At 45.2% G+C, this 111,231-nt stretch overlaps 7 protein-coding genes across 14 annotated transcripts; 4 read left to right on the top strand and 3 right to left on the bottom strand.

The window, feature by feature from the left end:
- Positions 1 to 1,022: 1,022 nt before the first annotated feature.
- Positions 1,023 to 10,827, bottom strand: Sirt7 (sirtuin 7). The gene is made up of 6 exons (XM_037431280.2): positions 10,583 to 10,827; positions 10,331 to 10,468; positions 8,448 to 8,626; positions 6,330 to 6,738; positions 5,504 to 5,691; positions 1,023 to 4,629 (listed from the first exon to the last, which is right to left on the bottom strand). The coding sequence occupies exons 1-6, from the start codon at positions 10,676 to 10,678 to the stop codon at positions 4,305 to 4,307; spliced, it is 1,335 nt and encodes a 444-aa protein (XP_037287177.2). The 5' UTR covers positions 10,679 to 10,827; the 3' UTR covers positions 1,023 to 4,304.
- A 42-nt stretch (positions 10,828 to 10,869) lies between these two features.
- LOC119180308 (lysophosphatidylserine lipase ABHD12) lies at positions 10,870 to 25,925 on the top strand. Its single transcript, XM_037431476.2, has 4 exons — positions 10,870 to 10,998; positions 16,231 to 16,502; positions 18,925 to 19,129; positions 23,140 to 25,925. The coding sequence occupies exons 2-4, from the start codon at positions 16,231 to 16,233 to the stop codon at positions 23,794 to 23,796; spliced, it is 1,134 nt and encodes a 377-aa protein (XP_037287373.2). The 5' UTR covers positions 10,870 to 10,998; the 3' UTR covers positions 23,797 to 25,925.
- A 2,773-nt stretch (positions 25,926 to 28,698) lies between these two features.
- HDAC6 (histone deacetylase 6) lies at positions 28,699 to 73,879 on the top strand. 4 transcript variants are annotated; one of them, XM_075868929.1, is made up of 30 exons: positions 28,699 to 28,721; positions 33,088 to 33,240; positions 34,681 to 34,721; positions 36,150 to 36,249; positions 39,011 to 39,082; positions 40,218 to 40,348; positions 41,200 to 41,268; positions 43,051 to 43,177; positions 44,106 to 44,171; positions 44,250 to 44,309; positions 45,981 to 46,070; positions 47,416 to 47,525; positions 49,029 to 49,355; positions 50,046 to 50,133; positions 51,623 to 51,663; positions 52,593 to 52,689; positions 53,879 to 53,950; positions 54,547 to 54,677; positions 56,378 to 56,446; positions 58,416 to 58,542; positions 59,201 to 59,266; positions 59,333 to 59,392; positions 60,182 to 60,271; positions 60,354 to 60,457; positions 61,646 to 61,713; positions 62,648 to 62,687; positions 64,013 to 64,076; positions 66,080 to 66,229; positions 72,577 to 72,705; positions 73,580 to 73,879. In XM_075868929.1, exons 2-30 carry the CDS (start codon positions 33,088 to 33,090, stop codon positions 73,643 to 73,645), a joined length of 2,808 nt encoding a protein of 935 aa, XP_075725044.1. In that variant the 5' UTR covers positions 28,699 to 28,721; the 3' UTR covers positions 73,646 to 73,879. The 4 variants fall into 4 exon arrangements, with proteins under 4 accessions (XP_075725044.1, XP_037286423.2, XP_075725043.1 ...); XM_037430526.2 differs by lacking the exon at positions 28,699 to 28,721 and adding an exon at positions 28,760 to 29,145; XM_075868928.1 differs by lacking the exon at positions 28,699 to 28,721 and adding an exon at positions 29,225 to 29,251.
- A 2,312-nt stretch (positions 73,880 to 76,191) lies between these two features.
- On the bottom strand, positions 76,192 to 79,944 carry LOC142767387 (uncharacterized). 4 transcript variants are annotated; one of them, XM_075868938.1, is made up of 5 exons: positions 78,240 to 79,944; positions 78,109 to 78,168; positions 77,941 to 78,045; positions 77,772 to 77,873; positions 76,192 to 77,475 (listed from the first exon to the last, which is right to left on the bottom strand). In XM_075868938.1, exons 1-5 carry the CDS (start codon positions 78,262 to 78,264, stop codon positions 77,297 to 77,299), a joined length of 471 nt encoding a protein of 156 aa, XP_075725053.1. In that variant the 5' UTR covers positions 78,265 to 79,944; the 3' UTR covers positions 76,192 to 77,296. The 4 variants fall into 4 exon arrangements, with proteins under 4 accessions (XP_075725053.1, XP_075725050.1, XP_075725052.1 ...); XM_075868935.1 differs by having other exon boundaries at positions 77,772 to 77,885; positions 77,941 to 78,168; positions 78,240 to 78,299; positions 78,836 to 79,944; XM_075868937.1 differs by having other exon boundaries at positions 77,772 to 77,885; positions 78,240 to 79,933.
- Positions 79,945 to 80,062: 118 nt separating this feature from the next.
- LOC119180081 (diphthine methyltransferase) lies at positions 80,063 to 92,263 on the bottom strand. Of its 2 annotated transcripts, none has more exons than XM_075868931.1 (7): positions 91,980 to 92,263; positions 90,283 to 90,527; positions 90,061 to 90,215; positions 88,705 to 88,774; positions 87,202 to 87,267; positions 84,220 to 84,458; positions 80,063 to 80,437 (listed from the first exon to the last, which is right to left on the bottom strand). In XM_075868931.1, the coding sequence occupies exons 1-7, from the start codon at positions 92,091 to 92,093 to the stop codon at positions 80,292 to 80,294; spliced, it is 1,035 nt and encodes a 344-aa protein (XP_075725046.1). In that variant the 5' UTR covers positions 92,094 to 92,263; the 3' UTR covers positions 80,063 to 80,291. The 2 variants fall into 2 exon arrangements, with proteins under 2 accessions (XP_075725046.1, XP_037287120.2); XM_037431223.2 differs by having other exon boundaries at positions 84,280 to 84,458; positions 91,980 to 92,262.
- A 137-nt stretch (positions 92,264 to 92,400) lies between these two features.
- On the top strand, positions 92,401 to 94,272 carry LOC119179804 (ADP-ribosylation factor-like protein 4C). Its single transcript, XM_037430923.2, has one exon. It carries the CDS (start codon positions 93,167 to 93,169, stop codon positions 93,770 to 93,772), a length of 606 nt encoding a protein of 201 aa, XP_037286820.1. The 5' UTR covers positions 92,401 to 93,166; the 3' UTR covers positions 93,773 to 94,272.
- A 109-nt stretch (positions 94,273 to 94,381) lies between these two features.
- On the top strand, positions 94,382 to 110,472 carry LOC119179300 (uncharacterized; the record flags this gene model as incomplete). The annotated part of the gene is made up of 2 exons (XM_075869951.1): positions 94,382 to 94,547; positions 109,225 to 110,472. Coding segments are annotated over 2 exons (909 nt in total), but the record flags the coding sequence as incomplete, so codon positions are not given.
- Between the last annotated feature and the right edge of the window lie 759 nt (positions 110,473 to 111,231).

The following is a 111,231-nucleotide window of genomic DNA, read 5'->3' as shown; positions in this document are numbered from 1 at the left end:
GCCATGTTACCACTACAGGACGAAGGCAGCTATCCACCTGACTTAGATGACTTCTTGCAAAGAGCCGAAGAAGCACGGCAAATGGCAAGATACCGAATACGCCACCAACAGCACGTCAATTCTAGTCGGTACAACAAGCGACGCACTTTATCATCCCGGTGACAAAGTGTGGATATGGATACCAGTGCGCCGCCGCGGACTCTCTGAAAAGCTTCTTTGCCGATACTTCGGCCCTTATGAAGTACTCAACCGTATCAGCAACGTCACTTATGAAGTCAGAACCGCTCGACACGTGAGTTCAAGACGCCGCAATCCCACGGAAGTGGTACACGTAGTCCGCATGAAACCCTATCATGACAGATCGTCGAAAAATGAGTGAGAGTGCGCATGTATCTTTTCACTGTCTTAAGCATCGGGACGATGCGTCTGAGAAGGGGGGTAATGCTGCGACAGGTTTGCCACGTTCAAGTAGCCCGCCACATTCATCGTGGCACCAGCACCAGCAAGACCCGGCTGGCATGCCCCACCGTTAGTGCGCTCCGGCAACGAGGAAGAGGAAGATAGTTGGATCTGTGCCACTCGGCTACTCAGACTTGACGACCATAGTCTTTAGAATCGTGGGCACAAGTTCGCCCTAATAAATACGCTTGTTTTTTTAACCTGTCTGCCTCAACATCGCTACAATACGCACCAACGCGTATGTGCCTTCCAAAGAGAATGAAAAACCCCGTGCTCTGATTGCACGAGAACCTGTGCCGCCTTTGCCAGCAAGCCCATTTTCCGTCGCGACCTCGTTGCGACTCCTCTGTTCGAATAAACATCATCGCAGGCGCAATTTTTGTAATTGTCTAATTATTAGTTTCAATTTCTTTTTTCGCTCCTCACACTGTGTCATTTTAAACTACCCTATTTATAGAAGACTCAAACTAATTAATTTTGGGTCAAGACCTAATATGACAAAAGGTCGTGATGTACTTCAAGATCAATGACTCGTGCACATCACCACGGAAAAAAAAGGCACATTGTACCAGAGCTTTCAGACCTTTTACTGACGTATGACATCACTCACGCCACATAGTACAAAGGCTTTTTGACAGAGCACCATTGGAAAAGACATTGCATTGACAGACTGCATCGTAAATGTGGCAGACGTCATACGGAAAGCAGAAAGAGGCTTTGTTTCGAGATGCAGTCTTCCAGACCCTAGATTTGTGAGCCAAAGTGACATAGGTCGTTTAAATCTTGGCAAACCCTCCTCGTTACAATGCTATACCAGCAATCGGAAGACTGCGAGACACCGTCGTCATCAGTACAAGCAACAAAGGTTTTTCATTTGCCTCAGTCTACACAATGTTGAAATAGCTATAGTGAAAAAATGAAATACACTGTAGCAATGACGATGTGGTTAGAAAAAGACGGTCACTATAAGCATCACCGGCAATCAGAAGCTGGGTCACTTTGCACCTGGCATTCCATGAAGGTCTTTGAGTTCTTGCATATTTCAGATTCGGTACCAAAAAAAATGCACAGACAGACAATTGAAACTTCACAAGTCACATAATTTGTGTTGCACAACTCGTCACTTGCACATAAGCATCTTGTTCTATCAATCTGTAAGTTTGTAGACCACACCAAAGCACATTGCCACTGCAATGGCTCGAATGCTGCCACGTGTTGTATGCACTGCTGATATAGCAGTAATAACGTGCTCTTGCTTGTAACCAAGTTTTTCAGGCACCATCTCAAATTGCCCGAGTAACTGTGATTCAGATTTGATTCAAGCTTTTAATAAAAAAATACAGTTCACGGCCACTGTCTCACTACTCGGCTGCAGTTCCTTGCACTTTCACAAAGGTATCCCTGTAATGACGCAGTGCCTTGGTCGTTAGTCTATAATCAAGGTCTATTTAAATGCTTCGCACCTGAAGAATGTATATATAAATGCACAGACCCTTAATTCGATGAAAAACACATTTTTTGTTTTGTTTTTATGTTGCATAGCCAACGAGTTCAAAAAAACAAAAATGCTGCCTGTAAACCTACTACAGCATTTTGTGTCTGCAATTATTATACACCAAATTTTCAATTGAGTTACGATAGGTGTAAAAGAAACTCGAGCTCAAAAAGGCGGGCTTTAGAAGTAATACAGGCTGTTCCCCGATTGGCCATTTCAAACAAGAGGCTGAGATTGCAGCCTTTCTAAAACTATGACTGCTTAAAGCTTGTCAAAATGAGTTGTATAAATGTGGCTAACTAGAGACTTCACCTCAGGAAGTTCTCCATGAGCGCTGCTCGTTTACGATAAGACTTGTGGAGGCTATCCACAAGACCTACAGGACTCGTCTGTAAATAAGAGGTTGGAAATGACAATGCTATGTGTAATTACATTGATTCACGATTCATATTACTTTACAATGGCATGCAAGACCAACAAGTTTGATTTCCCAGGGCAGGCTTCACAGATCAGCAAGTCTACATGTCATGCAGAGCACATCTGTAAAACATTTTCCAGAGCTTGTTTACAAAACAGGTTACAAAGCGTTTCATTATAGAGTTCATTATATCCGAAAATTCGTTATACATGTTTATTCCCAACACTATATCGATAGCAGGACTATTTTTCATTTACTTCGTTATAACCAATAAATCGTGCGAGTATACAGCCGCTGCCACGTCTGTGTAGAGCCTGCAAGCAGCCGGTTTTTGCTCTGTGAGGCGAAACCTTGAGGCAGTATCGGGCTCTGATGTGGTCAGCCTCACAACTAGGACACGATTGCTCCTGATACACCACTTCAGAGCCTGAAACTCCCTCAAGGTTTCGCGCTGCGGAGCAAGAACTGGCTGCTTGCGCGCTCTACACAGACGTGGCCGCGGCTGTACAGCACTTCATATCTGCAGTCATTATAGGTTTCATTTTACAATTAACTATTACGAGTAAATTAGACTATTCAAGATAGTTTCCAAAAGCTAGGCTTTAGAAGTCAAATATTTCACTCTGACAAGCCTATCAAATTAAAGGCCGTGAATGGAGTCTTCCCAAACAAATGAAAGAAATTTGAGGGTAAATTGTACAAACACAGCTATGTACTGAGAAGTGTCACGTAATAACAAAATATGCCAAAGATTTTGTTGACTTATTATACATCACGTTGAGGTCTTCTGGGATACCTCTAGCAGAACTTGTCGGCACGACAAGTTTTACTTAACAATGAATTGTTTAAATACAGCGAATGACAAGCTTTGCCCGATTAACTACGTAACAGCTCAGCTGGTTTATAGAAGTCATGGAGCTCGCGTGTAAAACCACTTTGAGGACAATGAACCCTGCCTGTAAACATGCCACGACACTTTGTGTTTCTGGTATCATTTGTGATAATCTACCGTGCGATGATTAATTCTCAAAAGCACGCAGTAGCAATAGTTCCACACCACTAAAGCGAAAGGCTACAAACACAATCCTTCAATGACAGTTTAAACAATTCTAGGAGATTTGGAACGCTTCACAAAGTCGCCAAGAAGCTCAGTTCATACTTGATTCATCTTGGGGAGCTAGTTTTCAAGACCTCTCAAAAACCTCGATTTCTAAATGTCTTGCAGAGTTCATCTGTGCGCCTTCTCGTAGACTGAAGCTGCTCACAAGCAACACTTGTCAAACTTTGTGTGCAGTCCATACAGTACAGGAGACAGTGACAAGTTGCTCGATTTACCGAAAATATGTCTGAATCGTGAAACTGTCAGTAATGCAAAAAGAACAACCAGCAATCACAAGGCTCGGTATCAAAAGTGCATGCCTACTCAAAAAATTTCACGACCACCCCAATCACTTTTCAACATTTCTATGCGAAACATTGCAAAAGTTTCATTCTCGTTGGGCACAATCACATGCCTTTTTTTCCATATAAAAATGACCCGTGCAATGAAAGATGACACGCACACATCAGCTTCTATGCAGACTTCAATTACATCCCGTCACAGTTTATCGACACACGATAGGTAGATGGCGCAACGTGTGAAGAAGACCCTTGAGACCAACACATCTTGTACTCTCTCCATCAATGTGGCAAGGGCATCGTTTGTTCTCCTGTTCACAAAACAATTGCACAAACACGTCACATCGTAGCGCACAGCGCAAACTTTCATGAGGCCGTCGTCATCCAACACAGTGCGTTGGCGAAGCTGTTCCCAAGTTTCCTTTCACAGGTGTCTAGCACGGATACAAGCGATCCGAGGCCAGTGGCACATCAATCGGCAACCAGTAACGCAGAAGACCGTTTATTTTGAATCAGAATAGCACAGCTCGTCCGCTAACGTTTCCGGCGCCACTTGGCACACCCTTTCCCATACCAGCCAACGAGTCTCGGTCGTTTCTTGGCGTTGTCGACTTCCTCTTCGTTCTCCTCCTCGAGCTGCGCTGCCTCCTCTTCTGTTTCCTGCTTGACGATCACCCGCTTGTCCTCGTCCTCACTATCATTCTCACTGCCATCCTCGTTGTCTTCCTTTTTGATTGATATCGCGTAGCAGTGGTCTTGGTGGGGGGGTTGCTCTGCCACCATCAGGGGCAACCGGGTGAACGTTTGCATTTCCTTGGGCCGCACGGGCGTATGCAGCTTCCACAGCGGGTCATTGTGCCTGTGCAGATAGACGGGTTAAGTTTAGAAAAACCCTGTTGTAAAGAAAAATTACAAGCCCTTCCCTCATTGGAAAGGAGGGCGGCTCTCAATTTTATAACCAGGACGGTAGCAAGGAACACACACAGGAGAAGCACAAACCAACAACTCTCACAACGCATCACTTAAGGCGTACTGCTCAAACACAAAGAAAGACGCACGAACCAATTCACAGGTACATATAGGACAACTACAAGCTAACAGCTGTCACAATGGTTACTTCTGTGTGGTTTATCAGTGCACTCCTTTCGCAAACCTGGCCACTGCAGCAAGTGAAGTGACCTGCGTGTGCTCTGTAACTTCAATGCAAACTTTGCAGTGAAAGCACAAAACATACAAACCACCCCACCATGAGATAAGCTTCTGCGCATTAAGTGACCTTGCCCTGCAGGGCAGGGTCGCTCACGCCCTACAGATGGTAGAGGTAGGAGGAGCACAGGCAACGCAACGAGCGGCAACCTATAAAGCGCACCCATCATGTCATCTTGCCGGTGATAAAGAGAACTAAGCATTCACGGTGCCCCGCCGCGGTGGTCTAGTGGCTAAGGTACTCGGCTGCTGACCCGCAGGTCGCGGGATCGAATTACGGCTGCGGCGGCTGAATTTCCGATGGAGGCGGAAATGTTGGAGGCCCGTGTGCTCAGATTTGGGTGCACGTTAAAGAACCCCAGGTGGTCGAAATTTGCGGAGCCCTCCACTACGGCGTCTCTCATAATCATATGGTGGTTTTGGGACGTTAAACACCACGTGTCAATCTAAGCATCCACGGTGTCAAGTGCAGCTCGGCTGCTCAAGCTGGCTTCTGTGGAAAAAAAATGGGCGGCCAGCAGACTCACCGTTCGTATTCGGGAACGCAGATCTTCAGGTGCTCCATAACAGCCCGCATGACGTCATCACAGCGGCCATTGATCTTCAGGGCAGCTGATTCATCCTTGGGTGTCCACTGTAGATTTACGATGTACAACTTTGGTCGGTCCCGAACGGGCCGGTCAAGACCCCACAAGCACCTGTACCTCCGAAGCACCTGTGAAGTGACAGAGGTGTAAATTACTAAGCCATAGGTGCACTCAGTAGACACACACTTGCGCTTCTGTCTTGATCATCAATGACAGCTACGCAGCTCCGAAGGTACGCAGATAACGCAGTGGTAGATTGAAGGCAATAGTCATAAAAAGACGTGAAGCACATTGGCATCCCTGTCATTTGCTGATGACTATAGGGGAGCAGACTTTGGCCCTTAGTTTTCAGCAGACCTGAGGCGAATCTTTGATGTCTGTGTTCGCAACAACCAGCTGTACGATATCTCCTGGTTTGCTTACGCGTGTACTAGAAAGACATATGCGAGTCTTAGTGCATAATAAGTGTTCTGTGCATATATCATGCTTCTGAGAATGGATTTTGGTAGTTTTTTAGCAATACGAAAGGTCGGGTGACACAAATCTGTTCAATCCTGCTTAAAACTCGCATCACCAAGATTCTACCATATTCACATTATCCCGATTCATACGATAATTACACTTTTTCACATGCTTGCACAGCATAAAATGTAATTATTGAAATAAAGTGTAATCATTATCCCACTTTACAATAATTAAACTTTATCCAGTGTTGAGTTTTCACTGATTTTTCTCGCATCTAAGCACTGTGTTGGGAGGCCAATACCTTGAGGCTGGTGCCGAGGCAGAGAATGGTGTCGCACCGATCGGCTGCGCGTCCCGCCCCCTGCCAGTTGAGCGGCCAGCGCAACCGGCCCGTCTCGCCGAAGTGCACGATGGTGTCAACCAGGTCCGCGGAACAAACATGGCACTGGCGACCCGTGCGGTGCCGCCTCAACGCTGTCCGCTCGGTGACGTCGAAGAGGCGGAAGTACTGCCGCAGCGGCTTGCAACGCGGGCACACTTCTAGGAACATGTTGCCGTGCACCTCGGACAGGCGCTTGCGAGTCAGGCCGCTGCGCACGTGCAGGCCGTCGCAGTTCTGCGAGACGACGTGCTTGACGTGGCCCGTACGCTGCAGCTGCGCCAACGCCATGTGTGTGAAGGTCGGGCAAGCCTGGCTCAGGTCTTGCACCCTGCGGTGAAAGGAAGCTTTTTTTCTTTCTTTTCTTTTTTCGCATGAGGAAAAAAATTTTCATGGCGTGAAAATGCACTTAATGGCGTCGGCACAGATAGGAAAACATAGGATCAACTCGACAGAGTAGCAGCACTGCTACATAGGTAGTAGCTTTCAACAGACACAGAGTCGTTCTAAAGTTTTACAGAAAAGTTGTGTGTTGCAGCGAACTTATTTTCATTTTTATCCCACAGAAATATAAATAATACAAATCCACTCAAAATCAAAAATAAATTTGGTATTTCTGTTTGAACATTTCAACAAATTATTCGTACATTGCTATGCATATACAGTCGTTCAGCATCTAAACTGCGGCAACGTTCGTGCAGCTTGATCCGGCTGCTACATACTCTCGATAAACAGACATATTGCGAGTACGTGCAGTACACACACATCAAGTGGCAATGATACTACATTAAATTATTAATAACACTCATATAGAATATTCTTCATAGCATCTGGGTTTGATTTTCGTTTTTCTAATCATGAGCAAGAGCACACTGTGAACAAGAGTACATGTTCGCGCTCTTTCTGCTAGTGTTGCCCAATGGCCCTTGGGGTTTCAATAGAGTTTTAGCTTGTTCGGTTGACTTAATGTTAAGGCTATTGATTAGGCTGCCTTTGAAAGCACCCCTGTAACAGCTTGAACGTCACCTTTGAGTCAATGAGTGAATCTATTGAAAGGCCTTCCAAACACTTGTGTTACACATGTACAGGCAGATGCAAAAAATAAGCATCCACAGTGTCCAGCACTTGGCAGCAGGCACTTTCTGTGCCAATGCCAAGTGCTGGATGACACTTCGCGGGCAAAATGCAGTTGCAACGTGTTACAAGGGCTCTCGCTGGTTGCACGAGTTGAGCAATGCATGAGATGGAAGTCTCTAAAGCCTAATGGCAGCAGTCGTGGGCACAAATCATTGCATTTCAACCACTAAGCGATAAGCATATCGGGGTCTTGTTATCTAATGGCTGGATTTCCGAAGAGTTCACTTTGCCAACAGGCACCTGGGTGATGACACTGCCTCGGGGACGTTACAATGCTGTCACGGAATCGCGTGTTGGCAAAGCTTGCTCTTCGGAAACCATATTGTTACATAATACAGCCCCTGGATCAAACCATGGAGTTAAACAGAATTCATCAGAAAAATCAATTTCGGTAAACAAGGACGCAAGAGGAACACATAACGCTTGTGTTAACGTGTGTTCTTGTGTCCCTATTTTCCCAGCGCCATTCTATTCCAATATGCTCTAACAAGCCCAAGCTTAAGCAGTGCTACACTCTACATGAACTTCAGGTGCAAACAGAAGGGAAGTTAAACATAAATGGCTCCCTGTACAAGAGCTCTCACATTAATTTGAGATCCTAACATTGTCGCAACACATTGCGACAATGCAACATATCGATAATGATACTAAATGGGGATTTTACATGCCAAAACCATGACATGATTATGCCATCATGGATGTCTCTAGAAATTTGATGATGTGGCGTTCAATGTGCACTGATATCGCACAGTACACGGGCCTTTGCCATTTGGCCTCCTCCATCAAGATGTGACAGCATCAGTTGCGACTGCTGCGACTTTCATATACCACGAATGCAAGCAGACAACACAAGATCCAGCATAATTCAGAGCACGAGACGAGCAAAGCCAGGTCGGCACGTACTCAGGAAGCCTCAAGCCCTTGTGCAACAGTGTCCATACACCTGCCGGTCCTCTGTAGTCCGGAATGCGCGCTGCCGTGCTGATGCCGGCGCCCGTGTACACCACCAAGTGGCGAGCCTCGGCAATGGCCGTCGCCAACGCCTCGCACTTTTCGGCAAGCACTGCTGGCGGGTCTTGTACCTGTGCGAGTACAAGGTACCGCGTTAACGTGCCAATGCCCATCTGTAAGCATCTGTCGAGTGTCCCAACGTACGATGGCTAACAATGAATGTGTGTTGCTGAAAAACATGATCGATAAAAAACATTCGAACACGAGAATAGCCTGAGACATTTTATAGGCGAGTTAACCATTGGATTGAAATTGAATGTAGGTGATGTGGGCATTATACCAGCAAAAAGCCAACATCTGGTCATCACTTACAGTCAGAATGAATTGTAATTCCATCAAAAGTAGTCAATGCTGATACTATGCAGATAAATTTAGCATATGATTCAGTCGGGAATTATGAGTGATATCATCGTGATCATTGTGCACAATTTGAATACAGAATGCAAGAAGAGGCCCAGCATGACATGGTCTTCAAGAACAACTGACAAGGTCTTCAAAAGACCAGGATCCACTGCATGTGTTGACTTCATTTATTCACCAATCTTTTCTCGATTGCTCAAGGGCTAGCACAATATCCTGCTATCCTATCACTGGGTATCGGTCACTCGCAGCTTAGCACACATTCACTTGCATACCTATATACATGATGAACAGAGAGGCACAACATGCAACAACACACTAGCTATTCAATATGCATTAAATGTGGCGCTCGTACACTCGTGCTAGAAGCCGTGAATGTAAGGCTAAATCAGACCATGTATTATTCATACGGCTATGTCCTCATCCTAATAGCATAAAGTGTGCTATCTTTTGGTAAATAATGTATGGCAGCCATCGTTAGCAGAACTGTGTCATATGCACAGTGCTTGAACTGTGCTACATAGATTCGCAACTGCCATACCTTCTACATAACAAACATGCTGTGTTTTCAGAAATATAAGAGATATTATTAGCACATGAAACAATGCTGTGTCAAAGCTTTATTGGTCCCAAATATTTGCTTTGTATGTGTTGCCTGCTGAAACGCAGCATATGGCGATTTCAACAGCTGGTGCTTGCACTGAATTTTTGGATCACCACACACTGCATATACACACATCACAAAAATGTAAATAGATAATTTGACCGAAAGAGATGCATGAACGTATGAAAAAGAAAAAAACAAGGGGGGGGGGGGGCTTGCTAGAGTATACCTGGAACGCTCTAGAGCATTTGCGCATGCGCATGCGCAGCAAATAATAATCGGGCCGAATCACAGCAGCTGGCCACTTCAACCACATCGACCCAGAACTCGAGTTGGCCAGCTCAACAGCTGGTCGGCGAGAAAACAGCTGAAACGAAAGCTGTCGGCTAATCAGCTATTTTCTTTTGAAACAAGCAGAAAATCTCTCCGCTAGTACGGATCCCGTCGCAAGAGGTACAAAATACTATAATCCACCTAGCTTAGAGAACATTCGATGTCAGAGCAAGACGGTGGGGCGATTTGGGCGCGGGTCGACTGACAAATCTCGGGCTGGTATTGCACAACGCCTTACACGTTTTGTCACAGGAATTTTAGCACTGCAAGAGACCCTCCCGAAGCGTCGGTTGGGACGAAGACTATTAAAGGCGGACTTGTTCGAGCAACATACAACTCGTAATTTTTTGTTTATTACAGGTACGAAAACGCCGTGCAGTACTTGCGTAGGGTAACTGTTCTGCCGTAGTTTCGCCACGCATAACAAATGCTGGTCGAAAGCCGCGGACGATAAGCGGTAAAACGTCTTGTTACGGACCTCCTGTAGACGTTGTTCGTTGCACCGGCGTTTACGCGATCTCTCCTGAAGGAGTTGCACCAGGTCTCGCGAGTTCTCCAAGATGCACTCTTCGTCGGGACTTCGTTCCCAGGCCGGTTTGTTCATCAGCTTGCGGATCTGCACGAAATCGAACGCCCAAGCGTCGAGTATGATGCAAACCCTCCAAAGTTGCTGCTTTAGCACCCCGGGCGCATCGGAGCCATAAAAAAAAAAAAAAAAAATGTCACATACGTGTCTCGTTTTGGCCTGCTCCTCTTCTTTGAACAGTATCCTCCTCAGGTCTGCCGACTTGCGCATTTCGCGGCTAGAAGATTCTAGGTCCGCCATGCTTGGCTCGCGAAGGGAGAAAAAATTACCAGACAATGCTGTGTTGAACGGATTCTGCCTCTTACGAACGTTAAGTCAACAAGACCCGCTGCCTGGCAGACGCCATTGCCGGACAGGTTTTGTTTATATCATGTTTATATACATTGGCGTCACAGACCTGCCCAGCTGCCTTGTTGTGGGGTGGCACTCAGCGCCCCTACAGAGCGCAGTTTGGTACGTTTTTTATATTTTTTATTGTCGTAAATTATGCCGGCTTCATAGAAGCGTCAGCTGACACCAGCTGCAAATATGTTGCGCGCCTCCTAGAAGACGCCAGCACGGTATGTTTGTTCTCATCTTTCACTTTGCTTCGATGCTTCGGACAGAATATAGATCAACCGACCCAACACGGCAATCGGTTAATGCGTCACAATGCTGCGTTCTTATTAAGCATTATCTCAGCAGTCAACAAAAAAAAATATTGTTCTTAGAGGAGGCACTGGTCGTTCCTCAGCGAACTTTCATAATAACTCTTGCTAGAAATGCTTTTTGAAGGTGGTGTTAAGGCATGAATAGTCAATTGGGCTATGAGCGTTCACTCTTGTTTATTAACTGTGCTTCAGGCAGGCTTGCTCGGTGTTTCGTTCCGTCTTCGTTCGGAATGGCCAAGTAACAACATGCTCACCCTTCTGTTTTAACACGAAACAGTTCAAACGAGGTCGTGATTCAAACACCCCACCAGAATGTGCCATTCAAGGAGGCAGAGCGTAAAAGATCACTCGCAACATATGACATAGCGCTTGCCATGTGCTGTGTGTGTTATTCCATGTCCCGTACAGCTGTGCCGTAGTAAATCCCTGCTTAGAAATTTAGCGTGCAAGCCCCACTCGGCGCCGATCACAAATGATACAAATTGCGGAGATAAAAACACCCCCAGACACAAATCTGCTATCATCATCATCGTGAATCTCGTCACCGTCGCTGCTGCTGTCGTCGAGAGTAGTAATCGAGAGAGTTGTCTGCTGCTGGTGGCGGCGGAGGCGTTGTCGCTGTGCAGTAAGTAGTGCATGTTGGTGCGGCGCGCTACTTTTTCCTCGTCTTCGGAGCGTGCACGACCGACTGGCCTGACCCGCGACACGACGTTTGCGCGAGAAGGTGAGTTCAAAGGGTCGCGATCTTTCGCGTTTCGCCGCTCTGCTAACGTTGTGTGCGGCATCGCTAACCACTAGTTGCTCCGCTCCCTTCGGCAGTCAGCTGAAGCTTGCGTCATTCCCAACGGAGAAGGCGGGGAGGTGCTACCGTACAGCAAAGCTTCCTGGTGAGATGCGAGATTCGATTGTTCTCGGCGACTGCGTTTCTTGCGAGTGTTATTCGATGCGCGATCCCTGGGTAGCGCCGATTCTCAAGGTCTGGGGAGCGCTTTCGGGTGAGAGCAAGGCTGCAGCGCAAAATGCGAAAGAAAAAAAAAAAGATTATATAGCAACCAGGCGCGCCGTTTGTTCGCGCATAACAATGGGACAGCGTGTGAACTGGTGCAATCCGACGCGAAGCTTCCCTTCGGTACAGAACTTCGCCGCCGAGTTTGCGCCTATTGCGCACGTACCCGTTGAAGGTGCTGTTCGGACTCGCGTGATATCTAACCAATCTCGCCGATATGGAGGGACAATGCGATTGTGGCATTGGTTTTTAAGCTTCTATATAGCGAGCAGCCTAGTTGGGAGAAAAAAGAATCGAAAGAACTGTCGAAATACAGCGTAACTATAGCGCCGCTTCGAATGATTTGTGCGAAACGCCTGTTGGGCTTATGTGCAGATTTCACGCAACTAGTTTCATTTTTTTTTTGTTTCTTGACTTGCCCTTTACGAGGTAAAATATGACAGGCAAGACAAAACTCTCCGGCTTTGATTTATGGGCATGACTCACATGTCGCATAAGCTCTGACCTCTAATTATTTCTGATCCGAACAGTATGCTAGTTGCTTTTATAATATCAAAAGCATATGGAACGTTGAACCCTGCTCTTTTACACGATTTTTTAAAGGCATCAAAGCAACATAAAGCAACCTTCCTGTAGCATGTACGCTTTCCGCAGGAAGTGCACGAAGTCATTGAACTGTCGCCCACGAAATTGTGTTTTCGAACCTTTCTACAGATAGCATAGCTTGCAGCTGCTCACACATTTCAAAACTATTGTGTGGAAAGGCTGCTTTCATCAAGAGTACTCATTGCATTGGCAAACGAATTGCAGTGCCTGTTAGGATACCTAATTGTCATTGTATTTTAGGTCGAACAATATATAGTGTGGCCTTTTGTTTTAGCCACTTGCCCAGATAAGCCACCACAGACGTGCACTGTCCTTCTTTATGAAAGGGAGCAAGCTAGTGAATGGCTTGCACCATAGAGCTTTCTATATACACTAGAGAGAACTCTAGTGCTAGTGTCTATGGGAGCTGCAATGCGTAGCGCTTCAGCAAGCATGGGAATTATAGGTATGACATGACTTTGCCTAGTCTTCGTTCTTTACATCCTTCTGGCTTAACGGGTTCAATGCAGCAAGCATTCTTGAGGTCTTGTTTTACAGGCGATTGACCCATCTTCTAGGCACGCCGGGACCCACCAGTGGATTATGGGAAAGAAAATAACGAATAAAACATGACTTTTTATTTTTTATAACCTCTTTCAAAAAGAATGAGTTTCTTTGAAAACTAATACAAGCACACTTGCGAGGTACTCGCTATACCATAAATCATCATAATTTTTATGCTGTAGCAAAGCTGTGTCATTATTCCTCGTTCTGGGAAAAGTGTGGTACCTCCAACACACGTAAGGCATTAGTTCACTTCGTCGATGCTGGGGCTGGTCACGATAGAAAAATTATGGCTGGACCTTTTGTAATGGGCTGGAAGCATTCGGTGGCCTCTTAGTTACGAAATACGCACTGTGTGACACCTGGTTATCATTTACTCCTTGACGACGCTATATTACACATGTTAACGTCATTCCTTCCCGACAAGCAGACTGCATGGCGTCTTTTTGTGAAGGAGTTTCAAGCACCGGAACGGCTCTATGGTAGAATAGTGGACTGCCGCGAAGAGGGCCCAAGTTCGATCCCCATTCTATCCTTGATGTTTCTTCATATCTTTTTTTTTTCTTGTTTTACTTGATAGCAGTTACGAACACCAGCGGTGGCAGACAACTACGGTGCCAAAAACAGTCGTTGTGATCTCATAACAGCTTTCACTCCAACACATTTAAATAGGGTCCTAATGAAAACAAGAAGGTGCAAAAACACAACATGCCTTAAAGAGCCCTAAATCATTAAAGTTTAGCTCAAATCTATCTCTGAAGCTTCGGAGCTGAAAACTTTGGGAATAGAAGTAATATGTAAAATCTTTATTGCTATAAATGAGACAATGACGAAAATGAGGAATACACAATACGAGCATGCATAATGCTATTCCTCTCATCTTTCTGCTATTCCAAGAGCTAAAAATTTTATATGAACCCATAAAAACTTACTCTTTGGTTACTATAATGTACTATAACACGGTTCCGTTATCAGCAAGCTTTAGTAATGCATGTGTAACTGTGTCACAAATTCGAGAATGCCACATTTCACATAGACCTCATTCGAACTCCGTGCAGATTCATGTATTCTGTGTAAATTGTGGCATTCTTGCATATACAGCACTTGCAATACTAAAACTTGCTTTTAGGCTGCGTATTTCATATTCAGTCTGTGAAGTATGCATTATCTGTTTGCCTGCTTGTTCTGCAACACGTGGTGAATGAAATAACTGTTGCGGTGATGGTGTAGTGGTTAGAGCATTCGTCTCGCATGGTCTGTGGTTCAAATCCCGGTGCCGTGCAGTTCTCTACAGGATTAGAAAAAAAAGTCCCCGTAGTGATAGAACTTTATTAAGAGGCCTGGGGTGCAGCCTTACCAGTAACCACCGCCGGTAACGCACTCCCTCACCAGAGAAGGGTTGGCCACCCTGGTGCAGTATCTGGCCACTACCTCCCACATGCATACGTCAAATAACTAACTACAAAGAAGCAAATGATACACCTTGTAGTACTTTTCTGCCTCCTTCAAGTTGTCCTATGCTTGGACTTTGATGCGCATAAGATATCGCCCGAGCATTCCTATACGACTGCTATACTCAAAGTATTTGTAATTAAACTTTTTTACACAGATTTTGTGAATACCCTGAGCCTATAGTTTTATTTAAAGTGCTTCTTAAAAATTTATTCTTCTGCTTCTTACTTTTTCATTTGTTTTGGCATTTTTTTAGGTGTATCTCGCGGTAAATGTATATTGGTAAAGTTATATTGCAGTATTTGCTTCAGATGTAGGATTGAGGGCGTTCTTTAATCATCATTGCTGAGCTTGCATCACATTCCTACTGGCTGGTGAAATGCTGGACACGAGCTTCCTTTCAGCGAGATTTAGTTGCACGACAGACAGTATGCTTCTTATCTTACCTCTCATCATGTCCGAGATATAAGTCCTTCTCAGGCACTCTTGCAATATGGACAATCTACTGCATTGCTCACATGCAGTTTATCGGCTCAGTGAAAGGGAACTTGCCAAGAGCTGTGTGAAGTACCTGCTACACGCAGAACACTGTTCTTTCAGTTCTTATTGGCAGGCTTTCTTTCTTATCATTTCTATGGGTCATTTGTGCATTTCAGATAAAAGAGCAAATGATTTTCCCTCCATGCTATCACTATAATTTTTTCATGTTCTGACTGGGAATCTGTCTTTCTTGGAAATGTTCCTTTTGTTATGGACCCAGTGTAGAATATGGGGCTAAGGAAGATGACAGAACTGCAAAGCATAGCTTCATTGACATTGAACCGTCAGGTGCTCCTGCCTTCATAAAAGTATTGCACATTAGTGTGTGTGCATGTGTGTGTGTTGGTACACCCATATATATGGTTGTACCCACGTAGAAAAGCACATTCTCGGTAATGCTAATGTGTGTTCAAAACATCGAATTTAACTTGATCTTTATCATTGGACCGTACATTCTCCAGCATGGCCTATTTCTTGATTGTGTACACCTGTTATGCTAATTGTGTTATGTACAGCACATGAAGAATCTCGGCAATGTGCCCTACACAGGGAATCTCAACATTATGCAAACGTTGCAAATTTCACTCTGTAATATGTGCGAGTAATGTTGACGTACGTAAGTTTGTTTAATGTGCAGCGCATGGGGAGGTCCCAGCAATGTGCAGAAGCTGAAATTCTCCCTGAATAATAAGCAGTACATATGGAATGCCTTTGAATGTTGCCATGTGTAACATAGCGACAAAGAATTCCAAGATTGTGTTTTTATGTGTTAGTCTTGTGTGTTAAGCTGTTGTATTATGCACACTGTGCGGTACATAGCGTGTCAGAACTATGTGCATATGCCGCCATTTTTACCGAGCAATGCGACTTGCATAGAGTCAAGTGATGCTCAGATGATTGCATTATTTAGAATGAGCCATACGATGATCTCTCACTGACAGTGTGGATATGCTGCGATACGTAATGTGCAACATCAGGAATTTATTTTCGCACAGATGCTGCGCTGGCGAGGCTCCACTGCTCCGACTGCGGCCGAAACGTCGCCGCAGAAGGATGAGAGGCAGGCGCGTGTTCCCCCAAAACGGAAGCAGCGCAGCGCGCTATCTGTGCTTCTATTACTTCTGGCGTCGATAGCCATTGGGATCCTGGTCATTGCGCCGGCCGTGTTCTACGTGTCACCCTGGATCCGACACAAGACTGTCTTCCTGACCTTCGTCAACCTTCCACCTTTCCCTCGCCTGAACGACCCCAGATCGTACGACCTCAGGTCCGACTACTACTGCCTAAAAAAAAAATGTTGTTTTTTTACAATTTTTTAATTCTTTTATTACAAACAGGGTGTCAGTTGGGTTCCCTGAATCTGTGCACTGTCTCCTTAAAGGGGCCCTGAAACACTTTTTGAGCATGGTCGGAAAACGCTGCCGATCGGCAGTAGAGGCTCCCGACAGCACGCGAGCCAAATATTATAGCACAACACGTCGCCTGGAATTCACAATAAATTATCAGTCAGCGTAATATTGCTTTGTCTTCTCTCAACAATATTCGGAATATGCCCAAAAATCACACGCGAATAACCCATCTGTCAGCCATTGGCTCATTTGAACATGGCGCGCTCGCTCGTTACAGAGGTCGCCGCGGCAGGCCTCAACTTGTCCACGCGTGCGCGCGAGATCGCACCGAAAAAGCGGAGCATTAGAAGAAAAAAAAAAGAAGAGTGCTCAAGGCCACGAGGCGCGCGTGACGTTTTTCTGTGACCCTGCCATCCCTCCCTGCTTAGCTTCCAGCGCTTGCCTCGGGACGAGAGAAGAGAGAATGCTAGAGCAGAATGCGACAAACCTTTGTAACTCCACTCGCATTGGACGGATTTCAAAAATTTTTGTGGCGCTAATTCGTGAGGTAATAAGCTTTTCCAGTGAATTCATTCCGTGGTTACTTGGAAAAGCGTTTAAGGGCCCCTTTAAAGGTATGCTAGAGGCAAATAGCATTTCATGTCAGAATGAAGGATCAATGCTTGAGAATGTCTAAGACGTTAGTATAGTATATTCTCGTTTAATGGAGCCTGAAGGGATCAGGAAAATGTTCCATTAAGAGTTTGATTTATTCAACAGGAAACGGGGATACAGAGTACTCGTCACGATGGTCTAGTGGCTAAGGTACTCGACTGCTGACCCACAGGTCGCGGGATCGAATCCCAACTTCAGCGGATCGATTTCAGATTTAGGCGAAAATGCTTGAGACCTGTGTGCTTAAAGTGAGGTGCATATTAAAGAACCCCAGTTGTTCGAAACTTCCGGAACCCTCCACTACAGCTTCTCTCACAATCACATCGTGGTTTTTGGACGTTAAACCACAAGATTATCAACTACAGGGGTACAGAATTCAAGTACAAAACCGATCATATTAAACGTAGTTGTTGCATATGAGCAACGATGCCATTTTAGAGATTTCTTTTTCAGGAGAGTCTGCTATATTACGTGCTACAGCACTTTAGTTATCAAGAAATTACGATCAATGCAGGACACTATTGGCACCACCAGTGGTGCACTCAGGTACACAAGCCTGATGTCATAGTATACATTGATGACATAGGCCTTGGCACAATTAATCGCAAGTACCCTAAATACCCATGACAAAAAGTAACCCTTCTTTCCATTACAAAACAGAATAAAATGAAAATTTTTGCATTTCAGTCTGGCGCCGGCAAAACCAAAAAAAGAAACTCGCTTTGCCATTTGGAACAATGCAAGCTTGGCTTTTTCCGTGATATGTTCTCCTGAAGCCCCTTGCACTGCTGTTGTGCAATGCAGACATGGCGAATGCTATGTCACTAGGTGGTTCCCGGAAGCAGATGGTTTGGATGGTGTGAATGGCGTGCGGACAAACAAAATTGGATTTTCTTTCAAACTGAGTGATTTCTTGGCACGAAACATCAGCAAAAGGTTTCTGGAAGACTATTTCAGCAATCTGCATCAAAGTAACGCTTTTATTTAGTATCCCTATACGGGTCTCTACTACTTACATGACTGATATTTCAAGGGAATTTTGTGTATAATGGTTGCCATATTCATTTTTTTTTTCTTTTGAACTTCGTTGTGGTGTGTGTTGAGCTACCTGTTCAGTTATTTTCACTGTGTGGGGTGCTTTGCTTTCAACATCTGTACGGTTCATATTGTGAGCACCTCTGCTACTTTGAATGAGTGCTTTGTTTTGTCTGAGATCAAGATTTATCCGTAAATACAGCCAACTAATGCATGTTCATACCCCAGGAGGTCAAAATTTTCTGAACCCTTCGCTACGGCATCTCTCATAATCATATAGTGGTTTCATAATCATATGTTAGGCTCGGTAGTAGAATGCTTGACTGACGAGCGAAAGACCCGGGTTCAAATCTCACTTGACTCCGTATCTATTTCTCTCATTTCCTTTTTTTTTCTCATTTCACGCGATAGCGGATAGGACAGAGGCGAAGTGACGGGCGACTACGGCGACAAAATCTGCTGTTGTTATGACAGCTGGTCATTACAGCTTCTTTCATAACAACCCTCGCTGTATAACATGTCATAGATATTATTAAACACAGTCTAGGCTTTCTTTGCCTGGGAGAAGCTTCAGTGCTTCTTTTCATTGCTATATGCCTACATAAACCAATATTCCTAAATGCCGGCCCTCAGGAGTGCCTGAACTTGCAGGTGCGCACACAACTTCTACCTGGACTCCGAGGAGGCAGGTCTGCAGCTCGGAGCCTGGCACATTCCTCCGGCTTCCTCTGTGGATCGGCTAGGCTGTGATAAGCTAGACCAGGACTGGTTTGCGCACGACAAGAGACCTATAGTGCTGTACTTGCACGGAAATGGTGGCTCTCGAGCTGGCGGTCACCGTGTCAGCCTCTACAAGGTATGTACGGGTACTAGAAAAAGGTTGTCTCAGTGGTAGGCCGTTTAATGACATAGCACTAGGTGGTGCTACAATTTCATTCTCATATTGTATCTGCCTTACGATCAAATGGCGTTTAGCACTGGATTATGCTACGATGTCATTCTGCCCTATAATCTAAAGCAGGCAACTGAAAGTGGTGGTGTTGGAAAACTGTTTTTTCCATCCTTGCCAATGATTTCTGTCGTTCTGCAGTCTTGGTCCATGCAAGGAGGTTCTATAGAACCTCTGGAGTGGCGATCTCGGCCGCCGCCAACGGGAGCAAGTGAAGCCGTCGGCGGCCATATTGCTAGAGGAAAAACGGGGCGGAACCGCCATAGACCGCAATGGAATACGCGCGTTGCGCGCATTGTTTTGCAGTTATACGATAAAAAAAAATGAGATGGAAACCACTTTTACGTTACACCAACGAATAAATGCCTCTTCTTGTTTATTAAACAAATTATTCCACACACCCATTGTCAGCTGCACGCTTTCAGATCAATCTGTTGTCGAGAGATGCTTTGCATATCGAGCTTGCTGGTGCACTATTGCGGTACAAAAGGGCTGTAGTATATATTGGAGTTTTAAGAAATGTGCCTGCAGATACTCAAGATCAAGGGGAACACGACATTTGCTCGCCTCTTTCATATATGTGCTTGTGTGTGTGTCGGCAGATTACCATACAATATATATAAAGAAGTTGAAATAATTAAAGCTAAAGTTGGAAAAGAGAGATAATTAAGTGAACTGGGAGTCACCAGTAATTTTTCCAGATTTATCAAATTCTAACCACATTACAGGCGGAACCGAAACCGAAGCACCAATGTCGCGTGCAACCGACAAACTCCAGAAGACGTACCCCAAATGACAAATGAATTGTTTGTAAGAACAATTTCAGTGGCATTAGTTATGCATAATATTTATCAACTTCCGTTGGCGACGTGTGTTGTCATGGCAAGCGCAGTCTTCAGAGCCTAGAAGTGAGGTTACTTGATGGTTGATAATACGCCACTCACTCTGGTAACTTCGTCGATCGGCGTTTTGGGTTCGGTTTCGTCGGCAAGATAGAACGGATTTCAAAGGTTCATGTCTCATCTTGTTTTAGATGCAGTGGCTTATTTTTGTGACTACATTCTGTATGAGCTACGTCAAGGAGGTAGAAACTAACAGGTTTTTGCAGATGCATTTGGAAAGCAGGAAAAATCGAAGGTGCACTGTCAGGCCGCAGTCTGGTTGTCTGCCCCGTTCTGTCGAAGCAGCATTCTTCTAAGTGAATAGAACAAGGGTGATCACCGTCCTTAGCCCTCCAGCTATTTTTTCGAACAGCACGTTCCCAGGCAGAATTCAGCGCACTGTCTTTTGAAAACCTGTAACATGGATAATCACGGCATGGAATTGTTCCCTACGTTTGCGAATTCCTTGATAAACATGCACCAAATTCGATATTCGCTCGCCAAAAAGAATGTGCATGCACGCCGTCAGTCTTGCCTTGTAAAACAACACCGAAAAACTTGGAATTCAAAGGGCATTCAGACGTCCTACTCGTTTCAATGTTTGATACGTGCAGCCACAGACCGCGCAAGTCCTTCGTTCATAAACTTCAAACTCAGAGACAATTTAAAGCATCAAGTTACCTTCCATACAGCCATACACATGTATTACATGCATGCGCACCTTTGATATTGTTTCTAATTTAACAAAATATGCGAAAAAACAGGCGATCGTCAGCAAAAGAAGTGAGAATACTTGCACGTGAAAAGTGATCCCAGGCATATTCTTGATGCGATTTGTGCAGCCATAAGCAGCGCACAAAGTCACCATGGCCTTTTAAAATCTTTAACTGCTTTACAAAAGCATGTCACAGTCTCCAAACGCCACAGCGAGGGCGGAGCTACAAAGCGCACTTTGTCGTTTGCTTCAGAGTTTTTCCTTTTTCAATATGGCGGCGACCAGCTACTTATCGGGGCGCACCTCTACTCCAGAAAACATGGTATAGAACCTCCTTGGGTCCATGCAATCAGTGGTTAAAGGTTGATCACTGGAAGTGCATTGGAAACTCTAAGTCTAGCAAAAGTTAAGCCAACCTTGCCAACCAAAAGTTACTTTATCTGGTCGCTAGAAATATGTAGGTTTTCATGAAAGCAGACCGTGGTCAGATTAACCAACAGTAACCTTAGGAGCAACTTCAGTGTTTAATTATAGTGGGAGAATTGAAACATTTTGTCGTTGAATGACCGAGGAACTCTCGCCAAACATGATGCATGGGAAAAGCATGAAAGCCAGATGATAAAATAATAAGCGCTGATTACAATAGTTACAAAGGTACCCATCTCGTGTGCTTGTGCTGGCGGAAATAGGCGCACATCCCTCTTGCAAAACGTCCAGCTCAAGATTGTCAAGGCCTAAAATCTCGGACAGATCGCCTGTCTCAGTGCTTCACGTTGTGCATTAAAAATGTTTCTCTCCTCTATTAGTATATCTAGTAGAATTAAGCTCTTTGCTTATGACTGTTCTCGTGCACACTATTCTCACCTATGCCTATACGATGTATTTCCTTCTTCTTTTCTCTCTCTCTTTTTTTCTTTTTGTATGAGACCCGTCGCACAGTCTTGCGCAAACAATTTGGTTAAATATTGTGGTACTATCTCATAGGCATTACAGTTGAACCCCTTTATAAGAGACAATGATCAATCAATTGTGTCTTGTATGTAAGTGACAAAGGGGTATAGGAGACACCATTGTGGCTACATTGAAATAGATGTTGATAAGAAAATGCATGTGTGGTACCCTGCTTATAAGGGATACTGCAAATCCTTGTGTATCTCTCTTATAAAGGGGTTCAACTGTATTCAAGTCTCTCACAAATCCTTGTGCGAAGGGTTTCTAACCACCGGCAGATGATCTTATGTAAATGTTCCTTTGCTTGCCTACTTAACTGTGATTAGTAAAATGCCGTTCTATGTAAGATTTTTTTCTTTTTCTGCAACATTCTCTGGCTGAAGTTCTGCCTTCTGAATTCCTATGTGTTTGTTTATCCACGTGTAATATCCTCAAAACACACAGTATGTTATAGATGGTAGGGAAGGAGGACACAAGTAACAGAGAGCAAAGGTGAAAAAAAAGCATAATAGAAATCGGTGTGAAACTCAAATGTTAGTATAGTAGCAATGTCCAGTAATAAAAAAAGTGAAAGATGGCACTGATTCAAACACCGTAAGTACAAAGCTTAAAGGTCAGTATAGTGAATCCAGTTGGAATGTTTAATAATATAAAGTAAAATATCACTAGTTGAAAATTCCAACAAAATATTGCTACATGCCAGTGCAATATGTAGGAACCTTATAGCACTGCGTCAGTTTAACTGAGTCACTTTTAAAAAGCATTGTGTATTGTATGTTTACTATTGATGCCAGTAGGTTACTTTGTTCAGCAAAGGTTTTAGGAAGAAATAACTTTGACATGACAGCATTACAGGAGGAGACATTGACGTTATGGCAATGACCTCTACGAGGAGATGCGAGTACTGGTGGGTGCATCAAGAACGACCGGAGAGTGGCGTCGTTATAACATACTTTATGAAAAAGTGACGTGCCAGCTTCCTCATCTAGGCCAGGCCACGTTTTAGAAACAGCTTGTCCAACACAGCTTACATACAGTTGGGTCTACTGGTAAAGGGAACAGTTGCGTGTGCCGCACATTTCTATTTCACTCTCTTGCATAAGCGCAGTGGCTTAGATTTACACAAAACGTGTAGTGACTGGTTGTTCTGGCTCCTTTTGACAGACTAGTGTCCCGCATAAGCATTGTTTCCTTATCCATTTGCTACTAGAGGTCCTGCAATTTGAACGGTGCTCATTGTAGTGTTTCATTTAACAGTGGACGGTACTGTACACGAATGACCTTTTTGGCCTAAGTCTTCAAAGCACAGGTCACTTCATGATTGTAGCAAGTGTCGGAAAACATTGACCGATGCGGCCATATATATGCAGGTGCTGACTGGACATATGGATGCACACGTGTTGGCAGTCGACTACAGGGGCTACGCTGACTCTGGCTCTGGTCCAGGCGGGCCCTCTGCCGAGGCACTTCCACGGGACGCCCGCACTGCGCTGCGCTGGCTCCAGGCACGCACAGCGGGCCGGCCATTAATAGTGTGGAGCCACTCACTGGGAACCGGCGTGGCCGTACGCCTCATGGAAGAGTTGCACCGCCGCGGAGAACCGCTACCGACGGGTCTCATCCTCGAAGCCCCGTTCGACGCCCTGCACCATGTAGCAGCCACGCATCCGCTGTCGCTTCCCTACCGTTGGCTGCCCTACTTTGAGTGTGCCTTCGTCGACAGCCTGAAGAACGACCCCGTCGTCCAGTTTGACAGCGCCGCTCGTGCCCGCCGCGTTCCGTCCAAGCTGCCCGTGCTAGTGCTGCACGCGCACGACGACGCGACGGTCCCGTTTCGGTTGGGTGAGGCATTGCACAATGCACTGCACGAAGCTCGCCGAAACCAGCCCGGCGCAGGACCTCTGCGGCTGCACGCCTACGACGGCCGGTTGGGTTACGGCCACAAGCACATGCACCGCGACCCGGAACTGATTTCCACGGTGACAGAGTTCTTCGCCCTCAACGTCACTGATGCGCGACGTCAGTGAGTCGGTGGGGACCCACCTGCGGTAGTGTTCGACATTTTGTCGACCACCAAGAGCATGTTGGAGACAGCGCTTGCAATCCGGGACCAAGTGTGCTTTCAATAACTCGATTCTACGATGTGTAGTGGGGGCAGACATGTCCAGTATTCCTGGCATCTTGGTTCCACGAACTCGCGCGATTGCCACGACTGCACCAGCGGGCGTTGAAAATTCGCTGGGCAGGACGTGCCTTGATGCATGCAAAGGAAGATTTAGCAGCGTAGACATTCGTTTATGCTTATGTGGTTGCATGTCGTGTTGAATTGGTAATTCGAAACAGACAAACACAAAGCTTGTCATTGTCTGTTCTTTCTTCAATCTTTACTAGCTATGCACTACCAGTTTAACAAAAGTTGAAACATTGTTGCGGTTTACTACAGCCAGTTTGTACCAACTTTGGAATGATGTATTGTGAAGCAGAGTGTTTTTTTGTGTGTTTTTATTCTACGACGGGTGTGAAGCTTTCTGCGAATGGCACCCGACCCCTAAAAGAGAGAGAGAGATTGGTCTACCTTTAGGCCAACCGTTTGCAGCTTGCTTGTAGGCATGTTAGAGCTGAAGCTGATGTCGTGCGTGGGCTCCCGAGTGACGTGTGTTTTACATGTCATGTTAGAAGTCAAGTTTTTGGCGGAACTTATAAGGCTTGTCAATCTTGATGTGCAAATTCAAAGGCTCGAAGTTAATGCGGCAGTGTTGTGGCTCCGAGTTTGACCTTCCTACGGTCGGCTGTTTCCCACTTCTTGCATTAGGTTGTATTGTCGTGTCAGTGCCTTCGTGACCCCATTCACTTTTTGCTCTTTCCTTGCAATCTGCGTGTCTTGCATGATACAGCTGTAGTTGAATGGGTTTAATATGGCAGCGGAGAAATGCATCTTCCTAACTTTTTCTAAAGTTCGTGTGAGCAACATTTGTTGGAAGTCCTGTGCAGCTCTATTTGTGTGAGGAGTACAGGTTACTCGGAACACTAGTCTTCTTCGAGGTTGTTTTGGCGTTTCGCAACACTACCGCTGGTGGTAGCGTTTCGACAGAATCTATACTGGCTCATGGAAATATGTTTGAACGTGCCCATATTGGGGGCAGCAATCTCATGCATGTGTTAAGCAAATGTATGTATACTTTGAGCAAGTAGATGATGTGCTGCACCCAAGTGCATTGTATGTTGAGCTCACCGCAGTGACTTTTTGGCACATTCGTTGCGACTATGTTGCACGGCATTACGTTACTTTTGTGTGAGCATTCGCAGGTTTCTCTGGGATCGACGCAGTGCGTGTGTGACGTGATCCTTTTCTAAAGGGAGCACGTAGTGTGCATTCTTTGGTTGATGACCTCTAAGATGTGACATAAAAGCCCACAGGCCTGCTCCTCATCTGTCCAGCGATTAGATAGGCCCCTCTTTTTATATATACGAGTGGATAGGTTCTAGGTGTATAGTTATATTAACTGTAAGGTGTTCTCTTTGGCATTGGATCATACTGTACTTTGTCATCTGAAAGGGAACAAAATTTAGGTCAGTATCTTTTCTCTTCTTTTTGTCACCCATAGGTGGCATCCATGTCGATGTCTCAAATGACAGCATTCTAGATCCTTATTTTGAGGTACAGATCTTGGAGGCTGTTGTTCTGCGAGCAGTATGTAGCAGACGCAATCATTGCAGCCAGATTGTGATGTTTCTATGGGAACACGTACATTAGTACTGTATTTTGTGATGATACGATTAGACGCAATCTTGTATCAACTGTAATGAAGTTCCTGGGAGATAAGGAGACCAGCATTTATTTCTTTTCAACTAGTACGTAACAAAATGCGTAGCTTACGCAATTTGCGGAAGCCCTATGAAATGTGATGGAAGTGCTAACTGCATGGGTGGAGTGTCGACAACTCGGTGATATATTGAAAACTAGGATGGTGGTAGCTATAGGCGTTAATCAAATTATTTGAGGAGTGCCTTATAGGAGGGTGTGCCAAGCATAGTGATCATTTACTCCTTCAGTGAAATGAATGTTTTATACACTTGCTATATGTAATAATGAAAAAAAAGATATTTTTGCAGTGTGTTGGTATAGTAGTTAATAAAAGCAGTACTTGATTGTGTATCATGGTGTATTTTTTGGCAGCAGAGTGCAATTTTTTGCAGCGAAAGTTGTTGTGAGATCACAACACGAGTCACGCGCAGCACCGTAATTGTCCGCCACCGCACGTGTCCTTATCCATTATCGCACGAAATGAGAAAAGAACACTCAAATAAACACCAAGGACATGTGGTGACACAGCGGGATTCGAACACGGGTCCACTGCGTGCCAGCCCAGTATTCTACCGCTGAGCCACACCGGTGCTTGGGGCCTTAGGCAGGCTTGATGTCGGGAAAGGAATTGCGTTAATGTTAGTAATAAAGCGTTTTAGAATGGCAAAGGAACAACCAGGCACCACACAATGCGATTCTCATAACGAGTGGGTCGTCTGATGCTCCAACACTTAACAAAAGCTTGTTCTTCATCACCTGTTAACTGTGGCACATACTCACTTCAGGCGTCATTCTTCATTGTAAGCCAATGAATGCTACTCAAACTTTGCACGAAACTGGTTGCAAGTGTAGGGGATACCACAGTTCTTCGAAGAATATCGACGGATAGCATAGTGCATGCCGGCCTACTACGCAGAAATTATGATTGTTTATGCTGTAGTGGATATCCAGCTAGTGTGCTTCTAACATTTACCCAAAGAGTGTTTAAAAAAAAGCTCATATGTTTTTTTGTGTGTGAACTACTGGTACACCACGCGCAGTAAACCAGAACAACACCAGGCCTGTGCGGAAGAAGCAGCACAGTCTCGGCGAAAGGTGGAAGAGCGGCCTTTCAGAGTGTCTTCTAAACACTCTTTCGGTAACTGCTGCAATAATAACAGCTACGTCTAATAATAAACCTAGGATCAGAAAACGAACTAAAATTGAGTGCTAGTCTGAAGTGACCAGTCCTGAACTGATTTGTTATTTTCACGTAAGCGATCTCTCTTAACGTCCATCCTGGTCGAAGTTAGACCGAGGTCACTTTCTGTTGCGGGCCCATCACAATTGCCTTTTTAGCACAGGCTGCAGAAGTGAGGTAACCTCATTCAAGAAATCCAATCTTGATTGGGACTTGATTGCCATTATAAAGTATCAAATTTGACACATTAGGTATTATTTAGTACTGTGGGAAAGTATTGGGTCATGTTTAATGATGGGAAAAGTGCGAGAGGAATGCTGAGGAAAAAAACTCCAAGTACAAATTGTGTTCTAGTGCGTCGTTTATTGCCCTATGTTGTGTTACAGAACACTTACCACACAGACTGCTCGATCACACGCTCGAATTGTCACCGGTAGCCCGACTTCGGCAACCTCATCTTTACTTGCTTATCTAGATGTTGATATACACCAACTACTGCTCTCCTTCTGTAATCCCTCAACGCATCTCGGTCACTTCGTCGTTGAAAGGTTGAAATGCTTGCACATTCTGGTGCCTTCAGTAGATGTCTATACTGATTGTGTGGTACAACGTCTGCTTCATGTGGCTGTTCTGTTCAGTGCGTTCTTTGGGGCATTTCTATTTCAGTAAATCGACGGGGGCGAAAATGCCTTAGGCCCATGAGCTTCAGATTTGGGTTCACATTAAAGAACCCCAGGTGGTGGAAATTTTTTGAGCGTTCCACTACGGTGTCTCTCAATCATACGGTGGTTTTGGGACGTTAAACCCCACATATCAATCAATCAATCAAATTAATTTCAGCAGGTGAATCAGGGTGAACGTTAAAAAACCCACTGCTATCTTTTATGTTTTAACTTTTTGGTGACCCTGAATATTTACACACCTTCACATCGACCGCCATTTGGCCAAGTTAGCCATTCTATAGACATAAACATCCCCAAACAAAAAAATATTCCTGGGTACGGTCCTGGCTTTGTTATGATAGTTGTACAATAAAAGAACTTGCAGAAAAGTTATAACATAGCTTATTCAAGCACAAACTGTGCTTACACCCAGGACTGAGGGGCGCCTGTTTGCTGTTGCACTGCAGAATCAAGCCTAATTAACAATTGGTGTCAGTTTACCCTTGTAATCGCTAACGCAATGTCTCCACCAAAATTTCCGTTAAACACACAGCTGTATAGACAAGGACATCACGTGTTAGTATGCAGGCTCCTTTACGACCCGCACACAAAGAAAAAACTCGCCAGACGGCGACGTCGCATTGCCATTGTGGGAGATGGTGCGCATATAAGGAGAGGGCAGGCCACGCTCTGACGCATTAATTGTTACGTGTATGTGTGAGAATGTACTAATGCTTCAATGAGCATGCTAATCGTAAACCGCATGCGTCGGCAAATCGTTAGTAGGAGGTAAACCAGTGACTGCTGCGCGCGCTAGAACCGAAATAAAACGCAAGTAAGTAGTACATAAATTAGCACGGAAATGATATTGGGCTGGATTAAGAAAATGTCAGAGCAGCAAACAACCTTTAGCTACTACTGAACTAGAGTGTACTGGCACACTGTAACAGCCACCGTGTACTACACCTTCGAATACCGTTATGTTAATTGACTTGGGGTGCTATTCTGGACATTGTCGAATCGCGCCATGTCGTCAAATTCCGCCATTGGTCGATGCTAATTGGCCAAGTCAGTAGGTGTTCTGTGGCCAAGTGAGCTGCTGCGACTTTTCTGATTGGCGTAAAATGCCGCCATTTGAAAATTTGACAATATAGCGGAATTCGACCGTGATTAAGCACAGTTCAGAACGGCACCCTTGGCCCGCCTTGGTCATTCCGCCGCCGTAGGGAATACGACGCCAGCGCCATACAACCGCATTTCGTAGGAGAAACATCACGCACAGTTTCGACGATAACGCTCGTCGAGGTACTAAATTTTTTTCTACACTCGCCCGTGAAAAATACCTGTTGACCGCATGTGACTGCATGGTTTCTTGTTTGGGGTCACGTGTAGCGCCGTTGTCACGTGCGAGCGGACTGACAGAACGCGCAGGAAAGTGCATCAACCTGGCGAGCCTTCGCTGCGAGCCCTGCAAAGTCCCATCATGCTGAAACATCTGTGCGCTTGTAGCTGTTCTCGCGTAAAATGCGCCGGCGCGCACGCTTCTCTAGTTGCCCTGTAGAGCGTCATCGTTGAAGCCGCGCCTTCGAATCGGAAACTAACGACGGTTGAGGCACGCTGTGTTCGTTCTTTCGTTCTTGTCTCTGCTAACCACGTTGCTTCTAAGTGAAGGATGGCTGCAGTGAATGACGAAGGGGGAAGAGGTGATCATCACTCCGCAAAGTTTGGGGTGAGTTGGCGGATCATTTACCTTCGTAGTGGAGGAACCATGCGTAGTGTGCAATGTTGATGTATACACTTCCTTTTTTTTACTGTATGGCTTGATGTTTAACGCGGTGAGTGTTCATATCGGATATATGGTCTCAGTAGAGAATGACATTTAAGAAATGAAGTAAACCGCTTGAACCCGGGCATATTTGACAGAACGGTGAGCCAGTTGCGATGTGAATGCGGTTGCTTTCGATAAGCTTTTTTTTTTTTTATTGCGGGCTCTAGTGATTACAACGCGGCACTGCCGGCGGCTGGTTGTCCCACTGTGTGTCTATCCACGAACGTTATTACCTTATTAAGTCATTTGGCAAAGCTTGCGTAAGACATTTGAGAGATGACTCGCGAATCGCTGTGAATTTCTCGCACTGTTGCTTCTACGTTTTCAGTCGCTGATCTGCGCGGTAACATCTCTGCTGTGTGGTGTGCAACACGGCGAGGACAGATTGACCGGGTGTTGCGACTCGGGGTGCTGAGTCGTATCCCACCGCTGATCACCAGTTGTTGTGATCCCGGGGTGCTGTGGTAGCGTGGTGTAGCTTCGGGTTGAGGAAACGACCGCTTACAAGATGGGGATACGAAAAACAAACAAGGTTTATGGCACTATTTACAAATATTTACAGCATGAGGTTAAGAGTTCACAAACCACGAGCGTGGTGGTTAAACCTTTTCTTGGTTCAGAGCCATCACAAACTACGAACGTGGTGGTTGAACCTTTACTGGGTTCAGAGCGACGTCCTGCACTCTGCGGTGCCGTTATAAGCCCTGTCGGGCTCCTCCTTCTTCAGTGGAACACCAATCACATACACACACAACAGGTGAGGGGTACGAGCATGCACGGCGCACGTGAACAGCCAATTTCGAGTCAAGATCACTGCACTTAAAGGTGGCGCCAGAGAGTCTCTTGCTCGTCGTGTATGTCGCTGGTCGAGGGGTTCCAAGCTTCGGACAGCAGACATCAAACGGTCCGCCAATTTGTCCGCTCAATTAGCAGGGCACTTTGTGGCGGCGGTCGCCGTTTCTACAAAGGAAGACGCTGTCTTTGTTGTCCCCTCTGGAACGGCTTACCGCTTCGTGGCGACGTGACGTCTCATCCGCCGGCTAGCCGGGACAATACCTGGCGGGCATAAGCATTCGGCGAGTCGGCTACTTGTTTGAGGGTTAAAAGAGCGCCGCTCCCCCGTCAGATCTCGACGCTGGTTCCAAGAAAACCTGGGTTCCAGGCGTGGGAACGCGGCCCGGCTACGCTTCTCAGCGACAGCATGGCGCCTGCTGACGCCGGTCATAACACGGGTCTGAATGCGGTAAAAATGTGTAAACAGAGTTTTCAGAAAATTGTTTAGCGACGACTGAGCAAGCGGAGGCCGATATGTGCGTTCGTACCGCATGAATTCAGAAGCCAATGAACTGCCAGTTCCGAACAACCCTGATAAATTACATTAAATCACTCACGTGATGATTGCATGAAGGAGTAAGATTTTGAGGGCTCCTGAATTCGCTGTTTGACGAAACTTTAATGAAAACTAGCTGCTTCTTAAGGAAAGTATAGAGGACGTTAGTTGACGTTGGTTATTCCAAGTGTATTTTAGTAATTATGATATAAATGTGAAGACAGTAAATTGAATAAAAAAACTTTTGCCATCAGGGACCGTACCTGCATTTGTACGTGCTGCTGGCAGAGGCTGAACCTGCAATTTTCAGAAGAAGTTTGCAGGTTCAGACCCCACCACCAGCTAGTTGTGTTTTCATCCACTTGACTTTAGGCACAACAGTGTCACAATTACTGCAATACACTTGAAACAACACAATTAATGCCCCTCATATCTTTCTTGCTGTCAATATCTGCTTGTTTTTGTTACATGGGTACAGCGTAGTTCTTCAGTCGTAGTAAGACCAGATTTATCTGTTCCTTGCACTACTCTTGGGCAATCACAACACCAACTTTGACTGCACCTTCAGATTCACAGCATGTGTTTGTTCAAATTCATACCTTGTCGTACCCTCCTTCATCTTAATCATTTTCACGCTGGCCACATGAAGAAGAGAGTGTACTTCAATGCATTGAATTAACCGATATCAAATTTTTTTGCTCAATATAAATACATCCAGAAAAGACACTGGACACGCATTTCAAGCTTAATATTTGAATATATTAATGTAAGGACTTAAGCTGACTTGGAGTATAACTGGATGTTTAATTACATACTCCCTAACATCAATTGCTGAATGTTGCACACTCATACATTTTCATACAATCCCCTATAATTTGTACCAGATATTGATGTGCAACTAATAAATTTCACTTGTTAACTTATAAGAAAAATTGACAAGATACCCAGAGCCTCCTTTGTCCAGAATAATTCCCCTTTGTGGTTGCCGTCAACATCTGTCCGGTTGATCAAGTAGTTTAGCTAAATACTGAACCTTTTTCAAGTGTTACTGCATCACAGGTGGTTTCCAGATTCCTGTGCCTGCCTGTTCTATATTCCCCATGTTAGCACGAAACACTTGCTTCACAGATGCCTGTCCACCTCGGTGGTACAGTGTTTACAGTGCTTGGCCACTGACCCAAAGAGTGCAGGTACGATAGCCGCTGTGGCGGTCACATTTCAGGGGCGGCGGAATGGTGGAGGCACGTGCTCTGTACAGTGTCGGTGAACAGTGAAAAACAGCAGACGGTCAAGTTCTTCACTACGGCAGGCCACTTGATCACATCGTGGTTTTGACATGTAAACCCCCACATATTTTTAATTAAATATTTGGATGCCTCGTTAAATGTGGTGGTGGCAACGGGAGCGATGCAAAAAGTTGTCATGTGGTGACATGATCGTGACATCACAGATCGCCAAAATATGTGACTTCACATAACGATGTCACATGACATTGTAGCCTGGCCATTGGGCCAATCCTGGAGGCAGTACGGAACCGTGTTGGGTGCAGAATGTTCTCAGAGGGTGGTGAGGCATTAACAATACACGGACTGATTAGAAAATTTTAAAAAAAGATGCCATTCGTCTCTGAGTTCTCTTGGACAAAGGACACTGTTAGTTTTGCATTGTAAATGCCTCTGTGTAGTTACCATTGAATCTGCCCAGCCGAGCATGTGGTCTAAGTCAACACTGCACCCCTGTCGAGTGCCACTTCGTTACGATTCCTATGTGCGAATGCTGCGTAACTTGCAGCTTAGTGCGCACCGTTGCTTTGCAGACTTTGATTGTTTACAGGTTTTGATGGAGCTAAAGTGTTAGAGGCCTGTGTACTGTGCCATGACGGCACATGTTAAAGAACACCAGGTGGTCGAAATTTTCAGAGCCATTTATTGTTGTGCACCATATAGTCGTACTGTGGTATCGGCATGTAAGGCCCCCGATATTGTTTTAGGGGCGAAGCTCCTTAGGGCATGGGCTGTGCGTCCCCTGTAGCCTGTATGTAGCCACCTCTAGTTTAGTTCTTGCAGTGTTCACTAGATGGCGGTACCGTCCCCTGTATGTAGCCACCTCTAGTTTAGTTCTTGCAGTGTTCACTAGATGGCGGTACCGTCTCCTGTATGTAGCCACCTCTCGTTTAGTTCTTGTAGTGTTTACTAGATGGTGGTACTTGTAGCTGATGATGAAAAGATGCAAGATGTTATAAACTAGAAAGCGGTACTTGTAGTTGATGAAAGACGCGAGATCTTATAAAATAGGAATGATGTCACATATGGCGCGTGTCATTGGTTGAAGGCAATCGTTCGATTTAGTGCGGCGACGTACGCTAGGGGGAGCGTTGTAATAAAATCCGTTCGCTGTTGGCGCACGCTCGGAGTCGCCTGGAAGATTCACAGTTTACCGATGAATCCCTCCGGAGCTTCGCCCATTCGTCATCATTCACCCCGTGAATATGCCGTAATTTTTTTACTTTACAGATGGGCGACGGTACGGGCTTGGTCTACGATGAGCGCATGGCAGAGCACCTCAGCCTCTGGGACAGCCGGCACCCGGAGTGTCCAGAACGGCTGACCGCCAGCTACCAGCGGTGTGTCGACTACGGCTTGGTCGAACGCTGCCTCCGTATACCTGTGAGTCTCTGTGACGATTTCATGGTGCATCCCATCTTTCTTGAGCGGCATGCCGCGCTTTTATGTAGATTTGGCATCAAAAGTTTGGAGATTTCCAAAAACTGGAAAATTATATTTCTAAAAAAAATTGGTATGCCGTAAAATATCGCATGCTCCAACTTTCTAATATACACTACTGCTCGCAAGTGAATGATTAAAAAGTTAATTTACCAAATTTGTTAATTAGTTGCCACAGTGTCATTTCAACTGAGGCAAGATACTTCCACCTTGCTGTAGAGTTCATGTGCAAAAACAGCCGGAGCCGCAGTTTCAGGATTTTTGTTGAAAAGTCGGTATTGATATGAAAAAAAATTTATTACTACTATTCTGAAATATGAGGATGTGCGTAGCATGTTCATGCAGCAATTGTATAGCCCCAAATTGTTGCATTTCAATCTGTGAGCACTGTAAATTAGCACAACTTGTGGAAGTAACCTTCTTTCTAAATACCCTTACTTCCTGTGTAGCTATGACGCCAACCGACTGTTACGCCATTTGTGGTTTCGTTTCGCAATTATTAGCTCTTGTGTTTTCGTTATTGAATTAAAAGGGAGGCTTAGGCACTCTTAATTCAATTTTAAAACTAAAAGTGATCTTTAGTTATTGTGAATGGAATAAGCTGAATGGGCGTGTCGTCAATCTTCCTATAGATGCATTTTATTCTTCACTACAAGATATCTGCTTTGGGTGAGTGCGCAGGCATAGCTTCACAAACGTACTTTATTTTTTCGACTGCCCACAACTATTTGATAGTTTTGGACCCTCATATAATAAAAGCTCACTTGAGCGATGTAGGCTACATAAATAAATAAACATGAACAGCACCACACGCATTGAATGCGACCGTGATGAGACAGTATGTTCTCACTTTCCCACATTATGGCTTGTAGAGGAAAGCAATAGGCACAGTACCAGATTGGCCAGGCAACCGTTTGATATAAGTGGTCGGTGAATTGGCTGATAGAGCTCCGTACAAGTGACTTTAATCATGCGGTTCTGGTTTCTTCAGTGTATGGACCTTGTGGCGGAATTTTAACACCGTAGTTCTATTGTTTTGGTGTTCATGGTTGAATTATTCGTATCTTTCTCTGTTTCTTATGTTTGTCTATCATCTACACTCAAACCTCATTATAACAAAGTTGCATCTTACACAAAAATAAGTTTGTTATAACCAAAATTTATTATAAAGGTATATTTCTAACACTAGCTATTGCAACAATATTCTTTATTAACTTCATTATAACCGATATTTCGTTATATCCAGACTCGCTATATCAGGGTTTGAGTGTATCTGTTTCTTTCTTTTTCAGCTCTCTTTCAAATCTTTCCGCACAAATTCTATTCTCACATTGCACACTGCACGCTCTGTTTCATGCAAATGGTTCATTGTCCCCTTTGCAGGCTCGCAAGGCCGAGGAAGCCGAGATTTTGGCCTTGCATGAGTAAGTGTCTACCTGTTCATGCTTGTTTGTTTGCTGCTTGCTTAGAGGAAACAAAATAACAAAAACTGCACTGTGTTCAACTCTTTCATCACAGCCACGCTCATCACACTGATCACCAATGATAGACGATTTCAGTTGTAGATGTCATCACGTTAACTATGTTTTTGCTGCATCTGATGCTCCCCAGTGGTCGGTCAAGGAATCGGGATTTGAGAACCAGTTCGAGATTTCACTGGGCCCCAAAAGTCGTGACTTTTGAGGAGACTTTTCTGTGAACTAAGGTGTGCATGTTTAGGTGTGGTACAACGGCCGCAGCGAGTAACTGCAAGAAAACAAGCAGGTTGTTGCAGTTTGCTGCCACGTGTAAAAACATCAATCAGTTAGCTCAAAATAAAATTCGAGACAGTGCAGTTGCTGCAACAATATGGAGCAGTTGGCACAGAAAAAGAGCAGGCCACTATTGGTTGCCACAACAAGTAACGGGATACCCTACAGGGAACACGGGAGGAAAGTAAACTTCTGCAGTTTTACAAGTCTTGGGAATTTTATTTTCAAAAGATGCTAATGTGCACCCTGCAGCAAGAGTTTATGGGACGTCGTCTGCCCAGCAAATGCAAATTTTTTTTTTCTATTTGTGCATACTACTTCTAATCTAACTGGTGACTATACTTTGCAATATCAATGAAAATCTAAGTATTGTTCATGGGTATGTGATGTATTGTACCCGGGCAAGTTGTGATTATAGGTTTCTCGAACACATTGCGTACGTCAAACTTTTGCTGTTGCGCGCACAATGTGGCAACTTCCCCATAAAGAGTTTCCACCAATATTTATTTGCCATTTACTCGTGGTTTAAGGGACAGCAAGCACATCTACTTGCATCAAGGTTGTGTCAAACAAAGAACCGAGCACTCAAAAATTTTCTTCGTTCATTTATAGTGAGCGTCTCAACTCAGCACAGTTGATGCCTTGAGGTAGTATGTGAGGTTTTATTAATGAGCTGTCCGCTCGTTATAGGTTCGCACCTATGTGGTGCGATTTGGCGAAAAGAAAGTGTTCCACACTTGCTGTCATGGCTAGCACACCCATGGTTTCCATGCTCATAAATACCCAATAAGTGGACAAGGGGATTGCTGCCGATGTAGCTCGGTTGATAAGAGCAACGGGCACGTAATCCGTGGGTTGTAGGTTCAGTTCCGTGGCAAGTTGTCTCTCATTCACTTCACTTTCTTCACGTCTCTATCACAATTACACAGTACACCTAAGCAGTACAAGTATTGTTCCCTATACCTTCCTTGTCTTCATTACATGCTGGTTTTCAATAAGGCTGTGTCAGACAAACAAACTCGTAGTTGTTGTAGTTGGCACAAGGCTAATAACGTTGTGAAGGAATGGTCTTAGCAACCAACACCGTGTTTTTTGGTGTAGGCCGGAACACTTGGAACAGCTGAAGAAGACACACGGGGAAACAGACGCCGATGCTCTGGAGGCTCTTTGCACACGCTTCGACTCCATCTACATCAATTCGGTATCATACTCCCTTGCTTTTTAACAATTCATGTGCCGCTGTAACCCAGTTGCTATGGTATTACACTGCTGGCCAACTGATCACAGTTTCGATACGAGCAGTAATGGTCGCATTCTTCTGGGGACGGCATGCAGTCATTGCTGTTTGGATCAGAACCACGATGAAATGCGAGTATGTTCACGCAAAGAGATCTAAATCCTTTTGAAGTGGCCCTAAATTGCTTTTCCAAGTAACCATCAAATGACACCAGTATCGGAGTTCATTGCCTCACGAATTGATTGCTTCAAATACTTCTTAAATCTGTCAAGAATCAGCGAAAAGACAGGGTTTCATATGTGCTTTAAACACTTTCTCTTTTCTCTCGTGCTGAAGAGCATGCTGATAGCTGTATGGTAGCGGGGAGGGGAGAGGGATTGGGGGAAAGAAGTTTCGTCACTGCATATGAAGAGCTCCAGCATGCGTGATAAAACATGATCCATCTCTTCCGTTATGATTTTTATAGATGTTAGTGTGGCTACTATATAATGTTAGCAGACTACAAAAGGTAGCATTGGCATGTGGTGGCACGCCGTCGCAAGAAGCACATCTCATTGAAATGCCACTCCTAATTTATGTCTGCCATTGGTCCGTAGAAGGTAATCTGTTGTGTGATGCCAGACGGCAGGTGCGAGCAGCTTTGAAGAGGGTGAGCAGAGGCCTCTGTATGAAAGGAGGGCTTCTGAGGAAGTAGCAACTTCACCCTCCGACTCTAAACTCTCCTTTGCTGCCCACAACTGCGAGATTGACTGAGCCCTTTATGGCAGTGTCTGCGTTCTTCGGGATGTCTTATTCTCACCAAGCCTGAGAGTTGCTTCATGAACCCTCCTAAAGGAATTCTTGGTGATCAGGAGTTCTGAAGTTTACTGTATTTACTCACATAATCCTCGCACATTTTTCGGCAGAAACCCGATGTAAAGTTAGGGGGGTGCGAGAATTACGCGGGGAAAACTTTCCACGTAAAACGTACAGAGCGAAAAAGAAAAAAAAAAAAGGAAGTGGCCGCAAATCGGGATTCTCACACCAGCAACTAACAGCAAGCTTTGAGAAGTACCAATTAAAATTTATCTTAATAATAAAAGCAGATGTTTAACACAAGGCAAAATTTATTTGAGACACAAAAAGTGCAAGCGAATAGTCGAGAATCAGAATACCATACGCAAAGCTTGTGGGCGTTGCGATAGTGTTCCTCACTCAACCGAAGCCCTCAAAAGGTAAGCGTAGGACGTCAGTATTGGGCTGATGGCTATTTAACGTAATTTCAGTTTCCTTCTGTAGAAATAAAGTTTACCATCAATCCCAGTCTTAGGAACACGGCAGGCTCAACGCGTCTTGGTGGCTTTGAGCTGCTGTCACCAATAGCGAACACAAAAATCATCGACTCCAAAGGGCCTACCTGCGGCGCTGTTGCCGATGTTTAGTGCATGATCAATCACTTTCAACTTTAAAGCAGCCATGTAGCTTCAGTATCGCCCCATAACGTGACAAGATTACCGACACAACATACCAAACACGCCACAACGCACTTGCCGCTTTGGCTTGGCTTGGATTGGATTGAAGCTCCGTGCAATAATAGTACGCTTGATGCTTAAGAGATGGCGCCTGATGGCGTGCGCTATCATCATCAACGGCTGGAACGAGCAGATGACATTATTGCGGCAATTTTCGGGTGGGGGGGGGATAATTACTTGAGCAAAAAAAAATCGTATTTTTGTTGGGCGATGGGGGGGGTTGTGAGAATTATGAGAGTGCGAGGATTACACGAGTAAATAGGGCGTTATGGTGTGCCTCGTAATCAGGTGGTGATGATTCTGTGTAATAACCTAATATGATATACACAACATAGACACGTATATTACAGGGATCTGTTCCCATCACACACACCGGTTCTGAGAGTGCTTTTATAAAATCCCTGAAAACGCATTATAGCAGTCTCTCATTTGCATAAGTCATGTTGCTGACGATGCACATATAAAACGCCGACATCCATTTGTTTACGTCTTTTCTCAACCCGTCCGCTGCGGTGGTGTAGCACTTGCGGTGCTTGGCTGCCGACCTGAAGACTGCAGGTTTGATCGCGGCCGCAGTAGTAGCCTTTCGATGGAGGCAAATTGCTGGAGGCCTGTGCACGGTGTGGTGTCGGTGCACGTTAAAGAACACGAGGTGGTCAAAATTTTCGGAGCTCTTCACTACAGTGTTTCTTATAATCATGTCATAATTCTGGCATGTGAGACCCCAGATATTGAGTTAACCTGAGAGTTATGTTATTGTTTTCCAATTATCGTTGTGCATCAAAAGTGGCATCTGAAAAAGCGATTGTCTCGTTATACGGCTCTGGAAAAACGAAGAGCTGCTGTTGTGCAGTGTGCTCAGTTATCAGCCTTCATTATTGGCCCATCATTTTGTCCACTGTATGATCTGAATGTCTCTCTTGCGTTTCGCCTAATCTGTATGACAGCCTACTCAAGTGGTATTTGTGCAGAAAGAAGCATTTAGTAGTAAGGCTGCTGAGTTTTAAATAACCAGTGCATTCAAGCCTCATTATAACAAACTTGCATCTTACGCAAAATTAAGTTCAATGTATGTGAAAATTTGTTGTAAAAGCATATTCCTAACACTGTATCTATTGCAAGACTGTTCTTCATTTACTTCATTAGAGGCGATATTTTGTAATATCCTGGTTGTATACATTGAGGTTTGAGTAATTTCTCACATTTGCCCACAGAAAACGTATGAACTGGCATTGCTCGCTGCGGGCTGTACCAAGGACCTAGTGACGGCTGTCGTCCAGGGAAAGGCAAGTATCCCTTCAATGTTAAGCAGTTATTCTCGCTTCTGCTCCTCCTTTGCCTAAGAAATGGATAGGCCCTCCTATTGCTCCATGGTGTGGGTTGAAAGGTGTAGTGTACTGCTTATGCTATTTCAGGTTATTTAGGCATTGTGGTTGTGTGGTTGCATTTATTCGATCTTGCGAGAAAGGTTTGATATAGAGAGAGACTTCGGCCTCCCGATCCTAATGAATACATCCCGAACGGGCAGGGACACGAATTTTCAGAGCTGAGTTAGCTTCACCAAGTGATTCTCCTGTCTACAGAGATGGCACTGAATGAGTTCAGAGCTCGGGAAATGGTGATATTTCGTCTTGGCATGAAACGTGCTACACCTACTGACATAGACATTAACGTGACGTTAGGCTCCAGTGCCAATTCTTGCGACCTCTCACACCAGTGCGTATAGCTTGCGGTGACGTTAGGTATGAGAGTGTACAAAATGGCTGCCTGCATATCACCAACAGCAACACAGAGTGGAGCTGTCATAGAAACATTGCGGTATCTCGGGCAAGCATGTGACGGGAATTTGTCCCGTATAATGATGTTGGGGTATTGTACGAACCGAAACAAGCTTTTAGAAACATGTAGTAGTTAGGCTTGTGTGAATATTCGAAGCATTCAAAAGTTCGAACGAATATCATATTATGTAAATTCGCTTCAATTCAACTATAAATTATTGAAAATTTTGAAGCATTTGAAATGAACGATAGGTGTGTAGTAGTGTGCGTGCAACCAGAGTTAAACGCAGATTTCACTGCAGCGGAGTGGTGCTAAACTGTGAAAACACTTAATCAAATCTATATCTGTTCACATTCATCTTTTTGTAAAGATGGTTTCACTGCAGTCAAGGCGCGCTAAGCCATGAAAACAACTATTTATTGAAAATCCGCACTGTTGCGAAGCTCCACTTCGAGGTTAAATAAAAATATCACTCTCACATCGATTCCTTATTTTGGCGTTAAAAAGCTTCTTATACCGGCTTACACGCTCTAAATATAGTAAATATTAAAGCGTTATGCATTAAACGCGTGAAGGATAGCGCATTCCCTGACCGGGGGGAGCTTTCTCTAGCTGTCACTCGAGGCAGTGTTTGGCGTGCAGGTGCGAAACGGCATGGCTCTAGTCCGCCCCCCGGGTCACCACGCCATGCGCAACGAGTACTGCGGCTACTGCTTCTTCAACAATGTGGCCCTGGCGGCGAAGTACGCGCTCGACGAGCTCCGGCTGAAAAGGTGCGGCCTCGAGTTTCTTTCTCTTGTTTTTTTTTTATTTATTTACAAATACTGCAGGCCCTACTCGTGCCCAAGCAGGAGTGGGAATGTCATTAAAAACAAATACCAACAATAATGCTTATTAGAACTATTGGCAACTCAAGTAGTAAGCCACAATTAACCAACAAAAGAAAATGAAAATAAATATGCTTTGCGATGACAAACACACAACATTATGAATGATAAAATATGCACGTACAAAATTTCAACACATGAGATGAATGCTACGCATAAAGAAGTGAACGAGAGAATCAACTGCGACAAAGCTCTTCAGCATAAACAGAACTTTACGTATCAAACGGAAAAGTTATTTAAAAACTGAACAAATGATTCAGCTTGTTTATGTGAATACCCGTAGAGGCTGAAAACTCTCTGCGTGGAATGGCACAGAGAATGGTGAGCACTCGAGATCCCTTATTGCCATTTATCCTAGTTGTGATTACCAGGTTCAATGTGCTCTGCGTATAATGAAACGCAATGTCAACTGCAAACACCCCATACGAGAATAGGGAACTGGGCGACTTCTGTTGGGTTGCTAAACTTGCAGTGCAAAGCGACAACAACATGCAGATGGAAGCTTTATATTGGAACTTCACGCTCAGTATGCTTCCAACAAGCTGTCATGTGCAAAGAAGAGCTGACGGCCATTGTTTTATTTTATACCATGCTTTCAGAGCGTACAACTCTTCATCGAGTCCTGTGTGACCCGTTTTGGTAGCGCACTGTTTCTTTTGATGGCGGACAAGCTGACGTTGGTGTCTGTTTATTGCGATAAGCAGTGCACGACCCATTCTTGTTCGTGTGCTTTGCAGGGTTCTCATTGTGGACTGGGACGTGCACCATGGCCAGGCGACTCAGTACGCCTTCTACGAGGATCCTCGGTAAGCCCCTTTCGGTGTTGCATTACGTCACTTTGCGGACTTGTCAAAAAAAAAAGTACAGTAAAACCCAGGTGATACAATCACGGTTCGTGCGAATTTTGGAGTGATACGAATCTCCCTGTGGTCCCGGGCAAGGCCTGCTAGCCTGCAGTGTAATGGAGTACAGTTGTTGCAAAGCGATTTTTGCCTCCCGATGTTTGATGTGAACGTATGCTACCTGCGCTGTAGCAAGGGACGTGGCTGTCATATGTGCGTGCGGGAACCCAAGTGCAGGTATGCAAGTCGCGCCACCAGTTGACCATCAGCAACGCGTTGTAACTTGTGAGATTGTGCACACAAATGTTGTAGGCCTTAATGCACCTTCGTGTATATTTGCGTTTAGATTACAAGAGGTGGTGGCGTCGTGTCTTTTTTTCTTGAGCGCGTTATTGTACTGTGTTCATGCGCGTCTGCCGCGTTCATACATGCAATCCATGTCCTTGCAAGAAACGGTCTTGAACCTCGCAACACTTAAGACGTGCACGACTGTGAACCCTCTGATTCGCACGGAAGAGTACCGAATTTTGAGCAAACTTCGCAGTGGTCTGAGCGCGGCCAAAAATCTCGCAAAAAACATCTTCAGCACCACCATGATGAGAAAATAAAAAGCCAGAGGACAGCGTTCCTAAATTTTCTGTCCGGCGCCTATCGCGTGCAAAGTGCTCCGTATGTCTTTTTCACCATAGTTGGCTGGCATCATGCAAAAAAGCATAGCAGGATTTGGAAGGGACCACTTGCTGTCGTGGATCATAACACACTTGGTTCATTAATTATGCACACACGTGCCTATATTTAAGAGTACATGAATGATCATCGATTCTAAAAACATTTACTGTCAATCATTCGAAGCTGTTCATGACATTGCTGCGGCCCTGAGATGGAATAAGTGGAAATGTATGGCAGCTTTCTTTCGTACCGATTTCTCTCGTTTTCTGGTGATATTAATTTCTGATCATGCAAATATTTTTGGTGACCTCAGAAGATTTTGTATCACCGAGGTTTTACTATAACTTCTAATAAGTTGTCAAAGCAGCGAGGAAATGAGGTTCTCAGAAAACAGGACAATAGTTTTTCCAAAATTGTAAGATTGCTAAGATTCTGTACACCATATTTACTGTATTGTAACTCAGCTTCGATTGCAATGTATGGGGGAGCTTTTGGTCTGTTCACAAGGAGAAAATGGCCCTGTGGCAGAGAAAGGTCCCACAAGTCTTTTCATTGCTGTTTCGTTTAGGTCCTTCTTTCACAAACATCATGGTTGCCTCGGCCCGACATGCCTGTTGCCACGTAAACTCTCGCTGATGCTTGCATCGGGCGGCTTCTTCCTGAGGAGCAGTCTTGGCCATTTGAGACGGCACATTTGTAAAGAACCAACGCCCAACTTTACACTCTACCGAAGGAAACCAAATGCACTATACACTCAAACCTCGATATAACGAACCCGGATATAATGAAATATCTATTATAACAAAGTGAACAAAGAATAGTCTTGCAACAGATACAGTGTTAGGAATATACCTTTATAACGAATTTTTATAATGAATTTTTGGATATAACTAAATTATTTTTGCATAATATGCAAGTTTGCTATAATGAGGTTTGACTGTACTAAATAAGTTTCTCAGTACTACAAAAAGCCATACGAAATAATATGTAAAGAACACGATTGAAGGGTATACAAAAACCACTATTTATCTGGGCATGAAAGGTTTACAATGCCAATCCTCTAAAACTTTTGCGCAGGGTCCTCTACTTCTCTGTGCATCGTTATGAACATGGTGAATTCTGGCCCGAGTTGCGGGAGTCTGACTTCCCTTACGTGGGCCGGGGCGCCGGTGTGGGCTACAACATAAATGTGCCTCTCAACCAGGTGAGCCCCTTGTATGACAGTCGTTTATGTCCGTAAATCCCTGGGTAAAGTTTTCAGACCTGTAAACGCATGTGCAGTTGAAGGCCTATTGAAATGCAGTTTTATTTTGGCTGAATTGGTTGTGTGTAAAAAGTGTAAGTACATGAAGTGGCCTTGGCAAATAATGCTAGGCTAATGAGCTTTTGATTTTTATTACCTGTCTGGTAGTGAGGACATGGGCACTTGGTCTTTAGTAGGTGTGGTGTATGAATCGGAATGGTTTATTTATCGCTACAATAACATATGTATGGCATATTTACACTATTCAGGTGTGCCCCGCTGCTGACCCGCAGGTCGCGAAATCGAATCCCGGCTGCAGCGACTGCATTTTTGATGGAGACGAAAATGCTGTAGGCCCATGTGTTCAGATTTGGGTGCAGGTTGAAGAGGATAGAAATTTGGGTGCAGAGGATTGAAATTTCCCGAGCCCTTCACTATGACGTCTCTCATAATCACATGGTGGTTTTGGAACATTAAAACCATCAATAAATCAATTACTATGCAGGTGTAAATACTGAACTGCTGTGGTACTTCCTTTAAAAATGAAATATTGTTGGTCGACAAATGAAGCAGGGCTTGGCAAGACCTTTTGAACAAGGAACAGGTAAAGGTGATGCAACGTTACGGTAAATCTATCACAATACACAATTCTATCACAATTCATGTGCATTGAATTGCACATTCAATGCTCATGAATGTTTCTTCAACACTTGCACAACCTAACAGCGTAAGTGATACGGATCTTTAATGTTGTAAGCAAGTGCATATGTGTAATTAGCAGATTGAACAGCAGCTACTTCTAGAAGGAGAAAACTTTTTCTAGAACAGTGGCAGCTCGCTTAGTATGACCATGAATGATTTAACTTAACCATGATTCGTGTGCCGACAGGTGGGCCTCGGTGACGCGGACTACCTGGCCATCTGGCACCAGCTGCTCTTGCCAGTGGCATACGAGGTCAGTTCCGGGGTACCTGGCGAAATTCGCCACTGAGAGAGTCTGCCTGCAAAATCAGTGCTGGATCTTTCTTTGCAGTTCCAGCCAGAGCTGGTGCTGGTCTCGGCTGGCTATGATGCAGCCCTTGGATGTCCGGAGGCAAGTTGATCTGTTTATCGTTTATCACTAATTGAACTGCCTAAGAATCAGTAGCAGCCTGATCAAAAGCAAAACACGAGTCTTGCTTAAAAATGAGGTTGTTATGTCCAAAAATTTGTTATAAAGGTTGTGGGAATTGAGGCTAGCCCTCTGCCTTTGCGCGGGCTTTGCCGCCTTTTCTGCGGTTCTCATGTCCCGACATGTCTCCCCTCCTCCGCTGTCTGCCGCGCTGGGAGAGCGGAGTGACGTTTAACCCCCTCACCCGGTAGCGGATGTTGACTTTTGCGCCGTGTGCGGAGTCTCCCGAGAGGCTTTGTGCGCGTGCGTCGGCAGTATAGAGGGGTCTCTCCGGGAACGACATGGAGGTAAGCACGCTTTTCTTTTCCGTCCGTCACCTCCCTGTGGGGCTTGTTCGGACTTCGCCAACAGTGCCTTGCGCCCGCGGGGAACGGTTACCTTACGCTAGGCCGAAGGGTGGTACGGTGTCCTAGTGCGTGGCCTGGCTACGCCGACCCGTCTCCCTCCGAAGCCAACGCGAGCGCCTTTGCCCTCGCTCGAGCAACCGGGCCTTGGTCCCGGTGTCTCCGTGGATCACCTTTACCACGGAGACGTGCTCGTGGCACCCTGTGTAGTACTTTTATGCCTGTGGCATGGGTAAGACCATTTGCTTTCCTGCCGCGCCTTTGCAACGGGCTGTACAGCGTTTTGGTGTTGCCACAGACAATGAAGTGTTGCGACTTTGAGCAGTACCGTGTTCTCGCCACGGCGACGGTTAACGCGTGCCTTGCGGTGCTAAGGCCGGACCCACACTAGTAGCCGTACTCCTTCGGGATACGTGTCACTACAAGGTATACTCACAATATATTTATTGCAAGCCTATTCTTAATTTACTTCGTTATAACCAACATTTTGTTATATCCGGGTTCATTATATCGAGGTTTGAGTGTAATGTTTGCTGTTAAATTCGACTTGCTCATAATTTTGACTATTTGAAGTTTCGAACTTTCGGCCAAAAAATAGATATAATGGTTTTTATTTGCTTGAAATCAAATCACAGTGCTTTTAAATAGGGCTATACTTGAAACATGCGTGTAAGGATCGAATAATAACTTCTCAAATAGTTCGATTTGTGAATCGTATCTTAAGTATTCGGCTACTCGAATATTCGATATATTCGGCTTGCCTAGTTGGTGAGTAATATGCAAAACATAAATTTTAAGTCCTGCTGTTGCATCGTGGTCTAGCACAGAGACTATAAGTTCACACAGTTTTAATGCCACAAACCTGAGAGTATGCATATTTCATTGTGGTTGCGAGACAGCCGAATCGTAAAACTTGACTAAAGCAGCCTGTATGTTTTTGCTGCTTGCACAGGCAGCACCATGTCTGGTTTTCTTGTGCAATGAAATTTGTCGATACACTTTAGAAAAACCAGAGACTGCAGTTAGCGAGCACAATACGAAATCACACCGTAGTGAACCGTGAAACTGCCAATCCCGTGTGGCGAGATACAATGTTTTATCACGGAGTGCGTACAAGATTGCGTGTTGGGCCTCACAGCAGTAAATATAATGCGGTATATCAGGTATGGAGCACAGTGTTTCGTTACGTTGCTTTTGAATCTACAGGTGAATGCTTCTACACTCGATAATTTGTCGAACACTCATGCAGGGCCTGATGCGATTGTCACCAGCCACCTACGCTCACCTGCTCCACCCACTCATGGCCCTGGCCGGAGGTCGTGTTTGCGTCGTGCTTGAGGTAAGGGCTTGTCTTTTCATTCATATCTTTATTAATTAATCTGAATGCCTTAAAATGGAGCGGGAGCTCTGAAAGTCTACCTCAGATTAGTTTTGACCATTTCGGACTTCTGAAACGGGCATTTGAGTCTAAATGAGGTACAGGTACTGACAAGTCTGTATCGCGAATATTTGTTACACGCTGTAAATAAGGCACTGCCTATGAGGCGTTCTATTGAATTTTTTTTCTCATTACTCCATGAATAGAAGGACAAGTCTGGATAATTGCTCATCTATTTCCACATCGCCAGGGGAGGGGGGGGGGGGCGCTATTATCAGAAAAATCACATAAACCCTTCCTTTACCTCAACTAACGTTTGCAAGGAGTGGCTGCTCGCCCAACCCAAAGGTCAGGGGTTTGATCCCGTTGCCGCGATTGCATTTCGATGGAGGCCCATGTGCCGTGCAATGTTGGTGCACACTAAAGAACACCAGATGATTGAAATGTACAGAGCCCTCGACTACAACGCCCCTCATAATCACAATGTGGTTTTGGACATTGAGTCCCAGTTGTTATTAACATTAGTCCGAAAGCAACATATGCTTCCTGCTTATACTGTGTATCGGAGTCTGGGGGGACTGCGTCGCACTTCACGATGTGCGCTGCCTCTGCTCTTTGCGGAGCTCTTCTAACTTGTAGCCTTCGCTGTCAAACACAAAAAGCTTGCATGTGTATTAATGTGGCCCCCCCCCCCCCGTAGGTGCGTCACCCACATGATTACTGCTGTGTGACATTTTCCAATAATTTTGCTCTCAACACCGTATGCGCATTGTGATTAATAAACAACTTTGTATATACTGTCCACACATGTTGTCACGTCTTGGCATGATCGATTGGGCGATGTATGGGGGTTAATGATCTCCCAGACCTACGCCCACTCGTCATAATTCACCTCGTGGATATGCTCTGATCTTCATGTATTTCCTCCGTTTTTGCACGCCGAAGGCATTTTTCTCCCTTCATATGTGATTGCCTGACTCTTGATATATGTGCCGTTTTGTATGTTTGTACTGCTCAAACCTGGTTTGAAGTCTTCTTGACAAGTACAGTTTGGGTTCTGCTTGTCCATCTGCACTACAATGTGCCAACTACTGTCAAAACCTCGGTATAAAGGACATACATGTAACGAAATGATTGGAAAATTGTCTCATTGCTGTTACACTGTGACAGATACGCTTTGGGAGTTTAGGATGTGACAAAGGTGGTTTGAGATGAGATGAGAGTTGGGTGTAATGAAATTTGACAATGCCGTGCTCACTTCTGCTGAGAAGGGGCTAAACAGAGTGGTGGGCCGTTATCTGTACAGGGCGGCTACTGCGTATCGTCTCTGGCCGAAGGAGTAGCACTGACCCTGCGCACACTGTTGGGGGACCCCTGCCCAAGCCTTCCACAACCGCTGGGCCATGTCAGCGACAGGTGAAAAATTGCTTTCTTTAATTAATTCAAAGAGGGGGGAAAAAGTCGATATATGAATACAGCTCTGTGGCGTGTACTAAAGAGCCCTAGTTCCGCATTATTTATGGGTACCTTGACTTAGCTTTTCAGTCGTCAAATCATCAACCCTCGGTCTCCACCTCCGCGTAGACCGGAGGATCGTAGCAATGAGCCCGGCAAGGAGTGAGTCGTTTGGCTCAGGGAACATTAGCAGCATCAGTGTCGTTTTACTTAAGGCTACAAATAAAGTTTTCATCACAATGACGAAATGGTTGCATTAGCTTTGTTTACGCCGATTACCATAGTGCATTGGACATGCAGATTTGTTTTCCAGCTTTTGTCGATCTCTTCAGGCTCCATTTAATGAGGTTATAATGTACAGTCTTTACAAATTCAATTGTGACATTAATTTCTTAAATTTTAACGATTGTTATGTGCAATCGCTCAATCATGTCATGTCATGAGATGACGAATCTGATCTTCAAAAATAATGCTGCTTCTTATCTACGTGTTCAAGTCGAAATTATGTGTCCTGAACTGTTGTAAGCCTCTTCAGTCTCAACATTGAGTGAGGAGAATATTTGTTCGTTACTTTTTTATTTCTTTACTTCAGAGCATGTTCGTTGCTCTTTGGCCCCTATTCAATTCTAGCAGGGTACCGTAAAATTGGAGGCAACGTTGTGAAGTTAGCTAATTCCTGAGATTCAATAGAATGTCATTCACAGACATTCGCCGGTACTAATATTACGTTTATGCTGGCGGTCATGTGAGCTTCAGATGACTGTGCTTCTTCGGCTTGATTTTCGGTCATATTCGTTTGGTTGTAACTGACAAAGAAACTCTCCGTCCTTTGTTCATTCATAGCGAATGCCTCATCTCGGCAGATTAGCATTCAAGGTTCTATTGGTCTGCTGCCACCTTGTGGAAAGATGCCGTGCCATGTGACGCGGTTTGGTGAAAAGAGTGTTCTACACCTGCCGCCCCTGCTCCAAGTAGGGCTGGCCAGAACTCCTGGGTATTACACTTACGGAAATGCCCGGCGAAATGGATGTGGAAGTGCCTTCAATCATAGCGCAATCGGTAAAGCATCGGATGCGTAATTCACAGGTTGTGGGTTTGGACCCCGCGGACAGAAATAGTTTTTTTTTTTTTTTCGTTCACCTTAACTCATTTTTCAATTTTACAGGGTAATTCGTGCGCCACAGTTAAAGACTGCAGCCAATGTGGGCTATTATTTCCTTAGTATTACACTCCAACTTTACTATAACAAAGTTGCACTTTACAAGGATACAAGTTCGTAGTACCCAAAAATTTGTTATAAATATATACTCCCATATATTCCTGGCACTGTATTTGTTGCAAGACTATTTTTAATTCACTTCATTATAGCCAATATTTTGTTATATTTGTGTTCGTTATGTTGAGGTTTGAGTGTGTTGTCTGTTGCTAAAGATGCTAACATGGCTCATGCCGATCTGAATGCAGCGTAACGGAGACGCTGCTGAACTGCGTGTCGGTGCTACGGTCCCACTGGAAGAGCCTTCACATCCAGGGTACAAGTGGCACAAATAAAGCCGTCCCAGGGGCCACCGAGCACCTGCCGCGGTCCGAGTACAGGGGCCAACTGGGTGTGCAGCGACCCGAGAAGTTCCCCACACGCAGCGGCTACTACGAACATCCGCCCGAGGACAAGGAACGGCTTGAGGGAGAGGTGGCGGCGCTGCGATCCAAGACCAACCTGGACGTGCCGCCAAACCGAACAGCGCTGGTTTACGACGAGCGTATGGCTAAACACCACTGTCTCAACGAAAGGTGTGTGTGCTTTGTATTTTGATGCGGAGCTGTTGCCGTTGGCTACTTCTGCAAAACCGCTCTTCACAAGCCCCACGTGCCTGTGCACTCTGAAACATGTACAACCAAACCTTATTATAACAGTCACACATGCCATGAAAATGCTTTGTTATATCCAAAAAACCGTTATAAGCTGGTATCTGTGACACTGTGTCTATGACAATGCTATTGTTCACTTACTTCACTATAACCGATAATTCGTTACATCCATGTTTGTTATATTGAGGTTTGAGTTACTCTGTTTCATATATCAGGTGCAATGCAGTGGAGGATGCATTTGTTCCCAAAAATATTTAAAAATAACTTTATCACCTGTCAAGGGGTGGCACACCGAGCACGTGCCCCCCCCCCCCCCCCCCCTTCAAAACTTTTTTTGCCATGGCATAGAAAGCGAAAAATGGCCATATTAAGGGGGTGCCCCTCCCGAAATCAAGGTGGTGACCCATCCCCTGAAAAAAAATTTCTGGCTACGCGCCTGCTACCTGTAATTTGGTTAGATTTTTTCGTTTTTGGGCCGAGGAATAAAGATTGTTTGTGCCTTAGAAATAAGCAAACCCAGTTATTTATGCAGTGGTGAAGAGGTTGCTCTGGATTGCTTAGCGTCATTGTTTCTGTAACATGGTCCTCAAAAAGCCATCGTCTCTTGCACAGGGTACACCCAGAACGACCAGAGCGCATACTGAAGCCCTGGCACGTGATGGAGAAGCGGGGACTGCTCAACCTTTGCGTCTTGCTCGATGTAAGCCTGCTTCACGGCTTGAGGCCGACTGAAGATCAGCTTCTGCCAGTCTTGTCTTGCATGTGCTGTTTGAACTACTCAAACCTCATCATAAGCAAGTCAGATCTCCCATGAAAATACTTCGTTATATTCGAAAATTTGTTATAGACTTATATTCTTAACACTGTATAACAAAACTATTCTTCACCTCGTTATAACCAATAATTTGTTATATGCAAGATTGTTATGTCGGGGTTTGAGTTATTCACCTTTTTGGCATGCCTGAAGGTGACTGAAAGTGACAAAAGGTGACTGAAACATGCCCTTTTGTCACAAAAGGGGACTGAAGGCTATGAAAGTAACTAAAGGATTTCCTGTTTTCACAGGAGGTGAATGAGAGGTCACTTTTCATCATTTCATCATAATGTACTTTTGTCATAAAATGCAACTGAAAGTTTCAAAAAGAAGGGCTGAATGGTCCCCTTTTCTCTGAAAAAGGTGACAAAGTGACTCAACTTAAGCACTTTGTAAGTTGTTGCGGCACAGCAAGGTTTAAAAAGTAGGCACAAAGAGTACCACAGTCGAAAAATTCTTGGTGTCATGCAGATAAGCTTACTAATTTATAGTCTTAGGCAAAACAGCTTGTCGAAATGCAGTGCTGATTTCGCAATTCAGCAGACTTATTTTTAAATACATTGTTTAGAAAAACAAGTAAGCTATAGCAAGCGATTACATTATTCCATACTTGAATTCGCCCCCGTCGCGATGGTCTAGTGGCTAAGGTACTCGGCTGCTGGCCCGCAGGTCGCAGGACCAAATCCCGGCTACGGCGGCTGCATTTACGATGAAGGCGGAAATGTTGTAGGCTCGTGTGCTCAGATTTTGGTGCACGTTAAAGAAAACTAGGTGGTCGAAATTTCCAAAGTGGAAGTTGTTACTTCACACAGTGAAGTAACAACTGAGACGCTTATTCTTGTTCATCTGTACCTGCGAGTACGTTTCGTGGATGATTTGTGCGTGAGAAACGCGGGGCACATTTCGACCTCTTTGTCATTCTGTGTGTGACCTTCCAATTTGTTGCTATCGCGTTCATTGCTTCGCCTTTGGGGCAAAGGTGTCACTTTTGCTAGTGTCTTTCATTCTGCTATTGTTCTACCAAAGAAAGACCTCCTAAATGCATTGGTTCTGGCATGTGTTGCATTACTTTTATTTCTTGCTTTTTTAGTGCTGCTTTACTTTAGCAATGCCAAAGGGGTACATGTGGAACTGGGGATGCGTACTCGCGCTATGTGTTTTCTTTCGGCTGCCAAGGATAAGGGCAAGAACCGTATGAAGCTGCTACACCCCAGCTTTTTTTATCTTGTTTGTGTGCTCGTTCTCTTGCTGATGCTGTAATTAATGCCAAATTGATTAATTCAGAAACCTGCTTTGGCATGTTAGTATAGTAGCGGGGTGTGACAGGTGCTCAAAAATGAATGACAATGACATGCCAGCACTTTTCTCTTTACAGTCTCGGTCAGCCACTGTAGACGAGTTGCTCATGGTTCACGAGTAAGTAAATGAACCATTTGTCGGTTCGAGTTATTTCACACGCCAACCTAATTAATTGAACTTGCTCACATAATCTGTGTGTTTTGGTTTTTGTTGAAATCTTGTTGATTCGTTGCACCTGAATTGAACCGTAGTACTTGCCACAGCAGGCCAGCCAGAAAAGCTAAACATTTTAGATGACTGATAATAGATTCAGATTAATAATTTTTTTCAGGCTCAAAAAAAAAATTCTGCTTAGTGTAAGCAACTGGTTGTTAGTCAGCGCTCGTGTGTCGGTTCTTTGCTGTGTTGCGTGTTTGCATCTGTAGTGCTATGAATATTTATTTATTTATTTATTTATTCATATACCCTAAAGGCCCAATTGGGCATTACATGGGGGGGGGGGGGGGGGGTAGTTACAATACAGCAGCGTTATGTGCAAAACAGAACTATTTACACAGAACACTAAAGAAAATAATGAAAAGGTAAATGCGGAAACAAATTTCGCACCAAAAAAGACATAGTAATGCAACGTAGCACTCAGTATGGCATGAAACGAGGTGTGCAACAACTGATGTAATATTGGCACTGAACTAAACAAAAGAAAGCCACAAAGTGCTACGGTTCTACATTCCACATCTCCATTAATCTGCTAACAAACGTGTCGTGATCACGCACAGTTACAACATCGCTTGGTAGTTTATTTCAATGATAAATCGCAAGAAATAATGGTGAGCCACGAGGGAAGTTAGTACGGGCAAACATCGGTTGTATTTTGTAAGCATGGTCCACACGTGGAAAAATGCGATGAGCTGGTTTAATCTGTGAATGTAAGAAAGATGACTCACTGAAATAAATATGTATGTATATGCCATCCCATCTGTGAGTCATAGACCACTTTCCAACTGGAGGCCCTTTGCGATCTCCCTCTGCCGATTTTTTGTGTGCAGCAAGAAGTATGTGCAGAAGATGCGTGGCTGCCAGGAGATGAAGAACGCCGACCTGATCAAGTTGCAGGAGAAGTACCCCTCCGTCTACCTCTGCCGCGTGAGTGTTACGTCAGCGCATTGGAGCATTACGGGCCAAATGTAGCCTAAGTTTTGGAAAAGTGCAGCTGGTTTGGCTTGTTGGTCATACATGTTTATATAGCACAAGAAACGTCTGGATGTCACAGAAAAAGATGCATATGCTGCAGATGGCACCAGGTGCGTCTTTTTCTGTTCTGTATGTCCTCTTTTTTCTTTTTTTGCCCTGTAGCTTTAAGTTAATATTAGATGGCATAAAAAGTATGCACTCACACTGCATTGCAACAAAGTTGCATCTACATGAAAAAAAGTTCGTTATATCCAGAAGTTCATTATGAAGGTACACTCTAAACTCTGTGTCTGTTGCACAACTATTCTTTATTTACTTTGTTATAACCGATACCTCACTATATCTGTGTTCGTTATGTCGAAGTTTGAGTGTAGTTTTAGATAGTGTAAGCATAAAGGAGCCTCTAAGCGAAATTCTACATTTAAAGTGACTTGGGCATGTCCTAGAAAGTGCAGCTCCTTGGCATGGCCTCCGAGATGAGTGGTTGTGCCTAAAAAATCTCTCTTAGGCAGAGTGCTCTGACCTGCATCCCGGTGACAAATGCAAGGGTCGCGCATCTTTTGGTTTAGTAATAATGGAAGGCTGTGAACAATAAAACTACCTTTTCGATTCCTTCGTCTTTCCCAAGATGGCTTTAGGTGAATGTCGTATCAAAAACACTAATGGGAAGGGCAATGATATTTCTTTAAACTTTCCACATTCTTTTTGTGGCTCTTTTAAAATTATCGTTACTAGTAGAGAAGGTAATCACATCTGAGTAAAAGCCGTCAGGGTTACACCACAGTCTTCGACTTTGGCAACGTCATTAGCATCCCACTCAACTAAACCTGAAACCAATGAAATTAGTTGGTGCAATCACCACCTGTTTGCAATGAGCACAGCTTGCGAGTCCAGTGTGCATTCGGCCGTTCACGTCTTTTTGCGTAACCATCGAAGTAAACATGTGTGTTCTCTGAGGTAACTCGAGCCTCCTTGAATGTCTTTCCCTTATGACTGGTATTTTTTCGTTGTTCATTTGGTTCTGTACTGCCCTGTTGACTCTTTTCTTCCCTGATTTCGCTTAGCTTATCCTTTGGAACCGCTGCATTCTTAACCTCTGTTCGTATCTTGTGCAGAACAAATGTCATTGTGGTTCTTTCAGGATACCTTCTCCAGCGCCCTTCTTGCGGCTGGCTCGTTGCTCCAGCTTGTTGATGCTGTCTGTACAAATAAGGTATGTGTCTTCTCTGCTGTTTATGCTCGTACAGCCGGCCATATTTTTTTAACCTGAACGTGCGACCGCCGGCCGTCCGGTCAATAAGCGGCGTACAATGGAGCACTACGGCTAAATGAATGAGAATATGTGCATGTCCGCAATGAACAGTTCTGTGCAGCAGTCTTCTGCTAGGTTGTACCGGGAATCGGACTCAATAAACGGGCACTTATATAATGGGTGGTCGAGGCTCACATTCTCAGGTTTAAAAAAATGAGTGGCTGAACCTAGAGGATTACTGCATTGTAACATGGATTTATCAACAACTTGCAATAAGCAGCGGTTCCACTGCTGCGCCAATGTGCACAAAATTGTATTTACTGTGCAGCATAATGTTTTTTTTTACATCTGTGAAGAAGTGGACAGATAAGCTAGATCTGCCTATTGATGACTGTGAGGACTTTATCATGTCATGTTATGACAATAGGTGATGAAAATACATTATTGATGATTTGATTGATGTACTGATTGATTGATCGATTCTGTGTATTGAGAGCAGATAGTTTATAAAATAACGCGATTGATTGATTGATTGAGCTATCCTGGATTGGATGCAGTGCCAAAACGGCATGGCCCTCATACGGCCTCCCGGCCACCATGCCGAGCGGGATGAAGCTGGCGGCTTCTGCATCTTCGGCAATGTGGCGATTGCGGCGCGGTATGCAATGGAGACGCACGGACTGCAGCGGTGAGCGCCCGCCACGGTGGTCTACTGGTTAAGGCACTCATCTGATGAACCTGTGGTCGCAGGATTGAATCTCGGCCACAGCGGCCACATTTTCAATGGAGGCAAAAATGATTGAGACCCGTTTACTGATATTTTGGTGCACATTAGAGAATGTCAGCTGGTGAAAATATAGGGCTGTCCAGGTACGTTGTCCAGGCAAGCCTGTCAGAGGTAGGCTATGCTTGACCACTGTAAGGTTTTTAGAGCTGTCTATTTGTACCTTTATGTTTATTAGCTGTCGTTTCAGATTCAAATTGTTACATTCAAGCCAAGAGTTCTTACTAATTTGCATTTCAGACCAATATAAAATCATAACGTTCAGACCGATTTAAACTGGCACATGTCAGTGCAATAGTTTGTGTGAAATTTCAAATAGGTTGTACGGTAGACTCATTATAAATTATATTCAAGCTCTGATGATTGGTACTTCCAGTTACTTCAAACAAAATTTATATTTTGGCTGGCCTGCTATTCTCTCGATGTTATTAAAGGCTGCTTAATTCAAGCTCTGTCATTCAGTTAATTCATACTTCTTGCGAGTTTACACCGTAAAATATCTACTAATTTTTCATTGCTATTTGAAAATTCGTCTGCTTTTGTAATCATAAGAGTAAAAAAATGAAAAATAAGCGCCTCGGCCTTTAAGAAAAAAGGCTTTGCTGGTAAACAAACTTTCAAAACGAAGTGAAAGCATGGTAGACAGTGATGTTTCTCAAATGGCGTAGAGATCTCAGTGTTGAAGGCACATATAGCAAAGAAGCAGCTCACAATTGGTGGTTTCTTTTAAAGGACTGGTCAGCAGTAAATAAAATGGCCAATAAACTTGTGGACCTTATGCCTCTGCTTTCTGTTCGTTTTTATTTATTTTATTTTTTTATTTATTACATACTGCAGTCCGTAGACCAAGCAGGAGGGGCACAAAAAGGGAGCATAGCGAAAAAAGCGAACAAGTTATACAGCAAGTTAGAATACACAAGCTACTGAAAAACAAGTCGTACTAAATAGGATGCTTAGTTATACATATCTAGAAAAAAAGCGAACAAACTTCTAGAAACAGTTTCAAGCACAAAAAAGTAAAGCTACACAGTTGAAATAATAAGATGAGCTAATCTAGCATTAAAATATCAACAGTGTTTTGTTCAAATAGATTTCAAAAATGCTTAGAAATGTGATTAAAATCGATTCCTAATCATAATTTGTGCTGTCACCTTGCCCTGAGTCATATATGTCAAAACATCTGATAACTCAAGGTTCTCGATAATTCAAACAAAATTCAGAGGTCCCTTCGAGTTTGAATTAACGAGAGTCGACTGTATGTTAATGGTAATAAGATTGAGTGACCATTTTCATGCTACAGAACTTATTTTTGCAACACTTCGAAGGCAGGTTTTCGATGCAATTGTTTTGTTATGTTTATATATAGTATATACTTTTGCACTCTATAGCACTGAGCTTAGACTAAGCGAAGCTCAACATCTTATTGAGGGAAAGGGAAGTGTGGGCAAAGCTTTAGTGCGCCAAACCGTGACAGGGACCGAGGTGGCGCAAATACAGTACTGCAATTATAGCAAGAGCATTTTAAGCCATTGATTTGCCTAATTGTGTTTTACTTGCGGTGCTGGAAGGTTTGTAGGAGTGCCTCACGGCTGAATGTATTTCAGAATACTAATACTGGACTGGGACGTCCACCATGGCAATGGAACCCAGCACGCCTTCTACGATGATCCCCGGTAGGTCATTGCCCAGCTGCAACTACGATGTGTTGAATGCAAATGTTCGACTTTACTGCTATTTACTCGCGTAATAAACCTACCTTTTTTTTTTTTTTTTTCAGACAAGTTGACACAAACTTGAAGAGGGGGGGGGGGGGGGGGGGTCAGAGGCCAATGCGTTTTGCTTTTTGCTTTGTTTTCTTGCAACTGTGATTGCGTTAGGCTAAGCACTCCTGCATTCGACAGATGGTGCTCTGCCACAAAAAGGCGTGACTTTTAAATTTCGATCAACGTCGGCCAAGTTCGCGCTGCTCGCAACTGTTTAGCAAGGTTGTTAAATTGTTTTGACTTTTATTGTGTCATTATTGTGGGATATAATAGCTTGATTTAACATTGTTTCAATCGTAAATGGTACCGGTTATCATACTGAAATAAAATTAATAGATACATTGACAAATTTGTTTTTCTTTCTTCAAGGACCAAGTTGGGGATGGGTTCATTATGCGAGTGGATTCATTACGTGAATAAATACGGTATCTTTGCTGTCTAAGCAGCCATCTATCTGGTCAGAGAAAGGCCAAAAGAAAAAAATATAACACCGTTTGCATTAGTGAATTACTTTTTTTACTATGGCAAAGACACTATTCTCGCCACACCAAAACACTTGGCAGGCGAGAAAAAGTGCAAAACTAAAATACAGGTCGTGTCGCTGGCTAAGTTTTCCCACGTCAATTAGCTGTTAGGTCGTCGATTTTGGTGGATTCTGCTAGGGCTTGCATGATTCTTTATTGGTAAAGAGGAATCTTGTTGTAAGCGAGCCACCCATGTGCCATAGCAAGTTTCAGTAAATTTTATTGAACGAACGCGCCTGAGATACCGTAGGAATCCTCTGAAATCAGTGACATAACACCTGCTTCCATGTGTGGAGGTTTTCGGACGTAAGTTAGAAAATTCAGCACAAAAATTCATTTTGTCTTCTGATAGTGAGTGTATGATGGCAAAATCTCAATTTCCCAAGTAGAAACCAATTAAGTTCTTCAATTTAGTGTGCCTGCATGTGTGTATTTTATTGCTTTAGAAAATCTTTAGGTCTGGCGACTTCAGCTGTCCTGATATTTATTAAGGTCTAGATTCCTCATCAAAGAAACAAAAAAAAAGGATACCGTCAGCGTCATCACAACTGGTGCGAAGAACCATCACCATGGGATAATGTCATCATGATGCCACTGTGTAAAATTTCGATTGAAGTGGCATTTTGCACTGAGCGATGCACTTATAAATGATTCATCTACATAGATATTCTATAATTGCAGTTAGACTGTGAAGAAAATAGTGCTTTGATGCTAATTTCTTTCAAACTTGTTATTTGTCAATTTTCTTTCACTGCCTTTTCATGCCTCCATCTGCAGGACAAACTGCACCTCAAACCCTTGTTTAGGTTTGGCAGGTCTACTTTTATTTACTAGTATGTCATTTATTATTAATAATAATTCTATAATTGTTATTGAGGTCTGCACCGGTTTGTCTTTTGAAGCACCTGGCGTGTCGCACGTCTAATGTCGCAAGATCTTAGTAGACTATAAAGTACCCAAAGTAGGAAAGATTGACCGATTCTCTTGCACTTGGCTTATAATTGTAACGTAATTTCTGACCGATAGAACCACGGAATTTATTCCTATTGACATTAACATGAAGTAGCGAGCGATAAGCAAAGAGCACGTTCTTATCAATGCCTTTTCTGTGACACTGTGTCCTGAACTGTTGTAAGCCTCTTCAGTCTCAACATTTAGTAAGGAGGATATTTGTTTGTTACTTTTTCATTTCTTTACTTCAGAGCATGTTGTTGCTCTTCTGCCCCTATTCAATTCTAGCAGGGTACCGTAAAATTGGAGGCAACGTTGTGAAGTTAGCTAATTCCTGAGATTCAATAGAATGTCATTGACAGATATTCGCCGGTACTAATAACAGCGATTTGCGGTTCGTGCAGGGTGTTGTACGTGTCGATCCACCGGTACGACAACGGCTCGTTCTTCCCGTGCCTCCCGGAAGCCAACTTTGAAGCGGTTGGCAATGGTGCGGGCCGGGGATTCAACATCAATGTTGCCTGGAATTCGGTACATCGCATTTGCGCCTCTGCACTCCCAACTCTAGTGCAGCACATTGTGCCTCTTGGCTAACTATGGCATTTGAAAACTTGCTGTTGTCTTTTCGTCAGACACATGATATGTTTGATGCGACACCTGCATTCATAGCTAAAGCTATGCCCAGTTACAAGCTAAGCAAAGAATGGCAATACCATCCCACGTAACTGTGACGTTTCTGTGCTTCGCTTGTGAAAGGCAGTCACGCTAGCTGACTTACGCTCAAAATATAAGTACTTTTTTTCGTCTTACGTAAGTTCTATGTGTGTAAAATATTAGGGGCTCAGCACCACTACATGAAAACTTCATGTTTGGCACAGAAGCGACATCAGAATCCCTGACAAAATTTACCAAGATGTTCAAGTTTACAGCGTCAAACTAGCTACGTAAATGCACGTTTGTACAGGTAGTTAACTATCTGAAACGCTCGAGCAGTGCTTGAAGCCACGAAAATGAGTAAGCACCATTGAACGGCTGCGAGTTATCTCCGGGAGGGACAGCAATGGCTGTGGGAGGAGCTGACATTTTTCTAATAACCAATTATAGGATAGTGCATGCGACCCATGATAGAGAAAACTGAAATTGGAATAACTTTGACTTCTTCACTGACCGAAGCCTTGCTGAATTGCAGGAGGGGATGTCGGATGGTGACTATCTGACCACCTTTTTCCAACTCGTGCTGCCAGTTGCTTACGCGGTGAGTCAGTTGAGAATGCTCGGTAGTGTGGCATTTCTTTACGTTGCACCGCATCTTCTTCTGCAGTATGATCCCGAACTAGTCCTGGTGTCCTGCGGCTTCGACAGTTGCGTCGGGGATCCGCTGGTGAGTGAATTTTGTCCGTCGCAAATCATGCGGCTTCTCGATTCTTTGATGCAGTGGTTCTTAAGTAAGGGACCATGTACCCCAGGGGGTCCGCAGAGCCATTTTTGTGGGTCCACGAAAGCCATCCTTAAAAAAAAGTTTTTTTTTTCTTAGGCGCATTATGTCCACAACAACAGTCCCTTTTGATTTTTTGGTATGCTTTACCGCATAACACCTACGCATTGTGGCAGAGTTTGCATTTTCTTTTTTCAAAAGATGGCTGTAAAGCTCTTGTTGCTGTTTTCTGCGACATATGCTTGCAAGCATGCTTTTTCTCTGCTTGCATACTGGAAGATCAAATGTAGCTAGAAACAGGTTGAATATGGCTGTAGACCGCACAATTTATTGATAAGTTATTAAGGTTGAATTGGCATGGCCCTTTGATTCAACCGTTCTTTGCCAGAAAGATTTAAAAGGCACCTACTTCACTCTGTATATTTTGTTAATGATTCCCTTCCATTCGCATTTGTTTCTAGTATGTGCGTTAACAGTGCAAGCGAACAAATCCCGAACTGAAATCGAAATCAGCTGCAACCTGCCACATTACCAACGACTATGCGAAAGCCCCACCTCTGTACACTTCGCTCCTCTGTCAAGATAAGCCATCCCTGAGTATATTATTCGTGAGGTTATGAAAGTCTCGCCATGTTTGGCTTTCCAAGCATCCTTGTTGAAACCAAAGTAACGGGAGAGCTTCTGCGAAAGACAGTTGTTCAGCCGACACACATTTGAAACGACGGCGGTATGCAGGGGTACTGCCGGGTGACCGCCGAAGCGTATGCCCATCTGACGCACCAGCTGCTGCCCTTGGCTCGCGGCCGCGTCATCCTCTCTCTCGAGGTGAGTGGAGGAGCACACGTTGTCTGCCTGAGCTGGCTCTGGCTTGACTGTGGCGTGTTCTAAACGTGTCTCTTCGGCTCAGGGCGGCTACAACCTCTCCAAGCTCCCTTCGGCAGTCTGCCACTGCGTCAGCGCTCTCCTGGGGCTGCGGCTACCTCAGCTGCGACCTGCTGCCCCTTGTCCAAGGTAGGCTGCTTCCTGGTGCAACACTGGAGTGGCACTGGTGCATTATTTTTTTAAAAGAGTTTTACACGGGCTTATACAGGCCAACTATAGCAAACTTTAAAATTTGACCTACAATTGACTTGCTTTATCGATATAACTCGCATGCTACTGCTACTCATACCTTCTTATCATTCACTGTTCATTCATGGTTGCTTCCACTTCACTTTAAAAAAAAAAAGTGACATTCGTACTTATGTAGTTCCAATTCTGTAAAAAAAAAATTACTCCTATACGACTCATGACAAAAATGCTCATTTTTTAAAAGCAATATTTGATGTACACCGTTCAAACTTTTCAGCGTGAAATTATTTGATCGAATCACTCTGCGCTTTGAACTCACTTTGAACACTAAATTTACTTTTCGTCCATCTCTAATCAGTTCACCTTGGTGTTGAGGCACCACAGCGAAAAGGTAACCCACCATGGTGATCCAGTGGTTGTGGTACTTCAATGCTAACCCGAAAGGACGTGCGATTCAATACCAGCCATGTTGGCCGAATTTTTATGGAGGCAAAACGTTTGAGGCCCATGCACTTATATTTATAGTCGGTTACAACCTAATAATAAATACAAATTCCGCCCCCCAGTACTGCAGCATGCCTGTCATTCATCTGTGCAACAGAGGAATGATTCGCGATTTCCGTTCTAATCATAAGCACATTTTGGCTGGTAATGCAACTGCTACGCATATTCTAGAGGAAAAGTTTGTCGTTCCTTGTTGAAACGTCACATTTTGCAGAACAGTGAAGTCGGAATTTTCGACAAAATTTGCCACAAAGTAAAATTTTTCCACTGACAACACGCGAAATGAACATGAGCCTGTGCGAGCAAGTGAATTGCCTGAAATCCGTGAAGCCTACCTGACATCACGTAAATAACCAACTGCTATTCAGTAAGACATTTATGCAAATTCTGCCTGGGTGGGACGGTGACCACTGTGGGTGGAGCTTACATTTATTCTTAGGGTGTAACCGACTATCGGTACACACTGAAGAATAACAGACCGTCGAAATTTCCGGAGCCCTCTGCTATGGTGTTCCTCATGGCCGTATTGTGGTTTTTTTTTTTAATCTAAAACCCAAACAATTATTGTATTGTAGTAGGAAAATGAAGATGTACAATCACAAGCGTGTGCAATTTTGTTTCCAGTGCAGTGCAGTCCATTAGGCAGACTCTGGGTGTCCACCGGAGCTACTGGCCCTGTCTGCGCTTTTCTGGTGAGTCAGTGCCGTTAGCTCACTTGCTTGCAAAAGTGTTAAAGTGCAAAAGAAAATACACGAACTTGAATTAGATTTCTATGTCAGACAGGTGCATTCAAAGCATTACGTTTATGACTACTGCTACCGCGTCAAAGAGGTACTTCCAAAAGGCGATCTCCTGACAGCTTTTTGTCATTTAATCACCTAGCTGTTGTACATAGGTATCGGTTCAGTGGCACTGTCTGAGATTGTGCACTGATATTTAGCTCTGATGTATTGTATGCGAGTGCACAGCATAACCAAGAAAGTCAGTCGTCAGAAGACCATGATGACGCTATTGTATCCTAGTTGGTTGCTCTTGGGCTTGCGGCCCTCTGTGTCTCACCACCACACTAGGCAGCAATGATTTGCCATTCGTAAAAAGCAAAAGCGTGCGCTGAAGCATGTCGTTCTTAAAACTGCTGCCTTTTTGTGCGTATGTGAGTGTGTTTAGATACAATATTGCGCATATATGGTGCGATCTCGAAGGTGTTTTGTAAAAAAATGTGAGGATAATTTTTTTAAATTACGGAACACATACAAGATCGTACCCCTGGTCAACACGTTTGATGCCTGTAATTGTAGCAAAAAAAGGAATGTTTATGTATGCTCTTGGTGGGAATGAGGCATGCCATCTGCTGGACCAGCGAAGCAGGGCTAAGCTTGTTTTTCGGAAGAAGGAGCGCATAAGACACAAAACAACGCACATGTAAAGAGAACCAAACGCAGCTCTTGTGTTTACGTCTTTTTGTGTGTGAGTGTTTTGGGTGCTGCTTCTTCGAAAAGCATGGGTCACCAACGAGCCAATCAGTACATATTAAGCAAGCTCGTTTGCATGTACGGTACAGTCGTCTGTACGGGCCAGTTGTGGTGTCGTTAGTCATTGTCTTGGTCATTGTGGGATGTGTTGCAGGTTACGACCTTCCATCAGAGGAGTGGCTGGCATCCAATGGGTGAGTGAGCCGCCTTTTCATCTTCTCTCGCGGTATGTGCTGACCCACCGGCCCTCACGGTGGGGGGGGGGCACAAAGGTTGTGGGAATTGAGGCTGGCCCGCTGCCTTTGCGCGGGCTTTGCCGCCTTTTCTGCCGTTCTCATGTCCCGACATGTCTCCCCTCCTTTGCTGTCTGCCGCGCTGGGGGAGCGGAGTGACGTTTAACCTCCTCACCCGGTAGCGGATGTCGCGCGGTGTCTCCCGAGAGGTTTTCGCGCGCTGTGTCGGGAGCAGAGAGACACTCTCCGGGACTGCAAACGGTGAGCCACGCAATCTTTTCCGTCCGTCGACTCCCGTCGCTCGGGGCTCGTCGGACTTCGCTGATGGCGCCTCGCGCCCGAGGCGAACACTCACCTTTTGTTGCCCCTTTGCGTACGCTCAGCCGAAGGGCGGTACGGTGTCCTAGTGCGTGGCCTAGCTACGCAGACCCGTCTCCCTCCGAAGCCAACGCGAGCGCCTTTGCCCTCGCTCGAGCAACCGGCCCTTGGTCCTGGTGTCTCCGTGGATCACCTTTACTGCGGAGACGTGCTCGTGGCACCCTGTGTAGTACTTTTATGCCCGTGGCGTGGATGAGCGTATTTGCTTTTCCGCCGAGCCTTTGCACTGGGCTGTACTGCGTTTGGTGTTGCCACAATAAAGTGTTGCGACTTTGAGCAGTATCGTGTTCTCGCCACGGCGACGGTTAACGCGTGCCCTGTGGCTCGCTAAGACCGGACCCACGCTGGTGGCCGTACTCCTTCGGGATACGTGTACACCACAAGGTTTAAAAAAAAAAAAAAGGCGTTGGAGGCTCAGGAAGTGATGCTCTCAGTCTCTTGATGCACGGAAGGTTCTTTATTTAGTGCAGCTAGATCGATTGCTGGTGATTAATTGTAGGCGGTCCGTCTGATGTCATCAGGATCATTTTGAGAATGACCTACTGCGGTGCATGTGTTCTTGTGCGTTTACCCTAATTTCTTGGTAAGTAGGGCACAGTTGTTGATAATATTGTCATTTTAGATGTTGTCATACATTGAGCTTTTACTGTGACGTAAATTGTTATTTGACTTAAGTGTCCCTTTAAAGTTGATAGGTTTGTGCATCGCTTTGCCTCATTTTTGTGTTTGTCGGCCACTCATTTACCACTGCACCTTTCTAAAATTCTGGAAGAGTTTGTTCTTCTTTTTGTAGCTCTCTCCTCTCTTTCTTTTCCATTCTGTTTTTTCTTTGCCTGTTGGCGAACGCGTCGCACAATTCTCGACGCCAGTGACGTCAGGAGTAACGCCTCTTTTTGCGTCTCCTCCAGCCTTGTACCCGACGGCACACTCTCATTGGACCTGGCTGCCCTGAGGCTCGAGGATGAAGAAGAGGTGAGAATAGTGTTTTCTACATTTCTTTCACTTCATTTCTAAAAGTAGCGAAAATTATTGAAGTGCCGTCGTCGAATATCATTGGGTACAATCATTTTCAGTAAGCCACATTCTTCCCAGCGCTTTTTCACCGCCTGATGAAGCAGTGAGGGACGGGACCCTCGCTCAGTCGTGATGGGGGACAAACGGGGAGAAATGCGTGTCGCATTCACATATTATCCACCGAATTGTGTCCGGCTTATGTACTTAAAGATACGTGGCTTTGTAAATCTTCTAAGTTAGGAAGAACATGGCGGCAGACATAGACTGCAAGTGAGAGAAGATAAGGTGAGGAGGCAGTTGTTGCTGATGAAAAACAAGCGAAAAATCAAGGCACTTTTGTGAGAGTGCATAATTATGATTAGAAAATTTTTCTCGCCGATAAGTACTCCAGGCTAAATCAGCCTCTTGAAGGGGTCTTCTCTGTGCCACGCATTACAGCAGATTATGCAGTAAAACCTCATTGCAAGAGCCACTTAAGGGACCTGGCAAATTTGTCTCTTATAAAAAGGTCTTTTCTGACCACAACCTTTAAGAACAGTCACAACGCTGCTGCAGAAATATAACAGAATAGCGCTCTGTCGCTGAGTCAGTGTGGGAGCTCAGAGCAACTATAAATGTTAATGACAGAAAGTTCATTGTAGATTGCAGCTGCAACCCTGGTGGAATCGCATTCGATTGCTCAATAAGACAAAATCGAGCCGAGGGAACAAAAGTTGCTGCGCATACCTGTTGGTTCTATGACATAGGCCATGTTGTCGAGCATGCCTGAATTGCGGCTTATCTAAATTGAGGAGAAGTCACTGCGGGCACCCATACAAATTCCTCGTAGTAACAGAGTGTCTCTTGTAACTATGTCTCTTTTATGCAATGTTGTTAACATGATGGACATAGGAAAAACCAACCAAACTGCACCGAGCAACAGAGCCCCGCCGCGGTGGTCTAGTGGCTAAGGTACTCGGCTGCTGACCCGCAGGTCGCAGGAACGAATTTCGGCTGCGGCAGCTGCATCTTCGATGGAGGCAAAAATGCTGTGGGCCCATGTGTTTAAATTAAGGTGCACGTTAAAGAACCCCAGGTGGTCGAAATTTCAGGAGCCCTCCCCTACGGCGTCTCTCATAATCATATGGTGTTTTTGGGACGTTCAACCCCACATATCAATCAATCAAGCATTGAGCAAGAGAGGCATGAAACGATGCGGCGGCGGTCGACATGGCCGTCCCATTCTTGCAACTCTATTGGAAGGGGAACTGTCAATGCGAAGCGCCGGCTGCTGCTGCGGATGTCCAGCCTGGCCAGGACCATGAGCGCGTTCTCACCGGCTCGTGCCTCGAGCTCTCAGCATGAGCAGCACGAGAGGGGAAGTTGCATAGTAGGTGGATAATGATGATGATGATCATTAAATCAATCAATCAAAACTTTATTCCCAATATTCTGTGGCAAATCGTTGAGGCTCCTTCAGGCAAAAAGGTGGTTTAAGCAGCCTGAAAGTGCTTGAGGGTTCTTTACGAGAGCACTATAGACAGGGTACAGGGAAATAAAGTATATGAAGGTACATGGCTGGTATGAACCAAAACAGATTTGATATAGGTTTGTGTACAACAGTGGTCATATGACAGAATTATTGAAAAGTAAAATGCATCACAATAACACAACTTCATGTCATAACCTAATCTAGAATAAATATCACAAGTATACCACAAAAGCGAGTGATACATTAGGAACAGTTTGTTTGTCGCTTCGCACCTTGCTTTCACACAGAGGCGTCACGGATCACTGCAGGGAAAAGAAAGGGTGATGACTCTGCACAAACCATTTTCAAATGTTTCTTATAGCCTTGTGTGGCTCCTAACCATGTTTCTTGTACCGAGACTTTAATGTAGAAGGAATGTTGTCAGCATATGTGAATTAATTTTACGTCTAGGTGTCACTTCTAGCTCACCGACCAATGTCTGTGTGCACAGGGGGCGCCTTTCTGCATCCAGCCAGAGACGTGGTGCCCGCACCTGGAAGGCCTGCCGCCCCTGCCAGAGGAGGGCCTCAGCGATCCTCGCAGCCCTTGCATGACGTGCGGGGTGCAAGGAGAGGTCTGGACCTGCCTCCATTGCTACGAAGTGAGTCCGATCGACACTCGTCAGAACGCGTCTTTCGTCCTCTTAACACAAAGCAATATGCGGGGCTTCAACGAGGGTTTCAGAACCGTTCCATAAGTCTTATGTCAGTTTTCTTTCTCATTGAACGAGCTGCACGGCTGAACTGCCGCCTGGTTGTTAAAGGGGTCGGGAACCACCCTTTGAGCCTGGTGAAAAAAACGGATGCCAGGCCTAGAAGCTAGATGAACAGTCTTTCTGGAGCTCTTTGAAAACTCTCTTAGGGCTACTAATACAAGCACAGCTGCTGAGTAATCACTGCGCCATAAATGATCATGATTTTCGTTAAGTTGGAGAGCACCCACTATGCCATTATTTGTCGCTCTGCGGAGAAGCGCGGTAACTGCCGCACATCTGAGCGACGTCGTGCGCTCATTGCTGATGCTGTGGATGATGACGATAAAGAAATGTGGCTGAGCTTTTTGTAATGGTTTGAAAGCTTTGACTGTCTTGCTTGTTGAGCAATGTTGTGCAATTCAAACTGTGATGCCTGGATATTATTTCATTTCGCTCTTCCACCATGTCTAATTAGACACAAGGTGTATTTTTTAGGCAATACAGTAGACTCTCAATAAACGGAACCTGATTGAACCGGGAAAATATGTTCCGTTTACTGAGAGGTGAACATGGGTGCAGAATGCAAGCCTGAAACCAAGCATTGCAGAGGCAATAGATCTGTTTAAGCAGTATTTTCGTTTAAGAGATTTCCGTTTTACTGAGAGGCCACTGTAGAGATGAAAATGCTATCACAGTAAGGCTCTTGTGGTTTTCGTACACAAACTCTGCGTCGAGGCAGAAACACATTGCCGCAGCTGAAAAGGCACCGTTGTGACTAATTAACGAGAACTTGTTTATCAGCATGCTGGTTATTGACCTGGGGGCAGTTGTTTATGTGAGAAAGTCTTAGTGCATGATAAATAATGGCACACCCATTTCTTGGCTATTAGAGAAGTTGCACGTTGTTTTAGATATTCGTCTTCAGATTTTGTCCGCCTCAGTGTAACGGTGGCTGGGGTGCTCGACTGCTGACCAGAAGGCCACGGATTTCGTCTAGGCTGCAGGAGTCGCATTTCGATGGTGGGGAAGTGGTAGAGGGCCGTGTACTGTGCGATTGAAGAACAGCAGATGGTCGGAATTTCTAGAGCCCTCCACCACAGCGTCTCTCATAATCATATCGTGGCTTTGGGGCGTTAAACCCCAGATAGTATTATTGTTATCACATTCATCCAATTTTAGTGGCTATATCAAAAGTGATCGCACCCGTTATACACGAAATGCGACCACCCGGTTGCATCAGACGAGAACCACTCGTGACAAGGAAGTGACGAAATGAAAGCGTGTTGGGGCCATATCTTTTTTTTTTTTTTTTTTCTGAAAAGCCCCGAGTTCTCTCGCTTGTGCCAGCGGACTGCCTTACCTTCGCATGTGGTGTTTGGCGTTTATCTGTTTCTTTAGAGCTGCATGCAAGAAAACCAACATGTCAACCTTCTCTTTGTCTGTGAAACGTAAAATTCTGGAGCAGCTGCTGCTGCACGTCTTCCTGCTGACAGGGGAAACAGTTTTTCGTGCTCATTTACAAGTGCTACACATTGCACAGAAACATTAAACTGCTTGCTTGTGTTTTTCAAAGTGCTTGCTGATTTTTCTGACCACATTACGCGTTGACTAGGCTTGTGCGAATATTCTAATGTTTCTAATATTTACAGAAACAGTAGAGTATTCGAAGTGGCTTCGATTCAAATTTAAATTATCGAATGTTTTGAAGTATTCGACATAAACGAGTGGGTGTATACTAAACCGCATGTAACCGCTTGTAAAGGTGGTTTCACTGCAGTATGGTGGTGCTAAGCCGTGAAAGCACTTGTTCAGGGGAAATTTGCTCTGCTTTTAAGTCCCACTTGAAATTTAGGGGCCCTGCAACACTTTTTGAGCATGGGCAGCAAACACTGCCGATTGGTAGTCGAGGCTATCGAGAACACGCAAACTAAATATTATAGCGCAGCACGTGGCCTGGAATTCACAATAAATTCTCAAAGTCAGATAAAGATTGCTCTCTTCTCTCAGCATATGACGCCACAACGTAGAAAATCGCTCGTCACAGCCATTGTACTAGCCATTGGCTGATATTAGCGTGGGGCGCTCGGTCGTTATTAGCAGGGCGCTCGGGGTCGCCATGGGTGGCCTCGACATGTCCACGCGTACATGCGCAATCGCACTAAAAAGTCGCATATTCAATGAAAAATGAGAGAGAGAGAAAGAGTGCTCAAGGTCATGACACACACGTGACATACTTTCTTTCTCTATGCCATCTCTCCCGACTCTGCTTCAAGTGCTTTCGTCGGGACGAGGAGAGAGAATGCAATTGCATCATGTGGCAAATCTTTATGACTCTGCTCATACTGGACAGCTTCAAAAATTTTTGCGGCTGTTAATTCATAAGGCAATAAGCTTCTTCATTGAATCCATTTTTTGAAAAACTGTTGCAGGGTTTCTTTAAATGAACATATTATCCTCAAATTAATGTATCGTTTTTGAAACTTAAAAGCTTGTTTTGCCGTCTTATACAATCTAGCTGTAATGAATAATAATGTATTTTACAGGTTATCGCTTGCATCCGACTGAAAATCAAGTCCTGCTACATCTAAAAGTTGTTTCGGCTGCCTTAGAATGGAAAAAAATGAAGAACGCTTTTGCATAGAGGCCTTTTTTTAAAAAGAAATTGTGCGGGTCAGTTAGGTCGTGATAAATACACCCTTTTTTTTTATAAGACATATATTCTATTTGAATCTGATGCGAAATTATTTGACCAAAATCGCTATTCGCTTCGAATTTGTTTCGAACCTAAAGTTCACTATTCGCACAAGCCTAGCATCTACACGCATTGATTAAACTTTCGTCACTACCCTGTCACGGATAGTTATAGTTTGACATAACGCCGAGGCCATGTTTTCTGTGCGCTTGGTGCCATCAGTTCCAGTACAGTTAAACCTCGTTATAATGAGACGGGCTATAACGAGATAATGGATATAACGAGCAAATCCTAATTCCCCTTGAAAGTCCCCATACAAACCAATGTATTCAAAACCTCGTTTTAACGAGGCGAAATTTGCCTGTTATGGGATATAACGAACAAATTTGGTTAGGAAGTAAATTTTTGAGCCGATGTCACGACAGTGCACAAGGCGAATTTGAGACGGCGCGCAACGCGAGAACTGTATTTAGCAGTTCAAAACTCCCGCCACGCGCCCTCCAGCAACGCGCGCAAAGCAGACGGCACGGGCTGTTTCCGGAGGAGAGGTCGCTGCACATGCGCCGTTTGGCTACCACCGACAGCGGAGCGCTCAGCAGCTCCGCGAACGTCTCGCCCTTTTCTTTTCTTTTGTGTCTTCTTTATATTCTCCCTCCCCCCTTTCTCATGGCGCTGAGGCGCGCTTCCTAATCTTACGCACCCCCTTTTTGCCGACGTGAGCCACGTTGCTTTTGCGTGCGTGTTTCTTCTCTTTTTCAACCGCTTCCGCCTTATTTTTTATCGTGCTGCGCTCGTGATTCCAGTAACATGAATGCGCCAGGTGGGAAGCGAAAGCGCATAACGCTAGATCAGAAGATGATAAGAGCCAATGATAAGAGCTAGATGATAAGAGCCGTCGAATCGGGGACCAAGAAGGGCAACGTGGCAAGAGACTTTGGCGTATCGACGAGCACACTGTCAACCATCTTGAGAAAGCAGGAGTCCATCATCGACGCTGTTGCACGTGGCGTGAAAGGAAGCGCTAAGAGGATGAGGGCACCTGCCTTTGAAGCGGTCGAATGGGCCGTTTTTAAATGGTTCTTGGACACGCGGGCCGTGAATCTGCCGGTGAGCGGCGCCTTGCTGCAAAGAAAAGCGAGAGACTTCGCCTGCATCATGGGCTATGACAACTTCGTAGCAAGTTCGGGTTGGCTCCAACGCTTCAAGGAGCGCCACGACATTGTCGGGAGAGCGGTCTGCGGCGAATCGCAATCTGTCGACGAAGCAGAGGCTACCAAGTGGGCGAAAGAAAACCTCGTGCGGCTGCTAGAAAAATACAGCGCGGAGGATATTTTTAACGCGGACGAAACCACTCTCTTTTTCAAGATGTTGCCGCACGACGTTAGCCCTCAAAGGCGAGCCGTGCCATGGCGGCAAACAAAGTAAGCTGCGGATCACTGCGCTACTTTGTGGAAACATGACCGGCTCTGAGAAGCTGCCAATTTTCGTAATTGGCAAAAGTGCATCCCCTCGCTGCTTTAAGGGGAAGAGGCAGCTCCCAGTCAAGTACGTAGCCAATCGCAAAGCCTGGATGACCAGGGAGATTTTTTCAAAATGGCTTTGCGAATGGGACGAGAAGCCGGCAAAGGCGAACCGCAAGGTGTGCCTTGTTTTAGATAACTGCACCGCCCACCATACCGCTGCCGTGCTTCAAAACATCGAGCTGCTGTTCCTTCCTGCCAACTACACAGCAAAAATACAGCCGCTTGACCAAGGCGTGGTTATGTCGCTGAAGGCAGGTTACCGCAAGCGTATGATAGACAAGCTCCTGCTCAGCATGAGGATGAAGCGAGACACCGATGTTGACTTGTACGCTGCGCTCGAAGTGCTTCAGGCGGCGTGGATGAGTGTGACGGCGACCACGACCGCAAACTGCTTTCGACACGCATCATTTGCCGGCGCACCAGACGCCAGCAATGAGCCATCAGACGAGCCCACTGTGCCCGACGGTTTTGCCACATCAGACGAAGTCGCTGCATCATGGACGGCACTTCGTGACGCCGGTGTCGTGCCTGACAGCGAGTTGTTTTGCGACTATGTGAGTGCGGACTCGGAAGTGGTGGCAACCGAGCAGCTCCTGGATGACGATATTGTGCGCGCTGTCAGTGATCGTAACGAAACCAGTGACAATGACTCTGTCGACGAACAGGAGACAAACGTGCCGACGGCGTCGGAGGCATTAGACGCAGTGGCCGTACTGCGCCGCTACTTCGGCGCTCACGAGGGTGGCGAAGATGGCTTGAACATTGCGGCCGCAGCTGAGCGAGCCATCGTTCACATTAGGAAGATGCATCAACGTCCAATTACGGACTTCTTTGCACCTAAGTCTGCCTGAAATGCAAGCTGTGTATTTTGAAGTGCATTAAAACAGGTGCATGGCTTTTTCCTTTTTATTCGGGAATGCGGTTATTTTGTTGCATACCACCGTGCGGCGGGATGCTATTTCGCCCGCTATTTTTTTGGGGTAAGTACAGTGCATAATATTTGCGGTAAATTCCCGCTATGGCTATAACGAAATATTGGTTATAACGAGCAAATAGCGGTGGCCCTCCGATTTCGTTATAACGATGTTTAACTGTATCACCCTTAAAGTTCAATGATGAATATCTATAATTATAAGCATAATGGTTTCTAAAAAATGGGCATGCCATTAATTGGCCCACACTATAACTTTTTTTAAAAACAAGTGCTTTCAAATGAATAATGGAAAAGTTAACGAAAGAGTTTTTTGTTAATTAGTTGAATCAATGTCATTTCAGCTCTGCGAAAGCATTTCCTCAATGGAGAGTTCATGTGCAAAAACAAGAAGAGGCCGACTGTTCTGGGACCTTTTTTTAAAAATCTACATTGCCTAAAAAAAAAACATGACCCGTACGCTAACCTGACTCTTTGCCCGACATGACGTCAGCATAAGGAGTTTCAAGCACCAGCGTGGCGCTGTGGTATAATACTCTAGTGCGATGCGGAAAGCCATCGTTGCTTCTGAAACCCGCTCAATTCAGCAGGTGCAGCAGCTCTCCGGAGCTGCTGGAGTTTGCTGCTTGATGTTGAACTGCGGGATAGCATGCTGGTGGCCAATAACGTTCATAAGTCAAGAGTGGCGTTTTCTGCACATCTTGATGCAGGGTCCCACCGCGTGCCGGCGGCGCGTTCCACAGTCTGCTAAATTTACATAGTTGGCATAATAGCGCGAACAGGAATCGCCGGGGTGAGAGAGCGATTCTGTTTCATCACGCGCGGTTAAGATTCTGACGTGTGCTCATCTCGCATGTTTGCCTCGTGCCATCCCTCCCTGCTTAGGTTCCAGCGCTCTCGTCAAGGCAAGAGAAGGACTGCTTCAAGTATGTGACAAATCCATATAACTGATGCTGTACTGAGGTCGTTCAATGATTACGGGGGATTACGTGCATCACGTGTTCAAGCCCTTCTTTTGACCGACTCTTGACAGTTCAAATTATTGAAAAGTCAAGAATATTCAGCTTCAAAAAGAGGTGCTTGGACAGACATTGGATCTTTTGCGCAGGTCTACTGTAGCCGCTATGTGAGCGGCCACATGGTGATGCACCACGAAGAAACCCAGCACCCCTTGGTGCTGAGTTACTCAGACCTGTCGGTGTGGTGCTATGCCTGCAACTTCTACGTCACGAATCCTGTAAGTGTTCCCGTGCGTGCTCTCAACTCAACAGCGTGATGTGTCTCGCGTCTTGAAGGCACCTGCCATCGTACTTCACCAGATTTGCGTGCTGCTTGGACACTCTGGTTCCCTGATTGCCCTAGCAGTCTGTTTGGTGTCGTGACCGAATCATTCCCCAATCAGCTTACCAACATTGTACTATCAGCATCGCAAAAAAAGCATTTCGCAAGACAAGCATTAGCAATGGAATAGTGCATATCATCCTGTCATCACCATTGACAGATGGCGCCGCATGATCTGCCTATAATGGGATACGGTCTACTGCTGACTTTTCGGACATGCTCGAGAATTCGGATGTTTTCGTGGCGTTTTCACATGCCCCACATACACTGCAGTGTATAAGAACATCCGAAATTTCAGATACTGAAACTCTTCGGTGTCCAATTTTTCAGGCTTCAAAAATACATAAAAAAACTAGGTCATGCAATCAAATGGTGGAATTCGCGGGTATGATTCTGTCAGCTCGCTGCATTTCATATGAGGCCTTTGTCCTGAAGTAGACTTGAACATGTAGGTTGCGGGTTCGTATCCCGGCTGCGGCGGTTGCATTTCCGATGGAGGCGGAAATGTTGTAGGCCCAAGTACTCAGATTTCGGTGCACGTTAAAGAACCCCAGGTGGTCGAAATTTCCGGAGCCCTCCACTACGGCGTCTCTCATAATCATCAGTGGTTTTGAGACGTTAAACCCCACATATCAATCAATCAAGACTTAAACATGTTTATGACAAATAGGGTGATGATGAATGAGGCAGTGATTTCGTGGTGTACCTTCGTAATTCACTCGCAGAGCTATGGCCATGAGTGTCAATGCCATTTTGCCTTTTGTTTGCAGGTCCTTCAAGCTGCCAAGGAAGATGCATACCTGAAGAAGTTTGGCACTGTTGAGTTTGTTGTATGATTGCTGGAACCTGTTGAATGAAGAAGTAAATGTTTCTACTTCCCGAGGGACTCCTTCGAGTTCCGCGGGCTTTGAAAGGAAAAGCCTCCTAAAGCTTCGTGCGAGGCACTGGCACATTGCAAGCTCTCACCTTGCAAACAAGATGTTCTTGAGGGCCATTCCCATGAAGAGTGTGAATTATTAATTTATTTTTTACAGTAGACTGATTAAATATTGAATTTTTCGTATGCCCGATATTTCGGTCATGTCTGATTTTCAAGACTCATCTGTGACATCGTCAAGTTCCCCATAAAGTGAGTGGGTTAATATTTCCGAAATTTCGGATGCTTATAGCCTTGGCCATCTGATTTTCTGGACTCCTTAGTGCTGATTGCAGACTCGGAGTCGCCATCAACGTCGCTATTTTGGTTGTTTTTATACCCTCGAAACCATCATACTTGCATCGCAGGTGTGACCAGCAGCACCGCGCCGCGGCTGCTGTACCCTCGAAACTGTAATTGCCGCAGTCTAGCGCACGCCAGTCCGTTGTAAGCCGTAGCTTAGTCAAATCTGTGGTCAAATTTCACTGTCTTGATTCACGTGTTTCTGTCAGTTCTGTGGCAGATTGTGTGCTGCTGCACGCTATCTTCAGTGTTCACGTTTCCCGATCTGCAGCGTCCGCCGCGCTCCTAGCTGTGTGACACTGCGCTTTTCGTCTCAGGAATTCGCTAAGACAGCCGTCTCGTCCAGAGTCGACAGCATGCCTGACAAACTTCCACGCGTGGACGTTGCCTTTGACGATCTGCGCGCTTCCGGAATTTCGATTTCAGCCGGGATAACCTTCGAAGGCTTTATTGACGCTGACAAAGACCTCGAACTGTGTGTGAAATTAGCCGTTGACATAATCATTTGTCAAGTTATAGAGGATTTCGAAAACTCCAACACCGAGATCGAAGAGGCAGCGCCTACACAGCCAACGAGTTCGGAGTTGACCCAAGCGCTGACGACAGTGTCATAGGTGTACAGCGACAGCATGACGTTGGTTGAAATTAAGGCAGACATTGTTGCGGCTAAGGGGAATGCCGTACGAAAGAAAAATAATAAGCGACATTTTTGGGCCAAAGTGCTGACCAATGAGGCAGCACCGGCCACGTTGGATTTTTTCTTTTGACTATATTTAATAAACGGTTCTTTTAAGAGCCACCTAAACTATGCATTCGCTCTAGATTGCAATGAGTATCTTGTACTCCTGCCGTGACCCTCTTCGTCAGTGCAAAATACCGGTAAAAAAGGTTCATTTTTGCGTGTGTGAGAAAGCCAGCGTGAGCAGACGATAATTTGCACGAGGTGCGTCACAGCCTTGCGTGGCCATGTAACCAAGCTATACTGTAAAGCCTTAGCCCAATTCTGCACCCGGAAACCGAAATCAAAAATGGTCCACATAAAAAAGGTGACAATAATTTATTTGTGTTACTCTTGCGGAACACTTCTTTCCTTCAGTGAATGCGAAATCGTACGTGCACGTAGGGGCGTGATTACTTCTAATTAATTTTATTGTTTCTGTTGCCTTTTTCTTGATGACCAGAACCAGTTTTTATGCATTTACGAGGTTTCCAATTGTCTGGTTACAAACGGCTTTGCATGCATACATCACATGATGTAGTACTATAAGCCTCATTATTTTCCTCGAGTTTACTCTGCTGAAGCTCTTGTATTTTGACATGTCTAGAAGTGAAGAAACAGCCTATACTTTATTCCGTATCTCAAGCTCGCTTTTCTCCCAGCTTGATTTTCGCTATTAGAAAATACCATACCAGGAGTACAACTCCATGCTGCTGCTGTTGCCCCCCTGATCCCAGGATATGAACAGTGTAAGGACACACAAGGATGGGTGTTGAACAGCGATGAGAAGCACATGTTTTTGTCTCGTCAATGTTCTCGTCAGCTTTTGCACTGTTTGCTTAGTAAAACGAACCGCCAATTCTCCAAGTCAGCCGCTCTAAATCGATTGCACTGCTGGTGGGCAGCCCATCTTCACACCAGAGATTGATGTAAATGCGCGAATCACCAACAGTGTACTCAACAGCTTTATTTAAATCTTTTCATTTTGTTGCAAGGGACATGCGCCAACTGTAAACTTGAGCGATCTGTAGGCCTTAGCGTGTCTGCTTGCTTGGTTGCCGATTTTGCAATCCATGGGTAATAAATAGGGCGTGCTTGTCGTGATGCACGGCACAAGGCACTTTTCTTGTTGTGCAAGGCACCATAGAGAAATAAAGAAAGGTGAAGAGTGGACACTCCCGTAGACCCCAGCGGCCCAATCGACCCTAGCACACCTGGTGGTTGGTGAGAGCAAGTGGCGTGCGCTTCCCGTTTCGGTTTCACTGGCGCAAATTTTGAATTTTTATTTTTTTATTTCGATTAAGTTATAATAAAGAGAGATGCAGGTAGTGATAATTCACTACGATTTTATTCATCGCGCTTGTTCTTGTTCTTTTGTTCACTTGTTGATCACTTGTTTTTTTTGGAACAAGTGATCAATGTATATATCAGTCAAAGAGACAGAGTATCCGCAATGTTTTATTCAAAGGCAAGGTAGAGTCTGAGAATATAAAAAGCACAATATGACAAAGGTAGACAACAAATGCATCTCGCCTTGCATATAAATTGTAACAAATATTGTAACAAATACAGAGAGAACACAGACAACGCACACATCGCTAGAGTTGGCAGAAGCCGAGAAGCAGGTGAAGTATGACACACCAGGCCCGTAAGTAAGTAAGGATCTATGGCAAAAATACAGCACACAATGCTGAAGAAGAAGGAAGAAGTGACATATACACAGCAATGAAGTCGCGAATCACGCCTGGGGTTAACCAAAATAATGCATAGAAAAAAAAGAGTGCACAGAAACCACACGACACAATATAGCAGAAAGGCAAAGCTGCAGTGTGCTGGCTGTGCTTAAGAACAGCTAGCCAAAAATGAAAAAAAAGCAGACTTGATGACTGCTTGTCCTCAGAAAGGTAGGGCTTTGCAGCTTGCTCCCTACGTGAAAGACAAACTTTATGCTACAACACTGGCAGGTCTTGTGGCTCTTCTTATTATCAAAAACTTAAGATCCCAAGTGATTTGCGTCTGGGTGTTGTTGTGACGCTTGCGAGCTAAAATAGATTGTAGTCATCACTTATCCAGAATTGTGGACCTTAATTGGTGTTACGAGAGCGGTATTACAGGGCTAATAAATAGCAGAAGGAAACCACCTTGGCTCATTATTTTTCACAAAGGCTCTACATCGTATGTTATCACTCACAAGCTATATAAAAATAAAATGGCAGCGTCCGCAGCCCCATCAAACGCTACAAGTTTGGGTATTCTTTTGAAAATTTTGATGGGCGAGATGAGGAGGTTGATGAGAAGCTAAAATACAAAAAGCGTGATAACGTGAACTGTGCCCACTTCATACTGTGTTCCTTACCCGCTCGAAGACATTTCAACAAGCGGTTTTGTTATCGATATATTACTTGAGCTGGAGAGATAAAGCATACACAGTGACCAAGCGACCCACAGTAAAGTGTACAGTTCGCCCGCATTTGCTACAAAAATACAGACAGGATACCCAACATTCTTTTTAAGGTTATGCAAATCACTTCGAGCGAATACACAGTGTCCCTACTCCTCATAGCGGGTAACCAAAACAATGTATGCAACGAATGAGTGGTTAGTTTGGTGAGGCTGTCTCCGCAGTCTTTTGATAGTTTTCCGCTGTGCTGCTACTTTGGCTTGCAGATGTTTAATGGTTTGCTTGTACTTCATTGATGGAGACATTGTCACTGGCACACAGGAACGCACTGCAATAAACAAAAAAACGGATGTAAAAGCGAAGAACAACTAATCCCATACGAGCACTTTCCTCGCTCTTTCAGACCCAAGGTGCACAACTTTCTGTGGTGCAAAGTTTTCGATTCCACTACCTAAAAACAAACCATTCACAATGTTGACAATGCACAAAAAAAATGAAAATCACTGAGAGCCTACCCTTACATTTTGTAAGTGCACACGTAGTGTCCTTTTGAGGATAGTTTCCTCAGAATGTCCTAAACATAAAATAGCACATTAAAAACAGCTGCAATAAAAGCATAGTCACCATTTTCTCTAGGGCACTCAGACGTGGAGCTGTTGGCGGAGACATCTTCTGGAGGGTCTTGTGAAGCTTGTTCAGTGCCTCGGACAGTGCTGTCGGAACAACCTTGCGAGCGGCCTGCGGAAGTCTCAATATCAATCCACTCTGGTGTTGAAGGGAACATACAACTTACCGGTCACACAAGTTCCTTTTGTGACAGCTGAACGACTGGTTAAGGTTTTCTCCGGCAAGACGAAGTCAGCAGAAATTCTTTCACCAGCTACAAGGGAGCTGCCACCTGCAGAGGTTTGGTCAACGGTCAATTTGGGTAAAAAAAAAGAAATCGCGACACTGAACGCACCCTGTTCCTCGGGGCACGTCAATGTGTGGGAGCCGCTTTTTGAAGCCTCTACCGCAGGTCCTAAAGAAATGAAATTACGACAATGTGTCAGTAATAGACTTAAAATAACACAAACTGAAGCTCATCCGCACCTTGCAGTGCAGCTTCTGCAGTCATGTCACAGTCACTATTTGAAGCGACGCTCAGAAAATCTGCATATATGTGCAGTTGGTACAAGTTACAAAGCTTGTAGCATGGGGAAACTTAAACAACTCTTTCAAACACATAAATTGGTAGAACGTGGAAGAAAAGAGAAGGCACCAACAAGGAAACAAGTAATTTGTGATTTTTGGAATTATCAACAGTGCCAGCTTTCACTGATGAAAGGTACAGATGCTCGCGTCCGTGGCAGACGCAGCACGCGTCGCCTCGGCTTGACGCCGTGCCGCCTATGCTATACTGCATACGTTGCACAATGTTCCCGTCTAGCCACAGCATAGAGCCGCAAACTTTCTTTTTAGCGAACCTCCCCGTCCTTACAAGCTACAGAAAAAGGTTACAACTGCGTGAATGAGACGCCACGTAAGAAAGAAACTCGCACACACGAAGCACAACGTGTGTGTGTGCATCTTTCTATGTTTGTTGCATGGTGTCTTATTTGCACAGGTGTAACCGTTTTCTGAAAAAAATGACCGAACAAGACCAACAACATGTCATTCAACAAGCTTCGCTTGAAAACGTGCCTCACCTGTTATCTCACGCTTGAAAACGCCGACGCAGCCGACGTTGACGAAAGCGACGAAAGCTTCTCGCTGTCAGTCATGCATGGGCTTGTCGCTGGGTGGATGGTGTTTATGACAGTACGGCTGAAGAAAAATAATCGCGTAAGGTGTGTTGAATAAATTGTTTTTATGTATAAAGAACATACCTAGTTTGGGCGTATAATTATTATTTTGTGAAAACAGTTCTGTTGCATTGATTATAACTGTTTTTTTTTTGCGCTTGCGTCCTCTGGCGTTTGATGAGAGCACTAGTTGAATACGTAATCGTGACGCACTTCCTGAGGCCAGGTTTCGCGGAGTGTCCTCTCTTGTCTTCTTCTTTCTCTATGAAGGCACCTCGACTTCTGTTGCGTACGTATCATTGGCTAGAGCACATTGCCCGGAACACTGCATGGGCACCCGCTTTCTTTGCAGCCATTGCTCCGCGCAATCCATTGTGGGTCGGCGTAGTCAGCGCTGCAAGCGTGTAGATGGAGCGATATAGTAGGCTCTCTGGAGCATGCTGGCAGCCACCAATTGCACCGGCTGCACCCATGTGTCGAACTACAGATGTTGTTTTCACCGTGGTGTAGCTTATGCTGCATCGAACTGTTTAAGCAAGGTAGCTCGAACATACATAGTTCTTTGTTTTACAGGTCACTTCGTTGTGTAATCTGTCCCCGAAAGCGGTCGCACTAAATTACAGACGGGTCCACTGTTAAAGGGAACACCTGCATGAGCATCATGTTTAGATTTCGCTATCTTACGGAATCATGGTGGCTTAGATATGCATAAGGCTACTGGTGGTTAAAAGTTCCAACTCCTCTTGACAGACTATTGACTCGCATGAAGATTGTTTCTTAATCCACTTTTTTTTAGAGGGCCAAGAATATTGATGGTGTGCATTCGAGTGTTCCCTTTAGCTGTGGACCATACTGTACATGCTGCCACTGTAAAGATTGTAGCAAGTTGCTATCATCTCAGAAAATGTGTATGTAAGAAATGACTACCGTAAACTGCCAAGCAAGCGTGGCGTTTTTCATCCACTCTACGGTGAAGGATAATCCAACCAGGTTAGTAGGGGGGGGGGGGGGGGGCAGCTTACTCTGTCCCTGACAGAAATCGGTGGTGGTGGGAGGGTCACTAAAAATAAGAGAATGCCCTTCTATGTTTGTAATGAAATGCGTTAATCATAAAGCCTTTCATAAACAGCATTAGATATGCATTCAGTGTGCTCATTTTTGTGGTTTTTTTACACAAGCGATGCTTGTCATAAAAAAAAGAGAAATGGCCGTAGAGGAGGAGTGGGAGTAGTGGGGGGGGGGGGCCTGCTCGGCATTTTACAGGAATGTGACGACACAATCAAAATGTGCTCGGACAGTTTGAAGCCACTCTGTGGCCCCCCTTGGGTGTCGTTGCGAAGTCACATAATGCGTGGCACGACTATCCCTCTCGAAGTACATCGTGCTGCCACAGCGCTAGGTGCTTGTCGTAGAAAGAACACGAAGCCAGGGTGTCTTCGCACGCCCAGTCGATGCCGTATGCCATGGACCGGTGACCGATGTAGGTGCAGACGCGCTCCAGGGCACCTGCACGTCGTAGTAAGGTAGTTATGAAAGCCTGTAAAGTGTGCTTAAAAACCAGTAGAGAGCACACTATCACTGGCTCTTTACAGATACTTGTATACAAAGAATTGGAAGGAGTCTACATTAACGAATAATCACATGTTTCGAGGCACGAGGCTCGAGCATCACGTATACTGTCAGCATAACACGTTAGTTACCTCTAGAATCGGGAATACACGTTGACAAGCGTAAAAGAGGATATCAACGCCTGTTGTTTATGCTTGTGTGTTTGTTTACAATTATAACTGTTTATTCATCATTTAGGAGTACTAAAGTACTCCAGTAAATGCCAGCTAGGCATCGAACAAGTCTTTTTCAAAATGATCTGTCAAACGTCTTTTTTTTATAATCTTCACTGGAAGTGAATTGTCATGGTAACTACACTCAACAACTGCTCACGCAGTTACTTAGATTTAGGTGCACAGTAAACAACGCCACATAATGAAAATAATGCAGATTCCCTCACTATAGCATGCCTCATGATCACAGTGTCATGGTTTCGGCTCGTAAAACCCTTCATATTTAATCGGTCATTATCACTAGCAGCTTGCCCATTTGAACAGCAGCCTTAGATGAGCGCACAAGTATCTTCGAATTTGCAGTGACCACCTAAACCTCTGAGCTTTGACCGATTAATCTAAATACAAAAAGAACGGTCGAAGTGAGAAATTTATTGGGAGGTAGCCCTGTCTTCTTTCTCTTAATTCTATGCATTATTATTTATGTTAATTTATTTGTTTTGTGGCCCACCGCTTCAGAAGTTTCGTTTGTTACTCTTCTGGTTCTGAAGAGATATTTCACTCATAGAAAAAGCCGAATGGTCCTAGATTCAGGGGTGCAATAGCTGCTCCGATAGTGCCGGTTAGATACAATTGTTCACACCAAGCTGTGCCAGAAGTGTGAAATTATTTGCAATGATGCCAATCTGCAACAAAATGCTAGACCAGCCTCAAAATTTTCTCAGCTGTGCAAGAAATAGCTAAAAATATGGGCCAATAAGCACCAGAATGGCCAACTTCAGTTTCGAGATCATCCAATCCTGTCGCACAAACAGCGTTTGGCACGCTTAATGTTGAAAGCACGAAAACTTTTTAACACCAAAGTGTTATATGCCAGGGTCCACGACGGCTCCGCTGACGTATTTACACCACAGATATGATGTCATAAAATGTATACTAACAGACTGCAAGGAACAAAACGTGAAGAAAAAGTTCCTTAGCGGGGCATCAAACCAGTGATCTCTCGCTTCCCAGCACGTGATGCAAGCCACTATACGTCAATGTGCACGTTGCCTAGCTTGCTAACAGCAAGGTATTTATATACACCGTGTACCGTTCACGGTCCTCGAGACTCTGCAAGCGCATTTTCGTCATCAGTAGCGAGAAGGCGCAAGGGTAGCGCGTTGGCTGCGCGTGGTGTAAAGGTCGAAGCCCTGTGCCACCTGGCGCATTGCGATGCGTGCGCACCTCCACATGGCGAGGTCAAAGTTCGTATAAATGGTTTCAGGCGTGGTCGCTCACCCGCACGTGCGCTTAGCTCGGAATTCGGGTGATTTGTACCTCTTGTGCTTCCACCGCAAGTTTACATTGAAGTTACAGTGGTTAAAGAGAGCACAATGACCACTTCGGTCGCTGCCGTGGCCGCGTTTATGAAAGGAGCGCGCTGCTCACACACGAAAAAGACATTGTGACAGTTGTTCATGCCAGGCGCGTACTTGTGCGTTTTTTTCGTGTGTCTTTCTATTTGAACAGCATGGTTTGAGCGTCGAGCTGTGACAGTTGTTTGTCTCGCTCTTCCTGTTTATGCTAATTTCATGATTGCTTTCTGCTTGAGGTGCGAGCTGCAAATTTCGAGCTGCTTGCCGCGTGACATTGCAATATGTTGCTGTAGCAATCATTCTTTCGTTCTTGTGATGAAACAACGCACAACAACTTCTTTACTACCTTTATAAATACACGTTTTGCTTTCGTGTTATACCGGTTCCTAAGAAGAGGAATCAGCCACGTTATTTTGTCGGTTGCCGTACTGCTGTACTTAAACATTTCAAAAATAATGTGGAAGCTCCGCATAAAAAGGTGTTCACAACGTGCCACTGGTGTGCTGAATGAAAGCATTGCCTGACGCCAAACTTTTGATTTTTATGGGACATTCCTGATCGTACAGATGTGACCATAAGTTTCCTTACAAACAGACGCAACCACCACTGCGAAAAAGAAAAAAAAAGGACGAAGGTTCTGAAATTTCCTGGCCTTCATTCTCCCGCGTGCAGAATGCTTTTTTAGTCATTTCAACTGCAGTGTGTTGGTGTTGAACAAAAGAAAGCATTCTAGAATTGGGAAAGGGCCACTAGTAGAGGGTGTCACACACCGTTATAGTATATTTTTTTCAATAATTACATGTACTTGCACGCACCATATAATCACAAGTGCTAGTATGATTGCTGACACACACGCTCACTAAATATTCTAGCAATCATTCAGAGCTGTCTATGATGTTTCTGCAGCCCTCGGAAAAAAAAAAATGTCAGCACATTTTAGGCACGTTCACAATTGTATTTTCTGCACCTTTCAAGTAATCTAACAGGCACTTCAAATGGTAATGGAGACACTTTTCTCGTTTGCGCTGTTGGATGGTTCAACGCACTGTTCTCGGTGAACGAGCAGAGCTTATGCGCACTGTGCGTGGGTGCGCTGACATTGCATGGTTTGCTAGACCGTTTGTTTTCGGGTCTAAAAGTAACCTTTGTTTATTATGGTGCTCCAAATTTGGGATTTGGTGCTTGGAGAATGGAGGTCTTCTCCAGCGTGGTCGCCGACAGTGGGCAGAGTTTACAGCAAGTGTCTTCTAGGGCTCATTTAGTTACAAAATGTTCTTTTACTGTCAGTTTTTTGCATATGTACATGCACAACGTACCCTTAGAAGTGTGGCAGCTTGGGCTAGTTGGTATGGCATGACGATAGTTATAGCGCGAGAACAAAACGACGACACAGAGACAAGAAGGACACGAAAGACACGAGCGCTCGTGTCTTTCGTGTCCTTCTTGTCTCTGTGTCGTCGTTTTGTTCTCGTGCTATAACTATCGTTATTATCGTACCCTTAGACTTCTATTTTTTCCTGAAAACTGGAATTCGGCGAGTGACCGTGTCATGACCTTTTTAAGTAGGCATACTCTAATATTGAAGTGCTTAAAATATTTGAACAAACATTGCAGTGTTTGAATTCTTGACACGATTTTGAAGTATTAGAAATGAACAAATAAACGTAGAAAGAACCGTATGTGGCCCCCTGTAAAGGTGGTTTCACTGCAAGTACAAGTGCTACACCAACAAAACATTTTTTCAGAAAAGAATCCATTTTGTCGAGGCGCCCGACTCATTAAACTTACATAGAATAATCATATTTGAAGTATAAAATATTGTTATATGGGCTTATATGCTCTTACTATAGTAAATTTCAGAATGCAACACATTTTACTAGTTATCGGAATCTTGCTGAAATTCAAGTTCTGCTGTGATTTAAAGCTGCTTCCGCTTGTTTAGAATCAAAAAGAATGCCATCCACACATGCTTTGTCCAGTTTTAAAAAATGTTATGCAGGTTGATTAAGTCATGACAAATACGCCCATTTTTCTTTACATGTCTAATATATTATTCAAGTAATTAGATTCAAAATTATTCCACCAAATCACTATTCCCACATCTCTAACGTTGATGTTTGCCACCATACGAGCCACCCAGTTCACTCACCCACTGACCCGGTCGTAATCTCAAGAGAACGGTTCGAACTGCGAGGAGCGAGAGTGTTACCGTCCGAGCTGTGGGCGAGCACGCATGCTCCCCCGTGCATCGCGGCAACCGCCAGCAGCTGCTGCCGATGCGTCGGGCCCACTCTCCAGCGTAGCCGCCACACACCACCTCCCGCCTGTCCCTCGGACAAGGGCTTGGAGAAGCTCCGCGTATCCCACAGCAGCACTTGCTCGTCGTAACTGCAAGCAGTGTAGTCATCGTTCAGTTACTAGTATTCTTTCAGCATCGACACACGGGGGTGTGCCAGAGTTGCAACAATATCATTGGAGGCTACCATTAGTGTAAAGTCCGCCTCGGTGGAACAGCGCGGCTAGGGTGCTCGGCTGCTGACCTCGGGGTTGTGTGTTCGCTCCCGACCGTGGCGGTCGCACTTTGACGGAGGCGAAATATTACAAGCCCGTGTGCTGTGTGACGTCAGTGCAAGTTAAAAAACACCAAATGTTCAAAATTTCTTGAGCGCTTCACTACAGCGTCTCGCATAATCGCATCGTGGTTTTGAGATGTAAAACCGCAGATATTATTATTGATGTTATTACTGTTATCGTGATTGAAAACCAGCTGACAATGAAACCAAGAAAAACATGGGGGACTCTAAGTGTTCTGTTTAAGTGCACTGCTGTAATTGTGGTGTAGATTTGGAGAAAGTAAAGCAAAAGAGAAGACTACTTGCTGCCGGCAGTGGCTGCACCTGCAACCTCTGAAGGTAGCAGGCGCAGTTGGTTCAGTCCCCGGTTGTGGCAAGTTGTTTTTTTTTTCTTTCACCTTCTCCACATCTACACTAAAAACATCTATATAATGAACCTGAATATAAGAAAATATTGGTTATCATGAGGCAATTTCATAATACTCTAGCAATTATTATAGCTTTAGGAATATACTTTTATGTCAAATTTTCGGATTTAATAAACTTATTTTTTGTAAAATACAAATTCATTATAATGAGCCTTAAGTGTATATCACAATTACTATAGGAAACTTGTAACAATACAATGTCCCTGATACTTTCTTTTGCTTCACTATTGGCTGGTTTTCAATAATGTGTCAAGCTTAGAAATTCGCCCTCAAAATTAACTTCCTTCTCTTATGGTAACATTGCAACATCTGCCAAAGTGCAGTTTTAAAATATCTCAACTAGTCACTTAAGGAAGCATGAATTTGTTGATTGCACGGTATTCTTGGTCTTATTTTACTCGCTTATTTTAAGACTGTAACCGTTATTGTAAATTTTTATGGTAATTCTTAACCAAATTCAATTGCCAAATTTGCTACCAGCAGTTTGCGGCACTATGTTAGATGATGGTAGGCAATGTCTGCGATTTGTTTTAATAGCAACAACATTATCTTCATTCAGTCTCGATTCAGTTGACGAGTTTTCTGGCTTTTTTTTCCTCTCGAGAATACGTGGCAAATGATTTCCCTTATGTAGAATGTTTACGGAAAACTCAAAACGGCACTAAGCAAAATAACAAGCAGTGTACAACCAAAGACACTACAAGTACAAACCAATGAGCACAAAACATGTACCAGGTCTCTAGGGTGATAAACCTTGCTAGCTGACTCTTCAGCTAGCAGAGTTTCTAGTTGAAGTCAGCTAGCAGCTAGCGCGCTACATTCACCTAAGGTTCACAGGCGTGAACTTTACGTGAATGTCCAGCAGAATAGAGGCCTTTCTGACTGAGTGCACTGAGTACACTGTCGTGCAAAAGATACGCAGTTCCGCGAAGGTCGTCCAGGCATGGTCAAACGAAATAGACTGAGCATGCCTGCTGAAGGATGATGATGAATTGCACCAGAGCGCGAACGAAAACGAGAGCGAAAAGATGAAACTCTTTCTGTCCCGTCTTCTTTAGCTCATCATACTTCACCATGATGTACCGAAAGTGTGTCGCACTGCTAAGGTCAAGAGTTCCGGGTTCAACTCCTAGTAACAATATATGCATTTTGTTGGAGGCGATACGTAGACTTAGGTGCTCATTAAAGAGCCTCATACAAAGTCCCTTACTATGGCGTGCTTCGTAACCAATCCTCGGTTATGGCATGTACAGGCTTGTTCACATCTGTGACCAGTACCGGTCGCGTGACAAAGCTGGTCGTCAAGCGACACACAAACATTCTCAAATTGCCACTTCAGTTGCAAACTGACCACTCGGGCTCAGTTGCTCACTGCTCAATTTTTTAATCATGCAACTGCAGTAGCAAACCCCTGAGCCAATAAGATGCACAGGGGCAGGATGTTTGCTTATCCTAGAGCACGTTGGCAATGTGAACCATTTGAGAGCAGATGTGAGCACTGTGTGGTGACTGTTATTAGTAGAACTCATTGTTGGGCTAGTTGGTACATGTCTGAATCGAATAGTCCACTTTGCGCCAAATCACAACCACACAGAAGATGCGACTGTCTATGTAATTCTTCTGTGCGGTTGTGACTTTGGCACGAAGTGGACTATTAGTAGAACTCGCCGTTGGGCTAGTTGGTACATGTCCACTTAAACAGTCCAATTAAACAGTCCACTTCGAGCCAAATCACAACCACACAGAAGATGTGACTGTCTATGTGATTCTTCTTCTGTGTGGTTGTGATTTTGGTGCGAAGTAGACTATTAGTAGAACTCGCTGTTGGGCTAGTTGGTACATGTCTGAATTAAATAGTCCACTTCGCGCCAAATCGCAACCACACAGAAGTTGCGACTGTCTATGTGATTCTTCTTCTGTGTGGTTGTGATTTCCGCTCGAAGTAGACTATTTAATTCTGCTATTAGTAGCTCTCGGATGTGAACATCAGTCGCCTTGACTTGCTTTTTGGTGGCCAGTCGCAAATCATCGCGCGACCGGCACAACTCACTGGTGCGGGCGACTGAGCCTTCAGACTTCATAAATTAATGATAAACCAACACGCTCAATTCACTACTGTATTGAGCTTACCTGCCCGATGCCAGCACGTGGTCCTGGTGGGGATGCGGAGCAATGGCCGTCACTCCCATGCTGTGCCTGCAACCGAACCAAGCGTCAATACGGCTCTGCGTGACATGTTTCAACTTTTCTTGTACACTTGAACCTCAACATAATGGACTCAGATATAACGAAGTATCTGTTAAAAAGAAGTAAATGAAAAATAGTCTTGTAATATATAGTGCTAGGAATAACCTTTATAACGAATTTTTTTGGTATAGCAAACTTCTTTTCTGGTAAGGTGCTACTTTGTTATATTGAGGTTTCAGTATTGTGTTTTAGAAAAAAAATGGAAGAGATTTCATGCCTCCTTTGCATACTTGGCACTTTTTACTGCAGGGACACTAAAACATCAGCATAAATAAATACGGATACAACCAGGCAAGTCTGTTTTTTCACTGACATCACACTGTAACAGACACACGATTACAATTTGTATTGGATGTAATTGAGGTACTTTTGTGCCAGGTGTGAATTAGGAACGTTCTACTCGTCCACTGTATCACCCAGCAAACCTTTTTTACCCATGTGCCACCTGTTCGAGCTTTCTAGCCTATGTGTCCAAACTTGGTCCTCCTGGCCTCAAGTGTGCTGCGTGGCATTGATTTGACTCGCTGTGAACCTCATGTCTACTGTTGAATTTTCTTTTTAGAACAGTCGCCCTTCATTTGGAGCCTCAGTCTCTAGATGGGTGCAGTGGTTGTTGAGGCAGTTACTGCACAACACATAGATGGATGCCGTGCTTCGTTAAGGCACTTATGCGCTTCGTAGGTGCACCGCACTTAGCATACCACATCCTCGTTTCGCAGCCTGATCATGAAAAATGGCACTAAGGAAGCTGCACTTTACTTTAGTTAAGCTGAACCCATGCATTAAGCAATAGTACTCGTGATTCACTCTATGGCTGATGAGCGGCACCAGAAATCTCTTTGATACAATTGGGAAGAAACGCTATGCCTTCGATGTCCTGATAGCCACGTCCTCCCTTTAAAACGTATTCCCACGAATTCAATGTTCTGAATAGAAGATTACTACAGGAGTAACAGAATGAGCCGGAGTCATGCATAGAACGCAACTGAATCGCAGGTTTACCTGCGCGAATGTCTATAGAAAGTCGAGTAAGCCAGTTGTACTAATGCTACTTTACTGACATTTGGAACAAAATAGAAAGTGCCGTGAGTACACCGACGCTACTTCCTTCAGAATAAGCACACTGCACTTCACAGAAGCACCACATTCCCAGGAAATTTTAGTTCTCCTTGACTTCTCTTTATCAGTGGGTTGTACATTCAAGAATTTTACTCTATGTTTACGAATGTATGAAAAATTTAACCATGAAAGCTAGCCCACACGAGTAGGACACGAATCATCAATGAAGTACAAACTGCATGTTCATGAACGACGACACATGACAAGCTGGCTGGCCGAATTACTACGGCAGTGCGACCACAGCGCCATAATGCTCACTTTGGCTACCTGCGCAGTGTGCGGACAGCCTGTCCAGGGCTTCGCTCATCCCAGCAGCAAAAACGGCAGTCATCCCCTCCTGTGTAACAACAAAAACACATTCAGGAAAAGGGCCCACTGTATCACAAAGATGAAAGATAGTGTAAGAGCACACATGGATGAACCAGCTTGGTCACACTATGATGGAAGAAAAAGGAAGATTGCCAAGTAAGATGTGGAGACACGAATGAGACATAAGCAGATACACTCGACTGAAACTGCGGAAAAGTGGCTCCACTTTGCTTCAACATGCAAAGTATATTGCTTACGACGACAGCGCTGCTGGATACGCTACCATGTCTGATGGGGTGTTCCACGTGCCACTTTCCATTGACAGGAGTAGACGTGCAGTTTTTTCTTCCTCGTATTTGGCTACTGTCAAAAGTGTGCTAACGCACGTGCTTTGGCAAAGCAAACAAATCTTGTTTCAGAAATATATAAACAGCCGCATGGCTGCTGAAATAATATCTGCAAAAAAATGCAAAAAAAAAGACCTCAGCTTTCTACTGCAGGGCTACAACAAAGTTGCAAACTGTAGGGTAATTACCTTACTTGTAGGGTATTTTAAAATTTTTCGGTCAGCGTAGGGTAGTAGGGTGGTGACACAGAGCAATTTCAACATTTCACGCGTCATTGATCTGTCGAAAATCTGCACAACATATCTGATTGTTACATTCCTGCAAAGATCCGTATTGGAACTGTCTTAATTCCAATGTCACCAGCACGAAAGATAATACATTAAATATCCTTGTGCTAGGTTTGTTTTGTTTTTTTCTCGGGGCTTGTTTGCTTTTCCTCTCTCTGTCATCTCCTGTAAAGGGGCTTTTAAATTTTGCGACAGTGGTCGGTTTCAGTTATGAAGGCGAAAGTTTTAGGTGCCTCATCATGCACGAAAAGTGATGGTTGGCCTTAACGCGAGTGCTGCAAAAGATTATGATATAACGACGACGATGCATGATGTGGTTGTGGCATGACATATCCCCAGAAGTTTTTATGTCTTCATGAATTCATGGTCACGTCACTGTGGCATGACAATGTGACGTCAAACGATGGTTCATCAGATGTCATCGTGGGACATCAATAGGTGGGCCAGTCCTGGATGCACCCAATAAGTCTGAACGTCGTAGAATGTACGTTATCCGTACATTATCACCATTACATGACGCTATTTAAAAGCATAGGGTAAAACGTAGGGTGATAAGAAAGTGGTATAGGGTAAAGTAGGCCAATTTTGACACTTGTGTAGGGTATTTTCCAAAAATTGCTTGGCAACACTGGGCTAGGATAGGAGCGCTACTAATCTGGAGATTTTTGTGACTTCCATACCAGTGTAGAAGATGTGGGGCTGTGTGGCATCCCAGGCAATGCTCCAGGCCTCAAAGCCGTGACACTGCATTTCTGCGACGGATTCCAAGGAAGCCGAACCACAGATCAGTGTCGAGACAGACCCGTCAGAGCAACTTACAGCCAACTTGTCGCCCCTGCATTGAATGATGCCAAGTTAGCAAACAGTAAGGGCAGCAGTTAACAAGCACGCTAAGGACTCACTCAGGTGCCCAAGCCACAGCCAGTACCAGGCAGCTTGCGGCTTGACAAGAAGCCTCTGGCTCTAGCCGTTCCTCCCGTAGCCGGCGCAGCTGTACCGTGCCGTCGGAAAAGGCACCTGCTAGTACATCGTCCTTCCACTTGATGTCGAGCACTCCTGGCAATGAGCCGAAGTGGCACCACTGTTGCACGTCTGCTCCGCCGTGCCACTGGAAGGTAGCCAAGGCACCCTGCCTCTCGCCTGCTTCCTGCAAAATGCACAGCGATGCAAACTGGTTCTTAGCTGGAACCAGTACAACAGTATACTTGCATGATGAAACCATTGCAGGAACACAAGGATCATGAAAAGTATAGCACGACTACTCAACCATCTTGACCCTTTCGCTTCTGTTGATGAGTACAGACATCGTGAAATTTTGTATCAAAATGACAGAAGACAACTATACTAGACATCCACAAAAATTGTATAGTTCATTGTATTGTATAGTATAGTTGCCATTGGTCCCACATGGAACCAATGGCAACTATACTTGTCATAGTTGTGTTCCTCGGTGCTAGATGGCCACACCTGTTCATGCTGTGCCAGTTGTGTGTTGTCTTTAGTTTTTTTGCAGTCTTTCGCTGTATTGCTTGAAGTTACCGTCAACTTGTGTTTTTATGCAATTAGTGAAATAAGGGAACTACTGAATTTTCATGAAATAATGGTCCTGTTTCTTGAGAAACAAAAGCTTCACAAACCGAGCAAAAAAAATTTTTTTGGTGAATTTGGTGTTACTTCCTTTTTTTTATGGTAGTGAAATGAGTGATGCGCTCCTATGCATGTCATTATTAACAAAAGGTGTATTGGCAAAAAAAAAAAAGAAATATAGTGTTAGAACAAGATTGGTGTATTGTTGCTAGTCAGTCAATCCCGTTGATAAACGGTGTAAAAAAAAAACCTTGTGTGATGGAAGGAAACTTTCAGAAGTCTTCCTGTGTGCTGTGCTAACAGCCCTGCTTTTAATGCAGCAGTCCTGAACTGGCATATTTTGCCAATGTTGTTCTTGCATGTGCATCTATAACTACCTGACACTGAATGTTACTCGAAGCTGTTAGAGCTAGTAAAATTTAGTCTTTTTTTATTTATATATTTGCACATATTGCAAATTCTCATTATGCTCTGCACTGTCATGCATTTTTTTATGTGTGCACCCGGGGATTTACCAAACATTCATGAATAAGTTAAATCTGGCACGACATCTTGTGAATTGTTATTGTGTAACTGTAACAACGAAAGAGACGAAAATTTTCGGGGCTCGTTTTACTTTGACAGCTGATATAAAATAATAACTGTGGAAACACATTTGTGGACACGAGAACAACGCATAAATTGCCTGAGTGAAATCGACTCGTGATTGGTCCTCGCAGTCCGATTGCGCAATAGACTAGGAAAAATGATTCTGAATTGGTCGACCCAACGCATGAGTGAAATCGACTCGCGATTGGGCCGCGCAGTCCGATTGCGCAATAGATTAGGAGAAATGATTTTGTCCAATCACCAGCCAGCTTCAGCGCGCGAAATTTCGAATTGGATTCCTTGAAAACTGACAGCGTTGTTGTTGTTTTTTTTTTTTTTTTTCATTTTCATCCCGCACATGAGGCCATACGAATTAGTTGCCCTGAAACAAGAATGCACCGTGATTCATACTTGTGCGACTTACTTCGTCCAACTTGTACATTCCAACGGCGAACAGGCTCGGTCTAACTGGGCAGAACTCGACGCAATCGGCGGGCAGATCGAGCTCGGTGGACCACAGTTTAGTTGGTTCGACCATGACTATGGAGGCGTCAGCCACGGTCAGCCAGAATGATCGCGTAGATTGGACGTGTCCAGCACGTGTAGACAATTTTTTTTCTGAACGACCACACAAATACGGCAATGTAAAGCTAGTGAGAAGAAAAATCCACGTGCACTATTCCGAAGTAGCGCGGGCGAGTGTGTGATTGGTCAAACTTGACGTACCTACAGCAAAACTAATGTTACAAAATTTTTAATTGTGCAACTTGTCCTGTCATCTATGTTTGCAAGTCTAAAAACGTATAATAAATGTTTAACAATTATTACGACATTTTAAAGTATACATTCAAGCCGACAGGTGGCGCTAATATCTGCAAGGTTCAAATGTGCGTGCACAAAATGTATGCATTTCAAACTAAAACCTTTCAGTTAGTGTTTTTACTGACCGCTGCATACGCGGTTGTTACATGCATGGTTGTAACCATGCTCGCATACACGGAGGAAAGACAGGTCTGCACCTTTCCTTCCTCCGTGCTCGCATGCATGGAGGTATGCATGGTTACATGCACATATGGAGAAAGTTAATGCACACGAGTTGTACATAGGAAGGAACACTCGCAGCAAGGCAAAACCTCACATGTGTAACATTTCAATTTCTTTTGATAAAATGCTTTGTGTGCAGGCTCATGCTTTGTGTGACGTAAGCAGGCAAATGCTTTGTGTGACGTAAGGTCGGTAAGGTGTACTCTTTCATGACTTTCAGCTCCACGTAACTGCTTTGATACGGGCTCTCGGTCGGGCTTGAATCTCGGTCACGACGGTCTCAAAAAAACGCAGCATGCGAAAGCACAGCCTTTAAGACGTGAGGCCAGTACTTGAAGATCGGCGTCGTTTTGGCAGATGCTCGACTAGCGGCAGGAAAGCGCGCGCGCGTCTGGCCACTGTGGTGACGCCTGCCGTGCTGCTGTCATGGCGCCCGTACGATCGGGGTGGAGCATCTCAGTCGCTGGTGGCAAAGAAGCCGTCGCGAGACGCGATCGTCGGACGGCGGGGATGCAGAGGGGCCGCCGAGGCCATGGCGACCGTTGAAACGACACACCAGCTGCCGCAATGGGCTCGGCCATGGGCAAGGGCGCCGCCTCGCTACTGGATAGCCTGCCGCCCAACCAGTCGCTTCACGTCGTCATGCTGGGCTTGGACTCCGCGGGCAAGACGACGGCCCTGTACAGGCTCAAATTCGACCAGTACCTCAACACGGTGCCCACTATAGGCTTCAACTGCGAGAAGATCAAGGGTACCTCGGGGCGCGCCAAGGGCACCAGCTTTCTCATCTGGGACGTCGGGGGTCAAGACAAACTGCGCCCCCTCTGGCGTTCCTACACCCGCTGCACCGACGGAGTCGTCTTCGTCCTAGACTCCGTGGACGAAGAGCGCATGGAAGAAGCTCGACTGGAGTTACAACGCGTCGCGCGCGAAAACCCGGGTGTGCCGCTGCTAGTGCTGGCTAACAAGCAGGACTTGCCCGGTGCTAAGGAACCCCGCGTAATTGAGCGATTGCTCGGCCTACACGAACTGTCGGCCAGTCACTTGTGGCACGTACAGCCGGCCTGCGCCATTATCGGCGAGGGATTAGACGACGGGCTCGAACGGCTTTACGACATGATCGTCAGACGGCGACGCCAAGCGAAGCAGGCAAAGCGCAAACCGCGGTCCTAAACTTGAGCCCTGTGGACTCTGTGTGGTGTGTGTTTGTGTGTGTGTGTGTGTGTGTCTCGTAACGGAACGTCCGCTGCTGCTGCCCTCCAGTGACGACGCGTACTGTTACGTGCATGCCGCAGCGGCACAACGCGTCGCTTGAATCCGTCGTTACTATTTGCCCCGAAAGGTGGCGCCACATGACCCATAGCGACTGCCCCCAAAATGAACAAACGAAACAAACGCCTCCCGTCACCGTGCTCCAGTTTCTTTTTGTCTTCGTGAGGGTGTTCGCGCGTTTGAAGAGTGTGTTCCTGTTCCTTTTTAAGTAGTTGTTTTTTGTTTGTTCCCTCTTTCCCGACCCCGTGGTAGTAGTCATGTTCAATGTTTTCCCGGGGCCGGCGACTGAAGCCGCTTCCGCTGCAGGTCAGCGTACGCAGCTCGCGTTTTGTGTATCTCGTAAGCGCGACAATGGTAACGCCACGCCACCGACGCAATAAAAATATACATAAAGAAATAAACCTCGCGGTGTCGTTCCATTGATTTCTCACTCTTTCGCACCTCCCCGTATCTCGGAAAAATGTCTGGGCACATCACGTGCCGGGCACCAGCAGCTGGTCGTTATGGTGATGGGACAACAAAATCTCTCTGGACCCATCCCCCCCACAGGGCCGACTCCGCTTGCTTGCATGCCCACTCGACGCTTCTCCGCGCGTGAGGTGCATACCGTGTTGTGTGCTGTGCCGTGGTATCAACAGGTTTTGGACACGGGCTCTGGCTCTGCGTCCCACCGCCGGTGAGCGCGGCGGTTTTTTTTTTTTTTTTTTTTTTTTTCCGACACGCAGGCACGTACGATTAATTGTGTGCACTGAACCTCAGCGAGCTTCCTCGCCACTTGAAGCAACACGTCTGCACGCGCTTTCTGGCTTGGTCGTGCCAGATTGTTCTGCGATTGCTAACTTCGAAGCGAAGCTTTGCGCTTAGTGCGCGTAAATTTAAGGTGGCCAACAGCGAACGCTAAACTGATAAGTGTGGCAGCTTGGGCTAGTTGGTATGGCATGACGATAGTTATAGCGCGAGAACGAAACGACGACACAGAGTCTTTCGTGTCCTACTTGTCTCTGTGTCGTCGTTTTGTTCTCGCGCTATAACTATCGTCATGCTAAACTGATATTGCGTTACAGCGTAGTTTCGATTCTGAAGAGTGTACCCCGTACGGTTGCAAGCGTATATGTGGCTAATTACAATTTGAACCAAGATTAAGCAATTAAACTTTAAGTTATCCGGATATTCCTTGCTTTCGGCTGAATTCTCCCGAATGCTGACACTTACTGAGAGCGCGAAATGTTGACACCGATTTCATTATTTCGGAGCCTGAAGAACCCGAAAGTCTCGGCGTGTCATGTCGTCATCACGTGGGTACGCAACACAAAACATTGGGTGAATCGCACTGCGCGCCGCCAGTTCATACTGTGCGAATCAAAGGTTCACCGTTACTATTGTATCATCCTCGGCTTACCAGTGGTACCATAATCCCCGACGAAATTTAACCGAGGCGTACAAGTTTCTCATTGAAAAACCAGAGGCGTAAACATTACACCTCTGTGGTAAAGTTACCTTCCTGAAAACAGCACTTCTTGAAACATATATCTACGAATGTGGTGGCGCATTGGTGGAGACCGCTGGAGAATTGAAAGCAGTGGTGATATTGCTGTGGTAAACACCGGTGCACACTGCATGAATCGCTCCTTCCCAGTTTTCACGTTTTGTTTTGTCACCTAGAAGTTGGCTCATACCCACAAGCATTTGCAACACTTGCTTGCTTGCTTGCTTGCTTGCTTGCTTGCTTGCTTGACCCTTGTGATGTGGCTCTTACGCATGGGGATTGGCCACGAAACCGGCAGTTAATATATGGATAAAGATTTGGGCGCATGTTAAAGAACCCCAGGTGGTCGAAATTTCCGGAGCCCTCCGCTACGGCGTCTCTCATAATCATATGGTGGTTTTGGGACGTTAAACCCCACATATCAATCATTAATATATGGATAAAGATTAGACTTGAGACGAAGAAGAAAAAAAAAACTTATCGGTTGACTGGAGAATATCAAAATAAAAAATAAACGTGATAAAGATGATAAAAAACTAAAAAAAAATCAAGGATAGAGAGGGAGAAAGGGACAGAATAAAAGAGGAAGCGATAAATAAGGGGGAAAAAAAGTTTAAGAACTCCGTGGGTGCCCCAATAGTCCTCTTTGGGCTGTTGTGTGACCCCTCAAAATTGCACTGCCAAGGCTGTGACGTCAGCTTTTGTGCTCCCGTGCAACAGCTCAGAAAGGAAGAAATCTCCGATCTGTAAAAAAAAAAAAAAAAAAAAAAGGATTCAAGTTTGTTCATTACCAGTGCATGCACAAAAAAAAAAAAAACGGGTTACATAATACATACAGAATCTGGAGGTCTGAAAGTATGAGACTGCCAGGGGGACCTCCTATAATTAGTGGCGTACATAAAAACTAACAGCAGCAGAAAGAGCGAACAAATTGAAACGCAATCAAAACAGAAATGATCTATACTAAAAAGAAAAATATATATACCATAGTAGCATTATACAATGCTCAAATATACCAATACAGAAGTGTAAAGTGATGATGAAAATAAATTTATTGCAGTTGAACTAAAGGTTCCTTTAACAATATGTCTTTTATGTTGTGTTTAAAAGATTGCAGTGACCTAGATGATTTAGTATGAAGAAGTACGCGATTCTAAAGATGAATATCATAGAAGCGAGCTGTAAATCTGCCAGTTTGGTCTTATTTTGGGTAAAAGAAAACTGTTTTGCTCTGAAAACCTGGTAATATTGTTATTGACAAGGACATGCTGAGGAATACTATCTAATGATATTTCACGATGAATAGGGCGGTACGTGATGAGGGATAATCTGTGATAAAACAACTCTTGAATCGGTAGAATGCGCAGCTGTTGATAGATTGGTATGAAATGGGAACGGAATGGGCTATGTGTCATTAGTTTTATCGCCTCGTTTTGAAGGCGCTGAAGCGGTTGGAGATGAATGGCGTACGTGTTACCCCATGATGATAGGCGGTAGGATAAATGGCTGTCAATATAAGCATAATAAAGCGAGAAAAAAATATGAGGTTGAAAGAATGAACGCGTTTTAATGATAATGCGGTCTGTAGAGATAGAGAAAAATAAATAAGGTGGGAAAGAAATAAATAGAAATAAAGATACAAAAAAGAGACACAGAGAGAAAGGGAGAGAGAGAAATTAAAAAAAAGTAAGGAGACATGGAAGGCCCCTCAGCTCGGCTTTTCCTTCGTGCTTAATTGGCGCACCACTTGGGCAAATCTGCCGTGATGTTTTTGTTTGTTTGTTTGTTTATATTTTGTCGTGATCGAGATCATTAGTATGCTGTATAATAAACTCCTGAAAGTCGCCTTCAGCAACCGTAGATGCCCGGTTATTCTGAAAACTCGAGACACCAAAGCAAAACTTAAATTCTTCGGTAGTGCTTATCGCAAATCTTTGTATGTCCGCAGGTCTTCATGTCCGCTATACGTTTGCTCAGCCTTCGACTCACATTGATTGGCTCGTCCGCCACCGTCTCTTGATAAGCGGCGCACAAAACGATTGCTTAGCACCGGGCTTGTTACCACCGGTCTCGTATACATGTAATGAAAAAAGCAAGAAAAAAGCGAGAAAAAAAAACATGCATCTGCAGGGGCCGCAGACGTGCTTCGAGATATGCATCTCTATGGTCCCCAGACGAAAGCAGCTCAGTGTTTCGCGTACTGCCGCAGTTTCATCGACGCATATACCTCGTGGTTGTACTAGAAGCTTCTCTTTGCAATTGACTCGTGATTGCGCGAATCATCGATACAAGCGCGCTTTATACGGTTCGGGTGGGCTGGGGTGACGCGAGGGGTAAGTGCATGAACGGTGCCGTACGACTTCGACCCAGGTCGGGGCCTCGGTCTTCTAAAGTACGGGCGCCAGCCTCGCCTCATCGAGCGGCCCTATACTCTATGCGAAGTGCTGTGGCTGCCACTGTTCCGTGCGGCCCTTCTTCACTCTGGCATTCTGTGTAGCTTCTGAACCGTTCGAACGATTTCCCGCCCCGCCCGTGCATAGAATATGTAAAACAGCGACGCGGACAAACGCTCACATTCAACCGGGCTTTTATTTAACACGACAGGAAATTATATACGTAAAAACATTGAAAACATAAAAAAGCATGACAAGATTTCTTTCAATGGATCATTACACGTGCGTTTTCAAAAAAAAAAAAAAAGATTATTCCATCGTCGATAAAACAGAAAGACGTCATGCTGATGCATAATGAAACTTCTTGATGGTTTCGCGAGTGCGCTGGTCCTGATGTCTGCCGATAATTGCGACTGCTTTACAATGCAAAAATAACTACAGCCCAAAGCTTCAGTTTACGGGTTATATCAAGTTTCATGGCAGACTCCTCGCCCTCCCTACTTCTATCACTTGAGCCCGGCAAGCTTCGCCATTGGTGCACAAATGAAAGCGAGGCGATGACGTGCCTCTTGCTACGGTCTGCCATTGGTCATTGGACTTCTGGGGGCAAATGTAGGAAGTAAACCGTTCTAAGAACACGCAACATCGGTGGCCCTTAGCCGATATTACCGTCTTGCTATATACTCTCTGGCGACCGCCGCAACTCGACAGGGGCGTAGGCAGATTTTTTTTTTTTTTGGGGGGGGGGGGGGGGGGATGCCACCAAAACACGATAAATACAATTTCAAATGCGCGGCATCACGCGCGAAAATTTCGGCGCGAAATATAAAATTAAAACATCAATCTTTATTTTCTACTCTACTTATAGACCTATGATGAGCAAATAGAAGACATTAGAGTTCTCATAGGGCAATTTATCAATCTAAACAAGGTGCATATCCAGCCACTCATTTTTGAGAGGGGGGGGGGGGGGGCGGTGATCTAAAGTAACACCGGAGAGGGGGACGTGGTCATGACTTTTTTGTTTTTGTTAGCAGAAAAACCCTTTCATAGCACAATTAAATGCTGTTAATGTGTGCTCACAGTGGTTTCACTATCATTGGTCCTAATTGGTGATAGGAGGTGGATTACGAGCACTGAATTGGGGGGGGGGGGGCGCTGACAGAGATTTGAGAGGGGGGAGACGATCGACCCTACCGCCCCCCCCCCTTTCTGGATGCGCCAATGATCTAAACCAATCCACTGCTTTTCTTTATCGTCCTTTTTAAGTGACTAAAAACTATTCACGTAACACCCAAACATGTGACTACCCCCCCTTCCCCCCGTATTCTAGAACGCCGCTTCACTCAACGCTCCACCTTCACTTGGAAACAGCCGATGGGAGCGCCATCTTTAGACAGGGAAAGTCACTGCATATCAGTGATACTTTGCCGCTATTCTTGAGTAGCGCAGCGTCATTTTCAGCCGAGTAGCGGCGCAGTGCGCAACTCTGTCAAGTGAAAGGTGAAAGTCGAGTCGGGGAGCGTTTGTGTTAATACGGGGGGTAAATCACGTAATATCGTCCGCCGCGGCGATGCAGTGGTTGTGATGCGATCGGCTTCTATACCGAAGGTCACGGGTTCGATTCCGGCAGCGGCGGTCGCATTTCGATAGAGGCGAAACGCCGGAGGCCCGTGATTTGATTGATTTGTGGGGTTTTAACGTCTCAAAACAACCATATGATTATGAGAGACGCCGTAGCGGAGGGCTCCGGAAGTTTCGACCACCTGGGGTTCTTTTAACGTGCACCCAAATCTGACTACACGGGCTGACAACATTTCCGCCTCCATCGGAAATGCAGCCGCCGGAGCCGGGATTTGATCCTGCGGATCAGCAGCCGAGTATACCTTAGCCCCCACTATGCCACCGTGGCGGGGCTGTCGGAGGCCCGTGTATACGCGTTGCGATGGCAGTGCGTGTCAAAGGACACCAGATGGTCGAAACTCCGGAACCTGTCACTACGGCGTCTCCAATAACCGTACACGCTATTGGAACGCGAATCCCCAGATATTATTATTATCGGTATACTATTATTATCGTTATAACTTATTACCTTACAAAGTCACGAGACTGAGATCACATAGCATGACGTAACCAGTCCCGCGACTAAAATCGCAATACATCACGTAACTGAAAATCATAAAACATACGGCCACGTAACTATAGTGGCATAAGGTCACGCAACCGACTAAGAACCGCGTAAAAGCTAGTCGCGTGACTATAATACCGTATCAAGTGATCACGTGACGTGACAGATCGCATACACTCAAACAACGATATAACGAACACGAATATAACGAAATATCGGTTATAACGAAGTAGATGAAAATGATCTCGCAATACATAGTGTTAGAAATAACCTTGATAACGAAGTTTCGGATATAACGAGCTTACTTTATTGTAAAATTCAACTTGTTGTAATGAGGTTTGAGTGCAACAGCTAATCGCGCAATGCATGTTACCACACAAAAAAAAGAAATGAAACACGTGCCACGTTCGCAGTGTGGCGTACAAATTGGAGCAGGATAGCCAAGTCTATAGACATACGCTGTTGTATTAGCCAAAATTCGGCATAGCTTCAAAAGCTTGACAATACCTATAGCTGTACTAACAAAATTTTGACATATCACTACACGTAACCTGTTTTTCTCCTGATTGCCACCCTTCATAACTTCTTTTTTTTTCCTGTCCCTCTTCCCCAGTGCAGAATAGCAGGCTAGACCGAGCTATAGCTCAGGCTGACCTCTGCCTTCAAATGAATCATCTCTCTCACTCTCTTGACATCACTAACAAAAGCTTCAACAAAACTAGGTCGAACACCAGCTCCGCCGTTGGGTGTGCAGCTTGCCGCACTAGCTGCGCTTTTTCTTTCTTTTTTTTTCCTCTCTATTTTGTCATCCGCTATTGGGTAGCAGCGGACTAGCGAGGGTGTAGCACACCGAACCCTCCCCCCCCCCTCCCCCCCCCAGAAAGTTATTTTCTCGCCATGACATAAAAAGCGAAAAATTGCCATTTTAAGGGGCTTCCGAAATCAAGGTGCCCCCCCCCCCCCGAAAAACATTCTGGCTACGTGCCTGCCCCCCCCCCCCCTTGCCCCCAGAAATATTTTTCGCCATGGTAAAAGAGTCAAGGATTAACATTTGAAGGGGGTGTCCTCCGCGAAATCAAAAAGTTGCCCCTCCCCCCTTTCCTGAAAACAAATTTTTGGCTACGCGCCTGTCGGGCAGAGCAGACTGATGTGCAACCGCAGCATACTGAAACGAGCACATCGGCGTATGGTCACCAATGATGCCACCTAATCTCGGTTGAGTGCACACGAACTAATCGACGAGCTCTTGCAAGTGTATAACGACCCCGTCGCACGCTTCGTGGTACTGTGCGTATACCTACAGCGTACGTGCAACTGCGAATGACATCCGGTGAAAATGTCGATCACATCGACCGCTCGTCGATATCTCGGCTGGTGCTGTTCACCGGCACGAACGCGCTGGAGCGCGGTATATAAGCCCATTCCCTCACTTGCGTAATCCATCGCAATTGCTTCCTACACATTTATAATGCCTCGAAATGTAGAATGGTGCATGTACGTGTCACCTCTCACGTGCACGTAGGCGTTGTCGTGGCAATCACCCGAATGACCGCAGGTTAATTGCGGTAGTTATATATATATATATATATATATATATATATATATATATATATATATATATATATATATATATATATATATATATATATATATATATATATATATATATATATATATATATATATTAAAACGAAAGCCATGCATAGATCGCCAAACTGTAAATGTGAGCGTCGCCGGCGTGAAGACTAGTGACGTAGAAAAAAAACACCCTATAGTGCAATTACGTCATACTGTGACGTCTGTGTCGTTGAATTAATACATGCATATTCGTTGAACACAACGAATTTCGTTGAATCGATCGAAGTTAACATTACACCGTAGGTTCAACAGTGCAGTGCTTCTTGCGCTGATATATGGTAGCGGTTACATAAGAACAACTGTTTGTTAATCCGCCTGTTTCTTTTTGTGTGTGTTTTTTTCTTGCGATGCACGGCACGTGCTCTCTCCATCTAGCGGATAACTCACGAAACGCATTTTAATCTCGGAGGCTTTTTTTTTTTTCTGGCAATGGCGGTTGTCCTGGCTCTTATCATAACCTGATAAAACGGCGGTGGGCAGCACAGTAGTACTAAAAAAGGCGGATTGTGTGGGTCCATTCGTTTCGCCTCAACCACCGGTTCCGGATGGAGGTGCCGAATTCCGCCGCATTCGTTTCAGCGGCGTAGCGATGATATCCACTAAACCACGCCGTTTGCACTTTGCACTTCTTCTTACTAAATTTGCACTTCTTCTTACTAAATGAAATACTCATCGCGCAAGTTCGATACGCCTAACACGGTTATAATGAACGATTTGTTACAACGAAGCAACTGCGTTCCAATTACGTTGTGTAAATTGTTTGAGTTGCATTGATTGTTCCTGTCTCGGTGCTATGTATGGTAATCTTTTAGCGTATAGGATATATCTACTTATAGTTATTTTCAATCCGTACAGCAAGGTGCTTAATCAGCTGTTCTTTGTTTCAAACAACGTTAATTAAAACGAGCATATAGTGAAGCCGAGGAACGTATAGGAGACGTTGATTGTACTGTTTAAAGTGTATCTCAGTATTTACGATATGGACGTGAAAAAAGTAAATTAGACGCAATAACAACTTGCAATCCGTATGTATGGCGGCAAATGTGCGTACCGTCACCTCAAGTCACGAGCATTGACTGGTAGGGGAGGTGCAAAAGGGGCACTTGCCCCATCAAGCCACATTAGCATGTCCTCCCCTCAACTGCGCTCCAGCACTCTCCACCCCCCTCTCCACCTCCACCGCGATGCAACCCCTTGGACAAAATAATGCCGGCACTCGAGCCTCACGTAATTTATTTCAAATGTTAGAAGCGTGTTATACATGGATGCTGATATGCACCAAGTATGGTAAACATTAAACCGTAACGTATTGCACAGCTTATAACTTGCAGCCTACTGCTAGTCAAATCTTGCGAGTGTACATTAAAAGTTGCTTCCATCTCATTTCAAACCAAAAATGACATTCACACGTGCCTATCGTTCCAATTCTTGAAATTATTGCACGAGTTGGTTAGGTCATAACAAAAATGTTCATTTTCATTTATTATATGTGATATATACTTATTCCAACTACTCGATCCGAAATTATTCGAGGAAATCTCTACTCGCTTCGAACAGTGCGCAGGGTTTCCCATTGGAAATGGCGGGGGGGGGGGGGGGTAACTTTCATCAGAGTAGTGAGGAGTACATGATCACCATTATCATCATCAGCCTGACTACACCCACGGCAGGACAAAATCCTCTCCCATATTCCGCCAATCAACCCGGTCTTGTGCCGGCTGCTGCCACGTTACACCCGCACACTTTCTAATTCAATCTTGCAACAGAAGAGTGCTAAGTTGGGCTGTAGTTGGTAGACGTTCGTTTCGTAATGCTTTAATTGCGCTATAATGCAATGACAGCAGAGAAAAGTCAAGACAGCACCTGCGCGGATCTCGTCTCACCTGCATGCTCACCTGACTACCTGTGTTGTGACCCCGTCGCGCCTTTTTCCTCGCTTGGAATCCAGTCGCTCTTAATGGCCAGCGGTCATCTCGCCTGCGCGTGCGACACGCCCTGACCACGCCGATTTCGTCATCTTGATTTTGGTTGCGATGCCCTTGGCACCAGTTTCATATATGACCCTTGCTGCTCCCTTCCCGTCCCTTCAAGTTACATCTGCCATTTTCCTTTCCATTGCTCGCTGCGTCGTTAAACCCATCTTGAATTTTCCGCCGAGTTGTTTTTACCGCGGTTAAACTTCGAGGCTTGTCGATTGGCGGCGTTGGAGTGCACGCCGTAGTCGTAATGACGATGACGCTGAAGGTGATGATAATCACGGACGACGACTGGCGTGTGCAGAATATGACGTCTCAATATTTGCTATACGATGCGTTTCGTATGGCTGGAAACAACCAACCACCACCAGGGGAACGTGCCCAGACCTTCGTCTTTGCCAACTTAAGGCTGGATTCGATACCACAAAGCAGTATAATGATGAAGGCAAAAGGAGATTCACAACTCTACAAAACGTACCATTTATGACCAATAAACCTTGTATATAGCTGTATACACCGCTTTGTCACTCGTATACGTGCGTGAGTGGTCAATGTCGCGGGTGATTTACGGTAACACCAAACAATTCCACTGCTTCGCCCACATCATTCATTTCGTGGATATCACATGTCTTTTTCTTCGAAGTTTTTCTCCCAGGGAATTCGAATTCAGTGAGAAATGGGATCGACCAAAACGGAACCGACGTGAGTCGACGAACCTTTGTTGTCGTTCCCGTGGAACATGTGATGCACGTCGATTCTTCTCCCGACCACTTCATTAAAATGGGGCCGCCACCGATCATTAGCCTAACTTGCGAGATCCAATCGTCCCCCCTTTCACAACTTCTCGTTCGTCAGACGACGAAGTGACAATGTTTTTTTTTTGTTTTTTTTTTTCGCGTTGCGCTGGAAAGGCAAAAGCGAAACGCATGCAGCGACGAAATCCATGCGGTCGATCCCTTACACGCAAGTCCTGTTTTCCAACTCGACATTTCACAACTCGACGCGTTTGATCTGTCTGCGATGACGCAACCTCCCGATAGCTCGATCGAAACATGGTCGCCTATAATGGAGCAAGCGCTGTTGTGCACGTTGAGATTGTAAAAGGTGATGCTTCCGCACGAACGCTGCACTGAGCAAGGTTTTTTATAATAGTGTAAGCCTACAGATATCGAGCGTAAAATGGTCTTTCCTTCCTTTATGCTAATGCATTAAGAAAGAAGGAAAGAAAGAAAGAAAGAAAGAAAGAAAGAAAGAAAGAAAGAAAGAAAGAAAGAAAGAAAGAAAGAAAGAAAGAAAGAAAGAAAGAAAGAAAGGAGAGGTGTCTGCCTTTCTGTCTGCCTCATAGGCGATACGGCGCAGTGCCTCGTAGGGGAAGGCGGAATGTGGTACAAAAAGAATAGTGGAACGATATAGATAAAGAAATAGGACGAGGTAGGCGACAGAAAAAGAAGGGGATAGGAAAGTTGGCAGCTGGTCGCAAAACAAAGTGCGAGAACGGGGCACTACACGGCGAGAGCTGCACGGCGTCAAGAGGTCGTGGAGGGCGAACCAGTCGGCGAGAGCTACGGCGGCTTCGGAGATCGCGGGCAACGCAACCGTTCAGCTTAAAATCCTCCGAGCAACTAATTGAATCGCGAAGAAGTGCCGGAGAGAGAGAGATAGGGAGGTGTGGGAAGAAAGAAACCCAACAGGGCGCAAGTCAATGAACGTCAGGGGATGAGTCTGTGTTCCCCGTCAGCACCCACAGCCGTCGGTCCGAATCCCTCGAGACATTGCAGTATAGCGAGGGCTTGACTGATACAATGCCCCGCTAGAAGTTTGCTTCCGTGCTGGTCTGCGAAGTAGACTTCGCAGACCAGCCCGGAACCAGCCCGGAAGAGCTAGCTATCATGCCGACATGCCCGCACCATGTGGACTAAATCCGAAGCGATTGCACTTTGTGAACGTAGAGGTGACCAGGCGTGTGGTGTGAGTATTAATTACTGCTTTTATATCGTAACTGCTACATTTCAAACAGGTTATAACATTTGTTGAACCTCTGGTCCCTGCTGTGTAAGAGCTATACTTCAGTTTACATAATTGAGCCATATTTTTGGTCGGTTAAAAGTAATTATAATGTTCAGTGGCTAAATAATATTCTGAATATTTGTTTCAAACAAATTGATATGAAATGACACGCTTCATTAGGAAACGGTTGCCTATCTATTCGAAAATAATTCTAATTTGTGTGTTGGTTTGTATTCGACTTAATGTGACTATTGTATTCGGTTCTAAAATTCACTATTCGACTTTGTGTGTGTGTGTGTGTGCGTGCGGACTTGCGTGCGACGAGCTGTCAAGCCACCAGCCGGCATTTCGCCGAGGTGTTTGTCTCTTGTTCCACTCTGCGATTGATTTCGTGCACGCATACCAACAGATCACCATGATGATGATGACTATGCAGATTGTACATTGAAGCAGTGCATACTAAATCGCTCATTCAGAGCAGTGCGCGGTACCACTTTTTGTGTATATCTGTACCCCCGTATTGAGAAACGCTGGCTTCTTGACTTCAACTCGACTTGCCACCGCCTTCAATGCAGCGCGTTTGAAACGCGTTTGTGCTGCCTTGGCACTGCCTAAAGCAGCGCGTTCGAAACGTGTCTGCGCTGCATTGGCACTGCCTAAAGCAACGCGCGTTTGTTTGTGCTGCGCACCAATAGAGTTTCCAAATAATCAGAGCGTTCGAAACGTGTCTGTGCTGCATTAAAGGCGGTGGCAAGTCAAGTTCAAGGAGCGTTTCTGAATACGACAGTTTTTACGCTAATCTAGACTACATGAAATCTGGAGCACAGCCGTGCGCACGGGGTGGTATGAAAAGGGGTCGCTATGATGCCCATCCCCTAATCACGTGACTAAATGGATGCACCAATGCTCGGTGGGACCTTTCACGTCACCGTTTTTCTAAAGCTCAGGGTTATGGTTACGCATTTTTTTTTTCGATGACAGTGGCGACCAAAGACCACTGATGTTGCGTTCGAAGAACTGTATACCCAATTCCCACCCCGGAAAGGAAGGAACCAATGGCATGCCCTTCGTGGGCAGCACGTCATCGCTTCATTTCCATCTCAGCGTCCAATTGGGGAGCTCGTTTTCTTCCCGTCTCGGCCAACGGGGTGGGGTGAGGTTGTCCCTCCCCTCTTCCGCCTCCTCAATGAAGGACCCTTCGTACGCGCATGCTTCTGAACTACGCTCCCGCCTACATGCATACGCCGCATGTGCACGTACCCTTTCTGTATTGTCGCCGAAATCCTTTGTAGTACATTGCGTGCTGCGCGGACGCGGGTCGAACTGTATGGAAGAGTGCACGCAAAGTGGGTCGCGGGTCGATAAATGTCAGTACTGTGCCATAACGGACATGCACGCAGTGCAGTGGCGCGCGGTAAGGTCACACGGCGACCCAGAAAAGGAACGCCGCCGGACGCCATGATAATGACGCATGCTTGAGGTTCCCGAAAGGCGCACCTTATATCATGCCACGAGAAAGAGGGAGAGTTTTGGCTCCGCCGACAAACGTTCGCAGTGTTCCGCGAAAGCAGGTTGAACAGCTGCGCACAACTCCAAACCCAGGTTGGCATCTCGAAGAAGTCACCCGGTTCTAACGATAATCGAAGGTGAAAGTCATCCTCCTATCATCCGAGTCGATTGTATGAACGCCCCCCCCCCCCCCCCCCACCGAAAGCACAGTGGGGTAGCCAAGGGAGGGGATTCAACTCACCTTCCCTCTTCCAACCAGTCAAGCTGAAACCCTAAGGAGTGTGCGAACATCCGAAAATTTCGAATAACTGGTCCAATAGCGTTGTATTCAATTAGGTAAACGAATCAAATAACGCATATCCGAGTTACCGAATACTTTCTAATACTTTTCCAACAATCACGACCAATGGGAAAGCCCAAGGGAGCAACACCTCGCAAAGCGAATGGTCGTTTTTTCTTTCTTTTTAATATTAGTGAATTGCCAAGATGCATGCAATTCAAGTGTGTACGACTATCGAAGTTTTACGCATCACCGGAAGGAGGAATTTTCGCTTGTGATGTCCACAACGTGCACAGAATAGTTTTGCTTTCCCGAACGTGGTCGAAGGCTTCGCACAACCCCCGCTGCACTGCGATTCGGGTGTTTCGTCCGAGCCATATGTTGGTTTCTGGAGGCCGACTACCAGCGAGGCTGCCCACGTCACTCCTCCAGCTGCCAATGAAAGCCGCTGAGCGATGCGTCGGAGTGTTTGTGGAGCATAGATTTGATCATAATCAAAGAATTGGCCCGATTTTTCTCCGCGCGTCCGTGTAAAACGGCGGAAAATGAATGTGTATATACTCCAGTACATTCCGGTTTATTGTCTATATTTATAGTGCATGACAGAAGTACCCCCTTTCTAAGCCAAATATTTACTGATTCAGTTGGGTCTCATGAATACCATCTACTCCCTTTCTACATTGAAATCACTCCATTTAGTTTCTTCGTACACACCGCCCTTCATAAAGCGAATTTTATCCGTTCAGATTGCGGCTCGTACACAACTTGTTGCAGCTACGCCTGTGTACAGAAGCGTAGTTTAAATTCTCACGGGAGTATGGTCGTTATCGCCAGATTTCGAGCGATTACAGCTTCGGAGTCTACGGCCGGCGGTGCTTCCGGAACTCGGGAAAAAAAGGGGGGGGGGGGAGGGGGGGAGGCGTACTTGCATGGGCCTGTGCACGGGTGGGGGGTGCCCCCACCCCCTCTTAGGCGAGAGGGGAGCGCAATGCCAGCCTCAAGCGTCGACCCAAGGCTGCGACTCTGGGGAAAGGGGGGCTTAAAGTCAGCCTCATACATTGACATGATAAGGATGGGGGTGCTGCTACGAACCTATACGCCCCCCCCCCCCCCCCCCCCTCGAGGGAGAACCTTATATCGCACGCCTATGAAGTTTGCGTCTTTACACAAGAAAAGCTTGCGTCTACTTAAGCTGTGCGTATTGATAAAGTATTTTTCTCTTTCTCCTTAAAAACTTGGCCCTCGAGTGTCACGCTGATAACGTGCACGCTGTCGGTGCCCTGTAAGTACCGGATGCACGCGGGAATAACGCGAGGAATCACAGGAGACAGAACAGACGACGAATATTATTGTGATACAGCAATACGCCCCTGTAGACCCTTTAGTGTGCGATGAGGGATTGTACTACTATTTGCTCGTGCATTAGGTACTTCAGTCGCAAATCTCACAAAAAGTGAGCGTATCTTCAAAAGCCACCTTCCAAAAACGTATGGCCCAAAAAGATATATTGCAGTGATGAACACAATCAGAGGGAACATGAGAGAGCGTGGTGATGGCACCGATGTTTCCTTTAAAAGTGCACCACTGTGTACTTTGGTCTTCGTTCCTCAAACATTTGACTGAAGGGTCAGGAAGCTGGTGTCTGGTTTCAGGACGTCGGACGTCATGAGCCAAAGAGCGCGAGTATACGAACGTGACTCAGAAAGGAAACACACGACAGCGCCGGACAGCTCCCTTTCCAGCTGTGTCCTGCATAGCCAGGATATTTTTTTCGGGGGGCAGGTTCAACTACACTTTTATGCATGCGTGCGTTTGTATGTGTGCATGTATAAGCATACACAACGCCAGAGGTGTCCAGGACACCACTGTGTGCTGCACCAACAAGCTGAAGCTCGCACTATTGGTACTGTTTCAATATGCGTCATCTACCACGCAGGCGCAGCCGTGGCGTCCCAGGCGCCAAACGGCTTGGCGCCGGGCGCCCTGCCGCCTTCGTCGCCACCACCAGCAACGCTGGACCCCAACGACCCGATCCTCACCAACCCTACGGTGGCTTTGGCCGTCAAGTCGTTCCGAAACATGCGCAGCGCCGCACTGACGCCGGTCGCCCGGCGACTTCGCGAGATCATGATCAAGCGCCAGCAGCTGCGGCAGCAGCAACAGGAACAGATGGCGCTGCAACCGCACACCGACGACGGCGGTGGCCAGGACTGGACCGAGGTCAGCATCGCCTGCCCGCCTCCCGGAATCAACCTAGCCGGCCGAAAGCCTCTCAAGGGCCGCCGGCCACTCATACCTCCGGGCCAGCTGCTCCGAGAAACCCTGGGCGCCGACGTGCTGCTCCTTCTGGGAGCCCTGCTGGCGTTCCTGGGCTCGGCCGTCACGCTTCTCGCGACTTACGGCCGTTTCGGCAACCCGGAGTCCAGGCCTACCGTTCTGGGACTAGGGCCTCCCTTGGTGGGCATTGGCTTTGTCTTCTGTCTGCTAAGACTATTCTTCTGCCAGACGCAGAAAATCAAGAATGCCTGCTGCGGTTGGTTGCTGGCAGCTCGCGTCCATCCAAGTCGGGGTAACAGCAGGACCCCAATCAGCATGACAACTGCCGTGGTGCCTGAGGTGGTAGACCACGGTGTCACGTACGACCCGACGCGGTTCAGCCAGACTTGGACTATTACGTAACGGCCAACTTCCATGTGATGTTCTTGTGTGCGCTTCCCTTCTTTCCGCAAAGAGGCGGTCTGTGCACTTTGACTTGTGTGCCAAAATGTGTATACCTGATTTAACTAGAGGAACGTACAAAGTGGTGAGACTGTTCGGGCAAAAGCGGGGACAAAACAAAATAAGCTAATGGCGCCTCTTTGCAACAAAGCAACGTGTCCCACGCGTAATATACTCAACACTGTGTTTTGTCTTTATGCTACTAAGGTCCCTGTTGCTGGTGACTGCTTTTACTAGAGCTGATACTTGCTGGGCCAGTGTTGCCATTGCAAAGAAGAGCAACGTACAAGGGAACAAACACTTGTGAGAACCGACAGTCCACAACATATGTTTGTCAAGTATGTCTTTTGTTGCTGATATTGTTTTTCTGCAGAAAATACTTCACAATCATAGTGCCATCAATCTGCTAACTGCAACCTAACTGGAACGCCGCGAGAATAATAAAGAATTTGGTCAGGTTGTGGCACTGGTGTAACGTTTTCACTTGAAACCACTACACTGACTAATATATTGGCTTTGAAAGCTCGTTTCTGCCATAAACATGTGCAAGTGCTCTGAAAATTACTCAACAATTTTTTTACACATCAATGTAATGAATGTCGGTCAAATTGTGCAGTCACGAGAGTACGACACTTGCATCATGACGGCAGCGGGGCCACTGACTCTCTGACCGTGATATTGAATTCTCCTAATGCCAGACAAAAAAATACCCTTGAGGCTACCCATCATTGCTGTGCTGTTTTTTTAGTCACCTGTTGATAATTCACCTAAAAAGCACACAAGTTACTACTATATTGCAAGCAGCAAGAAAGCTTTTCTTAACAGTTTGATGACAGTACGAAACTACTATAATACAACATGAGTTGTCCAAATAGGAGCTTATGCAATTCACACACATCAACTTCAAGCCATCCTGACTTACAAGTGAAGTGAATGCCGTGCGCAACAGTCGACATCACTGTGCTTAGATGGATGCGTGAGTTTTTAGCTGGCTGATCCACATGTTGCGCAGTGTATAGGACGAGACACCATTGAACAGTAAATGTTGCTGGCGCCAACGCTGCAAGTCAAGTTGTCTTGGCAAGGTTCTGTTTGGTGTCGCAGAAGTCAGTTGACAGACAAGGGGGCCAGTGCTTACATTTCCAGCTTTCCTGTAATGTGCCACTAGGACGCCAGTAACCTACGTGCCGCTTCGGGTTTTTAAGTATTTTACCAGTGTCAGTGA

This window comes from Rhipicephalus microplus, chromosome 7, assembly GCF_043290135.1.
Source record: "Rhipicephalus microplus isolate Deutch F79 chromosome 7, USDA_Rmic, whole genome shotgun sequence".
Lineage (NCBI taxonomy): Eukaryota > Metazoa > Arthropoda > Arachnida > Ixodida > Ixodidae > Rhipicephalus > Rhipicephalus microplus.
The sequence above is the reverse complement of the archived record's forward strand: the minus strand, read 5'-3'. Positions and strand labels throughout refer to the sequence as shown.

Coding starts and splice junctions, on each gene's coding strand:
- LOC142767387 (XM_075868935.1), bottom strand. CDS start 78,264: ATGACTGCAGAAGCTGCACTGCAAG. Junction 77,886..77,940: donor AAAAGGAACTTGTGTGACCG/GTAAGTTGTATG, acceptor AGACTTCCGCAG/GCCGCTCGCAAGGTTGTTCC. Junction 77,476..77,771: donor TGAGTGCCCTAGAGAAAATG/GTGACTATGCTT, acceptor TGTTTATTGCAG/TGCGTTCCTGTGTGCCAGTG.
- LOC119179804 (XM_037430923.2), top strand. CDS start 93,167: ATGGGCTCGGCCATGGGCAAGGGCGCCGCCTCGCTACTGGATAGCCTG.
- Sirt7 (XM_037431280.2), bottom strand. CDS start 10,678: ATGGCGGACCTAGAATCTTCTAGCCGCGAAATGCGCAAGTCGGCAGAC. Junction 10,469..10,582: donor AGCAGGCCAAAACGAGACAC/GTATGTGACATT, acceptor GATTTCGTGCAG/ATCCGCAAGCTGATGAACAA. Junction 5,692..6,329: donor GCCTCGGCACCAGCCTCAAG/GTATTGGCCTCC, acceptor GTCACTTCACAG/GTGCTTCGGAGGTACAGGTG.
- LOC119180081 (XM_075868931.1), bottom strand. CDS start 92,093: ATGGTCGAACCAACTAAACTGTGGTCCACCGAGCTCGATCTGCCCGCC. Junction 90,216..90,282: donor GCTGTGGCTTGGGCACCTGA/GTGAGTCCTTAG, acceptor CATTCAATGCAG/GGGCGACAAGTTGGCTGTAA. Junction 80,438..84,219: donor GATTACGACCGGGTCAGTGG/GTGAGTGAACTG, acceptor TACGACGTGCAG/GTGCCCTGGAGCGCGTCTGC.
- HDAC6 (XM_037430526.2), top strand. CDS start 29,089: ATGGCTGCAGTGAATGACGAAGGGGGAAGAGGTGATCATCACTCCGCA. Junction 46,071..47,415: donor GTGTTTGCGTCGTGCTTGAG/GTAAGGGCTTGT, acceptor TTATCTGTACAG/GGCGGCTACTGCGTATCGTC. Junction 52,690..53,878: donor CCTCCGTCTACCTCTGCCGC/GTGAGTGTTACG, acceptor TGGTTCTTTCAG/GATACCTTCTCCAGCGCCCT.
- LOC119180308 (XM_037431476.2), top strand. CDS start 16,231: ATGCTGCGCTGGCGAGGCTCCACTGCTCCGACTGCGGCCGAAACGTCG. Junction 16,503..18,924: donor CCCAGATCGTACGACCTCAG/GTCCGACTACTA, acceptor CTGAACTTGCAG/GTGCGCACACAACTTCTACC. Junction 19,130..23,139: donor ACCGTGTCAGCCTCTACAAG/GTATGTACGGGT, acceptor ATATATATGCAG/GTGCTGACTGGACATATGGA.